The sequence below is a fragment of the Podarcis raffonei genome, chromosome 13 (assembly GCF_027172205.1).
Source record: "Podarcis raffonei isolate rPodRaf1 chromosome 13, rPodRaf1.pri, whole genome shotgun sequence".
In the NCBI taxonomy this organism is placed as follows: domain Eukaryota; kingdom Metazoa; phylum Chordata; class Lepidosauria; order Squamata; family Lacertidae; genus Podarcis; species Podarcis raffonei.
The window spans coordinates 29,927,842-30,070,352 of record NC_070614.1 but is presented as its reverse complement, the minus strand read 5'-3'; the positions used below and the strand labels follow the sequence as shown (position 1 = coordinate 30,070,352).

The 142,511-nt window shown below is 40.8% G+C and overlaps 19 protein-coding genes, 1 long non-coding RNA gene and 1 pseudogene across 20 annotated transcripts in view; 8 read left to right on the top strand and 13 right to left on the bottom strand.

The window, feature by feature from the left end:
* Positions 1-11, top strand: part of LOC128400386 (olfactory receptor 10A7-like) — a 981-nt gene extending 970 nt beyond the window's left edge. Inside the window, exon 1 of the mRNA XM_053362567.1 lies at positions 1-11. This exon is cut by the window's left edge and continues 970 nt beyond it. Within this exon, the coding sequence (XP_053218542.1) occupies positions 1-11 (11 nt within the window).
* Positions 12-2,716: 2,705 nt separating this feature from the next.
* On the bottom strand, positions 2,717-3,655 carry LOC128400385 (olfactory receptor 10C1-like). Its single transcript, XM_053362566.1, has one exon. It carries the CDS (start codon positions 3,638-3,640, stop codon positions 2,717-2,719), a length of 924 nt encoding a protein of 307 aa, XP_053218541.1. The 5' UTR covers positions 3,641-3,655.
* A 9,951-nt stretch (positions 3,656-13,606) lies between these two features.
* LOC128400384 (olfactory receptor 1019-like) lies at positions 13,607-14,563 on the bottom strand. Its single transcript, XM_053362565.1, has one exon. It carries the CDS (start codon positions 14,561-14,563, stop codon positions 13,607-13,609), a length of 957 nt encoding a protein of 318 aa, XP_053218540.1.
* Positions 14,564-35,109: 20,546 nt separating this feature from the next.
* LOC128400383 (olfactory receptor 6C75-like) lies at positions 35,110-36,060 on the top strand. Its single transcript, XM_053362564.1, has one exon. The coding sequence runs from the start codon at positions 35,110-35,112 to the stop codon at positions 36,058-36,060; it is 951 nt and encodes a 316-aa protein (XP_053218539.1).
* An 8,926-nt stretch (positions 36,061-44,986) lies between these two features.
* On the top strand, positions 44,987-45,931 carry LOC128400382 (olfactory receptor 10A7-like). Its single transcript, XM_053362562.1, has one exon. It carries the CDS (start codon positions 44,987-44,989, stop codon positions 45,929-45,931), a length of 945 nt encoding a protein of 314 aa, XP_053218537.1.
* A 7,029-nt stretch (positions 45,932-52,960) lies between these two features.
* LOC128400381 (olfactory receptor 10A7-like) lies at positions 52,961-55,012 on the top strand. Its single transcript, XM_053362561.1, has 2 exons — positions 52,961-53,861; positions 54,926-55,012. The coding sequence occupies exons 1-2, from the start codon at positions 52,961-52,963 to the stop codon at positions 54,982-54,984; spliced, it is 960 nt and encodes a 319-aa protein (XP_053218536.1). The 3' UTR covers positions 54,985-55,012.
* A 2,808-nt stretch (positions 55,013-57,820) lies between these two features.
* On the bottom strand, positions 57,821-58,796 carry LOC128400204 (olfactory receptor 10A7-like). Its single transcript, XM_053362295.1, has one exon. The coding sequence runs from the start codon at positions 58,794-58,796 to the stop codon at positions 57,861-57,863; it is 936 nt and encodes a 311-aa protein (XP_053218270.1). The 3' UTR covers positions 57,821-57,860.
* Positions 58,797-72,377: 13,581 nt separating this feature from the next.
* LOC128400380 (olfactory receptor 2D3-like) lies at positions 72,378-73,193 on the top strand. The gene has a single exon (XM_053362560.1). It carries the CDS (start codon positions 72,378-72,380, stop codon positions 73,191-73,193), a length of 816 nt encoding a protein of 271 aa, XP_053218535.1.
* Positions 73,194-73,980: 787 nt separating this feature from the next.
* On the bottom strand, positions 73,981-74,292 carry LOC128399768 (uncharacterized). The gene is made up of 2 exons (XR_008327262.1): positions 74,198-74,292; positions 73,981-74,078 (listed from the first exon to the last, which is right to left on the bottom strand). It is a non-coding gene; the product is annotated as an uncharacterized LOC128399768 (long non-coding RNA).
* A 2,814-nt stretch (positions 74,293-77,106) lies between these two features.
* LOC128399811 (olfactory receptor-like protein OLF3) lies at positions 77,107-78,048 on the bottom strand. The gene has a single exon (XM_053361581.1). It carries the CDS (start codon positions 78,046-78,048, stop codon positions 77,107-77,109), a length of 942 nt encoding a protein of 313 aa, XP_053217556.1.
* Positions 78,049-80,836: 2,788 nt separating this feature from the next.
* On the bottom strand, positions 80,837-81,954 carry LOC128400497 (olfactory receptor 6F1-like). The gene has a single exon (XM_053362711.1). The coding sequence runs from the start codon at positions 81,884-81,886 to the stop codon at positions 80,900-80,902; it is 987 nt and encodes a 328-aa protein (XP_053218686.1). The 5' UTR covers positions 81,887-81,954; the 3' UTR covers positions 80,837-80,899.
* A 4,485-nt stretch (positions 81,955-86,439) lies between these two features.
* Positions 86,440-88,012, bottom strand: LOC128400498 (olfactory receptor 6F1-like). Its single transcript, XM_053362712.1, has one exon. The coding sequence runs from the start codon at positions 87,457-87,459 to the stop codon at positions 86,497-86,499; it is 963 nt and encodes a 320-aa protein (XP_053218687.1). The 5' UTR covers positions 87,460-88,012; the 3' UTR covers positions 86,440-86,496.
* Positions 88,013-89,827: 1,815 nt separating this feature from the next.
* On the bottom strand, positions 89,828-91,065 carry LOC128400040 (olfactory receptor 6F1-like). The gene has a single exon (XM_053361994.1). It carries the CDS (start codon positions 90,950-90,952, stop codon positions 89,948-89,950), a length of 1,005 nt encoding a protein of 334 aa, XP_053217969.1. The 5' UTR covers positions 90,953-91,065; the 3' UTR covers positions 89,828-89,947.
* A 2,920-nt stretch (positions 91,066-93,985) lies between these two features.
* LOC128399728 (olfactory receptor 5V1-like) lies at positions 93,986-94,919 on the bottom strand. The gene has a single exon (XM_053361429.1). The coding sequence runs from the start codon at positions 94,916-94,918 to the stop codon at positions 93,986-93,988; it is 933 nt and encodes a 310-aa protein (XP_053217404.1). The 5' UTR covers position 94,919.
* A 6,989-nt stretch (positions 94,920-101,908) lies between these two features.
* LOC128399806 (olfactory receptor 5V1-like) lies at positions 101,909-102,841 on the bottom strand. The gene has a single exon (XM_053361574.1). The coding sequence runs from the start codon at positions 102,839-102,841 to the stop codon at positions 101,909-101,911; it is 933 nt and encodes a 310-aa protein (XP_053217549.1).
* Positions 102,842-108,591: 5,750 nt separating this feature from the next.
* Positions 108,592-109,509, top strand: LOC128400113 (olfactory receptor 5A2-like). Its single transcript, XM_053362130.1, has one exon. The coding sequence runs from the start codon at positions 108,592-108,594 to the stop codon at positions 109,507-109,509; it is 918 nt and encodes a 305-aa protein (XP_053218105.1).
* A 4,354-nt stretch (positions 109,510-113,863) lies between these two features.
* On the top strand, positions 113,864-114,808 carry LOC128400199 (olfactory receptor 10A4-like). The gene has a single exon (XM_053362288.1). It carries the CDS (start codon positions 113,864-113,866, stop codon positions 114,806-114,808), a length of 945 nt encoding a protein of 314 aa, XP_053218263.1.
* A 2,826-nt stretch (positions 114,809-117,634) lies between these two features.
* On the top strand, positions 117,635-120,618 carry LOC128400379 (olfactory receptor 10A4-like). Its single transcript, XM_053362559.1, has 2 exons — positions 117,635-117,654; positions 119,586-120,618. The coding sequence occupies exons 1-2, from the start codon at positions 117,635-117,637 to the stop codon at positions 120,616-120,618; spliced, it is 1,053 nt and encodes a 350-aa protein (XP_053218534.1).
* A 2,179-nt stretch (positions 120,619-122,797) lies between these two features.
* Positions 122,798-123,785, bottom strand: LOC128400378 (olfactory receptor 6M1-like; annotated as a pseudogene).
* Positions 123,786-127,944: 4,159 nt separating this feature from the next.
* Positions 127,945-134,364, bottom strand: LOC128400377 (vomeronasal type-2 receptor 26-like). Its single transcript, XM_053362558.1, has 4 exons — positions 133,570-134,364; positions 132,197-132,424; positions 130,368-130,494; positions 127,945-129,052 (listed from the first exon to the last, which is right to left on the bottom strand). Exons 1-4 carry the CDS (start codon positions 134,362-134,364, stop codon positions 128,145-128,147), a joined length of 2,058 nt encoding a protein of 685 aa, XP_053218533.1. The 3' UTR covers positions 127,945-128,144.
* A 4,535-nt stretch (positions 134,365-138,899) lies between these two features.
* Positions 138,900-139,859, bottom strand: LOC128400376 (olfactory receptor 10C1-like). The gene has a single exon (XM_053362556.1). The coding sequence runs from the start codon at positions 139,830-139,832 to the stop codon at positions 138,900-138,902; it is 933 nt and encodes a 310-aa protein (XP_053218531.1). The 5' UTR covers positions 139,833-139,859.
* Positions 139,860-142,511: the final 2,652 nt, after the last annotated feature.

The following is a 142,511-nucleotide window of genomic DNA, read 5'->3' as shown; positions in this document are numbered from 1 at the left end:
TTAAAGATTAGTGGGGGAGGAATAGGAAGACCAGGGAGGGAGTTGATCAATACTGCCCTGCACCTGTAACCTGATCTGGGCACAACTTGCCTTACCCAAATCTCAACCAAATCAGTTTTTTTTGGGCGGAGCTAATGTGTAATTAGGGCTTCTTAAACCCCTGACTAAACATACAGTCAGGAGGGACATGGAAGAAGGAGATGCTGATTCTCATCCACTGCCACCTGACTGAGCACAGACCTGATTTGGTCCAAGCCTGGATCTCTCAAAATTGACCTGATTCAGTTCAAGATTCAGGCTTTGGGTCAATCTGGCACAAAGTCCTAGTGATCAGATTCAAATGAATCTGTGTGAATTGCATTGATGTTTGGTGACGTGCAGGTCCTTTTGTACTAAGAAGAGGGTAGAATAAGGGTGGATGGAACGGAGTGGGGCATGCATATACGTGCTCTGCTGATATGGGGTGGGGGTGGGAACAGAACCCCCGTGTGAAATTATATATATATATTCTCCTTCCCACTACTTTGATGGTGGTTTTGTTCCAAATGGAGATTTATAATGCCACTTACCACAACACTCTTCAGATCAATGGACTAGCTGCTGTAACTTCAGTCCAGATACAACTTCTTCCCCTTTCTAACTCCAGAAGGAATAGCTTGGAATGGCTGTAGAATGTTCTTCACAGGGAAATACATACCATCATGCTCATTTTTTAGGTGGCAGGCTAAGACCTTTTCATTCGCTAACTAAGCTAGCCTCTGTGGTATTGCTAACCTTTTAGTGTGTATGTGGTTGCGAGGGGAAGTTGGTTTTGCCATTATTGTGTTACTAGATTATCATTGCATTAAAAATATTCCTACCAATGGATGTTTATAAATAAGAAGAATGAAAAGAAAATAAGAAGAGCCCAGCTGGATCAGCCCAAAGGCCCACTGAGTCCAGAATTCTGTTGTGGATATCAGATCCCTGAATTATACTCTCAATAATCAGGGAACAGAAGACTCTGTCTTAAATTACATACCTCCACCTCTGTGTATCAATTCTGTATTAAATATATTAAAGAAACATAGAAAACATAGCTGGTGATGTTTCATTACAGATCTCCATTAGTCAATCATCATTTTTTGGGAAAAGATGAGCCCCCAATAGGCATACTTCATTTTAAGCGAACATCCATCACAAGACATGTTCTGCAACTTTTATATTTGGACGATGTGGTGGTACTTCCACACTCGCAGATAGAATTAAACCGCTTATTGGTACACTTTTTGGAGTATTGCGAGTGCACACTAAATTCCGAGAAGTCAACAATCATGGTCTTTGCAAAGTCATGGAGAGTGCATAAGTGAGTGATAAGGGGAAACATCATTGAACAAGTTAAGTGGTTTAAATATGTAGGCATTTATTTCCATTATAAGGCTGGCTGGGTCACAGAATTTGCTATTAATGCTGCTAAAAGTAATGTGCCAGTGATCACTCATTTCTGTTATTCCGAAGGGAACCAGTATGTTCTGGCAGCCCAGCGGATGTGCAATGCTAAGCACACAACTGCTATATGACATCCCAGTTTGTACAGTATATATCTATATCCTGATATACAACAACATAACAGCCTTATACCTCTAAGCAAAAGAGGGTGGAATGTTTTCAATTTACATGCCTTGTCTCCTGATTTCTTGAATTAGGATATATATAATGGTTCTATGGGGAAATGTTCACATAATTAAGTGGAATCCTAACTATGCCTACTCAAAATTCATAAGGACTTAGTTCTGTATAGATATGGTTAGAATTGTAGCCTAAATAGCTGGTAATTTCCCCGAACATTCATTCAGTTTTATTTATAAGAGAGGAGTTCTATTAAATTTTGAATTTCTGATGCATGCATTTCACTTTCAAAATCTTCCCAGCAGCCTTTCTCATTGCATCCTTTACATCTTTATTCCTCAGGCTATATATGAGGGGGTTAAGTAAAGGGGGAAGGACTTTGTACAAAAGAGAAAAATTTTTATTGAAATATCTCACTGTGTCAGTTTTTGGTATCAGATAGACGATAAATATGGCCCCATAGAATATAGAGACAACAATCAGGTGGAAAAAGCCTTTTGTCTCCCAGTGGTGGAAGGGATCCTCAGGATGGCAGCAATAATATAGATATAGGAGACCAAGGTTGAAACAAAAGGAGGGAATGTGATTATAAATGCCACAGCAAAGGTGACAAGTTTCACAAGAAATGCATCACTGCATGATAGTTTTACCAATGGCAGAGCTTCACAAAAGAAATGATCTATTTCATTGTTTCTTAGGTCATTAGGGTAATTCTGGCGTTTCCATGCACTCTGGTTTCCGTCACGATGTTCTGTTGTGCCAGAAGTGGTTTAGTCATGCTGGCCACATGACCTGGAAAGCTATCTGTGAAGAAATGCCAGCTCCCTCAGCCCGAAAGCGAGATGAGCACTGCACCCCATAGTTGCTTTTGACTGGACTTAACTGTCCAGGGGTCCTTTACATTTTTTTACCTTTCTGACATTTGTGTTCAGAAATATCTATGGAAATTGGATGACTGCTTCTGTACATCCTCATCATAGAAACATAATCAAATACCACAAATAAATGTACCAACAGAACAGGGCTTACAGAACAGGATGGATATCCAGTATTTACAGCTTAATATTTTCGCTTTTTTTTTGGTATACACTTTCATATTTCATATGAGTTAGGGATGAGTGGAAAATACGCTTCTGAGAGCAACTCTGACTTCCTTGTTCCTCAAACTGTAAATAAGAGGATTTAACAAAGGTGGCAGGACAGTGTACAAGAGTGAAAGGCTTTTGTCTGTGTCATGGAAATGGCTTTTAGGTTTCAAATACACAGTTATTCCAGAGCCATAAAACAACATCACTACCATGAGATGTGAGGAGCATGTTGAGAAGGCCTTTTGCCTCCCTTCCACAGATGACATCTTGAAAATGGTGGAGGCAATGCACATGTATGACATGAAGATTAATGCAAAGGGTATTAGTCCAAGTAAAGCTACCTCTACCAGAGCCATCTTCTCATTTATAGATGTATCTCCACATACAAGTTTGACCACAGCAGGGAAGTCACAGAAGAAGTGGTTAATTTCTTTGGAGTCACAGAAATAAGAGGTGAACACCAGGAAAGTCTGCCCGAGTTGCACTGGAATGGCAGCTAGCCACGAAGCTGCAACCAGCCCAAAGCATAATCTACTGCTCATAATCAGGGTGTAATGCAGGGGCCGGCAAATGGCAACATAGCGGTCATATGCCATGGCAGCCAAAAGGAAGCACTCTGCTGCCCCTGTGATGAGGAAGCCACACATTTGAAAGGCACAACCAACAAATGAAATAGTTTTGTCCTTTGACAGGAGGTTTTCAAGCATCTTGGGAATAATGACTGATGTGCAGCAGATCTCTAGACAGGACAAGTTTCTGAGAAAGAAATACATGGGGCTGTGGAGTGCCTGGTTAGCCAGTGTGACAGCTATTATGAGGATGTTCCCAATCAGGGTCAAAACATAGATGCTTAGGAAAATGGAGAAGAACAAACCCTCCAGACCTGGCAGATCAGAGAATCCCAGTAGCAGGAAGCTATTCACCATGCTCTTGTTGACTCTCATTTGTAAATCTGAGAAAAACAGAAAGAGTCTTTATGATATCAATGTGAGAGACCCAGCATATTTCTAAAAGAAATGGTTCCAGATAATCAGCGGTCCTCTCCAGAGCAGATTTGCAAAGATGTACAAGGGTTGCAGAAGGAATCAGCAAATAAATATATATATTCCTTTCTCTTCTGTTAGTGGCAGCATTTCAAGAACAAAATCTAGTTTATGGAATTCTGGATCTAATTGAATAAATTGCTAGGAATTTGGCAGTCTTGACTATTGTAACTGAGTCTATTAGTGTGGTTTTCTCTGACGATACTGACGACCAGGGGCTCTGACAACCAGGGGCTCATTTTTGAAGGCTCCGATATTTCAGATTCAGAGAGAGATAGTGCATTAATAAATAATTATTTAATTAAATTTATAATACCGCCCTTCATCTGAGAATCATAGGGTACCTTACACTATAAAACAAGTAAATATATAACATAATAACAAACGAAACAACGCTGCCTGCTCCCCTACCCCCAGTTTAAAAAGCCATGGATTGTTTTAATTAGCCAAAAGCTCGAGAAAAGAGAAATGTTTTCAACTAGCACCTAAAGGTATGTAATGAAGGTGCCAGGTGAGTAGGGAAGATAAGTGAGTTGGCTCTGGTTGTATATATCAGAGCTGGGGAACCTACATCCCTTCAGGTGCTGCTACTTCCCTCTTTGCTGATGCTTTCCTATGCTGACTTGGAATTATGGGAGTACAACATGATCTGGAGGCCCACAGGTTCCACAACTCTGGCATATATAAACTAAACAGACATTGTGGATCGAGGGCCTGACCCCCGCTATGTGAAATAAACACACAAGGACACGTGATATAAGGTTAATGGGCAAGAAAAGGCCACAACTTTATTGATTACAGCAGTGAAAAGGTATTGGCTTAGGCATTGGATGACTATAGGAGGTGGGTTTATTCAACAGTAGGTGGAGCCTGTTGATGCTAATCCAACTATAGGCTCACCCCTGATGTCACCGAGGGTCGTGCCATGGCCTCCCGCCAAGCAGGCATCAGACGGAATACACGACCGCCAGATTCCTTTAACGGAATAACCCACGGTAGATAGCATAGGCGATGGCCACACCTAGCCCTTGACACACATGAATCCAATGCCTAACCTACCCACCAATACCACAAAAGTTGTGACGATTGCTACGAGGTAGGCGAAAAAACCAAAAAGCCTAATGCCAAATGGAAAAATTCCTACCAGGCCCCCCAGACAACCGGGGCGACCAACCTAAGGTCCATAGCAAGGCCAAAAAACCTAGACCCTGAGCTAAATGGGAGTGGAGGGTGGGTGACTCGCTGCGGGACGATGACGACTGAGGAGGAGGCGGAGCAGGAGCCGCAGCATTAAGCTGCTAAACACGCCCCCGGAGACACCTGGTTGGCTGCCTCCGGTGGGCGTGGGCACCAGCCAGGTGAGGAGGGGCGGAGCTCGGGCTCCCGCCCACAACCACTCCCCTCTCTTCCAGGGAGGAGAGTCTTTACAGAGACCACAAGTTTCCAGTACTCTCTCTTTGGAAACCTGAAAGTTTAAAAGATTTATTGTTGTATAACAAAGGAAGAAGTTTTTGAATATTAGAAGAGGAAATCAATGTTCCTTTTCCTCCTTCCAGAAAGAACCCTGTATAGTGAGCTATGTATGGTTTATAACTTCATTGTGAACCTACCCACCTCAACTCTAAGCCATGATATTATGTTTGTGCTCAAGCAGACCAATAGCCCCATTCCACCTCCCAATAACACCCTCAGTATTCCAGACATCTTAGAAAACTGAGCATAGGTCCTTTTTGGGTTATTATTTAAACCTTCCCCCCTTTTGATTTAGACACTAATATATGTGTGCCTATATGGTAGCACGTAGAAGTATGAAAGCATTGGCTTCTGTTTACTGTGATCTTATTTTGAAACTGATAAGCACAGGGCCACCGGTATTTGGTATTATAAGAACACAATTGTTACTAATATTTTCTAATATGTGATGATATCACATAATATTCATAGATATTTTTACATGGAGTGTGAACAAAAGAATGTGTTAAGTACCTCTATCCCAGATGAATGAAGAATGGAAGTTTACAGAAAGTACAATTTCTATTATTCGTTGGTCCTGGAAGAAAGCTTGACCTTTTCCATTCTTTTCCAGTATTCATGATATTTGGCCTACATTTTCTTAGTTCCTTGTGTAATTTCTTTATCTGATGGTTTCACATTTCTCGTTTCATCAACAAGATGAAGTCTCCCCTCGACTGTTATTTATTCTTGGGGAAAATAGGTGGCCTTGTGATAATTTATTAGCAGTGGTTTCAGAGAGATTGCCAATTATTAGTTATGAACTCCAGTGAGAGTTCAGGCAAACAAAATGAACTTAGACTGAAATAACATGGGGATGTTGCATTATTAAAGGAAATCCCTGAAGATAGTCCTTTGGACCAATTCACATAATGTGGGTACACTACTTCATTTCACCATTTGATTGGGTATTCTGAGCTGAATTGGTACACTAATTTCATTCTAAAACACTGTTTCAGTGGGATTCTGTCAGATTCTATAATGACCCCACCAGTATATTTTGAGTATAGACATGTTCTTAAATAGTTTAAGGTTGGAAGATTTTCAACTTCTCTGCCATTTTGTTCAAACTTCATGTGTATTAGGAAGGGAAAAACAAAAAATGAAGATAGAAAAAGAAAGAAACAATTGGATTGAAATTGAAAATCAAGTTTTGTACAGGAAAAGGAATAGGAATTTGTGTATTGGACATCCTGCAAACCAGGAATGGGGAACCTGTGGATACCAGATGTTGATGGACTTCAACTTGGAGCTGCCCCATCAGCATGGTCAATGGTCATGGATTACGGGAATGAATGAATGAATTTATTAATTTATTAATTAATTTATTACACACACAATATCACAGATCATAAAAAATATCAGAAATACAAGGGACAATATGCAATAACAAGAATTTAAATATAAAAATTAGAATTAATTGTTAGCGTGCCCCCTGTAATTAACATTTAGGGGATTGGACATTATGGGATACCACTTGCTTCCTATGATTGATTGCAGACGCACAGAATTTAGCTACATTTAATGTAGTCTTGGGCTTCTTGTCCTCTAGCAGTAGTTTTAGACTATGGTATTCCGATTCTTTCCTAGACTTTTGCAAAACAGGTGTAATAAAAGTCAAACGTATATCCTCATAAAGACGACAACGTAATAGTACATGTGAAGCAGTTTCAACTTCCAACGAGCCACAAGGACAGACCCGTGCTGTGTATGGTTTACCCTCAAATCCGCCCTGAAGTAAGGCAGAAGGGAGAACGTTAAATCTGGCGAGGGTATGGATTATGGGAGTTGGAGTCCAACAACACCAAGAAAACCACAGGTTATTTATCCTTCCTGTATACTACCCTTGATTGAGATATTTATACTGTGGCATTGTACTATTTTTTTCTGTTTGCTATACATCAATACAAGAAGTGCTACGGAGGACATTGTATAACCACGCAATTAAAAAAAATCAGTCATAATTTTTATTTTTTGCATGCAGTCAGTTTTATTTATAATCATGGAGAAGACTGCCAATCTTGATTCTACTAAGGCAGGGTTCCTCAACCTCGGCTCTCCAGATGTTTTTGGCCTACAACTCCCATGATCCCAAGCTAGCAGGACCAGTGTTCAGGGATGATGGGAATTGTAGTCTGAAAACATCTGGAGGGCCGAGGTTGAGGAAGCTTGTACTAAGGTCACATACCAGCATGCACTTGTAGATGTGCATATGCTCAGGCTCCACATACAAACCTCACTGAAAATGTGCATATGCCCATGCCCAACTGGCAAGCTTTGGATCCTCCTACCCCTGAGGTTTGTCCTCCTGATATTACTGCCTGTTCACCTGCCATCTCTGAGTGAGTAGTGAGAGATCATGGAGAAGGACAGTAACCTTCACAAGCATTATCCCCTCTCCCTGACATGGGAAGAGGAAGAATTCTTGAAAGGAACCATAATAAGAACTTCTTATTCAAATAGCCTGGAAGCCATGTTGGTTAGCCAAATCTTTGGATAACTATTTAGCTGAATAATTCCCTTTAGAACCCTAATTCACAAAATGGCATTCTAAAATCTTCCCAGTGGCCTTCCTGAAAGATTCCTCGACATCCTTGTTTCTCAGGCTATATACAAGTGGGTTAATTAAAGGAGGGAGGACTGTTTTGCTAAGGTCTCTCATTGCTTCAGTTTTTGGTATCACATATACAATGATTAATGCCCCATAGAACATGGAAACAACAATCACATGAGAAGAACAGGTGGAAAAGGCCTTCTGCTTCCCAGTGGTGGATGGGATTTTTAAAATGGCAGCAACGATAAATATGTAGGAGATAAGGGTACAAAGAAACGGAGGAAAACTGAACACAAAAGCAAGGATTAGAATGACACATTTCACAAGGCTGGTGTCACTGCATGAGATTTTAACCAATGAAAGAGATTCACAAAAGAAATGATCGATTTCATTGGAACCACAGTACTGTAGTTGCCGCATTAAGACCAAGCATATGGTGAGCAACACAATGCTGTTGATCCAAGAGCAACAGGCCAGCTGGATACACAGCTTACCATTCATAAGAGTTGCATAATAGAGGGGTTTGCATATGGCTAAGAAGCGATCATAAGACATTACAGAGAGCAGATAACATTCTGTGCCAATCAGGAAAGAAACAAAAAAAAATTGTATGTAACATCCTTTAACAGAGATGGCTTTGTCTCCTGTCAGGAGACTGGTCAGCATCTTGGGCAGAGTTGTTGAGCTGTAGACTGCTTCCAAAAAAGACAGATTCCCCAGGAAGAAGTACATAGGTGTGTGCAGGTGATGATCAGTCACTATGAGAAAGACCATGAGGATATTGAAAGCAATTGTCAAAATGTAGATCCCCAGAAACACAAGGAACAGAAAGATGTGGAGATGAGGGAGATCCCCAAATCCCAGGAGGATGAACTCTGTGATTTCACTCAGGTTTCTCTGCATTGTGGTTGTCATCAAATGCTACATTCTGAAAGATATTTGGAAAGTAACATGAAAATGATAGCCGTTATACAATAGTTAAGTACCACTGAGTGAAGTAATGGAAGGGAGAAATATTCCACAACCAAGTCTCTAAAAAAAAATACACATCACCTGGGATGACAGGTGAACTAATGCCAGTGTACTGGAAGAAGCAAAGGTCACCAGTGTTAAAGTAATGATTCTTCAACATCAACTTTGTTAGACTGGTCATGTTTTGGGGATGCCTGATTTTCATCTTTCAAAGCAACTACTCTACTCTGATCTTAGAATGATAACCATAATGCTGGTGGTCCAAAAAAGAGGTTGAAAGACTCTCTCAGGGCAAATTTTAAAAAATGTAGTATAAACATTGACAACTGAGAAGCACTGGCCTGCGAGCGCTCCAATTGGAGAACAACCTTTACCAAAGGTGTCATGTGTTTTGAAGACGTTCAAACTCAGGACAAAAGGGAGAAACTGGCTAAGAGGAAGGCACTCTTGGCAAACTCTCACCATTATCAACTCCCACCCAGAAACCTATGTCCCCACTGTGGAAGGACATGTGGATCCAGAATTGTCCTCCAGTCACTTACAAACTCACTTTTAAAACTGTCTATGGAAACAATCCTACTCAGCTACGAGTGATCACCAAAGAAGAAGAAGAAGGAAGGAAGGAAGACAAATATAACCTAGTTGATTGTTAAAACAGGCCACAACTTTACTGAGAAAACACAAGTAACACTGGTGCCTGACCAGTAAATGGGACACAGCATCACAAGTTTCCTCTCATTATATCATAATGTTAATTTTTTGCTTTTATGTGAATGACTGCACTTTGAACAAGAAGGCAGCATACTAAATTTAGTAGGGGTACTCAGTGGTAAAATAGAGCAACTAGAGGCTAGCAGGCAGCTTGATACAATCTTGATTTAATTTTGATGCAATGCTTTGTACAATTGAACAATGGAGGAAAAATATGGGAAATCTAGGAATGTTGGAGGATCATCCTTATCCACATTTCCTGAACTAATACTGTACATGGATCAGGACATACATAATTCTTTGGATTTCATATTTTTCTGAATTGTACAATATCATTTTCAGCTATGAAAATAAAGTGATAAAAGTACGTGAAGGCATTAAAATTGTTATTTCCAGATAACATGTATTTAAAAATGCATACGTACATTGTACAGTAATATGTTTTAAATATATTTCATTTTTATTGTAAAAGAGGGTGGGGACTATGAAGGACTACACAGAAATAATCAACTTTGAAAATAAGACTATAGCATAAGGAACTCCAAAATCCTAAGAGAGAATCAGGTGAGGGGGAAAAAATCAAAAGTATCATTAACTTAAATATAATTTGGTGGTCTTGTGAGTTTGGCTGTCTTGATGTTTGATATTGGTTTCATCTGGAAAAATTAATAGAGAAATGCACTTTAGCCAATTTGGGGGTTATAGAGCTTTGTATATTGAGCAATGGCAGATAAGCATTGAGATGGAATATGCAGCTTCCATCTTGGCAGAAATAAGGAGCCTGGGAGACTTGAGTTCTGAGCTGGCTGATGGATTTAGTTTTTCTACTTGGGAACCTATTGTAGGAATAACTGTTGTTGCTGTCTTGGATATTTTGCTTGTATATATACAACTAAACCAGCCTTTCTCAACCTGTTGGTCCCCAGATGTTGTTGAACTACCACTCCCATCACCCCTAGCTAGCAAGTCTGGAGCTCAGGGATGATGGGAGTTGTAGTCCAACAACATATGGGGACCCACAGGTTGAAAACCACTGAACTAAACAGAAGCTGCACTTGACCATGGGCTGGTTCCAGATTAAGAGAATTGCATTTAGTGCCCGTGACTAAATTAACCTGTGGATTTCAGTGGGACCTAAGAGCCAACCCCAGAAGTCATCAGTGGTCTCTCAACCAAAGAAAATAGAGAACATTCAGTGCGGCCTCATATTTCTTACTATTGAATAAAGTGAGGAATTGAGAACCACACATTAATTGCAAAATACCTTTATCATGAAGGAATGAGGAGCTGAAGTTTGTATTGAGTGCAATTTCTGAGATGCTGGTCTTAGGAGCAAGTTTTCTTCTATCCCCATCTTCACAGACTTGATTGGAAGTTTATTTCTACATAGCTGCTTTATTTATTTTAGCATCCCATGGCATTTTTCTCCTCTCAGGCATTCTCAGAAAGAAGCAGTCTCTAGCTGGTTGTTATATATTATTAGAAATCAAAGGTAAACATACTGAGAGATAGGGACTAATTGTCAGAGAGGGAACATTAGCTTGAAATCTAGACCAAACTCACATGGGGATCTTGCATCCCTAGTGTCAGATGTGGGGCACTTTAGGGACTTCCATTCTTAGAAATGTTCTTTAATGAATATTCAGATTTTATCAAGGGAAACAAAGCCCTATTTTCCTTCTGCAGATGTTGATTTGGTCACTTAAAAAGTAAGACTATTTGAGTGGGATTGGTGTTACTTTATTTTTTTGAGTTGGCCTTGTGTGGAATGTATTGAAGTACCTTTGGGGGGCAGGGGGCAGTCAGGTGGGGGGGGGGACTCCCTGATCCTGAATGGGGTAACTGTTCCCCTGAAGGACCAGGTGTACAGCCTGGGAGTCATTTTGGATTCACAGCTGTCCATGGAGGTGCAGGTCAATTCTGTGTCCAGGGCAGCTGTCTACCAGCTCCAACTGATTCACAGGATGAGACCCTACCTACCCACATACTGTCTCACCAGAGTGGTATATTCTCTAGTTATCTCCCATTTGGACTACTGCAATGTGTTCTACATGGGGCTACCTTTGAAGGTGACCCGGAAGCTACAACTAATCCAGAATGCTGCAGCTAGACTGGTGACTGGGAGTGGCCACTGAGACAATATAATACTGTTCCTGAAAGACCTACATTGGCTCCCAGTACATTTTCGAGCACAATTCAAAGTGTTAGCACTTTTAAAGCCCTAAGGGGCATTGGCCCAGTATACGTGAAGGAGCATCTCCACCCCTATCGTTCAGCCTGGACAATGAGGTCCAGCTGCAAGGGCCTTCTTGCAGTTCCCTCACTGTGAGAAGTGAGGTTACAGGGAACCAGGCAGAGGACCTTCTGGGTAGTGGCTCCTGCCCTGTGGAACGCCCTCCCCTCAGATGTCATGGAAATAAAAAAACTATATGGTTCTTAGAAGACATCTGAAGGAAACTCTGTACAAGGAATTTTTTTAATGGAATAATAATAATAATTTATTATTTATACCCTGTCCATCTAGCTGGGTTTCACCAGCAACTCTGGGCGGCTCCCAATAGAATATTAAAAACACGATAAAACATCAAACATTAAAAACTTCCCTAATGTCTAATGTTTTACAACTTATTATGTGCTGTAAGCTGCCCAGACTGGCTGGGGAAACCCAGCAGATGGGTAGGGTATAAATAATAAAATTCTTATTCTTATGTTTGTGGACAAATGCCGGCTTCCTCAGTCAGAAAGCGAGATGAGTGCCAAAACTCCATAGCCACATTTGATTAGACTTAACTGTTCAGGGGTCCTTTACCTTTCTTTTTTTTAAGCTTTTTTACTCATGCAATTAGGAATCCTGAAATTTATGCTGTTGGGACTCCTAATCATGTGAAAGGACTCCTATGCACATACAGTTGCACATTAGCAGATTCATTGTAGGCCTCCAATTGAAGTCACATAATATAGTCTCCCCCTCCCCAGAATGATATTGATACCAAAATGGGCTACTGACTGTAGTTTCTTACAGCAGATGACAATTGTGAAACAAATGAGAAGGAAATGATCTTATAATGTAAATAAGGCAAATGGAATTGAAAATGGTATTTCAAAGTGGGAGGAGGTCATTGAACAACTTTTATAACTTATTCAAATAACTTTTATTGCTGGAAAATGAAACAAAAGTTTGTGCAATGGAGAACAGAATGTAAACTTTATTAGAAACCCCCCAAGTTCCTGCATGATCCTGTTCCTAAGGGGCACACAGAAGTCTGAGATATGCCTCTGAAATCAGTCTGCACATCCTATAGACAGATGATATCTGCGGGCGGAAAATGGTGAGAGTAAGAGAGACTGGATATTTTTCACTCTTCGGTATTTTTTAAAAGCTTAATCAGAAATGTTTTGGGAAATGAAAGGAATTTCACCTCTTTTAGAAAAAATATTTTATGTTATTATTTTCTTCTTCATTTGAACGGTTGGGTGTGTAAGAACCCCCAGACCCATGCATGTTTCCATCTCTTTCTTGATTTTATATTGTTTCATTAAGAAATTTCAGCTATGTTGATGACAGGAAAATTCCCTTAGAGTACAATTCATGATTGGAGGCTCCTTTCATGAACAGATTGGTGTTCATGGAATAGTACATATGACAAAGTGAGGGTGGCAATTTCAGCTCTGTTTCACAGGTCACAAATCAGCCTCTAATGTCACATACCAGCATGCAAAAGTAACACATATGCACAGTAGGTGTGCATATTCTCAAGCGCCACATACAAACTTCATTGCAAATGTGCAATGCCCTACTGCCAATCTCTGTATCCTCCTGGCCCTGCAGTTTGTCCTCCTGCTATTGCTGTCTGTTCACTTGCCATCTATGAGTGAGTAATGAGAGAGCATAGAAAAGGACAGTAACCTTCACAAGCATTACCCCCTCTCTTTTAAAGTTGTGATGCCTGTTGGTCCCAGAGGAAGAAGCAATCCAATGGGTAGTGAAAACAGTTGCATAGGAAGAGGATGATTTCTTGAAAGGAACCTCAGTAGGAACGTCTTTCCCAAATACCCATAAAGCCTGGAACTGATGTTGCTTGGCAAAAGGCTTTGGATAACTATTTAGCTTTGAACCCCTAATTCAGAAAATGGCCTTCTAAAATCTTCCCAGTGGCCTTCCTGAAAGATTCCTTCACATCCTTGTTTCTCAGGCTATATACAAGGGGGTTAACTAAAGGCGGAAGGACTGTGTAAAAAAGAGAAAATATTTTGTTAAGGTCTCTCATTGCTTCAGTTTTTGGTGTCACATATACAATGATTAATGCCCCATAGAACAGCGAAACAACAATCACATGAGAAGAACAAGTGGAAAAGGCTTTCTGCCTTCCAGTGGTGGATGGGATTTTCAAAATTGAATCAATAATATATATGTAGGAGATCAGGGTCAAAAGAAAAGGGGGGAAACTGAACACAAAAGTCAGGATTACACTGGCATACTTCACAAGGCTGGTATCACTGCATGAGATATTGACCAATGCAAGAGAGTCACAAAAGAAATGATCCATTTCATTGGAATTACAATACTTTAGTTGCAACACCAAGATCAAATATATAGAAGTAAACAAAATGCTATTAATCCAGGAGGCACTGGCCAGCTGGATACACAGCTTACCATTCATAAGAGTTGCATAATAGAGGGGTTTACATATAGCTAAGAAACGATCATAAGACATCACAGAGAGCAGATAACATTCTGTGCCAATCAGGAGATCAAAGAAATATAATTGTATATGACATCCTTTAAAAGAGATGGTTTTGTCTTCAGTCAATAGACTGGTCAGCATCCTGGGCAGTGTGGTTGAGCTGTAGACTGTCTCCAGAAAAGACAAATTCCCCAAGAAGAAGTACATGGGTGTGTGCAAGTGATGGTCGGTCACTATGAGAATAACTGTGAGAATATTGAAAGTCATTGTCAATATGTAGATCACCAGAAACACAAGGAACAGGAAGATCTGTAGATGAGGGAGTTCCCCGAATCCCAGAAGAATAAACTCAGTAATTTCACTCTGGTTTTCCTGCATTATGGATGTCATCAAACGTGCATTACAAAGTTATATCATATCCTGAAAGACAACTGAAACATAAGATAAGTAAAAGGTATTTGTAGTCATGAATTTTACAGATACCACTGAGGGAAAACGTGGAGAAAGCGCAGTATGACTCAGGGATGTTTTGCAGGCTATAACCTTTCTGAAAGCTCACAATGCTAAAATGCCTGTGAACAAAAGTTGCTCAAAAGCATACCAGCATGAATAGATAAATAGGTACCACTGTGGCAGGAAGGTAAATTGTGTCTCTGTGTGCTCTGGCTTCTGCCACAGTGTTCCATTGTGCCAGAAGCAGTTTGGTCATGCTGGCCACATGACCCAGAAAAGCTGTCTGTGGACAAATGCTGGCTTTCTTGGTCTGAAAGCGGAGATGAGCACCCCACCCCACAGTCAAATTCGACTGGACTTAACCGTCCAGGGGTCCTTTACCTTACTGCACTCCAGCCTAATCGGGACATGTTGCATTTAGCAGGAATACTTATTGGTATACTGGTAAAATACTCATAGAGGCTTGCAGGCAACTTGATATAATCATGATGAAGAGGGAGGAAAATTGTGAAATCTATACATATAGGGGAAACAACCTTATTCACAGTTACTGGACTAAAACAGGGATCAGGACATAAGTGTACTTTGGAGTTCATAATTTACTGAATTTTGTAATACAGAAAATAAAGGAATGTACCAAACTGCATTAAAATGTCTAATCTATAGAATACGTGTAGAAATGCATACATTAAAACTATCTATTTCAGTTTATCTTGTGAGGTATATGCAAATTTTCATACAGTATTCTTTTTTTAAATGCAAATGAATGTGATATTGACATATAGTATCACAGGAATAGCCATTCTTATTTTTGCCTTCAGTGCTCTACTGGTATATATGTAAATAAACCAATGGTCATATTAGGAATGGGGGGGAATCAATTCAGTTCACATTGAAAGGCAAGCATGCACAATTTGTAGTTTCTGAAACAATGCATGGACCAAAACACAGCCATGCATTGAAATTTGCACTTCTCTGGATCTTGCAATAATACAGTTCTCCAGTCAAGTCATATTTATAAAAATGCATATACTAGGGGAAAGTGTTCATATAAATCCATATATTCATGAAATAATAAGCAAAAATGTGTTCCATTAGGGGGAACTGATTTGTAAAAAGAAGTATCTTAGGCAAATTTGCATACAAATATATGCATATTTTGAGATATTTGTACTAAAATCCTAGTGAACTTTTATGAGGACTTAGAAGAATTTCAGAAACCAATGTGGGAATTTGGAAAACTGACCTTCAAAGTGAGAAAATGGCAACTTGAGAGAAGCCAAAATTCACAGATTTGCTCATCCCAAATTCTAACTGGCCATTGGTTAGATCCAGATTAAGTGAATTGAATTTAGTTCCCATTGAAAACTATGGGTCTTATTAAGCCATGATAAGTTTGACCCATTGATTTCAGTGGAGGAGTCTACCCCAAAAGCCTCCAAATCTTTCTCAAGCAAAGAAAATGAAAGCATTCAGTGCTGTCACAGCTTTGTTACTCAAAGCAAGCAGTTCACAAACACTCATTTATCACGGCGCTTCAGTTCCTGCAAATAACTTGCACTGAGTGTCATTACCTCTCTCATGAATGAAGTTTCTTGTAAGCTCAATTTCGAGCAGCTTTTGGTCTTGGGAGCAAGATGTGCACTGTGTCTTCTATAAGCATCTCAATAGACAAAGCTTGCCTTCCCATAATTTCTGAATTCTGTTTAGTCTGCTATGGCTTGTTTCACATCTTAGGCTATATATATATATATATATAGAGAGAGAGAGAGAGAGAGAGGGGGCAAGTTTCTATTTGGTTATTATTTATTATTAAGCATAAAAGGTAAATATCTTGAGAGATGAAATAATAATCTGAGAGGGAATGTAGGTTTCAAAGCTAGACTGAAGCCACACAGGGATACTGCAGGCCCATAGTCACAGAAGTAGGACACTGTGGGGATTTCCCTCATTCAGAAATATTCCCACTCCTTTCCTGAATGTTCAGAGTAATTCTTCTTTTAAGCACTACCTCTTTTACTTTTACTTAATTATAAGGAGCAGGGAAGGCATTTGGGCAATATACAGTTTAAGGCCTCATTGAAAAGTAAGGCAATAGATGTTGTATTGACCTACTGTTTTTAAAGTGAATTGTTCATAAGGGTATGTGCTTTTCGTTTCATTAGACCTTTCGGCAGTGCAGTGCATCCTCCTTTTTATGTTTTAATTTAACCCACATACTGGGTAAAATGAATTTTTGACATGCCTAGTGCACTGAACTGTGGTCATTGACCCAGACCAACTTGTAGCTGAAACCAGAAACAATATGTAAACCAACACAAAGCCATCCTTTTAAATTCACTCTTCTCTGAATTTTGCAGTGCAGTGCAGTTCTCCAGCCAATTAATCTGCACACAACTGCATACTGGATATTGGAGAAGATAAAATACATAATGCATTATATTAGGAAAAAATGCCTGAAAGAAATCAGTAAATTTGCAAACAGAAATGTGTATCTCTGGAGAAATGTGCATCAAAAGGCTTCCATTAGGATTCCCCTCCCCCCACTCAGAAATTGCTGCAGGTGTGAAGAACTGGATTTAAGATTGGAAATATGAAAAAATAAGAGAAACCAAAACTGGCAGATTCATCTATCTCTATCTACAACTGAACCATGGTAGGGGATAAGGAACCAAGAGAAGTGAAACTGGCAGATCCATTCATCCCTAGACATCCATAGGATTTATTTTACTTTATTCATTTATTTCAAAAGATGTACATACTGCTGGATTGCATTAAAATCTCAAAGTGGTTTTCAGCAAGAATGAAAACTAAAATTATCAGTAAAAGCAGATAACTATTTAAAGCTTTTTTAAAAAGTAAAAGCAGCAGTATACTAAAATCCAAATTAAAATCCACATGCCTGGATATATTGGCCTAAAGAAAAATGTTTTTGGCAGGTGCCAAAAAAAAAAAAAAGGACAGTAAAGGCACTTGCCTTAAGTCAATAGGCAGAGTTCAAAAGTGTGCATGAATCTTATGAAGCATTTTTAGCAGGCCCAGTTTTACTGACTGATGCAGTTAACTGGACATAGATGGAGTAAGCTACACCTTGAAGTAGGCCTGGTAGCAAATTGGCAAGCAGTGCAGGTTCTGAGCAGAGGTGCTATATGCTGATAGGGTAGATATTCAGTTGCATTGTAGAGAACCTCTGGGAAAAAAAACTCCATCAATGCTTCTCTTCAGATGTAGCACTGAAACCACTGTAACACTATACCTCCAATTACAATTACTCAGAGTCAATCCAGGAGGATACCAGCATCTGAAGAGACATCAAGAAGCACAAGCAAAGTCCCACTCCCCCCATTAACTCTCTGTGCCAATTTCTTAAATATATATGGCCACAATGAACAGTTACACTGAAACGGATGCTTGAAATCAGGCATTGGCAAACACGGCCCTCCAGCTGTTTTTGGAGTACAACTCCCATTATCCTTAGTTAACAGGACCAGCGGTCAGGGATGATGGAAATTTAATCCCAAAACATCTGGAGGGCTGAGTTTGCCTATGCCTGCTTGAAAGTAACTTTCAAGCAAAAACTTTCAACTTCCATGACTTCCCCCACACAACTAATTTGTATAATTTCTTGCTCTGACATGATAATGTCAGAACCTGAACAATCAGACATTTATCCTCCACACCCATACAGCTTTATTTCTTGGAAGAAACAAGCTATCAGTATTTGGAACCAAGAGGCACAATTTCCCCTTCCAAAATTTTCCAGCAACCTTTCTCAGAGCCTCTTTGACATCTTTATTTCTCAGGCTATATATGAGGGGGTTAATTAAAGGAGGGAGGACTATGTAAAGTAGTGGAAATATTTTGTTAAGGTCTCTGATGGTTTCATTTTCTGGTTTGAAGTATGCAATGAATATTGACCCATAGAAGACAGAAACAACACTGATGTGAGAAGAACAGGTGGAAAAGGCCTTCTGCTTCCGAGTGGTGGATGGGATTTTTAAAATGGCTGCAACGATATATATGTAGGAGATAAGGGTCAAAAGAAAAGGAGGAAAACTGAACACAAAAGCCAGGATTAGAATGACATATTTCACAAGGCTGGTGTCACTGCATGAGATTTTAACCAATGAAAGAGATTCACACAAAAAATTATCAATTTCATTGGAACCACAATAATGTAGTTGCGACATCAAGACCAAACATATGGTGACCAACACAAGGCTGTTGATCCAAGAGCAACTGGCCAGCTGGATACAGAGTTTACCATTCATAAGAGTTGCATAATATAGGGGTTTGCATATGGCTAAGAAACGATCATAAGACATCACAGAGAGCAAATAGCTTTCTGTACCAATCAGGAGAGCAACAACAAAAAATTGTATGTGACATCCTTTAACAGAGATGGTTTTGTCTCCTGTCAGGAGACTGGCCAGCATCTTGGGCAGAGAGGCTGAGCTGTAGACTGCTTCCAAAAAAGACAAATTCCCCAGGAAGAAGTACATAGGTGTGTGCAGGTGATGATCAGTCACTATGAGAAAGACCATGAGGATATTGAAAGCAATTGTCAAAATGTAGATCCCCAGAAACACAAGGAACAGAAAGATGTGGAGATGAGGGAGATCCCCAAATCCCAGAAGGATGAACTCTGTGATTTCACTCAAGTTTCTCTGCATTGTCATCAAATGGTACATTCTGAAAGATAATGGGAAAGTGATATGAAAGTGATAGCCATTATACAATAGCTAAGTACCACTGAGTGAAGAAATGGAAGGGAGAAAGATTCCATCAACGGTTTCTCTGGGGAAAAAATGCACATCACCTGGAAAGACAGGTGAAGTAATGCCAGTGTACTGAAGAACATGAATTGTGCAGGCTGTTTATGTTATCCAGATTTAATATGCTTCCCTCGATGATAGTGAGAGGACGATATTTAGCTCTCCCAGAATCAGAGCATCTCTGTAAATGTAGAAAACAGGAACCTGATACTTTGGAGCATATTTTCTTTTCTTGTGATTTTGGCATTTATGCCAGAATCACAATTATTAGAGGCCTTACAACTCAGTAGGCTGATTTCTATGCTACCAATGGTTCAGGACCTGCTTTCGGACAGGAATGATGAAATTACTTTAATAGTGGCTGAATTTTTGAGTGCTGTCCATGTAGGAAGACTGAGCCATTATAAAGAGATTTAGTGGTTCTTAATTTATCGGTAAGGTGGTAGTGTTGTATTGTATTATTTATGCAAATTGATTTTCTCTGGAGTTAAAGATCTGATGGGGACAAACCTTGTTATGCTGAGCTCGTATTTTGCACAATTTGTATCCGGTGTCTGTTTGATAATGTGTGGTTTGCTATGCCTAATAAAGGATATTTGATTTTTTGGCCAATGTACTGGAACAAGCAAAGGTCACCAGTGTTGAAGTAATGATTCTTCAACATCAACTTTGTTGGACTGGTCATGTTGTGCGGATGCCTGATTATTGTCTTCCAAAGCAACTACTCTACTCTGAACTTAAAAATGGTAAGTGTAATACTGGTGGTCAACAAAAGTGGTTGAAAGGCTCTCTCTCAGGGCAAATCTAAAAAAAATGTAGTATAAACACTGACAACTGTGAAACGCTGCCCTGTGAGTTCTCCGGTTGGAGAACAGCCTTTACCAAAGGTGTCATCTGTTTTGAAGACGCTCGAATTCAGGACTTAAGGGAGAAATGCGCCAAGAGTGAATTGCATTTGGTTCCCATAACTAAATTAACCTATGGATTTCAATGGGACCTAAGAGCCAACCCCAGCAGTCTTCAGTGGTCTCTCAACCAAAGAAGCAGAAAGCATTCAGTGCAGTGACGTATTTCTTACTTCAGAATAAAGTGAGGAATTGACAATCACACATTTATTACAAAGCTTTAGTTCCTGCAGATAATTAGCACTGAATGCAAATACCTTTATTATGAATGGATGAGGAGCTGAAGTTTGTATTGAGTGCAGTTGCTGAGATGCTGTTCTCAGGAGCAAGTTGCATAGTCTGTTTTCTTCTATCCTCATCTTCACAGACTTGATTGGAAGTTTCTTTCTCCATCACTGGTTTATTTATTGTAGCATCCCATGGCATGTTTCTCCTCTTAGGCTTTATCAGAAAGAGGAAGCCTCTAGCTGGATATTATATATTATTATATTATATATTATTAGAAATTAAAGGTGAACATATTGAGAGAAAGGGACTAATTGTCAGAGAGAGAAGATTAGCTTGATATCTAGACCAAACTCACATGGGGATCATGCATCCCTTGTCACAGATGTGGGGCACTTTAGGGACAACCATTCTTAGAAATGTTCTTTAATGAATATTCAGATTTTATTAACGGAAACAAAGCCCTAGCTCTGCATGCATACAATATGCTGTTGATTTTGTGACTTAAAATATAAGACTATTTGAGTGTAATTGGTATTACTTTCAGGTAGGTAGCCAAGTTGCTCTGATGCAGTCAAAATATATAAAAAGATTGTCCAGTAGCACCTTAGAGACTAAGTAAGCATGTTCTAATTAAGCATGAGAGCTGGACCATCAAGAAGGCTGATCGCCGAAGAACTGATGCTTTTGAATTATGGTGCTGGAGGAGACTCTTGAGAGTCCCATGGACTGCAAGAAGATCAAATGCATCCATTCTTAAGGAAATCAGCCCTGAGTGCTCACTGGAAGGACAGATCGTGAAGTTGAGGCTCCAATACTTTGGCCACCTCATGAGAAGAGAAGACTCCCTGGAAAAGACACTGATGTTGGGAAAGATGGAGGGCACAAGGAGAAGGGGATGACAGAGGACAAGATGGTTGGATAGTGTTCTCAAAGCTACAAACATGAGCCTAACCAAACTGCGGGAGGCGGTGGGACACAGGAGTGCCTGGCGTGCTCTGGTCCATGGGGTCACGAAGAGTCGGACACGACTAAACGACTAAACAACAACAAGCATGTTCTGGGTATAAGCTTTGGTGTGCATGCACACGAAAGCTTATACCCAGAACATACTTAGTTGGTCTCTAAATTGCTACTGGTATTACTTTATCCGTGTGAGTTGGACTTGGGTGGCATGTATTTTTCATTCTGTGTACCTTTTCTCCACTGCTCTGCATCCTCCCTTTCGCCTTTAAAAATCATATTTCTGCACTGATTACTTTAAAAGGAAAATATTTATTTATATTTATTTATTGGTTTTCACATATTACAGTACAATACAAATGTACCAAAGCCAACACCATTTCCTCCCCATCCCCCATATATTTACACTTATATTTCCTCAATCTATCATATTCTTTTCTCCCTCCTCCCACTTCCCTCCGCCCTCACTCGATTTCCTCCACATTATACAATTTACAGTAATGTTTGCATTCTACAGTCTTCTCAAGTCATCTATATAATCTTATTATCTTTCCTGACTAATTTTTCTTCCATCCACTACTTCACATTTTAATCTAGGCCTATTAGCATATCTTTTTTGAGCAATATTTTGCCATACATTTATCAAAACATTTCCACTCCTTTTTTAATTTTTGATTCAACTGATTTCTTATTGTAGCAGTTAATCTTGCCAAAATTAAATATTCATTTAGTTTACAAATCTATTCCTCCTTTGTGGGTATGGTGTGTGATTTCCACCTAGCAGCAATCATTATTCTAGCAGCTGTACTTGCATATAGGAAAATCCCCTCCCCCTCAACTTGGTATCTCTTCATCTATCAATCCAAAGAGCTATGTCTCTGGTTTCTTTGTTACTGATATTTTCAACATCTTCTTTAGTTCTTCATGTACTTGACATGCCTAGTGCACTGAACTGTGATCATTGATCCAAACCAACTTGTAGCTGAAACCTAGAAAAGTATGTGAAGCAACACACAGCCATCCTTTTGAATTCACTCTTCTCTGAATTTTGCAATGCAGTTCTCCAGCCAAGTAATTTGTACAGAACTGCATACACTGAGATAAGTTGCATATTGGGAAAATAACATACAAAATGCATTATATTAGGGGGAAATGCTTGAAAAAACATGTATATTCACATACAGAAATGTGTGTCCCTGGAGAAATTTGCATCAAAATGCTTCCTTTAGGATTAATTTGCCCCTCCTCCCCACAAAAAAATTGCTGTAGGTATGGAGAAATGAATTTAAGATTGGGGGATAATGAGAAAATAAGAGAAACCAAAACTGGCAGATATCTACAACTGAACCATGGGAAGTGATAAGGATCTGAGAGAAGTAAAATTGACAGATCCGTTCATCCCTAGACATCCATAGGATTTATTTCACTTTATTCGTTTATTTCAAAAGATGTATTTATTGCTTGTCAGGAATGAGTTGCGAGTGCTAGCAGAGATAAGAGTCTGGGAATCCAGCCATTTTTACAGAGATTTATTGGTTTCTTCTCTCTTTCTACAAGAGCTCTAAAAGTACGTCTCCATCATGGTGACTCAGTTGCCTCGACTGAGGGAACTTTCGATTTCCCCCTGCATAACCATTTCCTAAGCCCAACCCCCTTCCTTCCTCTCTGACGAAAGTGGCTTGGCCCTGGAAGTGCCTTCCCCCTCTCAGATTCATTGCCTCCTGACAGCCTTTTGTCACCTTCCTCGTTCGAGGAAGAACAGCTATTAATTAATGGAGGTTTCTCTCGGTAAGTTCCCATTCTCTCCCCCTCCTCTGCCTCCAAATCCCTGACATTGCTGGATTGGATAAAAATCTCAAAGTGGTTTTCAGCAAGAATGAAAACTAACATTATCAGTAAAAATAGATAACTATTTAAAGCTTTTTTTAAAAAATAAGAGCGGCAGTATGCTAAAATCAAAATTAAAGTACATGTCAATATTCCGCATGCCTGGATACATTGGCCTAAAGGAAAATGTTTTTGGAAGGTGCCAAAAAAAGAGTACAGTGAAGGCACTTGCCTTAAGTAAATAAGCAGAGAGTTCAAAAGTGTGCATGAGTCTTATGAAGCATCTTTAGCAATCCCAGTTCTACAGATTGATGCAGCTAAGTGGGCATAGATGAGTAAGGTGATGTCACAGTTCAATTTATCCCAGGCTTTATGTAGCTACACCTTGAAGTAGGCCTGATAGTAATTGGCAAGCAGTGCAGGTTCTGATCAGAGGTGCTATATGCTGATAGGGTAGATATTCAGTTGCATTGTAGAAAACGTCTGGAAAAACAATCTGTCAATGCTACTCTTCAGAAGTAGCACTGCAACCACTTAACACAATTCCTCCAATTATAATTACTCGGAGTCATTCCAGAAGGATACTTTCATCACTAGTATCAACATCTGAAGAGACACCAAGAAGAACAAGCAAAGTCCCACTTCCCTGATTAACCCTCTGTGCTAATTTCTTAAATATATATGGCCATAGGAAAAAGTTACACTGAAACAGATGCTTGAAACTTAACTTTCAAGCAAAAACGTATTATAATGTTTTCAATTTCCATGCCTTCACCACCCAAGTAATTTCTATAATTTTTTGCTCTGACATGATAATGATATGGGTGAGGGTTTATATAGCTAAGACAGTAATCTAAATTCTGTTTATTTGGGAGTAAGCCCCACTGAATTAAATCCAATGGACTTCTGCATAGACATGATTAAAAATCAGAGCCTGAACAATCAGACATTTATCCTCCACACCCATACAGCTTTATTTCTTAGAAGAAAGGAGCCATCAGTATTTGGAACCAAGAGGCACAAATTTCCCTTCCAAAATTTTCCAGCAACCTTTCTCAGAGCCTCTTTGACATCTTTATTTCTCAGGCTATATATGAGGGGGTTAATTAAAGGAGGGAGGACCATGTAAAGTAGTGGAAAAATTTTGTTAAGGTCTCTGATTTTTTCATTTTCTGGTTTGAAATATGCAATAAATATTGACCCATAGAAGATAGAAACAACACTGATGTGAGAAGAACAGGTGGAAAAGGCCTTCTGCTTTCCAGTGGTGGATGGGATTTTTAAAATGGCAGCAACGATAAATATGTAGGAGATAAGGGTCAAAAGAAAAGGAGGAAAACTGAACACAAAAGCCAGGATTAGAATGACATATTTCACAAGGCTGGTGTCACTGCATGAAATTTTAACCAATGAAAGAGATTCACAAAAGAAATGATCGATTTCATTGGAACCACAATAATGTAGTTGCGATATCAAGACCAAACATATGGTGACCAACACAAGGCTGTTGATCCAAGAGCAACTGGCCAGCTGGATACAGAGTTTACCATTCATAAGAGTTGCATAATATAGGGGTTTGCATATGGCTAAGAAACGATCATAAGACATCACAGAGAGCAGATAGCTTTCTGTACCAATCAGGAGAGCAACAACAAAAATTTGAATGTAACATCCTTTAACAGAGATGGTTTTGTCTCCTGTCAGGAGACTGGCCAGCATCTTGGGCAGAGAGGCTGAGCTGTAGACTGCTTCCAAAAAAGACAAATTCCCCAGGAAGAAGTACATAGGTGTGTGCAGGTGATGATCAGTCACTATGAGAAAGACCATGAGGATATTGAAAGCAATTGTCAAAATGTAGATCCCCAGAAACACAAGGAACAGAAAGATGTGGAGATGAGGGAGATCCCCAAATCCCAGAAGGATGAACTCTGTGATTTCACTCAGGTTTCTCTGCATTGTCATCAAATGCTACATTCTGAAAGATAATTGGAAAGTCATATGAAAGTGATAGCCATTATACAATAGCTAAGTACCACTGAGTGAAGAAATGGAAGGGAGAAAGATTCCATCAGTGGTGTCTCTGAAAATAAATGCACATCACCTGGGAAGAAAGGTGAACTAATGCCAATGTACTGAAGAATCATGAATCGTGCAGGCTGTTTATGTTAGCCAGATTTAATATGTTTCCCTCAATTATAGTGAGAAGAAGATATTTAGCTCTCCCAGAATCAGAGCATCTCTGTAAATGTAGAAAACAGGAACCTGATACTTTGGAGCATATTTTCTTTTCTTGTGATTTTGGCATTTATGCCAGAAGACAATTATTAGAGGCCTTACAACTCAATAGGCTGATTTCTATGCTACCAATGGTTCAAGACCTGCTTTCGGACAGGAATGATCAAATTACTTTAATATTGGATGAATTTTTGAGAGCTGTCCATGTAATAATAATAATAATTTATTATTTATTCCCCGGCAATCTGTCCGGGCTTCCCCAGCCACTCTGGGCGGCTTCCAAAAAATATTAAAATACTGTTATACATAAAACATTAAAAGCTTCCCTAAACAGGGCTGCCTTCAGATGTCTTCTAAAAGTCTGGTAGTTGTTGTTCTTTTTGACATCTGGTGGGAGGGAGTTCCACAGGTAGGGTGCCACTACCAGACTGGACCATTATAAAGAGATTTAGTGGTTCTTAATTTATCGGTAATGTGGTAGTGTTGTATTGTATTATTTATGCAAATTGATTTTCTCTGGAGTTAGAGATCTGACAGGGATAAACCTTATTATGCTGAGCTCATATTTTGCACAATTTGTATACGGTGTCTGTTTGATAATGTGTGGTTTGCTATGCCTAATAAAGGATATTTGATTTTTTGGCCAATGTACTGGAAGAAGCAATGATCACCAGTGTTGAAGTAATGAATCTTCAACATCAATTTTGTTGGACTTGTCATGTTGTGCGGATGCCTGATTATCGTCTTCCAAAGCAACTACTCTACTCTGAACTTAAAAATGGTAAGTGCAATACTGGTGGTCAACAAAAGAGGTTGAAAGGCTCTCTCAGGGCAAATCTAAAAAAATGTAGTATAAACACTGACAACTGTGAAACACTGTCCTGCGAGTGCTCCAGTTGGAGAACAGCCTTTACCAAAGGTGTCATCTGTTTTGAAGACACTCGAACTCAGGACTTAAGGGAAAATGCGCCAAGAGTGAATTACATTTGGTTCCCATAACTAAATTAACCTACAGATTTTAATGGGACCTAAGAGCCAACCCCAGAGGTCTTCAGTGATCTCTCAACCAAAGAAACAGAAAGCATTCAGTGCAGTGACGTATTTCTTACTTCAGAATAAAGTGAGGAATTGACAATCACACATTTATTACAAAGCTTTAGTTCCTGCAGATAATTAGCACTGAATGCAAATACCTTTATCATGTATGGATGAGGAGCTGAAGTTTGTATTGAGTACAATTTCTGAGATGCTGTTCTTGGGAGCAAGTTGCATAGTCTGTTTTCTTCTATCCTCATCTTCACAGCCTTGATTGGAAGTTTCTTTCTCCATCGCTGCTTTATTTATTTTAGCATCCCATGGCATGTTTCTCCTCTCAGGCATATCAAAAAGAGGAAGCCTCTAGCTGGTTATTATATATTATTAGAAATCAAAGGTAAACATATTGAGAGATGGGGACTAATTGTCAGAGAGAGAAGATTAGCTTGAAATCTAAACCAAACTCACATGGGGATCATTCTACCCTAGTCACAGATTTAGGGCACTTTGGGGACTTCCATTCTTAGATATGTTCTTTAATGGATATTCAGATTTTATTAAGGGAAACAAAGCCCTAGCTCTGCATGCATACAATATGCTGTTGATTTGGTGACTTAAACTGTAAGACTATTTGAGTGTAATTGGTATAACTTTCAGGTAGGTAGCCAAGTTGCTCCGACGCAGTCGAAATATATAAAAAGATTGTCCAGTAGCACCTTAGAGACTAATTAAGCATGTTCTGGGTATATAATGTTCTGGGTATATAATTATACCCAGAACATATTTAGTTGGTCTCTAAATTGCTACTGGTTTTACTTTATTCGTGTGAGTTGGCCTTGGGTGGCGTGTATTTTTCATTCTGCTGACCTTTTCTCCACTGCTCTGCATCCTCCCTTTTGCCTTCAAAAATCATATTTCTGCACTGATTACTTTAAAAGGAAAAGGGAATTATTTATTTGTTTTTATTTTATTTTATTTATTTACTTATTTATTTATTTATTTATTTAGTTACTTAGTTAGTTATTGGTTTTCACATATTACACTACTATACAAATGTACCAAGGCCAACACCATTTCCTCCCTATCTCCCCATACATTTACAGTTATATTTCCTCAATCTGTCATATTATTCTTTTATCCCTCCACCCCCACTTGATTTCCTCCACATTATACAATTTACAATCATCTGCGCATTCTATAGTCTTCTCAAGTCATCTATATAATCTTATTATCTTTCCTGACTAATTTTTCTTCCATCCACTACTTCACATTTTAATCTAGGCATATTAGCATATTTTTGAGCAATATTTTGTCATATATTCATCAAAACATTTCCACGCCTTTTTAAATTTTTGATTCAACTGATTTCTTATTATAGCAGTTAATCTTGCCATAATTAAATATTCATTTAGTTTACAGATCCATTCCTCCTTTGTGGGTATAGTTTGTGATTTCTACCTGGCAGCAATCATTATTCTAGCAGCTGTACTTGCATATAGGAAAATCCCCTCCCCCTCAACTTGGTATCTCTTCATCTATCAATCCAAAGAGCTATGTCTCTGGTTTCTTTGTTACTGATATTTTCAACATCTTCTTTAGTTCTTCATGTACTTAACATGCCTAGTGCACTGAACTGTGATCATTGATCCAAACCAACTTGTAGCTGAAACCTAAAGAAGTATGTGAAACAACACACAGCCATCCTTTTAAATTCACTCTTCTCTGAATTTTGCAATGCAATTCTCCAGCCAAGTAATTTGTACAGAACTGCATAAACTGAGATAAGTTGCATATTGGGGAAATAACATACAAAATGCATTATATTAGGGGGAAATGCTTCAAAAAACATGTGTATTCACATACAGAAATGTGTGTCTCTGGAGAAATTTGCATCAAAATGCTTCCATTAGGATTAATTTGCCCTCCCACCCCCACAAAATGCTGTAGGTATGGCGAACTGAATTTAAGATTGGGAGGGGTGAGAAAATAAGAGAAACTGGCAGATTCATCTATCTCTATCTACAACTGAACCATGGTAGGGGATAAGGAACCAAGAGAAGTGAAACTGGCAGATCCCTTCATCCCTAGACATCAATACGATTTATTTTACTTTATTCATTTATTTCAAAAGATGTACATACTGCTGGATTGCATTAAAATCTCAAAGTGGTTTTCAGCAAGAATGAAAACTAAAATTATCAGCAAAACCAGATAACTATTTAAAGCTTTTTTAAAAAATAAGAGCGGCAGTATGCTAAAATCCAAATTAAAATACATGTCAATATTCCACATGCCTGGATACATTGGCCTAAAGGAAAATGTTTTTGGCAGGTGCCAAAAAAAGAGTACAGTGAAGGCACCTGCTTTAAGTAAATAAGCAGAGAGTTCAAAAGTGTGCATGAGGCTTATGAAGCATCTTTAGCAATCCCAGTTCCACAGATTGATGCAGTTAAGTGGGTGTATATAGAGTAAGGTGATGTCACAGTCCTATTTATCCCAAGCTTTATGTAGCTACACCATGAAATAGGCCTGGTAGCAAATTGGCAAGCAGTGCAGGTTCTGATCAGAGGTGCTATATGCTGATAGGGTAGACATTCAGTTGCATTGTAGAGAACCTCTGGAAAAAAAACTCCATCAATGCTACTCTTCAGAAGTAGCACTGAAACCACTGTAACACAATGCCTCCAATTACAATTACTCAGAGTCATTCCAGAAGGATACCTGTGGCGTTTGCCTCCTAGGATGAGTCAAGGAAAGGGTTAAAACGGGTGTGATGTGATTGGCCAGTGAGAATGCAAGGGGGGAGTAAAAGGTAGAGCGGGAGGTTTTGAAAGTCAGTTGAGGTTTGGGAGTTGGGAGTTGAGGTTTGTCAGTTGGGAGTTGAGGCTTGGGTGTTGGAGAAGGAAGAGGGAGGCTGTGGTGTGGGTTGGCAGAGTTGTATTGTGACAGAGTGAGAGGAATTGTTAGGTTGGATCAGATAGATAATTGGAATAATCAATTTGAAGTTGTTCGAAACTAAGTTTAGGAAACTGACAAGAGACAAATAAACTGTAACCATGCGCTTGTTCCTGCATTAAAAAATAAACTTGATTATTTGTTTATGTTAACAGCTGTCTGGACTCCGTGTGTCCCCGTGAGCAGTGGGGTGGCGGCAGCAAATAGACCGTGAAACGTCCGGGGACCCTGTGTGATCGCCACAATACCTTCATCACTAGTATCAACATCTGAAGAGACACCAAGAAGAACAAGCAAAATCCCACTTCCCTGTGCTAATTTCTTAAATATATATGGCCATAGGAAAATGTTACACTGAAACAGATGCTTGAAACTTAACTTTCAAGCAAAAACGTATTATAATGTTTTCAACTTCCATGCCTTCACCACCCAAGTAATTTCTATAATTTCTTGCTCTGACATGATAATGATATGGGTGAGGGTTTATATAGCTAAGACAGTAATCTAAATTCTGTTTATTTGGGAGTAACCCCATTGAATTAAATGCAATGGACTTCTGCATAGACATGATTAAAAATCAGAGCCTGAACAATCAGACATTTATCCTCCACACCCATACAGCTTTATTTCTTAGAAGAAAGGAGCCATCAGTATTTGGAACCAAGAGGCACAAATTTTCCTTCCAAAATTTTCCAGCAACCTTTCTCAGAGCCTCTTTGACATCTTTATTTCTCAGGCTATATATGAGGGGGTTAATAAAAGGAGGGAGGACCATGTAAAGTAGTGGAATGATTTTGTTAAGGTCTCTCATTGTTTCATTTTTTGGTGTGAAGTATGCAATGAATATTGACCCATAGAAGATAGAAACAACAATCACATGAGAAGAACAGGTGGAAAAGGCCTTCTGCTTCCCAGTGGTGGATGGGATTTTTAAAATGGCAGCAATAATATATATGTAGGAGATAAGGGTCAAAAGAAAAGGAGGAAAACTGAACACAAAAGCCAGGATTAGAATGACATATTTCACAAGGCTGGTGTCACTGCATGAGATTTTAACTAATGAAAGAGCTTCACAAAATAAATTATCGATTTCATTGGAAACACAATAATGTAGTTGCCACATCAAGACCAAACATATGGTGACCAACACAATGCTGTTGATCCAAGAGCAACTGGCCAGCTGGATACACAGCTTACCATTCATAAGAGTTGAATAATATAGGGGTTTGCATATGGCTAAGAAACGATCATAAGACATCACAGAGAGCAGATAGCATTCTGTACCAATCAGGAGAGCAACAACAAAAAATTGTATGTGACATCCTTTAACAGAGATGGTTTTGTCTCCTGTCAAGAGACTGGCCAGCATCCTGGGCAGGGTTGTTGAGCTGTAGACTGCTTCCAAAAAAGACAAATTCCCCAGGAAGAAGTACATAGGTGTGTGCAGGTGATGATCAGTCACTATGAGAAAGACCATGAGGATATTGAAAGCAATTGTCAAAATGTAGATCCCCAGAAACACAAGGAACAGAAAGATGTGCAGATGAGGGAGATCCCCAAATCCCAGAAGGATGAACTCTGTGACTTCACTCAGGTTTCTCTGCATTGTGGTTGTCATCAAATGCTATATTCTGAAAGATAATGGGAAAGTGATATGAAAGTGATAGCCATTATAAAATAGTTAAGTACCACTAATTGAAGAAATAGAAGGGAGAGCAATATAATCTAGTCTTCAGTGCTCTCTCAACCAAAGAAAACAAAAAGCATTCAGTGTGACCAGATACTTCTTACTACTGAATACAGCGAGGAATTGACAATCACACTTTTATTACAATGCTTTTGTTCCTGCAAATAATTAGCACTGAATGCAAATACCTTTATCATGAATGGCGAGGAGCTGATTTTTGTATTGAGTGCAATTTCTGAGATGCTGTACTTAGGAGCAAGTTGGATAATTTGTTTTCTTCTATCCCCATCTTCACAGACTTGATTGGAAGTTTCTTTCTCCATAGCTGCTTTATTTATTTTAGCATCCCATGGCATGTTTCTCATTTCAGGCTTTATCAGAAAGAGGAAGCCTCTAGCTGGTTGTTATATATTATTAGAAATCAAAGGTAAACATATTGATATATAGGGACTAATTGTCAGAGGGGGAACATTAGCTTGAAATCTAGACCAAACTCACATGGGGATCATGCATCCCTAGTCACAGATGTGGGGCACTTTGGGGACTTCCTTTCTTAGAAATGTACTTTAATGGTTCAGATTTTATTATGGGAAATAAAGCCCTAGCTCTTTTACTTATGGAGTTATAAGAACAGCATGAATACATGCTGTTGATTTGGTCACTTAAAAAGTACAGTGGTACCTCAGGTTAAGAACTTAATTCATTCTGGAGGTCTGTTCTTAACCTGAAACTGTTCTTAACCTGAAGCACCACTTTAGCTAATGGGTCCTCCTTCTGCTGCTGCACCACCACTGCACGATTTCTGTTCTCATCCTGAAGCAAAGTTCTTAACCCGAGGTAATATTTCTGGGTTAGCGGAGTCTGTAACCTGAAGCATATGTAACCCGAGGTACCACTGTAAGGCTATTTGAGTGGGATTGGGGTTACTTTATTTATGTGAGTTGGCTTTGGGTGGCATATATTTTCCTTTCCACTGCTCTGAATCTTCCTTTTTGCCTTCAAAAATCATCTTTCTGCAGGGATTTCTTTAAAGGTGGTATCTATATCTACACAGAGAGAGAGAGAGAGAGAGAGAGACATACACGCCTATGTGAAGGGTATCTTATAATATGATGTGTTTGCAAGTGGCAATGATCTCCTGAAATTCCTGGGGGTCAGATTCTCTCCATAATTTCTGAAATTTGTTAATGTGGGCTTCAAAATCAAGTCAGCTTCCTCAGGAGCTGGGCTTAGAAAGGTGCCATCCAAAAATAAAGATCAGTCACAGCAGAATCATTACCCTGACAAAATATGAGACAAGTGCCCTAGCTACTTCATTTGGTATCTGAACCACAAGCCAATATAGTGGTCATCCAGTAAGAAAATTATATTCAAGAGTATCATATCCTTTGGAGATCCTTCAGAAGATCCACAAGCTATTTCTTTCTTTCCTCTTTATAATAAATGTGATCCTTGATGCAACAAGTATTATATTATGGAAGATGAGCAGATTTTATATTTGGGAACATCCATTTCCTTTATAATTGATATATTACCCATATACAGAGCTATAGCTAGGTGATCTTGCGCCCCTGGAAGAATCATCCAGATTGCACCCCCTAGCCATCGACAAATTAGCTCTTCTTTCTGCCTCTCCTCCATCCCCCTCCACCCATTCAATGCCTCACGCACTTCACCTTGTAATGAATTCCTTTACAGAAAACCCAATATTTAATTTATTATTTCTTAATAAAAGGTTTTTGTGTGCCATGAAGGTCCCTCCAGCACAGCCAGCAGGTAGAGCACCTTCTTGCCCAGGGGCTGCCCCTTTTTGACTCCCCTGCACCCAGGAGAGCCCTCTCCCCCCCAAGCCAACAGGGAGCGCAGCCAAAAGGCCATTCAAACTTTCAGTTCCTAACTTAGCAGCGAAAGATTTCCCCCCACCTTTGAAATGGGGTCGCTGGCAGCTTCCTACCCCTCTTGATTCCTCTGAGCAGCCAATGCCCCCCCCCCCAGTTCGATGGTTCAATGGCAGGGAGCTCTGCACAGAGAGCAAAGGGGCACCGAGACCATATAATACCGGTCCTGAAATACCTACATTGGCTCCCAGTACATTTCCAAGCACATTTAAAAGTGTTGGCTCTCACCTTTGAAGCTCTAAATGGCCTCAGCCCAGTATACCTGAAGGAGCCTCTCCAGCCCCATTGTTCAGCCCGGACACTGAGGTCCAGCTCTGAGGACCTTCTGGCGGTTCCCTCCCTGCAAGATGTGAGGTTACAGGGAACCAGGCAGAGGGACTTCTCGGCCGTGGTGCCCTCTCTGTGGAATGCCCTCCCAGGAGATGTCAAGGAAATAAACAACTATCTGACTTTTAGAAGACAACTGAAGGCAACCCTGTATCGGGAAATTTTTTATGTCTAATGTCTAATGTTTTACAATTTTTTATGTGCTGTAAAGCTGCCCGGAGTGGCTGGGGAATTGCAGCCAGATGGGTGGGTATAAATAATAAAATTAATATTATTGCTATTATTATGTCAAAGGCCTTGCTTCAACCATACAATAGAAGACTGAGAGATGTAACACTAATATGTAGAATATTTATATTGTTTAAACAACAAAAAAGTACCTTCCTTTGTCCCTATGACTGAAACTCTGGCATTTTAGCCAACTCAGGTAATTAGTACGGCCCCAAAAGGCTAGGTAAGATTGCCGTGGGGACTAGATTTGTTATGTGAGCCACTGGGTTGGCTATCCTAGCATTGGGTATTGTAATATTTAAAATGGCTCTCCTTCATTACTTGCTCCTTGGTTGGGAACTGTTGTAAAACTGCCAAGTAAACAAAACCTGGCTTTCCTTGGGGAGGTGATCCCTCTGGGTGGAAACATACATATCTATAAATCACTTCAGCATAGAAGCATGGGAGTATTGTTGTGATGATTTCATGTACCTCATTCAGGTATGTAAAAGATTTTGGGGGCTTGTTTCATTTTGTTTTTGTTTTTTAATGGTGCATAGGCACAAATGAGAACAAGGAGCTCAATGTCTTCATAAACCATTAAATCCACTCCTGTATGTGTGTGCATGTGGGAAATGTTTTGCAAATTCATGTTTTTTCTCCCTGCAGTATACACCAAGGATGTGCTAAATATTAATCACTGGTAAATTAGACAATTGCAACATATCTCTTTGTTCTGTTAGGAGTTGGAGTGTCAACCACACCATAATTGAGAGTTTCACATCCATGAGGTGTGATTTCTCTGTTTCTTCTCCAATCAATATCCACTATCTAGGTAAGGAGAAAGCAACTTCACTTAACTACATGGTAAACATAATAGTTTTCTATCAGGTGATAAAGATGTGTAAATAATCTTCCCCCCTTATTCCTCCAATTAAAAAGTGATTTAAATTAAGATATTTCAGAAGTAGGAATATTATCTCTGTGCAACTTGAGAAATAACTTGAAAGGTTGCTGGCCCCTTTAATGAAGGAGGTTTGTCTAATAATACTTGTCTACATAAGTATTTTTGCATCCTTTTTGTTGTATGGTATGCTAATATTCTCTTAAATTTAGCTTTTAGAATGTGTGGATTAAATTGATCATTGGGAATTCCATTATGAACTGACCGGGTGGACGACTCATGTGTGGATCAGAAATTAGTTATCCAGTGGATTTCACACTGCATGAAAGTCCCACATTTAAATATGTCTATTTTCAGGGATGGGGGGATCATTGTGAAGTGTGTGTTTTGAGACTTGAGAGAAATATATTTTAAATTTTATGTTTCACTCATGTTTTGTGAATAAGTCTTTTAACCTAAACTAACTGGGGGAAAGCCCCATTTGTACATAGAAAAAGTTTATTTAATAACAATTTTACTTATTTCTAGATTCATTCTATGGAAAAGAAGGTATTGGAAAACCAAACAGTGGTTACGGAATTTATCCTTCTGGGGTTTGGAGATATCCCAGCTGTCCAGGTCTTGCTCTTTCTGATGGTCCTGATAATCTACATTATCACCATGGTTGGAAACATCCTCATTGTCACACTTGTCATGGCTGATCAGCATCTGCACACACCAATGTACTACTTCCTAGGGAATCTGTCATGCTTGGAGACTTGCTACAGCTCAACAATCTTGCCCAGAATGCTGGCCAGTTTTGTGACTGGAAACAGATCAATTTCTTTCAATGGCTGTTTTTTACAGATGTACTTCTTTGGTTCACTAGCTGCAACAGAATGTTTCCTCTTATCTGCCATGTCATATGATCGATATTTGGCCATATGCAAACCTTTGCACTACACAACCCTTATGAACAACAGGGATTGCCTCTGTTTAATGATTGGGTCCTGGATAAGTGGCTTTCTAGGAAATACTGTATTATTTCCTTTGTTGCAGTTGACATTCTGTGGGGAAAACGAAATAGATCATTTCTTTTGTGACTTCAACCCCTTGCTAAAATTGGCTTGCAGTGATACTCACAAAATCATAATTGATGCTTTCATGATGGCTTGCATTTTCACACTGCCTCCTTTTTTTCTGACCGTGACATCTTATGCTTGCATCATAGCCACTGTCTTGAGAATCCCGTCTTCCACAGGAAGGAAAAAGGCTTTCTCTACCTGCTCATCCCATCTTATTGTGGTCACCATTTTCTATGGGACCCTGATGATTGTGTACATGCTGCCTGACACTCAGTTGCTGGGAGATTTGAACAAAGTTTTCTCTGCTTTTTACACCGTCTTGACTCCAATGGTCAATCCCCTGATCTATAGCCTGCGAAATAAAGAGGTGAAAGAAGCCTTAAGGAAAATTCAAACAAAAATAATTCAGGCTAGATTTCTATGATAAAACAGTGTGTGTCAATGAATATTTGGTTTCTTCAGAATTGTATCCATTGCTGCTGTAGTGATGTAATAGTTATATTTGCACTGTAGTAGTTCCTAAGGGACACGGGTGGCGCTGTGGGTTAAATCACAGAGCCTAGGGCTTGCCGATCAGAAGGTTGGCAGTTTGAATCCTCACGACGGGGTGAGTTCCCATTGTTCGGTCCCTTCTCCTGCCAACCTAGCAGTTCGAAAGCATGAAGTGCAAGTAGATAAATAGGTACTGCTCCAGCGGGAAGGTAACCAGTGTTTCCGTGCACTGCTCTGGTTCGCCAGAAGCGGCTTAGTCATGCTGGCCACTTGCTGTATGCCAGCTCCCTCGGCCAATAAAGTGAGATGGGCGCCACAACCCCAGAGTTGTCTGCAACTGGACCTAATGGTCAGGGGTCTCTTTACCTTTATCTTTTTAGTTCCTAAGACATCATAAATTTTCTATCATCTATCTATCTATCATCTATCTATTGCTATCATCTATCTGTCTATCTATCATCTTCACTTCCATTTCACGTGTATAGACCATTTCAGATGCACACCAGTTCCTCCACATCTAACACCCCATGAAATAGTCATACAAGGAAAGTTATGTACAATGTAGTAGGTCCCTCCTCTGGCCAAATACTCCACAGTGATTATTTGTGCATGCATAGTGGCTGAAAAATACTTTATTCACTCAATATAGTGGTCTCCAGACATTGCTGAACTCCAGTTCCATAACTAATGCAGAGCCACAGAGCAGAAAGATCCCGGCCAGTCTTGCCGAAATTCATGTTGGGATATGGAGAAAAGTGTGAGCACAGGGCCCTAAAGGCAGGAGTGGGTGAATACGTAAATTTCAGTTTCTCTTGTTTCTCATTTTTTCCACTTTTCAGTCTTCTAGATTTCCACATCAGCTTGCAATTTTATTTTATATTTAAAAATCCCTCGTGAAAATTCACCAGCGTTTTTGTGATTATTTCTCCTGAAATATTTTGAAAAGCAATTTCCCCAAATAAAATGCAATTCAATGTTATTTTGTCTAACTCAATGCATTTTTATGCAAACTTCACCCTAGTGTTTTTGTTCGCATTGCTTCACTAAAGAATTGCAAAATTTAGAGAAGGAGCAATGTCAAAGACTGGCTGCAAGCCATTTCACATATTGTTTTAGGAAGTGTAAACTATGTAGGTTCACCTTTAAATGCAAACTTACTCATCCCCCCCCCCAGCCCTACTTACTGGTTAACACCAACACCTTGGAAATGAACTGACATTCAGCGGTGATTGTTAAAAACTGGTTATGATACGTTCCCCATCTCAGTCAAATTTATTGTGCTATTTGAAGCTATAAAACTATATTCCAGGGCAGGCCCATGTACATTGCAGTAGTAGTATAACCAAGGGGTTGTGGGACAATGAATCACTGAGCTTTACTGTTGGTTATTAATTTGTAACCGATTAGTTCAAAAGCACGTCAAAGTGCAAGTAGATAAATAGGTACCACTCTGGCGGAAAGGTAGACGGCGTTTCTGTGCACTGCTCTGGTTCGCCAGAAGCGGCTTGCTAATCTGGCCACATGACCTGGAAGCTGTACGCTGGCTCCCTCGGCCAATAAAGTGAGATGAGCGCCACAACCCCAGAGTCGGCCACGACTGGACCTAATGGTCGGGGGTCCCTTTACCTTTACCTTTATAGATCACTAATGGAAAAGCAGAAGAAAAAGATTTGACTATGTGCACATTTGGTTGTATCCTTGGAGCAATTCTTGAATGGTTCAGACTCCCAGCAGTTCTGTTATTAAACCTGAAAGCAATGAAAGGGGAGGCGGTAGAAGCATCTTTCCCAAGTTGCTGCCAGCACCAGTCAATGTTCTTTCTATGTTCCTTGATCCTTTTCACTGTGGATGCTGGAACCATCTACACACAATTTATTTGGGCCTAAAGTGCAGTTGGCCTGTCACTTATGCAAGGATTCCATTCTGGGGGTACAGATGCAAGACAAAATCATGCAAAATCAGGAACCGCCCAGAACCATACCTCTATAAGGTGGAGGGCTCCTTCCATGACCTTCCCAGAGCACCAGAAGGGCGCAACTCCTACCCTTTTATAAAAGGGGTGAATAGTGAGGGGAGGGGAGGCTTGGGGCAAGCTGTGCGGGTGATGAGCTGTGAGGGGATAGGGGAGGGGGTGAATGATTTGTAAAGGAAAGGACATGTAGTAAGTAAAAGTAGCATGTGTTGGCCAGATATGGAGGGATGTGGGTTGTCAAAGGGTTTGGTGGGTAGGTGGGGTTGGTGACCAGAGTGAGCAGGCATTCCCAAGTTTTAAAATAAAAGAAGAAGAAAAGAAAGATAGCCTGAATATCTGGTGTCCTTTTTTCTCTCACTCACATTCTGGCATTATTGAGGAAAATCAAGAGAATTCAATGGGACAGGTGGCGTTGATGATGACCTCAACGAGCTCAGAGAGGTATGGCTTTAAATAGCTACCTCCCTACCTTTTTAGTGGATGGGATATCACATGACTGATATATGTGATCACTTGCTGCCCAAGCTTTCTAAATGGTTGATACCACAGATTTAGATTTTCTGCAAGTAGCACTGAGCTATGCTCAGTTGGACTTAATGCACTGTAATAGGAGCTAAGGGACTGTGAGAATACTTTTGTGCTGTGAAATGACAAAAAATACTCTACGTTGTTGAGTTCATTGATTTGCATGTCAAGGGTGGGCAGGGATTAGAAGCAGGATCACAAAAACAGGGTCTACTGCAATGTATCTGTATTCATTTAAAATTCTGCATGGAGTTTAGACTGTTGCTCGTACAAAGGTACACTTGTGGGGCCCTACTCATGCAATTAGGAATCCTGAAATTTATGCAATTGGGATTTCTTATCATGTGAAGGGAGCCCTATTGACATACAGTTGCACATTTGCAGACTCATTGTAGGCCTCCAATTGAAGTCACATAATTCAGTCTCCACCTCCCCAGAATGATACTGACTGGTGAGCCAAAATGGGCTACTGACCATAGTTTCTTACAGCAGATGACCGTTGTGAAACAAATAATAATAATAATAATAATTTATTTATACCCCACCCATCTGGCTGGGCTTCCCCAACCACTCGGGGCGGCTTCCAACAAAACACTAAAATACAATAACCTATTAAACATTAAAAGCTTCCCTAAACAGGGCTGACTTTAGATGTCTTTTAAAAGTTTGGTAGTTATTTTTCTCTTAGACATCTGGTGGGAGGGCGTTCCACAGAGCGGGTGCCACTACCGAGAAGGCCCTCTGCCTGGTTCCCTGTAACTTGGCTTCTTGCAGCGAGGGAACTGCCAGAAGGCCCTCGGCGCTGGACCTCCATGTCCAGGCAGAACAATGGGGGTGGAGATGCTCCTTCAGACATACTGGACCAAGGCCGTTTAGGGCTTTAAAGGTCAGTACCAACACTTTGAATTGTGCTCGGAAATGTGCTGGGAGCCAATGTAGGTCTTTCAAGACCGGTGTTATGTGGTCTCTGCGGCCGCTCCCAGTCACCAGTCTAGCTGCCGCGTTTTGGATTAGTTATAGTTTCCGGGTCACCTTCAAAGGTAGCCCCACATAGAGCGCATTGCAGTAATCCAAGCGGGAGATAACCAGAGCATGCACCACTTTGGCGAGGCAGTCTGCAGGCAGATAGGGTCTCAGCCTGCATACCAGATGGAGCTGGTAAACAACTGCCCTGGACACAGAGTTGACCTGTGCCTCCATGGACAGCTGTGAGTCCAAAATGACTCCCAGGCTGCGCACCTGGTCCTTCAGGGGCACAGTTACCCCATTCAGGAGCAGGGAATCCTCCACACCTGCCTGCCTCCTGTCCCCCCAAAACAGTACTTCTGTCTTGTCAGGATTCAACCTCAATCTGTTAGCCACCATCCAACCTCCAACCGCCTCCAGGCACTCACACAGGACCTTCACTGCCTTCACTGGTTCTGATTTGAAAGGGAGGTAGAGCTGGGTATTATCCGCATACTGATGAACACCAAGCCCAAATCCCCTGATGATTTCTCCCAGCGGCTTCATGTAGATGTTGAAAAAGCATGGGGGAGAGGACAGAACCCTGAGGCACCCCACAAGTGAGAGCCCAGGGGTCTGAACGCTCACCCCCCCCCACTTTCTGAACACGGCCCAGGAGGAAGGAGCGGAACCACTGTATGACAGTGCCCCCAGCTCCCAGCCCCTCAAGACGGTCCAGAAGGATGTTATGGTCGATGGTATCAAACGCCGCTGAGAGATCCAGCAGAACTAGGAAACAGCTCTCACCTTTGTCCCTAGCCCGCCGGAGATCATCAACCAGTGCGACCAAGGCAGATTCAGTCCCATGATGAGGCCTGAATCCCGACTGGAAGGGATCCAAATGGTCCGCTTCTTCCAGGTGTGCCTGGAGTTGTTTAGCCACCACTCGCTCAATCACCTTGCCCAAGAATGGAAGATTTGAGACTGGGCGATAGTTGGCCATCGTGGCCGCATCTAAAGATGGTTTTTTAAGAAGCGGTTTAATAACCGCCTCTTTCAGCGGGTCTGGGAAGGCTCCCTCACAGAGGGAAGCATTCACCACCCCACGAAGCCCATCGCCCAGTCCTTCCCAGCTAGCTTTTATGAGCCAGGATGGGCAAGGATCAAGGAGACAAGTGGTTGGTTTCACTCGTCCAAGCAGCCTGTCCACATCCTCGGGGGTAACAGATTGGAATTGATCCCACACAACTTGACTAGACAGGATTCTAGCACTCTCCCGCCCCGGCCCTGCTCCCATGGTGGAATCTACCTCTTCTCGAATCTGAGTGAATCTATCTGCAAAAAAACTTTGCAAAATCATTGCAGGAGATCATGTGGCCCATACTGGGCCCTGATGCAGCAGGTGGTACTGCTAAATTGTGAACCACCTGAAAGAGTCTACTGCTGCTGTTTTCCGCAGATGCAATAGAGTCTTCTTCGCCGTCGCTATCGCCACTTGGTAGGCTCAACATTGAGCTCTAACCCGTGTCCGGTCAGATTCAGAATGGGTTATCCACCACCGGCGCTCTAGCCGTCTCAACGATTGTTTCATTGCCCTCAGATCCGTGGAAAACCACAGGGCTGTCCGGGCTCCATGCAATCGGAGAGGGCGCTTTGGAGCCAAACAGTCAATAGCCCTGGTTAACTCCACATTCCAGCGGGCCACCAGGGAATCAGCTGAAAGGCCATCAACATGGGATAAAACATCCCCTACCACTCTCTGGAAACCATTTGGATCCATTAAGTGGCGGGGGCAGACCATCTGAATCGGTCCCACCTCCCTGCAGAGGGGAAGGGTCGTGGAGAAGTCCAGTTGCACCAGGAAGTGATCTGACCATGGCACTTCTTTGGTTTCACTTTTACTTAGTGTCAGATCACCAACATCCATAGAGGTGAACACCAGGTCTAAGGCATGCCCGCGGCTATGAGTTGGGCCAGACTTATTCAGGGACAGCCCCATGGAGGCCATGCTTTCCACGAAGTCCCGAGTGGCCCCTTGTAAGGTCGTGTCGGCATGGATGTTAAAATCCCCTAGGACAACCAAACTAGGTGTCTCCAGGAGAACATCCGCCATGACCTGAAGCAGCTCAGGCAGGGAATCCTTGGTGCAGCGGGGAGGTCAGTACACCAATAGGAATCCTGTACTGCCCCTATTGCCCAACTTCCAGAACATGCACTCAGAGAACTGGGTCTTTCCAATAGGACGCCTGGTGCAAACTAATGACTTCCTAAAAATCACTGCAACCCCCCCCTCCCCACCCACAAGGCCTGGGTTGCTGTGTGTAAGAGAAACCTGGTGGACAAGCAGCGGCAAGGACAGGCCCATCTGCTTCATCCAACCAAGTCTCTGTTACACATGCCAGGTCAAATCCTCCATCCACGATCAAGTCATGAATCACAATGGTTTTATGGATCATTGACCTGGCATTGCACAGCAGCACCTTCAGGTCGTGTGGGTATCCCTTGCTGATTCCAGTATCCATCCGGTCAGGACCAGACCTGGAGGCAGGGATAGTCCTTAGACAATGACTAAGCCTGCTTCCTCTTCCTAGGTAGTGACATGGTCTGGTCTTAGCGTAACTCCTCCTCCTGCCCATGATCACTGAGATCGGTTGTCCCAGTGCATCCCCCCCCCCCCGGGAACCTGCCCCAGCCATTTTGTTTGCTGGGACCCACTCCCAGGCAGCCCTGACCCCTCCCCTTAAAATCAAATTAAAACCTATACAAAAAACAGACTAACAGAACAATAAAACTATAAAAACAAAAAAACAGAAAGTTACAAACACAACATAATTAAATTAAACAAATTCCCACAACCAACTAAACACCCACCCCACCCCACACACCCAAGGCCTCCCTGGAGCCCCATAGGCTGTAGAGGTGAGTATGGGGCCCGCCCCCAGGCCCAAGGTGGAAAATGGGCTTGCAGGGGGAGCGGTCCTCCCCAAGACTCACCGGCAAAGCAGCAGTAGCAATGTCCCGAGGCCTCCTTGGAGCCTTATATGCTGTGGTGGAGTATGGGGCCAGCCCCCCAGGCCCAAGGTGGAAAATGGGCTTCCAGGGGAAGCGGTGCTCCCCACAAACTCACGGCAAAACGGCAAATGAGAAGGAAATGATCTTATAATGTAAATGAGACAAATGGAATTGAAAATGGTATTTCAAAGTGGGAGGAAGTCATTGAACAACTTTTATAACTTATTCAATTAACTTTTATTGCTGGAAAATGAAACAAAAGTTTACCTAATAGAGAACAGGATGTAAACTTTATTAGAAACCCCCTAGGTTCCTTCACAATCCTGTTCCTTAGGGGCACACAGAAGTCTGAGACATGCCTCTGAAATCAGTCTACCCATCGTATAGGCAGATGATATCTATGAGCGGAAAGTAATGAGAGTAAGAGAGACTGAATATTGTTCACTCTTCAGTATTTTTTAATCAGAAATGTATTGGGAAATGAAAGGAAATTTCCCTGTTTTAGAAAAAAATATTTTATATTATTATTTCCTTCCTCATTTGAACAGTTGGGTGTGAAAGAAACACCTGACCCATCCACATTTCCATTTCTTTCAAGATTTCATTTTGCTTCATTAAGAAATTTCAGCTGGCATTTCCTGCACTGGTGTTTATTTGCATTCAATATGCTGGTAAGTGAGACTCTTTACTACAAAAAAATTAACAAGAGAAAGACCCAAGACTGTTTTACTCTATAGAAAGATCCACTGTATTTTGACTTCAACGTGATCTACAAGGCAGTTCTATTTACTGTTTACTCAGAAGTAAGTCCCACCACATTCAAAGGGACCTACTCAAGTATGTGTGTATAAGATTAAAATGTTTATATGATGATTAACGCTGCATGGATGCATACACAATAAGCTTTTTATGTAAGAGTGAGATTTATTAATTTATTGCTATCATGTTGGCTTCTCAGTGATAAAATGTATAAGGAAACAATCATGTATTAAGCACCATCGTATGCCAGTAACTTCAAAGACAGAATCACCATGGTTTTTAAACCTTCCTTATTGAAATAAATGTGAATGAAAAGCCTTTAATTTTGGGTGGACCATATTCATACTTCAAAAAAAATATATTTTTATTTTAAATAACTACTTCCTCAAATTTATTTATTTGGAACGGTTTTCAAAGGGAACACATCTTTTCCATTGAAATACAATGGCACTAAAAAAAAGCCAGATTATGCAGCATTAAATATAACAGTGATTACATTCTGCAATTCATCTTTTCCACCAAAATTCAGTGCTGTATTGTCTGGTTTTTGTTGGGTATTTGTTTTGTTTGTTTTTTCACTTAATTTAGATCACTTGAAGTTATATTTATCACAATAGCAGAAATGCTATTTTTTTCCAGCAGTTTTGTGCTAATATGAAAAGAATGCCCCACTATGCAATAAGTCACTCCATGTGAACAAATTGCACTGTGATCACTGAGGCTACGTAGAGCTATTTAAAACAGCCCTGATGTTGCAAGAATAATGTGCAAATCTTGACAATTGTTCCATGAAATCTTTGGATGTGGCTATTCAGAGAAACGACTTGTTAACATGTGGCTGCCCAAAGCTCCAGTGCTTTTCTGTCATCTCTTTCACAGAAGCCATCTCCAAATGGCTTCTGTCCTGTGTTCTCCAGAGCAGCCTTCCCAAACCTTGTCATTTCCACATGCTGTTGGACAGCAAATGTTATAATCTAACCATGTCAATGCTGGCTGGTGCTAATAGGAATTTTGTCTGAAACATCATGAAGGCATCATGTTGACTAAGATTGTGAAACTTTTGCTTTGTGACAGTCTGATAACTACATAGAATACTAACTAAATAAAATGCAATCTCACAGTGCTTTCTTGCTGCTTTTACTCGCAGCAGTAAATATGCAAATACTTTATTACTGCTTCATTGATTGGAATTATTTCTTCCTATGTTATTTTAAGGGACGCAGGTGGCGGTGGCACTGTGGTCTAAACCACAGAGCCTGGGGCTTGCCGATTGGAAGGTCGGCAGATTGAATCCCCGCAATGGGGTGAGCTCCTGTTGCTCTGTCCAAGCTCCTGCCCACCTAGCAATTCAAAAGCACGTCAAGTGAAAGTAGATAAATAGGTACCACTCCGGTGGGAAGGTAAATGGCATTTCTGTGTGCTGCTCTGGTTCACCAGAAGCAGCTTAGTCATGCTGGCTACATGACCCAGAAGCTGTCTGCGGACAAATGCCGGCTCCCTCGGCCTGGGAACGAGATGAGCACCACAACCCCAGAGTTGTCCTTGACTGGACCTAATGGTCAGGGGTACCTTTACCTATGTTATTTTAAGCTTTCTTTAACACATTTTGCATTCTTTTCTTCTTCCAGAAGAGTCAAACAAGAGCATGAATGCTACAAGAGAGAATGGATTTGTCCTCTTGGGTTTAATGAATCATCCTGACCTGCAGGTGTTTTTGTTCATTTTCTTTCTATTGATTTACATAATAATAGTGTTGGGGAACATGCTCATTTTCATCATGGTCATAGCAGATCCATCACTTCACACACCAATGTATTTCTTTCTGAAGGTCTTGTCTTTCCTGGACATTTGCTACTCTTCGGTGACCCTCCCCCAAATGCTGGTTAATTTCCTATCAGAGAACAAGCAAATTTCCTACACTGGATGTGCCACACAAATGTTCTTCTTGCTTTTCTTAGGGGCATCAGAATGCTTCCTCCTGGCTTTTATGGCCTATGACCGTTATGTGGCCATATGCAAACCACTGAGATACATGATCATCATGAACCAGAAAGTTTGCCTTTCACTGACTGTCCTCTCATGGTTCATGGGCAACTTGGTGTCTCTGCTTCAGACAGCTTGGGTCTTCACTCTGCCATTCTGTGGATCAAACAAAATTAATTATTTTTTCTGTGATATCCCACCACTCATGAAGCTTTCATGCATTGACACTTCTTTGTATGAAATGCAGCTCTTTACAGCTGCCATCCTAGTTATTTTCGCCCCCTTTTCCCTTATCATTGTGTCCTACTCTCTGATTATTTCCAACGTCCTGAAGATGACATCCTTGGAAGGGCGTCAGAAAGCTTTCTCCACCTGCTCTTCTCATGTCTTGGTGGTGACCCTGTACTATGGGAGTGGCAGCTTGATTTATCTAAGGCCCAAATCACTTAATACGCAGGATAGTGACAAATACTTGGCTTTAGTGTACACCACCATCACGCCCATGCTGAACCCTATTATCTACGCCCTAAGGAATAAGGAGGTAAATGGTGCCATTAAGAGGATGGTGACCAAGACCAGGAACAGAGAATTATTTTTTCACAGATGATCATTCATTCATCATAATGTTTGGAAGCAATAAAGATAAATTAGTATACTTTCAATTGCCGGTACTATATAATTTCCACAGATTGAGCATGACCAGAATGCATAAAGTGGTGTCTAAAAGAAGCACAAAGGACAGTTCCTGCTCCTAGTAAACAGCATGCTGAAATTCGATTTTGTCATACAGACAGCTAGCTCAATTGTAACCCATTTAAAGAACAGACCCAAGTAGGAGAGTACTGAATTTTGTTGTTGTTCATGCATAACTTAAAAGCACAGACCCAAACAGCAAATACTTAATTGAATCACAACTAGGTACAGAGTACATCATGGAAACCCACCCCTTCTGTTCAGTTTTCCCTTACAAAAAAAGGGGATATGTGAGAGGGGGTGGAGATACACAGAAACATGCACAAATTCCTTGAAATTGTAAAAGATGTAATAAAAATAACCACATAGTATTCTTAGCTGTAATTGCAAAACGATTAAAATAGCTGTAAGCATGGAGTTGTATCAGACTAACATAAATCATATTCAATGACTAGTAAGTATGTAGTATAAATTTAAAACAATCCTGATTTACCCCAAAGAATCATTTGAGATGTAGTTTATTATTTTGAGAGTTGTTTGGAGACTGCCTACTACAGTGATGGCCAACCTTTTAGTGACTGAGTGCCCAAACTGCAACCCAAAACTCACTTATTTATCACAAAGTGCCAACATGGCAATTTAACCAGTATATCCCATTTTTTTCTGTTTTTCACTTTTCTTCCTTGTGACTGCTGTTGTAATAAATAATACTTCATAAAAGTTATGCATTACATTCTTCATTAAATTATCTTTCCATTGATATATAATTTTATTGTATAATTCAGTGCTTTTTTTCCTTCTAAAAAAATGTCTCATTTTGACTCAAGAAAATCTCCACCAGGGAAAAATAAATACAGTTCAAATCAGGAAGAATAAATACAGTGAATTTCTTCTCCTGTTAAATTTACAAAATGTTTAGGGGTATGCGTCCCCCTGCGTCCCCACAGGAAAAAAAAGCACTGGTATTGCTCCCAAACAAAGTGGTGCTATGTGCCATCAAACCTTGGAAATACATTTTTTCCAGAAGGTTCCACAATTTTGGCCACTAGTGTACACTGGAGGGCTGTACTAAGAGCCACCCTCTCCCAATTCTTAATATGATATAATAATGATTGTCTGTGTGTGCACATACAAATAAATAGAAATAAAGAAATAAACCCAGCCAGGTGGTCGGGGTATTATTATTATTATTATGTTGTTGTTGTTGTTGTTGTTGTTGTTGTTGTTGTTGTTGTTGTTGTTATTTGTCATTTCTTCAGCTGTCATTTGATCACAGCATCCACGGAATGAATTTTTCTGTTGGCTTCTGCAGGAAAGCTCAGCGAACATGTAAACCCAGCAGCCCCTTCTTAGGTTGCCATCTTTATATGCTTACTGACCTGGGAGTTAAGCCCTGCTGAACTCAAGGTGGCTTACTCCCGAGTAGGAAAAACAGACTGGCAGGAGTCCCTGGAGCATCAAAAGTCAACGCCTGCTCAGCCCCTCTCTCGCTCGCTCACCAGGCCCTGGTACCGCAGGCTTTGGACGGTGCGTGCGAGCCCTCCTCTCCTCCTCCTCCCCCACAACTGGCATGGAAGCTATGGCCCTGCTGGGGTGTTGGCGCACATGCCCACAGAGAGGGCACTCAGAGCGTGCCATAGGTCCACCACCACTGCCCTTTGACATGCCCTCTAACATTTTGCAGAGGGAAATTGGGATGCACCTCTTTTGGGGTTGCACTCCCCATACAAGTCACATGACTTACATGAGAGCAACGTGCATCCTTCAGGGCAGGGAGAAGCTTTCCTCACCTAGAGGGGCTGTCCATAAAGTAGTTAATCATGGGTGGTGGAGAATCATGTGGGGAACATGACAGGAGAAAAATGAAGTCTCATATACAGCATTATATGTTCCCCAAAGGAAGCCAGCAGGGAGGAGGAGAAGGCATGCCCTGCTGCCAGTGGCTCTTTAAGTTGTGAAATGCTTCCATAACTATGAAGTACTTTATGGACTATCAGTGCTGGATCCCTGTTCAAAGGAGGGTAGAGTTCCTGTATCTTTCATAGCCATGCAAAATTGTTGCTAGATTAAGATAAGGTCTACTTGCTATTAGAGGCTCAGTATTGCTGTCTTGGGACGCAGGTGGCACTATGGGTTAAACCACAGAGCCAAGGACTTGCCGATGAGAAGGTCGGCAGTTCAAATCCCCGCGACGGGGTGAGCTCCCGTTGCTCGTTCCCTGCTCCTGCCAACCTAGCAGTTTGAAAGCATGTCAAAGTGCTAGTAGATAAATAGGTACCATTCCGGCGGGTAGGTAAACGAGGTTTCCGTGTGCTGCTCTGGTTCACCAGAAGCGGCTTAGTCATTCCGGCCACATCACCCAGAAAAACTGTCTGTAGACAAACGTCAGCTCCCTCGGCCAATAAAGCGAGATAAGCGCCACAACCCCAGAGTCAGTCACGACTGGACCTAATGGTCGGGGGGTCCCTTTACCTTTTTATTGCTGTCTTATTTTGCATCTGTTCACCTAACTACTCTTTCAGTGCTAATATTTATCAGCACACCTAATCACAAATCAGCTACTGTACATTGCTATGAGATCATTTGCAGATGAGGAACAGGCACCCCTTCAGATGTGACTTCAACTGCCTTCAGCACAAGGCTGCATGGCCATTGGTCAAGGCCGATATGTGTCAAAGTCCAATATGTGGTAAGCCACAGGTTCCCCATCCCTGTGATAATTCTATTAACATTACAGTCCGATCCATGTTTACTCAGAGACAAGACCAATTGTGCTGAAGGGGACTTACACACTGTGCATCCAGTGGAAACGGGGCTGCTACTCATTTGTAAGTGAAGACAATACAGTCCCAAGTGAGAGGAAAAGAGAGAGCCAACCCCATTCTACTAAAACCTAAAAACATGCAATAAGAGAATCTAAATTATTTGTCCACTTGTACTCCTCCTTTCATACCATTGGAGCCAACTCCTAGGGGCTGTGGGGGCTTCTGCCCCCACAATAAAAGATTTGAGGCGGCCAGGCCCCCACAAAGCTGATGGGCATTCCCATTCAAATGGTGTGTGTGCACTGTGTCATGTGATCAAGTATGTGGGGCAGGGCTTACCTGGGCCCCCACAATATCTTCTTCAAGTTGGCACCCCTGTTTCATACTTAATTCAGCACCTGATAATACAGTAAGGGTGTATGATACCGTTCACAATCAAGAAATTCCTCTCCTACCCAGAACCATACCTCTATAAGGTGGAGGGCTCCTTCCATGACCTTCCCAGAGTCCAGAAAGGGCACAATTCCTACCCTTTTATAAAAGGAGTTGGGTGAATGGTGAGGGGAGGGGAGGCTTGGGGCAAGCTGTGTGGGTGATGAGCTGTGAGGGGATAGGGGAGGGGTGGATGGTTTGTAGAGGAAAGGACATTTAGTCAGGTGTAAAAGTAGCATGCGTTGGCCAGGAATGGAGGGATGTGGGTTGTCAAAGGGTTTGGTGGGTAGGTGGGGTTGGTGACCAGAGTGAGCAGGCATTCCCAAGTTTTAAAATAAAAGAAGAAGAAAAGCAAGATAGCCTGAATATCTGGTGTCCTTTTTTCTCTCAGTCATATTCTGGCATTATTGAGGAAAATCAAGAGAATTCAATGGGACAGGTGGCATTGATGATGACCTCAACGAGCTCAGAGAGGTATGGCTTTACATAGCTACCGCCCTACCTTTTTAGTGGATGAGATATCAGATGACTGATATATGTGATCACTTGCTGCCCAAGCTTTCTAAATGGTTGATACCACAGATTTAGATCTTCTGCAAGTAGCACTGAGCTATGCTCAGTTGGACTTAATGCACTATAATAGGAGCTAAGGGACTATGAGAATACTTTTGTGCTATGAAATGACAAAAAATACTCTACCTTGTTGAGTTCATTGATTTGCACGTCAAGGGGTGGGCAGGGGTTAGAAGCAGGATCACAAAAACAGGGTCTACTGCAATGTATCTGCATTAATTTAAAATTCTGCATGGAGATTAGACTGTTGCACCTACAAAGGTACACTTGTGGGGCCCTACTCATGCAATTAGGAATCCTGAAATTTATGAAATTGGGATTCTTTATCATGTGAAGGGACCCCTATGCACATACAGTTGCACATTTGCAGACTCATTGTAGGCCTCCAATTGAAGTCACATAATTCAGTCTCCACCTCCCCAGAATGATACTGATTGGTGAGCCAAAATGGGCTACTGACCATAGTTTCTTACAGCAGATGACCATAGTGAAACAAATGAGAAGGAAATGATCTTATAATGTAAATAAGACAAATGGGATTGAAAATGATATTTCAAAGTGGGAGGTGGTCATTTAACAACTTTTATAACTTATTCAATTAACTTTTATTGCTGGAAAATGAAACAAAAGTTTGTGTAATAGAGAACAGGATGTAAACTTTATTAGAAACCCCCAAGGTTCCTGCACAATCCTGTTCCTTAGGGGTACACAAAAGTCTGAGATACGCCTCTGAAATCAGTCTGCACATCCTATAGGCAGATGATATCTGTGAGCGGAAAGTGGTGAGAGTAAGAGAGACTGAATATTGTTCACTCTTCAGTATTTTTTAATCAGAAATGTACTGGGAAATGAAAGGAAATGTCCCTGTTTTAGAAAAATTATTTTATATTATTATTTTCTTCTTCATTTGAACAGTTGGATGTGGAAGAACCACCAGACCCATCCACGTTTCCATCTCTTTCAAGATTTTATTTTGCTTCACTAAGAAATTTCAGCTGGCATTTCCTGCACTGCTGTTTATTTGCGTTCATTATGCTGGTAAGTGAGACTCTTTACTACAAAAAAGTTAACAAGAGAAAGAACCAAGACTGTTTTACTCTATAGAAAGATCCACTGTATTTTGACTTCAACTTGATGTACAATGCAGTTCTATTTACTGTCTACTCAGAAGTAAGTCCCACCACGTTCAAAGGGACCTACTCCCAAATATGTGTGTATAACTTTAAAAGGTTTCTACAATAATTAATGCTGCATGAATGCATACACAATAACCTTTCTAAGTAAAAGTGAGATTTAATCATCTATTGCTATCATGTTGGCTTCTCAGTGATAAAATGTATAAGGAAACAAACATGTCTTAAGCACCACCATATGCCAGTAACTTCAAAGACAGAATCACCATGGTCTTTAAACCTCCCTTGTTGAAATAAGTGTGACTGAAAAGCCTTTAATTTTGGGTTGACCATGTTCATACTTTTAAAAAAAAAATAATAATATATATTTTTTAATAACTACTTCCCCCATTTTTTTTATTAGGAACAGTTTTCAGAGGGAACACTTATCTTTTCCATTGAAATACAATGGCACTTAAAAAAAAAAAATCACTTCAGCCGGATTATGCAACATTAAAAATAACAGTGATTACATTCTGCAATTCATCTTTTCCACCAAAATTTAGTGCTGTATTGTCTGGTTGTTGTTGGGTTTTTGTTTTGTTTTTTGTTCACTTAATTTAGATCTCTTGAAGTTATTTTTATCACAATAGCAGAAATGCTATTTTTTCCCCAGCAGTTTTGTGCTAACATGAAAAGAAAGCCCCACTGTGCAATAAGTCACTCCATGTGAACAAATTGCATTGTGATCACTGAGGCTACGTAGAGCTATTTAAAACAGCCCTGATGTTGCATGGATAATGTGCTAATCTTGACAGTTGTTCCATGAAATCTTTGGATGTGGCTATTCAGAGAAATGACTTGTTAACATGTGGCTGCCCAAAGCTCCAGTGCTTTTCTGTCATCTCTTTCACAGAAGCCATCTCCAAATGGCTTCTGTCCTGTGTTCTCCAGAGCAGCCTTCCCAAACCTTGTCATTTCCACATGCTGTTGGACAGCAAATCTTATAATCTCTAACCATGTCAATGCTGGCTGGGGCTAATAGGAATTTTGTCTGAAACATCATGGAGGTATCACGTTGACTAAGATTGTGAAACTTTTGCTTTGTGACAGTCTGATGACTACATACAATAAAGGTAAAGGTAAAGGACCCCTGACTATCAGGTCCATAGAATCATAGAATCATAGAGTTGGAAGAGACCACAAGGGCCATCGAGTCCAACCCCCTGATTGGACCGACTCTGGGGTTGCGCACTCATCTCGCTCTATAGGCCGGGAGCCGGCGCTTGTCCGCAGACAGCTTCCGGGTCACGTGGCCAGCGTGACTAAGCCGCTTCTGGCGAGCCAGAGCAGCAGACAGAAATGCCGTTTACCTTCCCGCCGGGTAGCGGTCCCTATTTATCTACTTGCACTTTGCGGTGCTTTCAAACTGCTAGGTTGACAGGAGCTGGGACCAAGCAACAGGAGCTAACCCCGTCGCGGGGATTCGAACCGCCAACCTTCCGATCGACAAGTCCTAGGCTCCGTGGTTTAACCCACAGCGCCACAATACTAACTAAATAAAATGCAATCTCACAGTGCTTTCTTTCTGCTTTTACAGTAAATATGCAAATACTTTATTACTGCTTCATTGATTGGAATGATTTCTTCCTATGTTATTTTAAGGGACGCAGGTGGCACTGTGGTCTAAACCACAGAGCCTAAGGCTTGCCGATCAGAAGATCAGGAGTTCGAATCCCTGCGGTGGGGTGAGCTCCCGTTGCTCGGTCTCAGCTCCTGCCCACGCAGCAGTTCAAAAGCACATCAAGTGCAGGTAGATACTGCTCCAGTGGGAAGGTATACAGTGTTTCCGTGCGCTGGTCTGGTTTGACAGAAGCAGCTTAGTCATGCTGGCCACATAACCCAGAAGCTGTCTGCAGACAAATGCCGGCTCTTTCGGCCTATAGAGCAAGATGAGAGCCGCAACCCCAGAGTCTTACATTTACATTTACCTATGTTATTTTAAGCTTCCTTTAACACATTTTGCATTCTTTTCTTCTTCCAGAAGAGTCAAACAAGAGCATGAATGCTACAAGAGAGAATGGATTTGTCCTCTTGGGTTTAATGAATCATCCTGTCCTGCAGGTGTTTTTGTTCATTTTCTTTCTATTGATTTACATAATAATAGTGTTGGGGAACATGCTCATTTTCATCATGGTCATAGCAGATCCATCACTTCACACACCAATGTATTTCTTTCTGAAGGTCTTGTCTTTCCTGGACATTTGCTGCTCTTCGGTGACCCTCCCCCTAATGCTGGTTAATTTCCTAACAGAGAACAAGAGAATTTCCTACACTGGATGTGCCACACAAATGTTCTTCTTGCTTTTCTTAGCGTCATCAGAATGCTTCCTCCTGGCTGTTATGGCCTATGACCGTTATGTGGCCATATGCAAACCACTGAGATACATGATCATCATGAACCAGAAAGTTTGCCTTTCACTGACTGTCCTCTCGTGGTTCATGGGCAACTTGGTGTCTCTGCTTCAGACAGCTTGGGTTTTCACTCTGCCATTCTGTGGATCAAACAAAATTAATTATTTTTTCTGTGATATCCCACCACTCCTCAAGCTTTCATGCATTGACACTTCTTTGTATGAAATGCAGCTCTTTACAGCTGCCATCCTAGTTATTTTCACCCCCTTTTCCCTTATCATTGTGTCCTACTCTCTGATCATTTCCAACGTCCTGAAGATGACATCCTCGGAAGGGCGTCAGAAAGCTTTCTCCACCTGCTCTTCTCATGTCTTGGTGGTGACCCTGTACTATGGGAGTGGCAGCTTGATTTATCTAAGGCCCAAATCACTTAATACGCAGGATAGTGACAAATACTTGGCTTTAGTGTACACTGCCATCACGCCCATGCTGAACCCTGTTATCTATGCCCTAAGGAATAAGGAAGTAAATGGTGCCATTAAGAGGATGGTGACCAAGACCAGGAACAGAGAATTATTTTTTCACAGATGATCATTCATTCATCATAATGTTTGGAAGCAATAAAGCTAAATTAGTATACTTTTGATTGCCGGTACTATATAATTTCCACAGATTGAGCATGACCAGAATGTATAAAGTGGTGTCTAAAAGAAGCACAAAAGACAGTTCCCGCTCCTAGTAAACAGCATGCTGAAATTGGATTTTGTCATACAGACAGCTAGCTAAATTGTTACCCATTCAAAGAACAGAAAAGAAGAGAGTTTGGATTTGATATCCCGCTTTATCACTACCCAAAGGCATCTCAAAGCGGCTAACATTCTCCTTTCCCTTCCTCCCCCACAACAAACACTCTGTGAGGTGAGTAGGGCTGAGAGACTTCAGAGAAGTGTGACTAGCCCAAAGTCACCCAGCAGCTGCATGTGGAGGAGTGGAGACGCGAACCCAGTTCCCAAGTTTACGAGTCTACTGCTCTTAACCACAACACCACACTGGAGAGTATTGGATTTTGTTGTTGTTGTTGTTCATGCATAACTTCGTCTTAGCCATTCAAAGCACCAACCCAAACAGCAAATACTTAATTGAATCACAACTAGGTACAGAGTACATCATGGAAACCTGCCCCTTCTGTTCAGTTTTCCCTTACAAAAAGGGGGATATATGAGAGGGGGTGGAGATACACAAAAACATGCAAAAATTCCTTGAAATTGTAAAAAGATGTAATAAAAATAACCACAATACAATGAAAATAGCTTTAAGCATGGAGTTGTATCAGACTACCATAAATCATATTCAATGACTAGTAAGTATGCAGTATAAATTTAAAACAATCCTGATTTACCCCAAATAATCATTTGAGCTGTAGCTTATTAAGAGTTTTGAGAGTTGTTAGGAGACCCACTACTACAGTGATGGTAAACCTTTTAGAGACTGAGTGCCCAAACTGCAACCCAAAACTCACTCATTTATCGTAAAGTGCCAACATGGCAATTTAACCAGTATATCCCTTTTTTTTCACTTTTCTTCTTTGTAACTGCTGTTGTAATAAATAATCCTTCATAAAAGTTATTGCATTACATTCTTCATTAAATTATCTTTCCATTGATATATAATTTTATGGTATAACTCAGTGCTTTTTTTCCCTTCTAAAAAAAGTCTCATTTTGACTCAAGGAAATCACCACCAGGGAAAAATAAATACAGTTCAAATCAGGAAGAATAAATACAGTGAATTTCTTCTCCCATTAAATTTACAAAATGTTTAGGGGTATATGTCCCCCTGCGTCCCCACAGTAAATAAAGCACTGGTATTACAAAGTGGTGTTATGAGCCATCAAACCATGGAAATACGTTTTTTCCAAAAGGTTCCACAATTTTGGACACTAGTGTATACTGGAGGGCTGTACTGAAAGCCACCCTCTCCCAGTTCTTAATATGATATAATAATGATTGTCTGTGTGTGCACATACAAATAAATATAAATAAAGAAATAAACCCAGCCAGGTAGGCAGGGTATAAATAATAATAATAATAATAATAATAATAATAATAATATGTTGTTGTCTGCCATTTCTTCAGCTGTTATTTGATCACAGCTTCCATGGAATGAATTTTTCTGTTGGCTTCTGCAGGAAAGCTCAGCGAACATGTAAACCCAGCAGCCCCTTCTTAGGTTGCCATCTTTATATGCTTACTGACCTGGGAGTTAAGCCCTGCTGAACTCAAGGTGGCTTACTCCAGAGTAGGAAAAACAGACTGGCGGGAGGCCCTGGCGCATCAAAAGTCAACGCCTCCTCAGCCCCTTGCTCGTTCGCCAGGCTCTGGTACCACAGGCTTTGGACGGCACGTGCGAGCCCTCCTCTCCTCCTCCTCCCCCGCCACTGGCACGGAAGTTACTGTTAGAATTCCTGCTCCATGACTGCAGTCAGTGAGGTCTGCATGGGATTAATGTCTATCACATGACGGTGTATGTTTTGACTCCACAGAGTGGGAAGTGATGGAGACAGGATGTTTGTGTTACTGTGTTCCGTGAAGTGGGACTATTGTCCTTTGTTCTTTTTCTCTTTGCTGTCTGATGCTACAGAGAGGGGGAGCCATGTTGCGGTGCTCTGTGTGTGTTTATAAGTAAATAAAGTAGATTAGCCCAAATACTGAGTTGCTGAGGTCTGTCACACAAAGTGCGCAAACTCTGCAGATCTCTAAGTGTGCTGGTGTTGGTTGGCATCGGTTGCTGTGATGTTCAGGCTGAAGAAAGCTTATGAAGCTCCCAAACAATCAACCAGGAGGGAGGGAACATGCCAGTTGGGCATGTGTCTCTGCCAGGGTCCTACTCGAGTGTAGGCTGAACTCCTGACAGTTACGGCCCTGCTGGGGTGACAGCGCATGTGCCCACAGAGAGGGCACTCAGAGTGTGTCATAGGTGCCATAGGTCTGCCACCACTGCCTTATGACATGCCCTCTAACATCCTGCAGAGGGAAATTGGGATGCACGTCTTTTGGGGATGCACTCCCCATGCAAGTCACATGACTTACATGTGAGCAATGTGCATCCTTCAGGGCAGGGAGGAGCCTTCCTCACCCAGAGGGGCTGTCCATAAAGTAGTTGATCATGGGTGGTGGAGAATCGTGTGGGGAACATGACAGGAGAAAAATGAAGTCTCATATACAGCATTATATCCCAAAGGAAGCCAGCAGGGAGGAGGAGAAGGCATGCCCTGCTGCCAGTGGTTCTTTAGGTTGTGAAATGCTTCCATAACCATGAAGGGTACTTTATGTACTATCAGTGCTGGATCCCTGCCAGGCTAACACACCCTGCTCAGCTTCCATACTTCTGCCACTCACCTTGGAGATGGGCAGCCATGCCATGGCAGGGCATTCCCTGCTTGCTAGGAGACACTGGCAGCTCAGGAAAAGGGTGGCAGGGAGTGGCAGGTAATGCTGAGTGGAACCTCCCCATGAATCAGTGGCATAGTGGCTGTGACTCCGGGCACATTTTTTGAGGGGGCGTGACCAGGTGCCCCTTCAACAGGCTCCCTTAGAGCCTGGCCCTTGTGCCAACTCCAGAGGGCCCAAGGGGCCTGGGCACCCCCAAAATGTTGTTCTGGGTGCCTGGCACCTTCCCATCACCGCCACCCTTCACCGCCATTGCAACATGCTGCCCACTGCTGCCCAGTCTTTGTCCCCTTGCTGCCAGCTGCTGCCTTACCTCTGGTGCTCTGCCACTGTGGCCCCAGACCAGTTGCCACCATGGCATACTTAAAAAAAGAAAGCAGCATTAAAGAAACAAACAAACAAACAAACAAACAAACAAACAGAAGCCTAACAGACAGATTATATTTGATGGTGCACTAGGTAAAGAGTCATCTGGAAGAGCATTGTTAGCTGTCCTCTGTGTTTTTTAAGCTAAAGAGTTATCACAAGTATGGTAATTTAAATACAAGTATGCTCCTTTAGAAAATATATCAATAAAGAAACCACAAAACATAGCAGGCTTATGCAATCTGCATGTATTTCTGCAGTGCAAAAGGACATTTTCCACACCATTATACAGAGTAACATGTTTATTCATTTAAATAATTACATCATTATTACTTTTGTTATATAAAAAATAGACTAGCTGTAGTGAAAATGTAGGTTACAGGTTACTTCACCCTGGTAGGGTTGCCATATTTTGAAGAGCAAAAAGGAAGACACATTTGCTGACTTTTACTTTTAACTATGGATCGCTATGACAATTCTACCCATGGAAAAGAGGACATGTCCCGGGGAAAAAGGACATATGGTAGCCCTTTGTGACAGTTATGTCAAAAACAGTTTCTATGGTGCTATACAGTATGAGCTGCAACTGACTGCTTCCAAAACTGTTTCTGTCTGTTGTCTAAAGGAACTGCCTGGATATTTCTTTTTTCTAACAGCCAGGACTATATCAATATGTGTTCCTCAACTGACATTAGGAAATCTCCATGTTGTCCGTAACACATCTTTGTAGTCTATGAGAAGATTTTCTGACCAATAATTCTCTTCATGGCTACCTTCACTTCATGGTTCCTCAGAGTGTAGATAATGGGGTTTAGCATGGGTGTGAGGACTGCATAAAATAGAGACAGCATTTTTTTGACTTCTGGGGAATAGTTGGAGTTGGGTCTCAGATAGACAATGCTCCCACTTCCATAGAATAATGTCACCACAATGAGATGAGACGAGCAAGTAGAGAAGGCTTTGTGTCTGCCCTCTGCTGAAGATATTCTGAGGATGGTGGTAATGATGCGTATGTAGGAGATCAGGATAAGTACAAAAGGAAACATGAGGAACAAGAGCGTAGAGGCAACGGCTTGCATTTCAAATAAGTAAGTATCAGCACAAACTAACTTCAGTACTGGTGGCGCATCACAGAAAAAGTGATTGACCTCTTTGGGTCCACAAAAGGGGAGACTAAAGATCCAAGCTGCCTGCAATAGTGATACGGGAATGCCAATGACCCACACCCCACCCACCAACTTGTGGCAGAAATTCCGGTTCATGACAGTGGCATAGTGCAAGGGGTTACAGATAGCAACATAGCGGTCATAGGACATGGCAGCTAAAATGAAACACTCAGCACATCCAAAATAGAAGAAGCCAGACATTTGAATGGCACAGCCGATGTAAGAAATACTTTTATGCTTCAGCAGAAGGTTGACTAGCATTTTAGGGATTGTGTCTAAAGTGAAGCAGATCTCAATGAAGGACAAGTTCCTCAGGAAGAAGTACATTGGAGATTGAAGAGCTGGATCTATCATGACAACCACAATGATGAGGACGTTCCCAGTCACTGTCACAATGTACATCATCAAGACCAGGGGAAACAAAAACAGCTCTATATTTGGCATGGTTGAAAAACCAACGAGGATAAATTCCATCACACTTGTTTGGTTTTTCCACTTCATTTCTTCAAGATTATTGGATTGGATTATATACTGAAGGTAAAGCAACAAACAAAGAGATTAATAGCTATTTAATACATTTTGCACTGGCTCTATTAAATTGATTTACAGTGCAACCCCAATCCCGTGATCTGTTTGGCTGGGGTGGATTAGGATAATGTGGAGGTGACCAGATAATAACTTTTTTAATGTCCCACTTCAATCAATCAATTCTTTTTTCACATATTCAAAATACAAACTTCAAACTTCATCCTTATGCTTTAATTTACATCATGTTGCCTTAGTGTTTTACATTTGCTTGTCATAATTTAAAGTTACAATTCAAAGTTTATTCTAAAGCCTAACATTTATATAGCAGATGCAGGGAGCTAGCTTTTCCAAAAATGCTTAATATTCTCCATGTCATTTGTTATACCGCTTCTTTTAGCTTTTCATTTTTGTCAAGACTGAATTTCATTGAACATTTCTATTTTTAAAAAAAGAAGATAAATACCTTTAAGTTGATTTTTATTTTAGGCAAATAGTTCAAAAAACAAATCAATTTCCATCAATCCTTAAATGTATTTACTTTTGTACAATAAAATGTCTTAACTGAAAGGACTGAAAATATATATACCCTCCTCTAAAAAGACAGTTTGCAAAGTACATGTCCCAAGTCATGGCCATATTTTATGTGGTTGCAGCCAAGGAAGTGGTGATACTGCACATCTATCTGCCTCTCCATTAGCCTGGATCTAGCAGCACTCATTTCAGTGAGAGATGAGACACAGAGGCTTCCGTCATCATCTTCTCTAGGACCAACTAAAATATTACTTAAATTAATAGTTTAACTTATTGCAAAGGAGGGTAGTGTTCCTGTATCTTTCATAGCCATGCAAAATTGTTGCTAGATTAAAATAAGGTCTACTTGCTATTAGAGGCTCAGTATTGCTGTCTTATTTTGCATCTGGTCACCCTAACTACTCTTTCAGTGTTAATATTCATCAACACACCTAATCACAAATCAGCTACTGTACATTGCTATGAGATCATTTGCAGATGAGGAACAGGCACCCCTTCAGATGTGACTTCAACTGCCCTCAGCACAAGGCAGCATGGCCATTGGTCAAGGCCGATATGTGTCAAAGTACAATACGTTATGAGCCACAGGTTCCCCATCCCTTTGATATCTCTATTAACATTACAATCCGATCCATGTTTACTCAGAGATAAGACCAATTGTGCTGAAGGGGACTTACACACTGTGCATCCAGTGGAAACAGGGATGCTACTCATTTGTAAGTGAAGACAATACAGTTCCAAGTGAGAGAAAAAGAGAGAGCCAACCCCATTCTACTAAAACCTGAAAATATGCAATAAGAGAATCTAAATTATTTGTGCACTTGTACTTCTTGTTTCATACCATTTGAGTCAACTCCTAGGGGCTATGGGGGCTTCTGCCCCCACAATAAAATATTTGAGGTGGCCAGGCCCCCACAAAGCTGATAGGCACAAAGCTGTGTGCTCTGTGTCATGTGATCAAGTATGTGGGGCAGGGCTTAACTGAGCCCCCACAATATCTTCTTCAAGTTGGTACCCCTATTTCATACTTAATTCAGCACCTGATAATACAGTAAGGGTGTATGATGCCCTTTACAATCAAGCAATTCTCACCTACCTCTTAAATGTGAAAGAAAGTTCTGTGTTAGCAAAGCAGGCGCTGCTTGGTCACCTCAGTCACTGTGATTATTTAGAGCATAATTTCCAAGCCATTCTTCACTTGAGAATATAAAGACAACACTATTAAAAAGTCCTTGCAGACCTTGATTTACATTATCTTTAGAGTTATAAATCTTGTTCATACTTTTGAATTTCCATAGTTCTGTTAAACTACTAGTGAATAGGATAATTAATCCCTTACTGACATATAAACTTTGGAAATTATTTCTTATGGTAGCTATACGTTGTGTTTCTGCGCAGGAGTTAAGGATGGAGGCTGCCCTCGCCTTGATTTTTAATTAGAAACGTGCTATATATTTTTAAAGAAGCAGAATGCTGTATCACCTTAGTCCCCAAAGACAAATGTCTCATTTGGGGATACATTTGTTTCCTAGTAGAATAAACAGAACTAGGACGGGTTTCTACTAGTTCCAAATCTATATTACCTCATTTATTCATTCACACTATTAGAGATCAGAAAAGGGATGCCTGTTGGGGGAAGGGGCAAAATTTGAAGCAATGTGTTTGATGATGCAAGCACCTTTGAACAAATTGTTTTGAGCAGAATTGAAGTGGTCACAATTTGGGGCGGACACTTTTGGACTGTCAATAATAATAATTTCTCATGGGAGAGAAAATAGCAAAAATTGCATAAAATTTGCATGTGGTTATCAATATGTATAGATGCAAGTTAATGCATTGTCACTAAAACATAAATAGAAACATGACATCTCATCATATTGGGGAGGACACTAGGTGATGTGTGCGCCTGCTCAGTCTGCTATCCAGGTGCTTCTGATTGGCAGCTTCAAGCTCTCTCTTATTATGGTTCATCATAATTTTTATACTTGACAGTTGAAATCCAGAACTGCCCTCTTGACAGCTCTTCAAGATAAAGTGTGTGGTGGGGAGAGTATGCAACCGAACGGGTGCATGTCCACCCTGAAGCCACCTCTGATGCCATCATCTAAAGCACAGAGAAATTTGTTGTGTCAGAGGGTAAATGGTTAGCAACATACTGGAATACCGCAGAGTCCATGTGTACTCCAGTCATAGTTTTGTTGTCATTCAGAATATTTCCAAACATAAACGGTTTCATGTGTGGTTTCCACAGTCACTTTAAGTTACTGAAACAGTCATTGATAACTGTTGATGAATGTTCAGAAGTAAACAATGCTACTTTCAGGTTCTAAGTCTTTTTCAAGGAAGTAGGCCATGATCAAGTTTATCCACTCAGCCCCAAAATTTATCCACTTAGCCCCAAATTTTCTATTTCAGTGATCTGGTGTAAAGATCTGTTCACATAATATGGTTACTACAATACAATACAATGCAATGCAATGCAATGCAATACAATACAATACAATACAATACAATACAATACAATACAATACAATACAACACAACACAACACAACACAACACAACACAACACAATACAATACAATACAATACAATATTCTGGGGAGCATATTAATTGGTATATGTTCCTTGTGTCTAATTCTCATGGGACAGAAGACTTATAATGCACCAGAGCTCCATTTGATTTTAGAATTCGTTCATGCTACTGGAAACACATAGTGAACAATTGTCTGCTCCCATTGGTAGTCTGGACTAGGAATTTCCCTGTGGGAATCACCAATGGGGATAATGACTATTGATGTTCCATGGCCTCTACTGATGCCACATTTTTCCTCTGACTTTTGTTCCTGGGTATATATAATTAGCTGTGTAATTAGCCTTTCATAAAGAATTTTGGTATCTAAAAATCCAAGGTTGATGCTTTAGTATTTATTTTTAAAAAAATTAAAGACAGAAGTTACAAATAGAGAACTATATTTAGTTTCATCAATGGTAACTTTCATCAGGTGTTGCTGCAATGCCAATGTCCATTACTGAGCCATATAAATACTCATTACTGAAATTCAACAATAATTTACTGCCCCTAGATTATGGACTCTGTGCTTTGAACCCTGACAGGAATACAATTTGTTGAACTATTTTGTTTTCCAGATGTTTTGAACTACTCAGCTCCTAAATGGAAGCCTGATAAGTATAGATAAAGTTGGAATAACGGAATAAAAATGTCTGCTCACTTTTGCTTGTGAAATCATCAATGAAATAGAATCGTGAAAAATGTCAAATGTCATCTGTCAAAGCAACTAAGGCAATCATAGTTATTGCAAAGAATGGATTTTGCTTCCAGTTGGAAAGTGGAGTTATTGGTATTGCGCTTCTGTGGATTGTTACCTGGGATTGCAGTTTAATTTTTTAATGAGCTGACCTAACCAGACTATGTTCAATGAATTCATTCTTCTGGGGTTTGCCAATCTGGGACAGCTTCAGGCCCTCCTCTTCGTTCTGTTTCGTCTTCTATCTAGTGACTTTGATAGGCAACACCTTCATAATTCTGCTAACAAGCTGGACCCCATCTTGCACAGCCCTATGTACTACTTCCTCCAAAACTTGTCCTTGGCAGAAGTTGAGTTCACATCTGCTATTGTCCCTAAGTTGCTTGTGGACCTTCTCTCTAAGACAAAGACTATCTCCTTTTTTGAATGAAGGGCACAAATATATTGTGCCGTCTTCTTTGGGGGCCTAGAGTGTTTCATATTATTAGTTATGGCATACGATTGCTTTGTCTCTATTTGCAACCCGCGGCATTATACTGTCATAATTAATAGGAATCCTTAATAATGTTAAAAATGTGTTATTAAAATATGACACCAGAGGGTGCTGTAGAGCAGGGATCAGCCAGCAATGAAAGAATGCATTGAGCATTATATAGCATTATTTTTCATAACATATTTACAGAACAATGTAGATCCAGCCTTGGTCAAAGCCCAGATCATTATGAAACAATCTGATTCAGTTCTGGCTTCGGATGAATCCTGTAGGGAACATATACTAGAACCTTTCACTCTTAAGGGGCCACCAGGTGGCGCATTGGAAGATGGCCGGCAATAACATCTCTCTGACCCATATGAGGTAATTCAGAGGCTGCTATGGGAAGTATGCAGTCTTCCTACCCCCCCCCCAGGAGATGGGGGGCTGCCTTTCCAGCGGTGTCCACAATTCACCCCCGGATCCGAGAGATGGGGGTGCCGGTCACTTGGCACGAGCCCTCGATGAGGTCAGCTCTTCCTGACATCGATTCCAATCAGCGCGTGCTGGTTAGCTTCAGCTCAGAATTATAATTGGAAACATACGATTGGAATGAAGCTGAAGCACATACATCAAGCAACGCTCGAGAGATAAGACTGCTGATTAATGGATCTCTGTGACCGGGAGTGACGGACGGATATGTAAATCTTCTGATGAATCACCATTAAGAGACTGTATGTTTGGAATGAAGGGGGGGTGGAGAAAAAAACCTTTTTTCTTTGCACGATGTGATATTAATAACCCTCCACCCCAGATAGAAATAAGATCGTTGCGTTTTACTAATCACAAGCAGGAATTCAAGAACTGTGTGGGATGGATTATAGCTGGAGAGAGGATTGGTGAACGGTGAGAACAGAGGAAAATATTATGACGCAGTTAAAAAATGGCGTCTCGCCAAGACAGGCTTGCCGGAGAAAGAAGGACAGGGGGAGGAGAATCAGGACCATTGGAATGAGAAGGAATGTTGGAATGTAATCTTGACCTGACAGAGCCTCCTGATATACTTGGCAAGTCTGAGAAAAGTAAAGGACAGACCGAAGATTAATTTTTGTGTGGAAGCGTGGAACAGTGGCTGTCCCTGAGCGATATGATCTTTGGAGAGTACAAAACCCACACAGAGGATGCCTGTTTTCAATCTGCTTGTGAAAATTATCAGAGATCGCAAAGAAATGAATATACAATAACAACAAGAAGATGAAGAAAGTAATAAAGGACTATCTGGATTGAACTGGATAGAACTGTTTAATCATCATCATCATCAACCTTTTATTCGACCGTCAGTCAGAAAAAAGTACATTTATCAATACACAGTTAAAACATCCAGGAAGATTTTAGAACTTAGCCAACACTAAAATGGGCTAAACAGATAGCCCCATATCAATACAGTCAATTATAGTCTTGCGACGCTTAAAAGCTAAAAAAAGAAATTTGGCCACCAAGGAAGGTATAGCTCTAGTGACATTATTCAGCAAGTGTAAAACCTGGTTTTCTCCGGGTAGGAAGCTAAATTGACATAGGAGTGGGTCTATAAAATTTTGTCTAAGCTCTGCATAAGAAGGGCAAGTCAAGAGAATGTGTTCGGTGGACTCAACCACACCCATGGCACAATGACAGGTTCTCTGGGCGTATGTTACTCCCCTGTACCTTCCCCACAATATCGCAGAGTCAAGGACATTTAATCTAGCCGCTGTAAGAAGTCTGCGGTATTCCACATAGTGGATTTCTGCAAGGTAGGGGGCTGGTATGGTCCGATAAATCTGGTCCCCTAGAAACATCCCTGGTTTTACCTGGGCTATGTCCTCTTGTCTGGCAATGTCACTCAGTCTCCAGGAGATCACAGCTCTAGCTTGACTGTACGTCATAGACTCAAAGTAAAGGTGAGACAATCCGCAGGATTGAACCTCGTTGATGACCTCCCTTTCCCACGATGATTGGAAATCGTCCCTCAATATCAAGGGGGCAATACCCACTGGTTTAAAACAAAGCTTGAGCCATAGCCAGAGCTTCGTCTTCAAGGCCACATACCGTAGAGCTTGCCAGCCGACCTCTAATCTCATAACCGCACCCGCTACCGAGGGGGGAATCCTAAGGATGGCTCTAAGGAATCGCGTTTGGATAGAATCTAGTTTCAAAAAATCCCTACGGGAGCCTAAAGAGATGCCCACCAAAAGAAGGGGGAGGACTTTCATTTGAAAGAGTCTCAAAGCTATCTTCACTGATTGAGCCTGATTCTTAGCATATAGAGATCTAATCTGGGTGGCTGCTTTAGATGCATTAGTTGTTATATAGTCTCTATGGGCCAGAAAAGACCTATTTGACCGTATTACTTGTCCCAGATATTTAAAGCAGTTAACCTGCTCTAGGGGGATCCCGTTCATCGACCATCGATGGAGTCTCGGTCGGGCAGAGAAGACCATGATCTTGGTCTTAGCATAGTTGGGTTGGAGCTCATGCTGATCACAGTATTCATGTAGAGCTTGCAACATTCTTCTCAGTCCAATAGGGGATCTGGCAAGAAGTGCGGCGTCATCCGCATACAGAAGAACATTCAGAGATCGGCCTGCTAATTTGGGGGGGGTGGAAAGCATCATTGGCCATGTGAGTCACCAGTGAGTTAATGTAAAAGCTAAACAATGCTGGGGCCAGTAGACAACCCTGTCTTACCCCTCTAGTGGTGGTAACAGGGTTGGAGACTAGGCCTTTATTGTCTAGCCTGATTCTCAGAAAGGTGTTTGTATGGAGGCTGATAATCAGATGAAGGAGACGACGATCGATCTTTGTAGCAGCCAGTTTTGTCCATAGCTGCTTTCTAGAGATTAGATCAAATGCCTGCTTAAGGTCAATAAAAGCCACATGAAGAACCTTTGGGGCTTTGCCGGCATACTTTTCCGCCAGGTGATTCAAGGTTAATATTTGGTCTGTGGTAGATCTTCCAGGGCGAAAACCCGCCTGTTCATCGGCAATGATATTGTCGTCCTCCATCCATTTCGATAGTTTGTTTAGCAGGTACCCCGAGTAAATCTTCCCAATGACATTTAGCAAGCTGGTTGGCCTAAAGTTGCTCGGCTCTGTACGTGGGCCTTTCTTATGTATTAATACAATCAACGCAGAGCTCCAGCTTGAGGGAAATTTTGCTGTTTTGTTTATATGGTGTAAAGTGCTGCTAAAAGTGGGATCCACCAATCTTTATTTGCTTTGATGGCATCAATGGATATAAGGTCATCACCGGGGGCCTTGCCTGCTTTAAATCGATCTATGAGGGTTTCAACTTCAGGGCATGTAACTGGGTCCCAATCGGGCAGTGCTTCCGGCTCCACCGTATCTCCGCAGGCATCATGGGCTGCATACAGATCGGCGAAGTATCTTTCCCAAGTGTCCGCTGAGATGTGGGGTTCTATTCTTGCAAGCGGCCTACCCAGGTATCTGGAAATTAACTGCCAAAAAGAGGCTGGATTTCTATTCTCTGCAGCTATCAAAAGGTTGTTCCAATTGTTTCTTTCTGCCTCGAGCTTCTTTTCCTTTAGTAGGGCTTTGTAACTTCTCCTGAGGTTGATAAGGCGGTTATTTGGCATGGGGTCATTTGATGCTCTGTATGCCAACCATTTTTTGTGGAAAAACTGTTTACCATGCTTTGTGGGGGACCGAGCTAGTGTTGGTTTTAGAAGTTCTACTAAATCGTCATATATTGGTAGAGGCTCATCCGCCTGCATAAGGGAAGCCCTTTTTATTTGGAGCTGATCAGACCAGAGAAGTTCGTTCAACTGCTGGGCCGAGTTGGAGGTCCATTTAAGGGCTGTAGGGCTTATCTCCAGATGATCATTTGATAGGTGCACAAAGGAGTGCCTATCAAGTTCGTCATCCAGAGTCAAGGAAATTTCTAGAGGGAAGTGATCACTCTCCAATCTTGTAGCCACCTTAAAGCTGGATATTTTTGGGATAAGGTCGGAAGATATCCATACAAAATCAATAGTGGATGCACGTGAACCTGACCAATAGGTGAATTCGGCAGGGTAGTCCGAGCTGACTGCCCCATTTAGCAGAAGGAAATTGAGGGCCAGCAAGGTTTGCCTGCATTTGAAACCTGCGTAAGTGGCTATGTTATCTTTGAATTTCCTTGGTAAAAGATCTGTAGTCATAAGAGGTGAAGAAGGGTACTTGTTAAATTTAGAGAATAAGATTTGGTCAGTATGTGACAGGCATCCATTAAAATCTCCCGCCAACAGAAAAGTGGCTTTGGGGTATTTATCAAAAAGCGTTTCCAATGTCACTTGGATTTCCTGCCATCTCAGATCAACCAAATTTCTCTTATAAATTGGACATAAGTAGATATTGATCACTACTATCGTTTCCTCTGCTGTTTGCAACTTTATAATCAGCATGAGTGACGACTGGATGTCGATTTTTTCGGCCTGAAGATTTATGGCTAAGGAAACAAAAGTAGCCAAGCCTCCTTGCGGTCTACCATGTGATAACGAGTTCTGCATGGCATTCCGGTAGAAGCCCTTGTATCCTGTTAGATAGAAGTCCTCACAGGCCCATGACTCTTGGAATAAAAGGATGTGGCTGCCATTTATATAGGCAACAAATGATGGATCTGTCAGTTTTGATTTAATACCAGCCACATTCCATGATAGTAGTGTAAGAGGCCGCTTTGTGTTTCCCTCAAGTCATGATTTCTCTTGCGTGGTTAATCCTGGAGAATCCAAATGGGGGTGCACGCTGCGTGAAGGGGCAGTAGGGTGAAAAAAGGCAGTGATTTTTTATTGTTTGCATTTCAGGTTCAAGTTGTCACATGTCACAGGAGCAGCCAGTGGCTGGGGCAAATTTATAGATCGCTGTAAGAGAGAATATTGATACGAGGGGGTGTTACTAGCCGACAAGTCCATAGACTCGTCGTTTGCCGTATGCTCTGTAGTTGCAGGAGTCGTGCCTTGAGGATCGAGGCTTGTTGATGGGAAAGCACTATGTAAGACAGAAGAAAGACATCCTTTTCAGTTAGCTTCCAGTAGCTTGTTTAGCCTTGCCACTGCCTCAGTGTTTGTCCAAAGGGCTACTGGATCTCCCAGTGTCTCTTGCATCGTCATGGTATCAGCACAAGGAATGCAGCCATTTTGAGGATTGGAGATCGTTATCGCTGCAGGGGGGTCCACATGGGCTTGTGTCTGCCAATCTTTAGGAGCATCTATAATGGCCAAGGCTGGACCCGTCAAAGCTCTACCCCTTAAGGCAGTCCCTTCTTGCCGGTGGGATGGTTGGCTAGTAAATCGTAGGGAGGGGTTCATAGGAAGGGTCCGTTGCTGCGAATTCCGGTCATAATCCTCAATCCTCCTTGTAGGCCGGCTAACCAAATTTGCTGAGTTTGGGATTTTCCCAATAATGCCTCTACAGTTGTTAAAGAAGCATCTTTGTGGGAAGATTCCATACCAGTTGAGGCGATTTTGAAGTTTGCTCAAAAGTGCAGGAAGCCTGGGAGAGTCGAACTTGAGCAACAAGCGCTTAAATTTTGGAGTCTCTGGCAGCCATTCTAATGATAGGAGATCACCCTGGGCCAAGTATGACCTGGTCAACATTCGCAATGAGATCACAGCAGCTTTACAATTTCTCCAGGCATAGTAGGGGAAGCAGGAGTGAGCGATGTTCAAGCATATATTGTTAGGGGTGAGTTGGAGGTTTACTAGCTGCTGCCCCGTACTTAGGCTCTGTGCCTCATGATTATCAGGTCCCTGATGATTTAATGGCGGATTCAAAATCGAGGCAGGGGTTTTGGTGAGGGCATTTAGTTTTCCCTCTAACATATTGATGGAAGCTGATAGCACCTTTATTTCGTCAGCCAAGTGCAGGCAATATTTCTGCAAAGTCCTCAGCTCCACTGATTGTACTATATCACATAAAGATTTACAATGAAGGTCGGGGTGGGGAGAGAGGCCATCTGGGCTGGAGGTTATATCCAACAGCGATTTGTCTCCTGGCAAGGGAGTATTTGAAGTCGTTGTGGGGTCATATGGACAGTCTACCTGCTTGGAGGTGTTTAAAAGGTTGTTTGGAGTCATTGCAGGATCACGTAGGCAATCTAACTGCTTGGAGGTAACAGGCGAGGGAGGCACAAGATTGCAGAAAAACTCCTCCAATGATGAGATAGAAGGCTCTAAGGTCTTAGGTGGTGAATCCAGCCCAGTAGGCTTCGAAACCTTAGACATAGGTTCTGAGGCATTAAAGGAAAGGTCTTCCACAGAAGAGGTACGACCACGTTTTAAGTTCGTCATGCTAAACCCCTTGAGCGGCTCGGTTATCTAAGAGTCCTTCAAAGGCCAAGCAAGAGCTGGTGGAAGGCCAGGGAAGCACGGCTGGTGGCTGCCCAAGTTAATCAGGTTGTTAGTGAAGCTCATTAAGGAGATTTATGGCGCTGACTTTGCAAGCTTCCACAGGGTGAGTTCCTGGCGTTATCATCAAAATATTATCATGCCAACTTCCAGAGAAAAATAGGAGCGGAGTAACTTACAGCATGAACTGGAAAGGGGAGCTCCGGCAAGCGCGTCTTACTTCGTCACCATCTTGGCCCCTCCCCCCCTCAACTGTTTAATCAAAGCAGCAATATAAGTGATGTTTGGACTCGTTCGGAGCTTGATGTATGGGTACCCCCAACAAAATTTAAAATTCGGCTGTATAATTTGGAACTAATGTGATTTGGATAATGTGATGTGATTGGCCTGTTAATAAAAATTATTTTTTTTAAAAAAGAACCTTTCACTCTTGCCTGCAAGTGATCCCTACCATACATGCAGTCTCTTGACTTCAGTTTGCTTGGAGATCAAAGTCCTGCCATACATACACACACACACACACACACACACACATATATATATATATATATATATATATATATATATGAATTTATATACCGCCCTATACCCAGAGGTCTCTTTTATATTTAATATGTAAGGCACTCCATTAAAAAAGAAAGTAAAAGAAGAAACAAGGTATTCAGTCTTAAACTGCATGTATTTAAGCCAAGGCATTTTATGTATGCAGGCTTGCAGAGAGATGTCTGCATCCCGAAGCCTGGGGCGCGCTGAGCAGTGTGCCCCAGGCTTCGGGCAGATGTCCACAAGCCTGGGGAGACCGGCACGACTTCCCGCCGGGCTCCCTAGGCTTGCGGATAGCAGCCTGTTCTGGGGGCTGGGGTCGGGGGAAGCTCGGGCTTCCCTCGCCCCAGCCCCACGCCTGGGGGGGAAATAATTTTTTTTCTTTATCCCCCCGCAAACTAAGTGCGCCCTGTGGGCTGGTGCACCCTATGGGGCGAAAAATGCGGTATTTTTTACCTCCCTTCAAGATTTGTCCTCTTCAGCCAAGTTTATATTTTGAAAACTTAACTTCATTTTCCTGCTGCTTATCCCCAAGGAACATATATATTAACAAAGTGAGAACTCCACAAAGGATTTACTTTCCCTTGATTATACTACAGAAGATATTGTCTGTGCTATTCAGCTTTAAAGGTTCATTTTAAGTCATATAAGTTTCTCAGCAGAAAGGTTTTATTTCAGATTGTGTGATGAATAGTAGATCATATTAATTTCCTAACCATCATGTATTCAGTTTTCTTGCAGGATATTTTGTGACTTTTAGTTGCTGTTACTAAGGTATTGTCTTTGTCCATGGAGTTTTCTTGGCAGGGATACTAGAGTGGCTTGCCAGTTCCTCCTCCAGGTGGATCACGTTTGGTCAAAACTTTCCACTATGACCTGTTCATCTTGGGTGTCCTGCTTGGCATAGTTCATAGCTTCTCTGAGTTATTCAAGCCCCTTCGCCACAGCAAGGCAGTGATCCATGAAGGGGAGTGATCCTGCGGGAGGCAGTAGAAGACAGAAGTGCCTGGCATGCTCTGGTCCATGGGGTCACGAAGAGTCGGACACGACTAAACGACTAAACAACAAAAGGTATTGTACTATTTTTACCTTTGGTTTCTTTTTAATGGGACAACATTTCCCTCCCCCCCTCCCAGAATTTTCGTGTGAATTTTTTTTATATGTACCCAGATATTTAAAAGACATGGGGTATTATTGGCGCCTTATATGTGACTGTGGCTATTAAATTCTGCAAAGGGGATCAGCATTTTAGGAAACAGACAGTGGCTGGAATGGATATTACAAAAACGGCAGGTAAATCCCATAGGTGGCTTTGCATGGTCAAATTACATTTTTACTTTCACCATATGTACAAGTAGACAAAGTCTAAAAGGAGCAGGTATCTATTTGGCTAAGTTCTCATAATGGGCAAAAAAAGGGGGATTAATTAAACCGAATAACAGCAGTATAACTACAGATTTCAGTGAAGGACTTTTAAAACTGATGACCTTGAAATAATTTAGCAGTTGTAGTAGTACCCCACCCATATGACTGGGCTGCCCCAACCACTCTGGGCAGCTTTCAGCATATCCAAATAGTAATAAAAGAGTAAGTGTTTAAAACTTTCCTATATAGGACTGCCTTCAGATGTCTTCTAAAAGTTGTATAGTTACTTATCTCCTTGACATCTGATGGGAGGGCATTCCACAGGGAGGGTGCTACTACCAAAAAGGTTCAATGGGATGGACTCCTAGGTAATTGTTGTATAGCATTATAGCCTGAATGTGTTTCCAATTTTCTATGCACAGAACTAGATGTCAGGTGGAAGATGTCTAAAAATATAAGGGCCTCTGATTATGATCACATAATTTTGGGAGTGGGGAGAGGTAGTACTTGAGGTATTGCAGTCCTGAGCCATAGGTTTCGTGGCACATTTCTCTCCTTCGTTACCATTTAAAACTGTGATCTATTAAAAAAAATCTGTTCAATACCCATAGATGGATAAAGTATAGAGCTGACTTATACATGAGCTTGTAGTGTGATGAGCAAAGATGACAGCCAGGACCATTAGAAGCCACGAGAAATAGCTAGGAAATATAGGAACCAGAGGCAGTGAAAAAGAAGCAGAGACTTCAGCCACTCAGACCAAAAGCTCTCAAGAAATACATGTTGTGTGATATCAACTTGGTTAGGTGTGTTGCATTGAAAATAGCATTTCCTGTCATCACAGTTACTTTTATCATTGCAGATGGTATCTGATGAGAAAGATGTGGAGACAGAATTGGACATCAGTGAATGAATTCATTCTTCTTGGCTTCACCACTCACCCCATATTGCAGCAAGTCCTCTTGGTGCTCTGCTCAGCTGTAATTCTGGCTACCATGTTTGGGAACAGCCTCATCATCTACTTGGTGTGGGTTGACTCACGCCTTCATACAGCCATGTACTTTTTCATTGGTAACCTCTCTTTTCTAGACATGCTCTTCACAATCATTACTGTCCCTCAGATGCTTGTCCACCTGGCCTCTGGGATAAATATCATTACCTTCAGTAGATGCATGGCCCAACTCAACCTGACTCTGTCTTGTGGGATGACTGAGTGCTTCATCCTGGCTCTCATGGCATATGACCGCTACGTGGCCATATGTCAACCACTGCAGTACCCAATCATCATGAGGATGCAAGTGTGTATCCAGATGGCAGGAGCCTGTTGGTTAGGTGGCTTCTTCAATGCTGCAGCACTGACAGTTGTCACTATAAATTTCCCCTTCTGTGGGCCCAACCAGATCAACCATTTCTTTTGTGAAGAGCCTGCTGTGTTGCAGCTGGCTTGCATGGACACCTATATAGTAAAAGTCCTCATCTTTGCCCTGAGTGTCATTGTGCTCATTTTCCCTTTCACTTTTATAGTGATCTCTTACATCCACATTGCCAGGGTGGTGCTCAGCATGCACTCAGCAAGGGGACGGCAACGAGCTTTCTCCACCTGTGCTACCCACCTCACTGTTGTCACATTGTTCTACAGCACCATTGGCTTCACCTACTTGCAGCCCCAGTCCAGCCGTGTGGCTGACCAGGAAAAGAGAGCCTCAGTTTTCTATGCTCTGGTCTCCCCCATGCTGAACCCTATCATTTATAGTCTGAGAAATAAGGACGTTAAAGGAGCTTTGGCCAAAGCAATGGGGAAAGTCAGCTGAGTCTCTTCCATATTACAACTTGGAAGAGAGATTATGCATTCAGTGTACAAGCCCCCTTAATCCAAACACTCATGGAATTTATTCCATTTGATCCTCTCCCGGGAAACCACAAAATCTTTAAAGGGTATCTACTATGCTCACTTCTTCAAACTCTGTTTTAATCTGCAGGCCTATACTACATACTTATTATAGTGATTATTAGTCACCCTCTCCTTTGTCACCAATAACTTTGTCATCCAATAACTGCCACTCTCTATAGAATGCAGGTCAGGGACGCTGGGTGCTGAGCACTGCACGAATTGGAAACTCTCCAGAGTCATCTCAATGAGCAGGTGGATCCCTCTTCTTCAAAAAATTATTAAAATTTGGACTAAAAAACAGGTGTGTTCTGGAAAGAAGGTGATAAAAAAGACCTGCTAAATAAATCAGTCACTGGGTGCCAAGGCTTTGATCTGAAAGGGTCTTTCATCATTGTGCTTCAATTTAAGTGGGGTGAGTGGCTGTTTCTTTTTCTACATTTCTACATTTGCTACTTCATAATTTGGTGAACTTCACTAAGAAAGAATCAATTATCTAAACAGGATGCAGGGGAAACTGTAAAACTAGAACAAATTTTTTTTTCCCTTCCAGTAGCACCTTAAAGACCAACTAAGTTAGTTCTTGGTATGAGCTTTCGTGTGCATGCACACTTCTTCAGATACACACAGAAGAAGTGTGCATGCACACGAAAGCTCATACCAAGAACTAACTTAGTTGGTCTTTAAGGTGCTACTGGAAGGAAAAAAAATTTTTGTTTTGACTATAGCAGACCAACACGGCTACCTTTCTGTTACTGGAACTATGGAAGGCACCACATTGAGCCGCATGAAATGGAAGTCCATCAACCTCACCAAGAAACTTGCAGAGGTACAGACTGATATCTTCTTTCTTACTAAATGCAAGAACCTGGACATTATACCCAAGGGTCTTAGAATTAAGAACCCTCTACAATCCACGTATCCCACTGTGTATCTGAAGAAGTGTGCATGCACACGAAAGCTCATACCAAGAACTAACTTAGTTGGTCTTTAAGGTGCTGCTGGAAGGAAATTTTTTTTTTTGTAAAACTAGAGAATTTGATGCTTGGCCGCGCGGTCCTCTGTGGAGAGCCCCAATTAGAACTGGCAAAAACAAGATCAGATATGTATGCAGCACGGGTTGAGAAGATGACACAGGCTGTGGCGCGGGAGAAAAAGAAATGGCCTCCCCTCACAGGGGGCTGAAGACAATCGATGGATTATAATTGGGGAATATTTCACACACAAAACTGTGTTTGCTTGCATGGGTTATTGTTATATATGAATTAATGTGAAAGTGAGGGTGAATATTTGATCTTTGCAAGCTTCCTCTAGGGCCTGGGGCAGGAGCAAGCTTGAAGACTCATATTTGGAACATCAGCTTGTTGCATGGCAAGACCCTCAAGCCATCCCCTCACTGGCATGAAGAAATTCACACAGACACAGAATTTTTGTATAAGGTCATTTGGCATTTTTTTGGGCCACAACTTTATTGATTACAGGAAATGAGAGAGGTATTGGCTTGGCATTGGCAAAAGACAGTATCTGACTCCTGCCCACCCCACCCCCCCTTTGCAGGAAGTCTGTATGGGTAAACCACCCAAAGGGAGACTGCTTCGGGGGAACCCACCTGCATCTCCCCTGGTGTTCCTAGAGGCCTGGCATGGCCCTAGCCCCTCAAGTGGACTTCAAACAAGATCCAGGCCCTGGATTCCTTTAACGGAATACCCTTGAACAATGGAAGGGCAGGCAATGGCCGACCTCCCCTCCTCCACTCAACAAAAAGCCAATGCCTAACCACCAAAACTTACAAAGTTGTGATGATTGCTAAGAGGTAGGCAAAAACCAAGTTGCCCGTGCCAATTCTCCAAATGGAAAAATTCCTATCCAGTCCCGGACCCAAGACGGGCAACCAACTAATGTCCAAAGCAAGGCCAAAGGACACTTAAATTAAAGGGAGGGTGGGCGGGTGTTCAGCAGTGCAAAGCAGGTGCTTGGAACACATTGCACTGCTGCTTTTATACATTCCCCCATGATCACCATTCAAATTGATTGGGCAATAGCCCTGGGTGATCATGGTGCCACCCTGGTGTGAGGGTGAAAGCTCCACCCACACCAGGGTGGGGGGGCGACCAGGGGGGAGGGCCTGCCTGCAACCAGGGCCATCTATTAAGATGATCCCACTTTAAAGACCTGAAAATTGCTGTGCCATAAATCTTATTAAATGAAGGAGAGCTGGAAGAGAGTCCAGAGCCCTTGAAGATAAGGCTGTGGAATGATAGGGGGGCACTGGGGGGGGGGACTGCGCTGAAAATCAATCTACGGATAACAACAAAAAATAAAATGCCTCTTACATATTAATAGACATATGGATTTGTTAAACACGATAGAAAGTCATACACCAGTGATTGTGATGATAGGACAATGGGTTAAGATCAGAATTATTAAACTGGGGGAAAATAACAGAGAAGGAAGCAGGAACAAGTGAAAGAAACTTTCTCCCAACAGCCAGAATGTGGGAAGCCCTCTTAAAAAAATTAATTTGGAATGTATTGGCTTTATTGTTTGTATTATGATGTGGCAAGATTTGATTTGTTATTAATTGGAATGTTATTAATTGAAGATGAATAAAAATTATTTTATATAAAATTAGTCACTCTCTCCTTGATAACTCTGCTAACTTTAGATCTAGCTGGGAAATTATGGGTGATTTGGATCTGTAACGTAATTTTCAGTACTTCACTAATCTACCATTTGCACAATATTTCAGGAAAGTCAAGATCAAGGCAGTGTGTTTATTTACTCGCTCACCCACAGTGCAATCCAACAATCTTCCCCTTAATATTGATGGCTAGTGAGTACTTAGGATACTATGTTGACCCCTGTCAGCAGAGTGACATTGTTATGCTTGAACTACAACTCCCATCCACTCCCACCAGCAATGCCTCTGTGAGAAATGGCAACACATGAATAGTTAGAAAGACAGAGTCAGAGTTTACAGTTGAAAGTTGCAGTGATTTGAACCCAATATAAAGAACAAGTTGGGAGAAGGCAGAGGCAAGAGCAATGCCTGATGTCTGTTTGAATCCAAGGCTGTGGCTATGGGAGAAAAACACCCTTTTGGAGTGGCGATGCTGTGAATCCATCTGTCACAGGCTGTATACATACTGTATATATACAGTATATACAGTGGTACCTCAGGTTAAGTACTTAATTCGTTCCGGAGGTCCGTTCTTAACCTGAAACTGTTCTTAACCTGAAGCACCACTTTAGCCGCCGCACTGCCAGAGCACGATTTCTGTTCTCATCCTGAAGCAAAGTTCTTAACCTGAAGCACTATTTCTGGGTTAGCGGAGTCTGTAACCTGAAGCGTATGTAACCTGAAGGATATGTAACCCGAGGTACCACTTTATATGTAAATAAACCATGTATCATAAAAACACCACATTCTCTACTGTGCCTCATTCCTGAAGGAAACATGAACCCTCGGTGTGTCCCTGGAATCCCTGGAATCTTGCACCACACATTGCTTATGTCAAGTCCGATTTTGGTGAAAGATTTCTGCCTGTATTGCACGTATTGGACTACATGAGCCTTGTGCTTCCTTCCAGCTATACAATTCTATGATTCTATAATATCAACATCATGCTTTCCAATGGGTTCAGATGTTAACATTCAAATGCCAGTCATTGTGTAGACTCATTAAGAGTTGTGCATGTATATGTAAATCAGTCCCCAACCTCCCAAAGGCAAGAGCAGATAGAGCTTATAGTTGACTTTGAACTTGCATCAGTTAAATATCTGATTACCATTGTACATATTTTAATGCTGCTATATAAATTTTTACAAATGGTTCTTTAGCTTTCTGTGGGGACGTTTTTCCTTACTGCTTTAGCCAAAGCTCCTTTGACTTCCTTGTTCCTTAAACTATAGATGATAGGATTAAGCATTGGAGTGACCACAGCATATACGAAAGCCAACATCTTGTCTTGGTTGGGTGAAGTGTTTGTTCTGGGGTTCATATAAGCAAATGCAGCTGTTCCATAGCAGAAGGTGACGACAGTCAGGTGAGAGGAACATGTGGAGAAGGCTCTGTGCCGACCTTCTGAAGAGTGGATGCGTAGGATAGCACGGATTATATACACATAAGAAAGCATTATCAAGATGCAGGGGATGAGTAGCACAATGACCCCTGCCACCATAAGCATGATCTCATTGATAAAGGTCTCAGAGCAAGCTAACTTGATAACACCCAGGACTTCACAAGCAAAGTGGTTGATGATGTTGAAAGTGCAGAAGTGAAGGTGCATGGTGAACCCAGTTTGGACTAGAGCATTGAGGAAGCCACCAATCCAGGAAGCTAGTGCCAACTGAATACACACTGTCCTGTTCATGATGACCTTATAATGCAAGGGATAGCAAACAGCCACATATCTGTCATAAGCCATGGCTGCCAACAGGATAAACTCAATGCTGCCAAAGGTCAAAGAGATACAGAGCTGGGCCATGCATCTGTTGAAGGAGATGGTCTTTGGACTAGTCAGGAAATGAACCAGAAGTTGAGGCACCACACTTGTTGTGTAGCAGATGTCCAGGAAAGAGAGATTGGTCAGGAAGAAGTACATTGGTGTGCTGAGCCGTGGGTCAATACGGATGGCCACAATGATGAGTGTGTTACCTGTCAGGGTGATGAAGTACATGGAGAGAACCACTGTAAAGAGGCACAAATTGGCGGCTCGATCGCTGGAGAATCCCACAAATATGAACTCTTTGATACTGGTCTGGTTGCGTTGTTCCATTATGCAGACAATGTATCTCTGCTGAAGGGAAAAAATCAGAGGAAGTGGGAAGCATGACTTACACTTTGTGGTTTGAGGTGTCACAGTCCCTTTGCTCCTCATCTAAAAATTAATGATGGACACAGACATAACATTTTAGGAGCACTCTAGGTAAATGGAAAGCATTGTCACTGTGATGAAATGCTTGCAACAGTACCAGGAGAGTGTAGGAATGGGGGAGAAATTCATTTTGGTTCAATTCAGTGCACATCTTAATGAAAACAGAGTTGAACTCATCTAATTTACGGTTCCCAGGACAACTTGTAAAAAGAAACACAGCTATCCTTCAAACACATCCCTGAATTTTGTAATGTAGTCCTACATTCAACTTTTTTAAAAAACAATGTATATGTCAGGGAAAACCATGCATAATTTAAAGCAAATAACACAAAAGACCATAACAGAGAAAATGCTTCTGAAATGTTTAAATTAGACAAAATGCCAATTTTAGGAGAAATTAGAACAAAAATGCTATTTTGGGGGGATACTTCCCACCCCCACCCCCCAAAAAAGAAATGAAAACTATTATGGAAATGTGGTGAGTTTAATTTCATTTTGAGAAAATTAGACATTCAGATTGATAGATTTGGTCATGCCTGATGAAGAGTTAATAATTGCAGGAGGGACCATTTGCTTTTCATACGCTGCTAAATGGACAGCCCAGCAAGTTTCTCCAGTCTTATTGCCCATGATTAGAGTGTTTACAAACATGCTAATTTTAGATCAATAGCCAAAATACAAATGGAATAGCTGTAAACAACACAGTAAGGAATCTTTAAAAACTAACAAGAAAGAGAGAGAGAATGGTGCATCTATTTAATGATTAGTGTTATATGACAAGGGGGAAGTCTGTATGATGCCTGAGTCCCTTCCCATTTACTGGGTCCTGTGCTAAGTAAGGGTTAAAAACTGATGGGAGATTCCATTACTAACTGGGCAATGGTAAGGTAATGGCCATAGCTTGCCATTTAACCACCTTCATCAGCAACTCTTTCTCTAGACAATGATTGTGAATCACCATCTTTTACATTTTTGTATGTGCTGTAAGCCACCCAGAGTGGCTGGGGAAACCCTGCCAGATGGACAGGGTATAAATATTATTATTATTATTATTATTATTATTATTATTATTATTATTAAAACATCACAGTCTTTGCTGTTCCTCATTCCAAGGGAAGCAGACCCTTGTTAAGCCCCTTGTACCCTTGGAGTCTCTCACCTATCAGAGCCTGGGCTTGGGTGTAACAATAGAATGGACAAGGATGAGGAAAGGTGGATGTAAATATCAAAGGATCATTTCAGTAAAAACAAACACACACATGAAATGAACTGTAGTCCACAAAGGTTTATAACATAGGTAACTGGCTCAACTAATAATGGATACATTCATGAAAACTAAACCAATACCAACAGATGATTCAGCCAAGCTACATGAAGTGGGGGGCGGGGAGGGGGAAGCATTACTGTGTCTGACCATTTTAGGAATAATGTTCTTTGCTTGCCGACGCTGTCAGCCACCTCAGGTTACCTCCTTCTGAATTGCCAAAAAGTGCAACATGGGGGGGGGGGGAGAGAGAACTTTATTCCTGAAATTGCTGCTGTGAGGAACTACTAAGCATATAGGTGCATATAAACCTAGATGTGGAACAGGAACTATGAATGAATGAATGAATGAATGAATGAATCTTTATTTGCGCCAGCCATTGACTATAGCAATAAAACAACAATACGATATACAAAAAATAGAAATAAAAAGTCAATTATATAAAATACATTTTAGAGTTTTGAATCAATAGCCGAATAGTGAATCTTATTCTGATTGCCCATCTAAAAACCTTGCATCCTTTGCTGTCACCTGCTCATCTTGATCTGAGAAAGGACACTGTGGCAGTGGTTGGGCGACCTGGAATGGACAATAAATGAGGGGTGAGAAACTACTAAGCATATAGGTACACATAAACCTAGATGTGGAACAGGAACTATTATTATTATTGTTATTTTTAAAAAAACAAAACATAAGAATAAAGTTTCACTGGATAACCCCCATCTCTATCCCCACTCCTTACCTCATCTGGTGTGTATTGCTCCAGCAAATGGAAGTCTTGTAAGAAACATGGATTTTCCAAGAAGACACTGTAGACAATTATTGAGTTCAGGTTCAGCCTACAGTTCCAAATCCCCATTGGGCAATTAATCAAGACAACACTTTCTAAAGTTTTGAGCTTAGAGCTTTCATCATCCAAAGCCTTTGAAAATAATTTGAGGCTGTACCAGTCCATCAGTTCATAGGATCACTTGCAATATACGATGTAACCAGGTGATCCTCAACTAAGTCATGCTCAAAGTAAACCCATTGACATCAATGGACTCAACAATACTATTTTGGTTCAATTCAAAATACAGAAAGAAATGAGTGTTAGAAAAGGAAGGGCTTGGGGGTGGGGAGAAAGAGAGGCGGATCAGAGTGGGTAGGACTTTTTCAATTATCCAGTCTCCCTCGTGGAAGGTCGTGCAAGCACCCGAAGCAGTGATAGTTTTGATTCAGATAATAATATTTATTTATTTATTTATTTCATAAAATTTATAGGCTGCTTGATTGTAAAAAACAAACAAACCCTCAAAATATTTAACAAAAGAAAAAAAAGAGAAATTACAACTATACTTTAAAACATACAGAAGTTACAATACTGAAATAGATTTAAATTATATAACAAATATATAATGCACCACAGTACATGTGACAAGAGAAAGGATTTAGAAAATCAAGAGAAAAACACACACAACAGAATCCTCCAGCAGGATGCTCAAGTTTTCACCCTAATTTAAAAACATTATTTTGGATTTTCTGGGGCATTAAGCTACGAGTCAGTCTGCCAACAGACCTCCTAAAAGACTCTTTCACTTCTCTGTTCCTGAGACTGTATATCAGTGGATTGACCAGAGGGGTCAGAATGGTGTAAAAAGCAGAGAAGACTCTGTTTAGCTTTCTCATATTTTCAGTATTGGGCAGGACGTAGACTATGATTAGGGTGCCATAATAAATTGTAACCACGGCAAGGTGAGATGAGCATGTGGAGAAGGCCTTTTTCCTTCCAGTAGCAGATGGGATTCTCAGGATAGTGGTGATGATGAACATATATGATGTCAAAGTCAATAGAAAAGGAGGAAGGATGTAAATGACTGAAAATATGAAACCCATCAATTCAAATTTTTGTGCCTCAGTGCAAGCAATTCTTGCTACTGGGGTAAAGTCACAAAAGAAATGTTCAATTTCATTGGGGCCGCAGAACGTCAACCGTGTCATTGGGTACATCATTATTGACATTGCTAGAAACCCATTAATCCAAGACCCAGCTGCCATGTGAAGGCAGAGCCTGTTGTTCATTAGGGTTGCATAATGCAGGGGCTTACATATTGCTATGTATCTGTCATAAGACATCATAGCTAGGAGACTGCATTCAGTAACGATCAGAGAACTAAAGAAATAGAATTGTGTGATGCAGCCAGGGATGGAAATAGTTCTGTCTGCAGTCAGGGAACTGACAAGGACCTTGGGCAAGATGGTTGAACTATAGAAGGTCTCCAAGCAAGACAGGTTAGCAAGGAAAAAGTACATAGGAGTGTGGAGGTTGTGGTTTGTCACAACTAATCCAACAATGAGGATATTTCCAGTCATTGTAAGGATGTATATAGTTAGAAACAAGATGAAGAGGACAATCTGTAGGTCTTGAAAATCCCCAAATCCCTGGAGAATCAATTCTGTGATGATGGTTTGATTTCTCCCTTCTGCCATTGCCATCCTTCGTATCTAGGGGGAAATGTAATAAAATTCACTGAATTATTAACCATTATTTACTGCTGCATACGGTACAATGACTATTAAGTATGGCTCTTCTAGGGATTATGTGGGTGATTCTCTTTTGTCATATCTTTCCATATCTTATGTGTAGTTTTTGAGACACAATGATCCGAAGGTTTAGTGTTACACATTTCACAACAGCATTACTCTTGTCAAAAGTCAGTGTATGCTTTTGTAATGGATATATATGCACTCATTATCAAAGTGCAAGTTTAACTTCCATTAATGGTGGCTTTCCTATATGGAGCAATGCAAAAACAAGTGTATGAGAATAACTTGCATTTCTACATCCCACATCATTCCATGATTATTGAGTAGGAACATTGTTTGTTGTCAGTGTTAATAAATGCAAAGAACAAGTAGTTTTGTATTCCAGTTTGAATGAATCAATAAAAACGTTGATACAAAAATAGAAGAGTGGGAAGGGGATGGAAAGGAAGATATCTGTACAACTGCATGTCCAGTCTCTTAAGCTTAAGACCACAATCCTACATGCATTTACCTAAGAGTAAGCCTTATTGAACTCAATAGATCTTACTTCTTAGGAGGTGTTTAGAGGATTGCATTGTAGTTCGTGTAGTTCTGGTGAAGTTCAGAAATTTAATTCAAGGAGTAAAACTAATCTTAGTTGTTTTTCTTTCTAGCAGCCAATGACAGCTGTCCTTAATTGAATATGTGGTGAGTGTATTAGTTTATAGTCTCACCATTATTTGATCTCCCACATCTCATCTTTCTTGAGTTGTGCCCTTGTGACAGATATCAGGTGGCCCAGATAAATGAGTAAATACAAGGTAGGCAATAAAAAGAGAACCAACATATCTAAAGAGAGCCAGAGGCAAACCATAGAACTATAATATCATAGAGTTGGGAATCACCCCAAGGATCATCTTGCACTGATCACCCTGCAATGCAAAAATCACAGCTAGGGAATCCATGACTGATGTCCATTCAACTAATGACCCTCTGGGATCCTCAGGTGAAGAAGCTTCGGGTCTCTGTTTTTGGATGATGTTCAGTTGCATACTGATAAATTCAGTTTGGGCAGTTAAAGTTGATTGGGAGTTATTGTGCAAGAAACCGACACCACCAAAAGATCAGATAAAGAAAGTGAAAGGAAAACATGTGGGATAACATTTGATCAATCAGCTTACTCCCCTGCAAACAAGAAGCAGATTCTCTGGAAACCAGACATGTGGCCTTGGAGCCTTACAAGATCCTGCAGTGAAAACCGGTGGTGGTGTAATGGTCAGAGTGTCAGGCTAGGACCTGGGAGGCCAGGGTTCAAATCCCTCATTGAGCCATAAGCATGTTCTGTTACTTGTCAGCTTGTCATGCAATTGTACAGAAAATAGCCACCATTAGCCCCAGGAATTTGGAGGCTAGTCACACTGCTGGCTTCCCACCTTCTAGGGAAAGGCTATCACTCAGATACAGAGGTCTTGGCCTCTTTTCCTCATTGATTTTGTTTTCCCTCCCCCATGAGCAGTGTTTCTTACCTGTATAGTCCTTTATCTCATTCTGTTGAGTGATATGCTTGAAGTGTAGAATATGGAGCATAGATTGACCTTCTGCTCTGCTTCATGCTCCCTGTATTTATTAATCTCTCTTTCTGGTTCTGATATTTGCATCTTTGAGTTCTGCATAGATTTCATCTGTACATATGAGCCCTTACAGCAAGGAGACATTGTGTTCTGAGGACCAACCCCCATACAACTTCCACTTTTTTCCATGTATCCATCTAATTTAATGTCCCTTGGAGATAAGTGTCTCCTATGTCTCATTTAAAGGAAGAACTAAGTCTCCTGGGGTCACATTCAAATTCATTTTTTACCTTCACAGAATGCAATGTTTGTGATTAGGTACACCCACAGAGCTAAGAAAAAAAAGAGTCATTCCATTACCTGGAGGGGTCACTTCCTGGTTTGCATGGAGAAGCTATTTTCAACGGATCCCGATGACAAAAGCACACAGCTGTATTGAGGCAGCAGCGAGTGTTGAATTTTTGCACCTCTAACAGTTTTGGGATATGACTACTATGCAGCTGCAAACAAGTAGCTCGATGTTGACATCACATGATGTGGCTAGTCCTGGGAAAGGATATTCCAGGCAGTTCACAGGATTTACAGAGCTTTGTTCTGTGTGTAATATGAGACCTTCCTGTTGCGTATGCGAAGGAAGTCTGAGTGACTTGCTCGGAGAGAAATCAGAGTGAACGGACATGTTTTTTGTACAGCTGAACAGTCAGAAATAAACTGTAGAGATGTAAATAGACTTTCTGACTATCTTCTTTCTCTTGCTGGTATGCAAGGAGGGAAGGGGGTGTGCATTTTCCACGCAGGGAAATGTCTCCTATCAAGGTCTTCCTGGACTGCCGGGATGTCGACAGCCAGAGTAGATCACCGGTAAACAAGCCCCGGGAGCCTGGGAGATGGGGCCAGCCTCTCCCGAGGGGGCAAGTTTTCCAACAAGGACAACCTCCCCTATGGTCCCCCTCACCCTATGCTGCTGCTGGATGGTGCCATTCAGCCTGGCAGAAAAAGTGGGGATAATGTTGCCCAACAAGGCTATGTTGTGCGTGTCAGGTTCATACACCCAGGATGCCCACAGCATAGAGGGAGGGGCCCTAACAAACCTAGCTTTATGAACACAGAGAGCAGCCCTGGTGATGAGAGGGATAGAATCCCCTATTTATTAGAATTCACTGGCCCAGATGTATTTTATTTGGTTACAGTGGTACCTTGGTTTAAGAACGTAATCCATTCCAGAAGACTGTTCGAGTTCTGAAATGTTCAAAAACCAAAAACTCAACAGCCAACAGCTAGGCCTCAGAATCTTGCACTCAGTGGAAGCCACATGGCATGTCTGACTTCTCAGGTGTGTTTGAAAACCAAAGCATATACTTCAGGGTTTACGGAGTTCATAAACCAAAATGTTCATCAACGGAGATGTTCAAAAACCAAGGGACAACTGTATTTTGGTTTAATTAGTTTGTTTCAGGGCCTATGGTTTGTGATATTTTAATAAGTATAACATGTTTACACAAAATATTGTGTGTCTCAAAATTTCCTACTGGTGTGATGGCAATTACCTATATCCCACCTTTCAAGATGCAAATTCTACTGAGGCAGTCCAGTTGTGACCAACTCTGGCGTTGCGGCGCTCATCTCGCTTTATTGGCCGAGGGATCTGGTGTACAGCTTCTGGGTTATGTGGCCAGCATGACTAAGCCACTTCTGGCGAACTAGAGCAGCACACAGAAATGCTGTTTACCTTCCCACTGGAGCGGTACCTATTTATCTACTTGCACTTTGAGGTGCTTTCGAACTGCTAGGTTGGCAGGAGCAGGGACCGAGCAGGGAGCTCACCCCATGGCGGGGATTTGAACCGCCGACCTTCTGATCGGCAAGTCCTAGGCTCTGTGGTTTAACTCACAGCGCCACCCACGTCCCTTTCTCAAATTATTCTGCCTAGGGAAAAGCTTGCAAATGAATATTGCTTTCAGTAAAATAAATATTACTATGAAAATTTGGGGGTGATGATAGTCTCAAAGAATAAATTCTATGTTTACTGATGCAAAGGAAATATCTCCAATATTCACACTTGACTTCATGTGGCTAGAAATTGGAGGTTTCCAAGTTGTGAAGGGCATCAGAGTGGTCACAATGTGAAACTGATAAAATACAAACAAACAACAGCAAGCATGCAACTGTTGCATTGCTGAGTACTACCAACAACAACAACAAACCAGTGCTGGCTATTTTCTGAGAAAGAGGAATCAATCAGTGGGATGGGGAGGTAATTTTCACCCCTCCATCCTCCCCTCTGCATGGTCCCTTTGCAGCAGATTTAGAGGGGGTGAAGTGTGCAGTGAAAGGAACAGTAAATCTCTGAAAATCTCCTCCCTCCCCATTCTGTTTTTAAAAACGCTTTCTTTCAGTAGAAAGGTGCAATTGGACACAATAGGGTTGATCTGGAATTATCATTTATTTATTGTTTAGACCATTTATATACCACTTTATATAATAATATATATCCAAGTTCTATAAAGCAAACATAAACAACAAAAATATTTTCAAAACACAAAATAAAATCAATAACACAAATTACTAATAAACACAAACAAATATCAATTTGTTCTCCTGTGGCACACCGCCCCACTCGACAACCCACTTCCAGCTTTCACCTAGAGCCGCAAAACCTCACAGAACACCTCCAAGATTTCACAACAAAGAAGAGTCTTGGAACCAGCTGACATCACAATAAACACTTGTAAGCACTGGGATTGCTTTTATTGGCAGGCAAAAAGGTTCATGGGGCTTCTTCAGGTGGTCCTTAGTTATGTCCCTTTCAGCACTCAATAAACTACAGTGTACACACCTAGCTCCAAGCTACAGCAAGTAGCATTCAGCAGATCATGAATGGTGATAATGAATGACACAAGAAGAACAGTATAATTTCTTCTGTCCCATCACTATATGTGAGATTTAGACAGTATATAAAGGCTTCAGTATCCCTAAGATGAAGTCACCAATTTCTCCCCTAATCCAAAATTAGTGCCTTTGATTCCCTATGATCTTATGCAGCTTTCCAATAGATTTCCTAAGAGACTCTTTCACTTCCTTGTTCCTGAGACTGTATATCAGGGGATTGACCAGAGGTGTTAGGATGGTGTAAAAAACAGAGAAGACTTTGTTTAGCTTTCTCATATTTTCCGTCTTGGGCAACACATAAACTAAGATTAGGGTCCCATAATAAATTGTAACTACAACAAGGTGAGATGAGCAAGTGGAGAAGGCTTTTTGCCTTCCAGTGGCAGATGGGATTCTCAGGATGGTGGTGATGATAAATGTGTATGAGGTCACTGTCAATGAGAAGGGTGGCAAGGTGAAAATGGTTGAGAATATGAAGCTCATCAGTTCTAATGTTTGAGTTTCACTGCAAGCGATACTTGTTATGGGGGTAAAGTCACAGAAGAAATGTTCTATTTCATTGGGACCACAAAATGTCAACCTTGTGATCAGATACGTCATTACTGACATTGATAAAAACCCAGCAATCCAACAGCCAGCTGCCATGAGAACACATTGTTTCTCAGTCATATGGGTTCCATAATGCAGAGGTTTACATATTGCTACATACCTGTCATAAGACATCATAGCTAGGAGACCGCATTCAGTAGCAATCAGAGAAGTAAAGAAATAGAATTGTGTGATGCAGCCAGGGATGGAAATGGCTCTCTCTGCAGTCAGGGAACTGACAAGGACCTTGGGCAAGATAGTTGAACTGTAGAAGGTCTCCAAGCAAGACAGGTTAGCAAGGAAAAAGTACATAGGAGTGTGGAGGTTGTGGTTTGTCACAACTAATCCAACAATGAGGATGTTTCCAGTCATTGTAAGGATGTATATAATTAGAAACAAGATGAAGAGGACAATCTGTAGGTCTTGAAAATCCCCAAATCCCTGGAGAATCAATTCTGTGATGATGGTTTGATTTCTCCCTTCTGCCATTGTCATCCTTTGTATCTAGCAGCAGTGGTTCTTTTTTCCCTTCATTTAATATCAGTGACTTATATTGTCATGTATTGTATGTGCACTTCCTTTCTTCAGTCATGCATTTGGTGTGCATTATCTTTTTTCTCACCTTCATGACAATTATTTCTTAGTTTACATATATCTTATTCTGTTGAGTGATAAACTTAAAATGCTGAATATGGAGAACCTTTTCTTCATCATCATGCTTCCTGTATCTGATAATCTGTCTTATTCTGATACTTTGCTTTTGCTTTCCTGTAAAGTATTGTACTGCTCCTCTCCTGCCTTCATTGCATAAATGGTAGAAGTTTGTCTTCTGCATCCATTTCATTTATACAGATGAAATCTCATGGTAAGAAGACATTATATTCTGAGGACCAATGTCATCTACACCTTCTACTTGTTTTTGTGTATGCAATGTCTAAAGTAATTTCCCCTGGTGGTGTGTGTCTCTTATGTCTCATTTAAATGAGTAACTAAATCACCTGGGGTCATATTCAAAAGTAAAGTTGAAGATTAGATCATTAAAATTTGACAAAATTTGACAAAATAATCCCAGTCTGCACATTTTCTGGCACATTTACCTCCCAATATCCCTTCATTAACAAAGAGTTGGGTTTGCTTGTTAAGCATGCTGGTCTTTAGAAAAGGGATCAGAAGACTAAGATGGAAACTGGAAAAGTTTGCTTGTTGCTCAATGTAACAAAGTGAAAAGGGTTAATGAAATCAGGTGTGTGGTAATTAGTACAGTGGACTATCTAAACTTGTCAGGCAAGTTTATTTATATCTATACTAAAAAAGATTCAAACATAATAGTGCTTGGACATGTGTGATGACATATGCTCACACCTTTTCAGTGGGTTGTCATGTCAAGTAGATGACATTCAGAAAGGCGTGTGTAGAGGGGGACATCTGTCCAAACTGCTGTTCAGAAAGGAAGTTGATATTCTGGGATACTGAAAAGAAGATCTTGTTAGTTCCCTGTTTCCTAATATGGACAAAGATATGACACTACTGTATTTTGTACTTGATTTCTGAATCTGAGGTCTCAAGTAAATGTGATACAAGATAACCACAATTTGATCTCACAACATTCCTCTTTCTTTAAAGAAGGTACAGTAGAAGGTGCTGAACTGAATCAGGACCATACCGCATCAGAAAACAAGCTTAAAACTCCCTTAGTTTCTTTTCCTCAAATAGCCCTGCCCCAGTGCTATCTACTCTGCTGGTAAAATCATGTCAGTTTTCCCATGTTTTCCCCCAGTATGGAAAACAGATGGGTCTCTCTGTATGGTAAAGAACATGAAAATCCTCCAGGTGAAAGGGTTTATTTCCAATTTAACTGCTGATCCAATTTGCCTGATGTCCCAGAGAAAGATTTAGACAATAGATGTTTCTCTGGGACATCAGGCAAATTGGATCAGCAGTTAAATTGGAAATAAACCCTTTAAAGACTTCACTATCTTCCACCAGTAAGCATTAATTTCTACTCTAAACTTAAATAGTTCTTTAGATTCTGGGGCATTATGCCCTCAGTGAGCTTCTCAATAGATTTCCATCAATCATGGATGTTTTCATCACATCTCACTGTTACTTATGCTTCAAAATGAACATGATAAGTTGGATCCTCCTAACAGAGGGGGCCATGTTGTGCTCGGTACTGAAACTCTTCCCTAACCGGCTTGTGGGCAGGCCTTGCCCCGCTCCAAGCCAGTGGTGCCACAGTTATGCCAATGGCTTTTAGACAATCAGAAGTGTGGCAAGGTTAGGGGTTGGGGGGTATTTATTTGGCAGCACGACATAGGGACCTCCTTTTGCTTCGCGCTGCCAAACACCCGCCCACCCACCTGTTAATTAGGTTGTGTTTGACCTTGCTTTGGACTTCATTTGGTTGCCTGTTTTGGAATGCGGGCTGGGTAGGAATTTTTTCCAATGTGGCAGATTGGCTGTGGCCACTTGGTTTTTGCCTACCTCTTAGCAATCGTCACAACTTTGTAAGGTTAGGCGCTTAGGCATTGGTTTAGGGGAATGTGGGGAGGGGAGGTGCAGCCATCACCTGCCCCTCCAATGAGTAGAGTATTCTGTTAAAGGAATCCAGGGGTCTGGATCTTGTCTGAAGCCCGGAGAGGGGGTAGGGCCATGCCAGGACCCCTGGGAACCCCAGGGGTGAGCACCAGTCTATATACATTGATGGAGCTCCCCCTGCTGGTTGTTTACCCTTCGGAGGCTTCCTGCAGGGTGGGGCAGGAGCCAGATATAGTTTGATACCAATGCCTAAACCAATACCGGTCACATTTGTGTATTTTAATAAAGTTGTGGCCAAAATTTGCCCATCAACATTTAAACTAAATTCTGTCTCCACTGTGTCTTTATTTCCATGGGGGATTGGTTTTGGGGCTCGAAGCACAATTAAGCTGAGAATATTGCAATACAGGGAAATTGGAGTCAACTTGAAGTGAGGGAAATGAATCTAGGGTGATTTAGGATTCCATCCCAAACTAAAAACAGTTCCTTGAATTTCCTTTGACCATATGCCATTAGTCAGTTTACCAACAGATTTCCTAAGGCACACTTTCACTTCCCTATTCCTGAGACTGTATATCAGTGGATTGACCAGAGGAGTAAGAATGGTGTAAAAAACAGAGAAGACTTTGTTTAGCTTTCTCATATTTTCATTATTGGGCAGCACATAGACTATGATTAAGGTGCCATAATAAATTGTCACTACAAAAAGGTGAGATGAGCATGTAGAGAAGGCCTTTTTCCTTCCAGTAGCAGATGGGATTCTCAGGATAGTGGTTACGATAAATGTGTATGAGGTCAGAGTCAATAAAAATGTAGGCACGGTGAAAATGGTTGAGAATATGAAACCCATTAGTTCAAATTTCTGAGATTCACTGCAAGCGATTTTTGCCACAGGGGTAAAGTCACAGAAGAAATGTTCTATTTCATTGGGACCACAAAATGTCAACCTTGTCATCAGATACATCATTACTGACATTGCCAAAAAACCTGTAATCCAACAGCCAGCTGCCATGAGAACACATCGCTTAACTGTCATATGAGTTCCATAATGCAGAGGTTTACATATTGCTACATACCTGTCATAAGACATCATAGCTAGGAGACCACATTCAGTAACTACCAGAGCAGTAAAGAAATAGAATTGTGCAATGCAGCCAGGGATGGAAATGGCTCTCTCTGCAGTCAGGGAACTGACAAGGACCTTGGGCAAGATGGTTGAACTGTAGAAGGTCTCCAAGCAAGAGAGGTTTGCCAGAAAAAAGTACATGGGAGTGTGGAGGCTGTGGTTTGTCACAACTAATCCAACAATGAGGATGTTTCCAGTCATTGTAAGGATATAGATGGCTAGAAACAAGATGAAGATGACAATCCGTAGATCTTGAAAATCCCCAAATCCCCGAAGAATTAATTCTGTGATGATGGTTTGATTTCCCTCTTCTCTTTTTTCCATGTTGTATGTCTGAAGAAGGGGGAAAAGACCCTAATACAAATTAGTGAATTATTAGACATCAAGACATCACGCACCACACGTGGCACTGGTGTCATTTTATTTTATTTTTTATTGAAGAGATTTCCATGTTACTTTTCCTAATAAAAACATCTTCCCAAAGTGACATAAAATGTGTTTTCCAAACCGAGAGAAAGAAAAAAAATCACAATTATAATCTAAATAAGATAAAAGTGATATATTCATTTAAAATTAACCCAATCAAATATATAATTCCCAGTCACTGAAAAACAACAATTATCCCTAGTTAAACACAGATAAAATACCTTCAGGGCCTATCTAAAATAGAAAAGAGGGAGGAAGAGAATTGTATCATCAGGGAGTTCCATGCCTACCAAGAAGGCTTTGCCCCCCCCCCCCCCAGATTCAAACGTTAGCTGGCATTTATAGCTCTTCTAGGACAGCACTTACCCAGAGCTCTCCAGGACAATCATTTTCTACTGCTGAACATTGTTGCATGGAGGAGGGGGATCCAGAGAATATGTAGTTTTAATGTTGCATCAAACATAAACAACATGCCCCTGTATTTCTTTGAAATTTTGTCATGATTAGTTTCATTTGTAAACTTAATGTATTCCTGTCAAGAATCATTTCTCACTGGTTTAGCAATGTCTTGTTTTGTTGAATGGCCAGGAAGCATATGGAGTAGCAACTGTTTTTTTGAAATAAATAACAAGATGAAAGATTAAAAAAAATTAAAAGATAATCTAAAAAGAACTCCCTTAAGAGAATCTAGGCTTTTTTTTTAAGACAGTCTTTAAAAAAATCTTTTTTTTAAAAGTGGTTTTTTTTAAAAAAAATATTCCAGTAGCACCTTAAAGACCAACTAAGTATAAGCTTTCTAGCTATGAGCTGGGTATACACACTTCTTCAGATACTCTGAAGCAGAGGTTGCTACAACCTTGTAACTGTTGATGAAGAGTTAATGATGGCAGTTGGTTTCACATGGAAGGGCAAGGGATTTTAAGGTGCTACATGAATTATTTTTTAAAAAAACTTTTTTTGAAAGATTCTTTTAAAGAATGTCTTAAAAGACTTGATTCTCTTAAGGGAGTTCTTTTTGGATCATCTTTTAATAATTTTTTTAAAAAAATCTTTCATCTTGTTATTTACTATTACTACAACAGACCAACATGGCTGCCTACCTGAATCTGGTTTTTTAAAAGTTGTTGTTCTTTATGCATGATGCATTGCATCTTCTTCCTGTATCTCTCTGTGTGATTTTTCTTTCCCATAAAGCAATGTACTATGCCTTTTTAATTTTCAGCGCATGCATGACAGAAGTTCTATATCCATTTCCTTCATATATGATATACATCTCAGCAATGAGGCATTTATTTATGAACATCAATCCCTCCCCCCAATATTTCATCTTGTTTTTGCTTAAGAAAACATATCCTAGAACTGAACGTCTCCTGTGATTAATTATGTGTCTTCTGAACAAGGTTCCAGAAAACCAAAGTGTTGTATACTAATGGGAATCCTAACTATGCAATAATAATAATGTAATCATGTTTACATTTATTCACTTTAAAACCCTAATCATGAAGCACAATCTTATGCTTGTTAATTCAGATGTAATTATGCACACAAGCCCTGCTTTCCAAACACAATGTGTTCCCAGGAAATTGTTTGTTAGGCACATGTTCATATAATAAGCTGATTACTTCCATTATTTCTGGTATAGGAACCAGGAGTGCCAACTTATGGGAGAGCAAAGATGTCAAAATTTTAAAATAAGAAAGATATTTTGCAATATTGCTTGACCATTGACAAATGAAGTGTTGGTTACTAGTTGCACTGTTTGTATAAGACACTGTATTTGTGCATGTGAAGAACCATGAACTCTGTCTAGAGTTTGTTAGAGGAAAGGAAAATATGGCATAAATAAACAGATTAGTTGCACCAATAAAGGTTGATCAATGTGATCATGTGAGATCTGGGAGTTGAGTTTCAAAGTAAAAACAACATTGCGTGGCGATTCCCGCCCCCTCCCACAGATGGAGTAAATAAAGACACCGGACACCAGAATTAAGGTTAATGGGCGAAAATGGCCACAACTTTATTGATTACAGGTAAGAGTGGTATTGGCTTTAGGCATTGGCCCTAACATGCTATCCGGTCTAACCGGGAAGGGTTAAGCACCAACAGGGGGAGCCCCCCGAGATGCACATCCGTAGGCGCTCCCCAAGGGGTTACCGCTCGGGAGCGCGCTTTAGGCCCTAGCCTCCGTAGGTTTCGGATGAGGCGACGCCCCCCGGAGTCCTCTAACGAACTACCCTTCAAGATGAGGGGGAGGTGATGGCGTTCCTCCCCCGACCTCATTTGCATAACAATACCCCTGCCATGCCTAACCGCCAAAACCAAGGAGTTGTGACGTTTTGCTACGAGGTAGGTGAAAAAACCAAGTGGCTTCAAATCACAGCCAATTAGCCAAATGGAAAAACTCCTACAAGGCCCCTTGCGGCGACCAGCCGAAGCCCATAGCAAAGTCCGGATGCAACCTAGAGGGAGGGTGGGTGGGAAACCGCTGCTGCTGTAGAGAAGAAAAGGGGCGAGCCAGGGCTGCCCCGACCTTAAGAGCACCTAGGTAAGCCTGCCCCTACCGCCAGCTGATTGGCTGGCCCGAGGGTGATGAATACTAATGAGACTGGGGAATCCCTGAGTCCCGCGGGGCTGCCACCAGCCCCGCGAGAATGTAGACGGGGGCGTGAGCCCGCAACCCCCCCCTTTAGGTCGGGAGTGGCTTTAGAATGAAAATGCAGCCATTGCAACAAAATATAATAAAGAAACATAAATGAAAGGAGAACTAGAACTTTTGGCTGTTTTAAACAATGGTAATGATATGTCACTGTGATAATTCATAGTCACTGTTTTTCTTATTCTTGCTTACTTTAATCACAAGCAATATATTGGGTGAATGCTAAATGTTCAAGTAAAAAACAAACAAACCTAAAATAAAATACAACACATCTTTCATTTCAAATACAGCTTCCTCATAAATATCTTTTTCAGTGCACCCTTAATATCTTTGTTTCTCAAGGTATAAATCAAAGGGTTCAGCATGGGTGTGACAATGCTGTAAATGACAGAAATAATTCTGTCTTTGTCTAAAGAGTAGGTGGAAATTGGACGGACGTAGGTGAAGATGGAACTCCCATAATACAAGAGGACAATGGTCAGGTGTGAGGCACAGGTGGAAAAGGCTTTGACTCTTCCTTCACTGGAGCGTATCTTCAAGATAGTGGATATGATGTAGACATAAGAGAGGACAATGCAGACAAATGGGGTCCATCCTATGAAGACCCCAATGACAAGAAGAATGATCTCATTGAGGGAAGTGTCTCCACAAGAAATCTTCAGAAGGGGAGGGATATCACAAAAGAAATAATTGAGCTGATTTACCCCACAGAAAGGTAGTTGGAAGGTAAAGTAGGTATGCACAGCTGAGTTGAGAAAACCACTTGCCCAACAGGCTCCGGATAACTGGAGACAAAACCCTTTCTTCATGGTGGCTGTGTAGTGCAAAGGATGGCATATAGCTACAAAGCGGTCATAGGCCATGGCAGCCAGCAGGATGCACTCGGTACCCACAAATGAGGCAAAGAAATAAAGCTGAGTTATACAACTGGCATATGGGATGCTCTTTTTCTCTGAGAGAAGGTGGACCAGCATCTGAGGGACATTGGTGCTGGTATAACAGATATCCAGAAAAGATAGGTTCCCTAGAAAGAAGTACATGGGTGTGTGAAGCTGAGGGTCCAGGCAGGCAATGGTAATGATGGAGATGTTCCCCACCAGAGTGCAGATGTATGTGATAAGAAAGAATGAGAAGAGCAACAGCTGCAGCTCCTGAAGACCAGAGAAGCCCAAGATGAGAAATTCAGTCAGTGCTGTTTCATTGATCATTGTTTTGGTGTTCTCTGTTTGGGAAATGAGAAAAAAAATCTGATAAGTGTCCTGCCACCATAAGAAGAACCCAAGAACAGAGACTGATCAGAAATTCTGTAAATGTGCACAACTTTTTATTCATTTGTTAAAACAGTAAACTACACACCATTTGAATATATTGTGACAGTGCACAAAAAAGGAATTCAAAGGAAACTCAAGGATAAATGAGTAAAAATACACTAGATCCATCTATAAAGCCAGAATGAACCAATAGCCAACAAAAAGCTCGTTTGAAATCCTTAATGATATGCCTTAATAGATTCACATCATCCCCATTTCCAAAGGAAGCATATTCCAAAGTGTGAATGTTGCCACACTAAAACCTAGGTGTTTGCTAAATTGATTTTTGTGGTAGGAGTGGCACCCACAATAGGTCCTAAGCAACATGATGGAAAGTAAAATAGAAAAACTTAATGCAGTCTAGAAGACGTTGAGCATTGGGGCCATATTAGACATTAGCTTAATATGTAGCATCCAGTTTCATATCTTGTTTTATTTCTCTCAGTTTTTCAATTTTCCAGTACAGTGGTACCTCAAGTTACACGCGCTTCAGGTTACATACACTTCAGGTTACAGACTCCGCTAACCCAGAAATAGTACCTCGGGTTAAGAACTTTGCTTCAGGATGAGAACAGAAATCATGCTCTGGTGGTGCGGCAGCAGCAGGAGGCCCCATTAGCTAAAGTGCTTCAGGTTAAAAAAAAGTTTCAGGTTAAGAACGGACCTCCGGAACGAATTAAGTACTTAACCAGAGGTACCACAGTATAAGGTTCAGTTCTCCACTTTTCCAGATCATTTTGCCAATATTTTAATTTTTAAAAATCCTCATGAAAATTAATCAGCATATCTGTGTGAATTTATCCGAATGTAAACAAATCTGTTTGCAGTTTTGTCTAATACACACATTTTGGCAAAGCAATTTTCCATAATATACCATATTATTTGAATAATATTTACTGGCTATACAGTGGTACCTCAGGTTAAGAACTTAATTCATTCTGGAGGTCCGTTCTTAACCTGAAACTGTTCTTAACCTGAGGTACCACTTTAGGTAATGAGGCCTCCCGCTGCTGCCACATTGCCGCCACACAATTTCTGTTCTTAATGCGAGGTAATATTTCTGGGTTAGCAGAGTCTGTAACCTGAAGCGTCTGTAACCTGAAGTGTCTGTAACCTGAGGTACCACTGTATATACATTTTATACATTTTTATGCATAGTAGGGCACACATTTTTCTACATATTACTTAGATGGAAAAACCACATTGCAAAATTCGGAAAAGTATGCATTTCAAAGGATGGTTGTTCTCTAGCTCTCATACTGTTTTATGAAGTGTGAATGAAGTAAATCTGCATTTAAATGAGACCTGAATTGAGACTTCTGGGTTAGTGCCATCAGCTAATGGCGGATTCCCTCCGAGCTCCGTAGGGAATCGGCTCCGTAGGAGTTGGGTCTTGCCGCGGCGGTGACGCGGGGACCCTCAGAAATCACAGACGGTGAAGCCTGTGAACCTGGTGACTCGGCGGGCACCATTAGTGCCCCCCCCGACCCGCGAAGGAGCCTTTTTAAAGGCTACGGAATGGGGGACGGGGTGAGTGGCGCGGTGCTGAGAGTCGACTGCTTCTCCTGCGGAGTGAAGCCGCGCTGCCATGGCCGGAGAGCGCTGACTTTTTCTTGTGAATTGGACCTCAAAACAACAACCCGTGAGTAGTACGGAATTTGGATTTGCAAAGGAAATATTTTTTGAATTAGGCACGATCGGGGAAGGCATAAACAGGAAGCCCGTCTCCCCGTCCTGCAAACAACCTAAAACAAGGACCTGCTAACTAAGGTCGTGAGAATTCTTTCTCTTTTACTGGGCAAAAGACACTAATTTCACGATTTGGCACTACAAGTAATTGTACTGGAGGATAAGAGCTAATTTTGAGCTGAGGTACCACCCCCCCTCAGACCCGGGAGTGATCCGCGAGAAAGCCTGTTGGAAAGGTACTGAAGAGTTTGACAGTTGCCAAACTAGCTGTCAAGACGGAAAAAGGGAACTTTGTTTCTACTGCTTCTGCTGGCTATATCTGTGACAATTTGATTATACTTTGTTGAAAATAAGGAAGAACTGATACAAACTAATTTGGCTTTTGGATTTGAACTGGAAGGAATACTAAGTAACCAAAATCCCTCTAGAGGGGGTTTTGGGACATTACAAGAATGGCTGAAGGAGGGGAAATTCAAGCTAAGTTGGACAGAGTCTTTGTTCTCTTGGGAAAGTTACAAGGCCAAGTTGATGTTTTGGCTACAAATGTTACAACTCTGGACTTAAGTATGGAGGTCTGGCTGGAAGAAACATGGACCCTATTGGTCTAGAGCTTCTCCGAGATTTGGCGCTTAATACCAAGGACTATCAAAAAAACTGGCAGAGAGGAATTGAGAGAGAATTAAGAGCCTCGGACGTGAGGTCTCCAGGCTGATAGTAGATGGACTGATGGACGTTTGTTGGGGATTGAAACCGGGAAAAGGGGGGGTGGAGTTTGGGAACCCAAAGGGTGTATAATCTAACTTGTACTGTTTTTATTTTGTTTGGATATTTGTATGAAAATTGGGGAAATCGTGGAAGGGAATTTAGGCCGACTTTAGAAAAAGGTTTAAAGAATAAGCAATGATGTATAAATATGAAGTCTATAAGGCAAAATTGGTGTTGTTTTTTTAAAAAAGAACTAAATATAAAAAGGTTTAAAAATAGGGATAAGAACTTGTTGAACCAACAATCTGACCTGGAATACAAGAGGGAGAGGTGTGGGGAAGTCAGGGAAATATGTTATAGAAAATAAGGATTGTGAACTGTATGTGTTTTTAAACTTTTTTTGTTTTTTCTCTTTTTCGATTTTTTATTGTATTACGGTGGAAAATCTTAATAAATATCATTTTTTAAAAAATTAAAAATTAAATGAGACCTGAATTGAATTTCTCCCCATATCTAGTGGAAGACTATGCTTACAAGGGAAGAAACAGGGAGGGAAGGGAGTGGAGAGCCACCGTGGTGTAGTGGTTAAAAGCGGTAATCTCGTAATCTGGTGAACTGGGTTCACGTCTCCACTCCTCCACATGCAGTTGCTGGGTGACCTTGGGCTAGTCACACTTCTCTGAAGTCTCTCAACCTCACTCACCTCACAGAGTGTTTGTTGTGGGGAAAGAAGGGAAAGGAGAATGTTAGCCATTTTGAGACTCCTTAGGGTAGTGATAAAGTGGGATATCAAATCCAAACTCTTCTTCTTTTTCACTCCTCTGCTGCAGTTGGAATCGAGATTGCTCCCCATTGCTAGGAGCCTTAATGGGGTGAGGGAGTCCACATCATCCAAACCACACAGGATGAGGAGGCTATCTCCATTCTGAGCATGATGGGGAAGTGAAGAGGTCAGTCTTCCCTACCCATGCTCTGCATTCACAATACACATTGTTACCCTATGCATCTAATCCATTAAGGAAACCCAAATAGCCTAATAATGTGCTCTGCATTCAGTAAACATCTGGTTTGGCCCTTCAGATTTCTAAGATACTGTGTCCAGCCCTGCACAGCTTGCTACCCACTACAGCCCAAACTTTTCTTATAATGTAGCTTCCAGGTTTTTAAAAACCCCACACATAATTTGAATCTCTCAGGCAAACAACACCTCCTGTGTTTATGTATGTTCTGCTGCTGGCCTCCCTATTTCTAACTTTGAATCTGCAAAGGTAAAAAGCTGTAACCTTTTTATTGTTTCTTTTGTGTCTTAACATGGCGTGCATTAGAAGAGATAACCTTAACAATGTGTGTGTGTGTGTGTGTGTGTGTGTGTGTGTGTGTGTCCTATACACTAACATTCAGATCCTAAACAATTTTCTGTCGGTTATTTTCTTCTAGCATAAACATCTTAATCAAGTCAGTTTTGTATATAATGGAAGGACACACAGAGACATACCTAGGAACACATGTTCTTAAAACACAAAAACTACCACAATTCAGGTGATTATAGATAACATCAGAGCTCAAGGACCAAACACCCAGCAAAATTCTGGACCAGATTCCCTTCTAGTGGAACATGCAATACAAATCTGTACTTGGAGTAAATTTTGAAGTCAATAAGGTTACAATTCATACTATAAAGAAGCACACTGATTTTTACAGCTGGTAGGTACTTTTCACTGGAAATGAAGTATTATTTTGTACTCACTGTGCATTGAAATATCAAAGGAAAAATTGGTCACTTCAAATAGTTAATTCAATTGCATGTTGGATGGTAAATAGCTGCAGGTATCACACACTTACCCCAGTACAGTATCTCACACATGCACATATAAATATATTCAGAAACCATGTGAGACTTATTCCCCAATTAATTTCTGCTGCAATGTTGCCAGGCAGCCCACAGTGCCCTTAATTGCAACTGAAGACTATAGCCTAAAAAGTTCTCAATATATGCCAGTAAATAATTAAATTCAAACCCAGAAATACTGAGAAGGAGCTGGAGAGTCCTTGTGGCTCACAAGGAGGTCCTCCACAGAGTCTGAAGAGGACATCAGTGAGGACGAAGGAAGCCCCAAAGAGACCAGAGGCACAGTGGGGCGTAGTTCATGCTGCTCAACCTCCCTGCCTAACAGCAGCAGCCACACTCCCCCTGCTGGCCATAGAGCTTCAGTTCTAGTTATGGATATTTTATATGGATTGAAGAGAGGTTGGCAGACAGGGTGTTTAAAGGGTGTTTAGAAGGTGCTCCCCACTTCAATTGATTTCACTTATTCTGTGGGGGCCTGGAATGTAACTGTTTATTTTATTTTGCTTATTTTTGTGGGAGTGGGGTGAGGATCCAAGCCTGTGCGTGTTTGTTTGAAGCAGAGACATCTTCCCATCTGGTGTCTATGATTTCTCCTGCATCTTCTTCTCCGTCTACTCATGGGTCATCGTGCACTGCCTCTGGACATAATTCATGATGTAATGCTGTCAATAGATCAGTAGCCTCACATCTATTAGCTATATTGAGTTGCATTAGGCTTCTCATGACAACTAGCTGAAAGGGAAAATCCCACTGGTATTGGATTCCCACATCTTGTAACTTTCCATAAATGGTTTCAGATCATGGCATTTTCTAAGGGTTTCTTAGAACCACAGATGGCTGGTTGTCATATGAACTATCCTGTTAGTTGTGGAGCTTCTTTTTTCTTTCCTATAACAAGCAAAACACAATACAGGCAAAACACAATACCACATCATGTGTGGGCACTCCTTCTCTGAGAATGGAGTCAACCATGCTGTGAATATGTTCCAAATCATTATCATCATCATCATTATTATTGTTATAATTATTAATTGCCCTTCACCTTAAGGTCCCATTGTGGGTTCCAGCATTAAAAACAATATTAAAAACAATTAAAGTGGATGCCATGAATTAGTGTCTTGAACCAAGTGACAATGAAGGAAGTTAGATCTGGCTTCACCTCTTTTTGAAATCTACACAAGTAAAGCTTCTGTCTGCACTCAGAGTTCTCAGCCTCTTTCAGTTTCTCCCTGATCTCCATGTTGTTACATTGTAAATGATGAATTTGCTTATTGCATTCAAGGCTCATTTCCAGCTGTCTCTGTGAGATATCCACCAGCTGTTCAGGCCATATATTCCCATGTTTCTTTAACAATATCTTATATGGGAAGTGAACAAGTCCCTGAGATTAAGATCTCTGTTCCTTAAAGCTTCACCAGAGTTTGTCAAGGTAGGAGCCATGCTTGGTGTGGCCTGCTCTCATTGCAAGCCCTCATTAGACCTAGCTTTCTCCCATAGCTTGAAAACAAACAAACAGGAAAGGTCATTCAGTTTATGTTTGGTTTCACTGACATTCCCTCTGTACAATGTCACATTACAGTAAGGGAGCTGTGGACCATAGCTACCAGTTCAGGGAGATAGGATTCTGGTGCTTCTCTGGAATGACAGTTCAAGCAGCCATCTTTCTTCACATTGGCCTTCTTGCCCCCCCCCCTGTTTAAAAAAAGTATTCTGGAAAATTGGCCATCATTTTGCTGCACATCTCTCCTAATATCTGCATTTTTGTATGCAATTTGCCTATTATTCACATTTTCACTAGAGCTGTGCAAGGACACACCACCAATTTGCTCTGGGGCCCCAATCTCTCTCCCCCAATCAGTATTATTTGCCTCGAGCCATCCCAAGGGCCACACATCGAGCTATGCATCTGTCCCCAAAACAATCTGGAGAGGGCTAATTCTTAAAAATAATTTCTAAACCTTCCTTTTTAAAAGGTGGAGTATCTGTGTAGAATCTGTTAAGCAAGAAGTTCATGTAGGAAAGCAGATTGTGAAGCAAAAGCCATACACTACAGGATTTGTGAATGTGCTGTGGGCAAATCCAACCAGATCTGTAGCTATCTATAGCTGCCTGTACTGGAAGAAATATGAATATGGCAAAAAATAAATAAATTAGTTGCACCAATTCAGGTTTAAGAATTAAGGATCTTACAGTTGAGTTTAAAAAACAAAACAATATTAGAATTAAAACTCAGGCCTTTCTCTCACAAAACTTCTCCCTCTCTCACACACATACACATAAACCAGATAGAAAAAGAGAAAGAAAAATGAAAGCATGTTTAATTTCATGCGACTAAAATGCCACTGTGGTAATTCAGTCATTGTCCATCTTACTTATGTTTATGTTAATCCCAAGCAATAAATAGGTGAAGATTAAATGTTCATAGAATCAAATAATCATGGAACAGTAGAGTTGGAAGGGGGTCTTGGGATAATTGAGTCCAACCCACTTCAATGCAGGAATATGCAGCTGTCCCATATGGGGATGAAACCTTCAACCTTGGTGTTATCAGCACCATACCCTAACCAACTGAACAAGTTAATCATCATCATCATCATCATCATCATCATCATCATCATCATCTAGGATAGCATGCAACTATTCTTTCATTTCAAATATAGCTTCCCCATAAATATCTTTTTCAGTGCACTCTTAATAACTTTGTTTCTCAAGGTATAGATCAAAGGGTTCAGCATGGGTGTGACAATGCTATAAATGACAGAAATGATTCTATCTTTGTCTAAAGAGTAGGTGGAAATTGGACGGACATAGGTGAAGATGGCACTCCCATAATACAAGAGGACAATGGTCAGGTGTGAGGCACAGGTAGAGAAGGCTTTGAGCCTTCCTTCAGTGGAGCGTATCTTCAAGATAGTGGAAATGATGTAGACATAAGAGAGGACAATGCAGACAAATGGGGCCCATCCTATGAAGACCCCAATGACAAGAAGAATGATCTCATTGAGGGAAGTGTCTCCACAAGAAATCTTCAGAAGGGGAGGGATATCACAAAAGAAATAATTGAGCTGATTTACCCCACAGAAAGGTAGTTGGAAGGTAAAGTAGGTATGCACAGCTGAGTTGAGAAAACCACTTGCCCAACAGGCTCCGGATAACTGGAGACAAAACCCTTTCTTCATGGTGGCTGTATAGTGCAAAGGATGGCATATAGCTACAAAGCGGTCATAGGCCATGGCAGCCAGCAGGATGCACTCGGTACCCACAAATGAGACAAAGAAATAAAGCTGAGTTATACAATTGACATATAGGATGCTCTTTTTCTCTGAGAGAAGGTGGACCAGCATCTGAGGGACATTGGTGCTGGTATAACAGATATCCAGAAAAGAGAGGTTCCCTAGAAAGAAGTACATGGGTGTGTGAAGCTGAGGGTCCAGGCAGGCAATGGTAATGATGGAGATGTTCCCCACCAGAGTGCAGATGTATGTGATAAGAAAGAATGAGAAGAGCAACAGCTGCAGCTCCTGAAGACCAGAGAAGCCCAAGATGAGAAATTCGGTCAGTGCTGTTTCATTGGCCATTGTTTTAGGATTTTCTGTTTTAGAAATGAGGGAAAACTGATAAGTGTCATGTTGCCATAAACAAAAGTAATGCACACAGGTTGAACAGAGATTATACAAATGCACACAACTTTTTTTCTTTCCTTTTAAGAAACAGTACATCATTTAAAAATATTGTGGCAGTGTGCAAAAAATGGGGGGGGGGCAGAATATTATACCTATAAAAATGCACTAGTTCCATCCATAAAGACAGCATGAAAAATACCTAGCAATGCTATCCTAGAATAGCCTTTTAGAATAAACAGAGACTTATGCATTAAAAAGAAGAGATTATTAGTACCATCCTCATTTCCAGTGGAATCATATTCAAACTGTGCTACTACATTAAAATCCCTAACCTGTGTATCTTTTAAATAAAATCTGGGGTGTGAGTGGCACCCTGAATAGGGCCTAAGCAACAAGACGGAAAGTAAAATAGAATTATTTGATGCAATATCTAGAAGATGTTCATCCTCAGGGTCAAACTAAATGTTAGCTTAAAATGTAGTATGCAGCTATATACCATACTTTTCCGTGTATAAGACTAGGTTTTTTCCTTTAAAAATTATGCTAAAAAGTGGGGGTCGTCTTATACATGTATAGTTGATAGGGTGGGCATTTGATTTGTTGCTGCCTTGGCTGTCAGTGGCTATTGGGCATGTAATTGGTTGCTGCGTCAATGGCTGGTGTTGATTGGCTGACACTGCAGCAGTTGGGCGGGTGATTGGCAGCTTTTACCAGCGAGGAGACAGATGTGAGGTGGATTTTTGGATGCATGCGGGTGATCAATTTTCGGCAATGCCCCCTAAAAAATCTCAACAACCCTGGTTAATTCCCCCTCAAAAAAATTCAACAACTCGGGGCCATTCTCCACAAAAAAAGAAAACTCAACAACTCTGTGCCATCTCCCCCCATTTTCTTAAATTTGAGTCCCCGAAAATAGGGGGCACCTTATACATGGGAATGTCTTATACACAGAAAAGTATGGTATATTTTATTACAGGTACAGAGGGTAGAAATGGGTAAATCTGACAATTTTCATTTCTCTCAGTTTTCCTGTTTTCCTATATTCAGTTCAGTTCTCTGCATTTCCATACAGGTATATTTTAATTCTTTAAAATCCTTATGAAAATTCATGTGCATGTTCATGTGAATTATTTTATATAATTTATGTTGCAATTGTGATGTCCTACTGTGTTATTTATTGTATGTAAGCTGCTTTGTGACTCATGTGAGTGAACCGTGGCACAGAAATGTAATAAATGAAATGAAATGAATTTCTCCTAATACAAACATGTCTGTATACATTTTACCCTGTATAATAGAATAGAAACCCTAAGCCCTCTTCTTGATGTTAAGTTACAGTTTTTAAACTGAACTTCTTAATCAAATTGCACTTTTGTGTTAGCAATTCAAAAAAAGATAAGCAAATGTAACAAAAGGAAAGAAAACAAACAATCAAACAAACATAAAACATAAAACATAACAGCCTGGAAAAGCAAAAATGCAAAGATACAGCGTAGCTACAAAGGAACAATCCAAAGATTCCCATTACAAATAAATAAAGTTATGTAAAAAATAAAAGTATTCTCAGCCTGTAAGTTCTATCTTTACTTAGAACAAATGAGCCAGACATATGCATATACTGGCGACACTGAACAACAATTCTCCTAAATATTGGTATAAGAAAGAAAACCATGCCGGGGGCGTGGGGGGGGGTTCATTCAAGCTTTGCCCTTCAGCTACTAGGAACATACCCAGGATCACATTTAATTAAAACATACAGCTGTCACAATTCAGTTGATTAGAGATAACATCAAAGGTCAAGGAGCAAGCACACTGCAAAATGCTGGATCAGATTCCCTTCTAGTGGAACTTGCAGTACAAACCCATACCTGAAATAAAAACGTAAGTCCTTAGAAGTCAGCAAAGCTGCAACTAGTGGTATAAGCAAGCACACTGAATTTCACAGCTGTTAGATACATTTCCAAGAAAATGACAGTGTTGATTTGTACTTACCATTCATTGATATATCAGTGGAAAAGTTGGCCACTTCAAACAGCTAACTCAGTTGCATGTTGGATGGTAAATAGCTGCAGACATCGAACATGTCCCCCAGTATCTCCCACAAGCACATATATATTTTCAGTGACCACATGAGACATATTCCCTCATTAATTTCTGGTGCAATGTTGAGAGGCAGCCCATAGTTCCCTTAATTGCAACTGAAGACTAACCTAAGGCGTACTCTGTTCATGTTGCAAAGATGGTGACAGAAGTTACAAACAGGGAGTTTGTAACATAAGTTTACAAACAGGGAGCTACAATTCGGCATTTAGATGTTCTTCTATGCATCTGTGAGTTTAAAAGCAGTGTTTTCTCTGAACAAATACTGAAATGAGTCCCCCCCCCCTCTTCCAGCATATTCTAATCAAAGCCTTGTCAATGAGCAACTTTTATTAGGTCAGTGTCAGCGACCTAATATTTCCCCCCTGATTTTTGGAGGACTGATGCTCACTCTAATCAGGTATACCAGCTTCTGCCAAGATATACCACCTCAAAGAATCAGACATTTACGGTTCACATTCTGTACTGCTCTGCTGGAGAGACAGTCTACCAAGAAAATCAATTATTATCAGTGCCTGCATGCCCCCTTGATGCCTAATAATGGAATGTTTTAATAATACTATTAATCATCTCCAGGGTATTCATCATAATCTGAAATGCTTCTGCGTACTTAGCCTAGTGAATTGCAGTTGTAAAATAAGGAGGAAAAAGAAAGTCATACCTAAACTGTAGTAATACTTTCACGGAATTAACCATGTGCAGATATGTTTAGGATTACACAGTTAGTATACAAATATAATAGAACCCATAGTAGGGGGTGTACATATTTGATAATTTTGGTTTCACTTGCTCCATACCCTCCAACATCCCACTGATCAAAATTGGGGCACTTTTTGGGTCCAAACTCCCATGGGAGCCAGCTGATTTGTGCAAGACAAAAAAGAAAAAAAACCATTTTTTGGTCCAGTGCTCTGGAGCAAGCCTGCTGGCTCACATCAGAGCACTGAACCAAAAAGTGGGACTTTCTAGGTTCTGATCAGAAGCTGGGATGGCTTCTGTTGTTCCGAGATATCCTGTTCAAAATGGGTCTGTTGAGGGGTATGTTCTTGTTTTCCCAAGCTTTTAAAGTATTCACAAAACTTCATCACCATTTTGATGCACATTTCCCCCAATATACAATCCATATTTTTGTATTTAATTTTGCCTAACATCCACATTTATACTAGGGCTTGCAGGAACCCCCTTCACACTCTAGCCCTGATACTAGCTCCAATATCAGGGTGATTTGCCCTGTGCCTATCTGGGGGCCCTACACCCCACCGTGGACCCACCCCCAATGCAATTTGGGTGGGGTGGGGCTAAGATGTTTTTAAGAGTTTTTCAACCTGTAGAAAAGATATGGGGTGGTGCACGCCACCCAGGATCTGATACTGTGTGGTGTCTTTCTCCACAAGCTGGCTGTTGTGAGCAGCTTTCGTTGTGGAAGGAAGCTGCTCACAAAGAAACAGCAGCCAGTACTGTGCAGAATTTGTTGTTGTTGTTGTTGTTGTTTTATTAAAGATTTTCTTGTTTTACAGAAGTACATGTAATGTCTCTTGTATTTTTTCCATGTAACATTTTTACAAATCCTTTTCATTTGTTGAGGCATTAGCAGGAGGGGTGGAGGGGTGGAGGGAGGGAAGATAGGTGGGGGTGGGGTCGGGGTTCCTATTATGCTTAATGTATGTAGGGTTTGGTGTCAGCGTTGCTTGTGCTGTTCACGTCTGTTCCTTTGGTGCAGAATTTGTTAAGCAGGTATCCATCTTCTGAGGATGTTGAGTGGAGGCAGTGATGCTGCATTAAAGGGCATTATGTCAGGCAGGAAAGGAAGCCATGGCACTGGACCTACTCTCCTGGGTAAGTCTTTGCCTTTTTGACATATTTTTGTGTCCTGACTGCCTCTCTTCCCTATCTGTTACATCACTCCCTGACAGGCATGGATTGTTCTGAGCCAATCCAACTGTACTTGTAGAAATCCATGTGTATTGTTACCCAGCTCATCAGAAGGGAGAGGCCCTCTGAGTTTGCCCAATTTGGCTAGGGCCTTGACCAAATCCAGCCTTAATTTTTACAGTTCCTAACTACTATTAGTATTATACAATATTTTTATTTCCCCTGCAATAACTGCTGCTCCTCTCAGTCTATCAGAAGGCCTTTGCACCATAAATACTTTTATAATGTTTTATACTTTGATGTTTTAATATATGTCTTACATTTTGTACATTGTCTGCATTAATTTTTGTAAGCTGCTTTGAGTCCCAGATGAGGAGAGCAATGGGGTATACATTTTTAATATATATATATATATATATATAGGAAGCAATCTCAAAAGCATTAAAAATACTAATAACTGAAATCCCACATGTTTGATTAATCTTCAGGGAAATGGTTCCCCATCCAGAGGTTACTTAATTCTTGTTTCCTCTTCCACCTGGCTCAATTTGAAAGCACAGCCTTTGTGGGTTCCTTGTTGGTGTAATGCTCTCTATGCAAGAATAGTGTTGTGGAACAAATCCTGATGAAGTTTCCACATAGAATTGTGATGGGGTGCAGAACCTATTTATTTTTCTTGATTGTGTCATTCATCCTAAAAAAAAAGTCATATCACTGACAAACCCATCCATCAACTTTGTATAGAACACAACTTCCATGGTAATTTGCAATGGGAGGGAGACACATGAAGTAGGTAAGGATTTGTTTTGTCTGTTCAGTTATTTATGAAAGAGAAAGTACAAAAGAGAGATTCTAATATTGTGAAAGTACAATTGCTGGCTAGAACAGATGGGAGTTGTTGTCCAAGACATATGGAAAGCATCAGGTTTTGTATATAATATTATATATTATAATATATAATAATCCAGTGCTTTGGGGGGGGCACTCAAGGGTATAAAGTACCGGCACCTTTCTTCCCACAAATTCTAAAAGTGTAACACTTTTAAAAAAGCACTAAATATATTATTGTTTTAAGTAAGCTATATTTCTATACTTATATAGGGGGTGGGCTTTCAAGCTGTAGTTTCAGCTGACTTGCTCAAGATGGAATGCTTACAATATATTCATATACAGAAGAACTGAAGTGGATTTATGAGACTAATGAACATTTTCCATCACATCATAAGGAGATTCCTCAATATTCTGGGCATCAATATTAGAGATGTAATTGAAATTTCGCCTAAATAAAACTTTGAGGGGAACATAGGTGGCAGATTGAAAAGGTAAAACTAAGATTTGTTGTGGCAAAGATGAGAAGAAACCATTTGTGACAATGCAATGGCATATACAGAAAAGAGCTAAATCCAGAAGCAATAGTAAATATGGATTTTATGGTGGCCCTCATTGCGGTCAACAAACTATTTCTATATCTTCCTATGCAATTTAGCCCAAGTGAACACAAAGTTGTATAAATACTGTGTGAAACTCAGCAACAGATTGTTCTTCAGGGCAAAAAGCCAGAAGGAGGTTGAACATTGTTGTACTCTCCTCAACATACACAGTATGAGCCTAATGAACCAGTTTCGTTGTTTATCTGCTTTGCACAATTCCTCTTGAATGTATTAATTCATCTTCTTCCTCTCCCCCACCCTCAACATTTCTTTCTAGATCATAGGCCTGTTGTGAAAAGTACAATGGAAAACCAGACCATTGTGGATGAGTTTATTCTTCTGGGGCTTTCTGATGATGCAACACTCCAAGTTTTCCTGTTTCTGATTTTCTTGTCCATCTACCTAATAACCCTTGTAGGAAACATGCTTATCATGCTGGTGATAAGGGTTAACCCTCAGTTACATACCCCGATGTATTTCTTTCTTACTAACTTATCCTTCCTTGACATCTGCTATTCCTCAGTAACAGTTCCCAAGATGCTTGAAAGCCTCCTAGCTAGTAAGAAGACAATTTCTCTCAATGGCTGCATCACTCAGATATTTTGCTTCATTTTCATGGTTGGAACAGAGATCTTCTTACTTTCAGCAATGGCATATGACCGCTTTGCTGCCATTTGCAACCCACTGAGATACAGCACCATTATCAGCCACCGTGTATGTGTCCAAATGGTGGTAGCTGCATGGATATCGGGCTTCTTGGATTCCCTTGTTAATACCCTCTTTTTAACTGGCTTGCACTTCTGCGGTCCCAGAAATATTAACCATTTCAGCTGTGAGTTGCCTTTGCTGCTGCAGCTGTCTTGCAGTAGTACCTTTGCCAATGAAATGGTGATTCTGACCTTCAGCATGACATTAGGGTTTGCCTCCCTCCTTCTAATTGTAGCTTCCTATATGCGCATTATTAGCACCATTCTCAAGATACGTTCGGCGGAAGGAAGGCAGAAGGCATTTTCTACTTGCGCTTCCCATCTCACTGTGGTCCTCCTGTTTTGTGGGACAGCATTCATTAGGTACATGAGACCTGCATCTGGGTACTCAGAGACATTAGACAAGCTGGTGTCCATTCAATACAGCATCCTCACCCCCATGTTAAACCCTATCATATATAGCCTAAAAAACAAAGACGTGAAGATAGCTTTAAATAAGCTCCTAAGAAAATGACTTTGATCAAGGCTTGACAATGATGTAGATTTTCATACTATCGTGATTTCCATACTATCCTGATTTTTAAAATGAAATTATGTGACAAAAACCTATGCACACTGTTATACATTTGAGGGGAGTGGTAAGGGGGAGGTTTAGCGGAGCCAGAACAATTTTTTTTATTTATTTATTTTATTTATATACTGCATAATTGTAGAAAAAACCTCAAGGCAATTTACATAAAATGAATGATTTGCTAGGGAAACTATTGATGAATGCCACCCCCAAGCTAGGTGTTGAGTCATCCTGATCTGCCTTGCCTGCTGCCTCCATCCACCTGCCTACTAGACCAACCTGCTCAACACTGCGCCTTAGCTGCCAGGGCTCTATGCCCCCTCAAAAATGTGTGTCCGGGGGCATGGCTCACCTGCACCCCCCATGCTATGTCTCTGGGTAGAGCAGCAGCAGTAGCAGCAGCTGGAAGTGGCTTGGAACTAGTCTAATTTTAGGTCGGCTCAACTTGCACCAGCATGCTTTACACCAGAAGGTCTTGTTTCTCCCATATCCGCTGCCTTGGATTTAAGCAGACAACAAACATCATGCTCTGTTTCTCTGCCTTTCCAGCTTGCTGCTTTTGCCTCCAGCTTCTAGCTCACATAACAGCTAACTCTTAACTCTGGCCTTTGTCCTTCTCACTATCTGCAAATAGAGAAAGGGTGCCATCTCCCACAAAGCCCTTCCTTTGTTCTCCTTAGACCACACCCGGATTCTAGTCTGGATATTTCCCAGAATTTGAAGGCTTGATTATCACTTGCTGGATTTAGGAATTAGAGAGATCTGGCATCCTCCTTAACATTCCAAGCCTTGATTAAATTCTAATACTCATTGGATTCAGAGGTTAGAGAGGTCTGGAACCCACAAACTCATACCAATACTATCATTCTTCCATGAGACCATCTGAAGAGAAAGAATGAAAGCATCACTGGTTAGAGTTTGACACTTCTGCCCAAGGTGTTTCTAAACAATGGTGTGGGGGCTCAGGTCACAGATCTCTTCTGTGTCTAGCTTTGATGTTACTGGCTGTTGAGAGTTGGTGGGTTATAAGCTCTTTATATTGTGAGTGAGCATTATTTTCTTGGAAAATATTCAAAAGGGCCAGTTCTGGGGTGGCTTCTAATACCTGTTTATTTATTTTGCATATTTCTTGTAGGACCACTGACCCAAAGAGTTGTATTTGCACATACTTTTGTAACCCATGAAAACCTTTAATAAAAATTATCCAACAAAAAGTGTCTGATTTGTTGAGTAGTAACAGAGAATGCCTTGGGTTTGCACATCTTGTGTTGCGCCATTCATGGGGGTTATTGAGGAGCATTCCTGTAGGACAGCGATGGAGAGCCTTTGACCCTTTAGAGGTTGTTGTTGGACTACAAATCCCATCATTTCTGAACATTACCCATGTGGGCTGGGACTGATGGGATTTGAAGTCTAACCATATCTAGAGACATATAGTCCAACCATATCTATATATCTAGAGATATATAGTCCAACCATATCTAGAGGATATATATATCCTCTTGGTTAATTTTATTTCTGAATTAAAGGTTTCATGAAATAGAAAGGATTTACAACCTTTTCAGCCAGGCAGAAATGTTCATGTGTTTCTAACCTCTTCAGGGGAAAGTTCCTAAATGTTGGGGTTTTGAGACTTTGGAAGAAGATGAATAATGAACTGAAGTTATTCTGGTGTGTGGACATTTTTGCTAAAGCTTAAAAGTGGGTGTGGCCATTTTAATTTTTAATTTTAAAAGGATACATTTGGTCACAAAAATCTCTTGACATCACAGTGTCAGAGGAGGCAACTCATATGAGTGACAGGTAAAAGCATTGTGCTCCCCCCCCATTTTTTTTACCTGCATTCTACTACAGCTTACTAATTAAATCAATGACACTGTAAAAAGCCAGAGACATGTACAACAACTCACCTATCTTGGTGAAAATCTAGCTTGCTGAAAATCAGTAGCTCACCTGACTGAGCTGAGTTGCTGCTGCATGGTGGGATGGAGAGGAAGAGGGGCAAGGTTGGCTTGATTAAATGCATTAGCTGCTCCTGCTGGTGAATTTGTACCAAGATGGCTTTCCATCCTGGAATTTAGCCACAACTCATCCAGAGGGAGGTCAGATAATCAGTGCAGCCCCACTATGCCATCCACTTCTAGTGAGACTACCTATGATTATCACCTGAACTCCTGCATAACAAATTATTGAACATTGATGGAAGGCTACTCCTTCTGGACAGTTTTGCAGCTATCAGGGACATTTGTTGTTGTCTCAGCACCTCACTGACCCACGCTTGAGTTGCATTGTGGTTTTAACTAATCACCTATGGGCTAAGTAGATTGGGGGCAGCTGTTCACTATGTTGCAGGGGTTGGGAATTTTTCTCCATCCGGGGGCCACTTTCTCTTCTTGGAAACTTTCTGAGAACCACATGTTATGAAATCAACAACAAATGTCAATTTAAAAGTGTGGATAGTGGAGATTTTTGCCCAGGTTTGAAGCAGAGATGGTAGCTAGATGGCTCCTGCATTGTATCCTGTAGAATGATATGAATATTCCTGATCCTGGTATGTTAAAATTAAATAAAATGGCTTTAGTTAGTCCAGTGATAGGTGTCTCATCTTACTTTGCACATCTTTCTGAAACATGTTAATTTAAAGATTAGCACAGTTATGTAGTGAGGTCCTATTCATGTTTAGCCAGAACTAAATCTCACTGGTTTCAATAAGGCTTACTTCTTAGTCTGTTTGTATCAGTTTGCATTCACAGAGTCCCTTGTTCTAGAGATGTCTTAAGGAGAATCTGGATATCATGCACTTTTGAAAAATGTAATCATTTTGCTTATAATTGGTTTGCTTTACTTATTAATTCACACAGAAATTCCTCAAGAATAATATCTACCACATTTTCAGATATGACAGGACACTGACAATTTCCCTTGATTTTTTTATAAAGCATTTATATACCACCTAATTATTCGCATTTCTAAGAGGTGTACATGAAATTGCAATACATGACACAGATCTAAATAAAAAGTGGTTTAGACAATGAAGTAGGAGTACTTAATGAAGCCTCCAGGGTTCCAGAGTCCCAACTTCCTACACCCGCAAACCTCCTGTGATTAAAGATGACCCAGATAAAAACATTTGCTGCTCTTCTTTGCAATCAAAGATTTTACTACAATGTATGATTTGCTGTTTTCACCTTACATAATTGCCAACAAACTCCAGAGCAGGGATGGGTGGATTTGTCAGCTTTGTTTTGCTGGAGAACTCCATTACAAAATTCACAAAAGTGTGACTTTCAAAGAATGGCTGTGGTTTTGTTTACATATTGTTTTGAGAAGTGTGGATTAGGTAAGTTCACCATTAAATGGGTATTGAATTCAATTTCTTCCCCATCCTTATTCAGGCGTACTAGGTTTTTTTCTTGTTTCTTGGTTTGTTTGTTTTTTGGAATTCTACAAAATGGGGATATTTGTCACAATTTATCAAAAGAAATGTTAATTAGCCTAATGAAGAAAGCACAGGGTCACATCATGCAAGGATAAAGAACTGACACCCTCCCCAGATGATGTTGGACTACAACTCACATCATCCATCAGCATCTCTCTGGAATTTGGGGGTATTTCAAAATATGTGTAGCTTGCCATTTTTAGTGTCATGTGACTATATGGGACAGGTAATTTATTCTGCAGACGCAAAACAGTTCTTGTCGTTAGAAGAGTTAAATTTAGAACATTGGTTTCAGCATTTATGAAAGAAAGGAATCTTTAACATGCATTTCAAGGAGTTTAGAACTGAAATATTTTAATAATAACCTTATATAAGCTATACTTGTTTGTCCAATGACAGCCTCATAATGCCAAGTTTTCATTTATTGTTTTCCTCCTCTGCTCCTTTCCTTTATAGATGTTATTTTCTATTCTACAAAGAAAAATGATGGCTCCAAATGAAGACTGGATGTCCAGTGAGAAATGCAGCTGTTATACTGCAAAAGCATATTGGATTTTTTCACTTTCCCATAATCTGCACCATGCCACGGTTTCCCAACATTATCACCATGTTTTGTGATGCATCTTAACATGCATACTTGGAGATCAACCTGAGGTGCTGTTGCCACAACCAGAAACATTCATTTTTGAAAAGCATTCCAAAAACTTTGTATTGTGGTGTAGCAATTCTTAAAGGTTTGTGCAGTATATTGTTCTTATCACAATTCCTTTGAGTCTGGTTAGCATTACAGGAAGAACATACCGGGGGGGGGGGGGAATAACCACCCCCTTCCCTTAACTTCTTAGTAAATAATAAAGAATGGCATGGACAAACAGTAGTGATGTCACTGAGTTTATTTTGCTGGGGTTTTCTGATCTTCTTCAGCTGCAGCTTCTGCTTTTTCTGGTATTTGCGATTATGTATATTGTGACCTTATTGGGAAATATCACCATCATTTTGCTCACAACAATTGATCCAGCCCTTCAAAACCCCATGTATTTCTTTCTCAGGAATTTGTCTTTCTTGGAGATCTGCTTCACTCTAGTTATAGTCCCTCAAATGTTAGTGAACCTCCTTTCAGAGAACAAAACCATTTCCTTCCCTGGGTGTGTCATGCAAATGTATTTCTTTTTCTTTTTTGGAAGTTCTGAGTGTTTTCTCCTGGCTTCCATGGCTTATGACCGCTATATAGCCATATGCAGCCCTTTGCACTATACAGTAATTATGAAAAAGAGGTTTTGTATCCATCTGGCCCTGTTCTCCTGGTGCTCAGGAATTCCAGTGGGGACAGTTCAGACAACATGGCTATTTAGTTTTCCATTCTGTGGTCCCAATAAGGTCAATCATTTTTTTTGTGATGGTCCACCAGTGTTAAAACTAGTCTGTGCAGACACTTATCTGTTTGAGCTGTATGCTCTCACAGGAACTATTGTAATTGTACTATCCCCATTTATCCTAATCTTGGTCTCCTATGTTCATATCATCACTACGATCTTACGAATGCCATCAGCCGAAGGCAGACACAAAGCCTTTTCCACTTGCTCCTCACATCTTGTTGTGGTGACTTTGTTCTACGGCACAGCTGGGTTAACTTATTTCCGACCCAAATCCAGTTATTCTCCAAACACCCAAAAGCTGTTGTCCTTATCGTACACAGTTGTCACTCCCATGCTGAATCCCATCATCTACAGTTTGAGAAACAAGGAAGTGAAAGAAGCCATGAAGAGACTTTTGAGTAGAAAAACACTGCAATTGCAGCTGTAATCCCATGAAAGACTGGAAGGGTTCCAGGGATGTAGTTCAGTAGTGGTGCATCTGTTTTGCATGCAGAAGGACCCAGGCTGAGTCTTCAACAATGACAGAAAGGGCTAAGAGAAACTCAGTGTCTGAAATCTTGGAGATCCACTCACAGACAATGTAGACAATATTGAACTAGATGAACTAGTGGTTTGATTGCATATGGCAACTTCCTATGTTCCTTACTCACCTGCACCTACCCTACAAAGGTAACAGATTGAAGTATCCCTTCAGTTATTTCTTGTTGTTGCATTTTAACTTATCTCCCTGTTTTGAAAATATATTTTGAGAATGAGATATAAAGTTATAAGTGACCCCTTCTGTTGCTCTGTGATTGAGAATCTTGATAGAAAATGCTGTATTCATAGAAACAGATATGTTAGGACTAAAGGTAAAGGTAAAGGTAAAGGTACCCCTGCCCGTACGGGCCAGTCTTGCCAGACTCTAGGGTTGTGCGCTCATCTCACTCTATAGGCCGGGAGCCAGCGCTGTCTGGAGACACTTCCGGGTCACGTGGCCAGTGTGACAAAGCTGCATCTGGCAAGCCAGCGCAGCACACGGAACGCCGTTTACCTTCCCACTGGTAAGCGGTCCCTATTTATCTACTTGCACCCGGAGGTGCTTTCGAACTGCTAGGTTGGCAGGCGCTGGGACCGAATGACGGGAGCGCACCCCGCTGCGGGGATTCGAACCGCTGACCATGCGATCGGCAAGTCCTAGGCGCTGAGGTTTTACCCACAGTGCCACCCGCGTCCCTATGTTAGGACTGGATCCACTCAATTCCCTAGATTGCCATAAAGTCAGGCATAGCCAACGCCCTGCTGACATTGTTTAATTCCAGTTCTCATCAGCCCCAGCCAACATGGCCAAAGGGCATGGAGGATGAGAGCTGCAGTCCAACAACTGGAGACAAGCCCTGCATAAGTGTACAGCTATTGTGAATGCAGCTCTCCACTCACTGGAGGACTGTCAACAGGGAAGGAGGGATCAGGATGCACAGGGAAGGCATTGGGGACAATGTGAAAAATGAATGGACCAAACACTTTGTGGTGGTTGTTAAAAATATTTTGTGCCATTGCTTGTTAGCGCTGCAAATAAGAACATGTATGTGTTAGGTTGGTTGGTTTATGTATTTCCTATGTATGAACTTCAGTGCTTTATTTTTTTAGATTGTCTCAAGGTGTTGGATCCAAAGATTCTTGTCCTGCTTTGAAACACACTTCTTCCAGTGGAATCATCTTCCTTGGAAGAAGCTCCTTCTGTTGGAGAAAAGCAGCCTTTCAATACAACCCATTATGGGTTGCTATCACAATGAAGTGATAGTTTCCTACAAAACTGATAATTTATACAGAACACCATGCCATGCTAAGAACATAAAATCATAGAGTTGTGGAGCTGGAAGGACCACAAGGGTCATCTAGGCCAACTACCTGCAATGCAGGTACCTTTTGCTCAATGTGGGTCTCACGTTGCTTCCACCATGTGGTCTGAGCCTGTATCTTGGATACTGCTGGGGGTGGTGGGAATACAGCCCTCTGTCTCATTAACTGTTGTAAGTACTGATGACAAAATGCACAGCTGATGAAGACAGAAACCCATATCAGAATTAAAATTAATCTAGAGTGTTAATCTACTCTTGTGGATAGGGGAAACAGCATATTACTTTAAATATGTTCTATTGCACCCACAAAATGTCAGTAGGGAAAACATCCCTGTTAACATAATTGTATCTGTGTTTTCTGAAAAGTAAACATTGGTTTAGTCAGATATTGTACAATTAGCATTAACTACTCTAGGGAGAAAGAAGAGGGGACAATCTAATCCCAGGTGTCACTTAAGGAAATTCATATAATCAAACTTGCTCACCAAAGCACAAATCTTTCACAATCTGGGTGGCTCCTAAGTGCCTAAGATTCTGCAGGTAGGCAAATAATTTATTCGTTTTTACTTAGCAAACCTTTGCCATGTAGCTGCTTTAATCAACAGGAAATTTATGAGTTCAACCTTAGTGTATTCACATATATGTCTGGGTTTTTAATCACCTATTCCAATTTAGGAATAAGAACATAAGAAGAAGCTTGCTGGGTCAGGCCAATCTAGTCTAGCATCCCATTTTGACTGTGGACATTGTGTGATTCTTCACTTTGATTTATATGATATAACACTAATTTAGAATCAGCAAAGCTTCCTTTCCATTTCATACTGTATTCTGTCCACTTGCATTAGCCTGCATTCTACATCATTATACATGATAAATGGAGAATTCACATAATTTTAGAGTAAACCTCCATAATTTTAGTCCACCTCCAGCCCCTGTCCAGTACAGCACTTTTGCACTTTCAGCATCCCAGATAAATAGCATATCATCCTCTGGTTAATTGCTTCCAGTGAAGGAGATTTCACCATCTCCAAATGTAGTGATGTGTACCCATCGGTACTTTTCCTATGGCTCCCCTCATCCCCTGTAGATAATACCATCAGTAAAGTTGGCAAAATTTGATATAAAATATACCATCAATAAACTATCATGACCCTGGTGCTAGTCTTTATCTTAAACATAATCTAAAAGGTTTGTGTAAAAATTCCTGACCTCTTAATATTAAAGATTAGCACACTAATTTGGTCTTATCAGCTAACTTTAATTATCACCTCCTGTAAGAAACAATCAGGTTACACACAAACACACACACAGAGAGAGAGAGAGAGAGAGAGAGAGAGAGCACAATCTTCCTCCAAAAGTAAAGTCACGATTCAGGAAACAAGCAAGATAAATGGTCTTTTCTTACTAAGTTTATGGACAAGGTCTGGACAAGGTAAACAAAACAGAGGAACTCGTAAGAAATGAACAAATGATTAGTCAAAGACCCCTCCCATTTCCTCAGTGCTTTTTTCCAAGAAAATATGTGCCAGAACTCACCATGAAGTTGTTATAGTAAGTTGCTGGGTGATGCAGGTCAGTCCCGAACAAATACCAGTGCCCCTAGTTCTGGTGCAAGTCAAATTTATGTCCCCGTACCCCTCATTCTCTTATATTCAGGTGGATGGCTAGGACAGCTCAGAACAGTAGAGGCCTGGCTGGGAAACTTAAAGCCCACCACCACTAAATGTGAGACAGATTGAAGAAAAGGAAATACAAATTGGCACTGCCCCATAGCTTCACCAATCGTAGCTAGGAGCAGCTAGGCGTCATAGATGTAAAATAAGTGTCAACTCACATACACTGGACAGCTTGAGGAGGAGCCTACAAAGAACTGTGTGAGCCTACAAATAACTGTGTGACTAGCCCTGTGCACTCAAGGGGTCTTTGAATTTGTATGTCTTGACCGGGGCTCCCACTCTACTGCCCACCATGGCAGCCAGGTTGAAATTGGGAGAATTCCCAAAGCAGTTTGTGATATGGTATTAAAGTCTGCAGGGAAGAGATACTGTATTTCACCACATAATCGTTACATTTTTATTTTTATTTCCAAAAAGGGGTGGGTGGTGATAATGCAAGAAAAAAGTGGGTGTGGGGAGAGCATTTGTGTACTGCTGGATTTGGGGATGCTTGGGAGGAGACAGATCTGCAGTAAGAAATCCTACATGCCCTGCCCCGTGAGCCCCACATGGAGAAGCAGAAGGCCCTCTACACTGGCCCTGCCTCAGGCATGCACCCACCTGCTGCTTGCTCCCTGGCACAGGCAGTTACTGGGTGCTGGGCAAATCTGCAGGTCCCAGCTGTGTGCCTCCGGGCAGGACCTCACCACCATCCCTTCCCCTGCCAAATTTCTCCTCCATTGCTGGGTCTTGGGCTTGGCCTCCTCAGCTGCCACCGCTGCCTTCGCTCCCTGTGTGGGGCTGCCTCATTCTCCATGGGCTGAGGGCTGGCTCAGCCAACAGGCAAGGCCCACAGGCAGGCGTGGGCCCACAGCAGAACAGGAAGAGCCTGGGAAACAGCTGCACCAAGAGCCATTTAATTTTTAAAAGCAGAGAAATGCTGTTGAAAGTAAACAACAACTTCAGAGCAAATGAAACACCTCACTCGCAAGGGATTTTCATTCTTTGGAAAGGTATTTTCACTCCTGCAATGATTATGCGTTGAATCCTTTGGGACTGATTTTAGGGCCCCCCAAAAAAGGGGTATAGCTATTTTGCAGTGGCAATAATTATTTGGTGAAATACAGGTAGATCATTCTTGAGAGAAATCTAAACAAATAGTTTGCAGAGGTCTTATTTGAAATTACACTTGCAAATTAGTAAGTGGAGCATTTCAGTCATAGAGCCAAAAGGTATGGACTATCTCCCCGCCAATTCTGTAAATGTAATGGTTATGTTTCAAATAGATTTTTCCCAGCCACAGTTAAACATGTAACATATTCCATCTAACAGTTTCTCAATGAGGGAGTGAACAACTCTCCTACACACACAATAGTATTTTATTTTATGTGAAGTTGCTACAAGAAATTGTTGTGTAATGCAGGGTATTGGAGAGGGAGAGATGCATTGAGAACAAAATGAGCACATTAAAGAACAAGACACTAATTAAAAAAGTGATGGACAATTAGACTGAGTGATGGACAATTAGACTGAGTCAACTTTTAAAGACTGATGACAATACATTCCCCCTTATCCTGCCTTAAACTGCCCATATTTGACCTGTCCATCCTTTATTGCTTTCTATATCATCTACTAACAGAAAGGAACAAGTTCAATGGTTGAAGAGTGGTAAAGAGACACTACCATCTCTTTAGAAAATTGCTTATAGAAGAAGGAACACCCCGACAGCTTTATCTGACAGTGTTCAAGACATGATGACACAGACTGAGAAAAAGTTAATTACCCAAGACAATTGGACCAGTGTTACAGAATTCATCCTTATTGGCTTTTCCAATCACCCTGAGCTTCAGGTACCTCTTTTCATCCTCTTCCTTATCATCTATGGAATAACTTTGTCAGGAAATGTCCTCATTGTTCTTGTCACAACCTTGGACCTTTCACTTCAAAGCCCCATGTATTTCTTTCTCCGGAACCTTTCTTTCTTGGAGATCTGCTTCAATTTGGTCATTGTCCCAAAGATGCTGGTCAATTTTCTGATAGAGAACAAGACCATTTCCTATGCTGGCTGTGCCACACAAATGTATTTCTTCTTCTTCTTTGGTGCAGCTGAGTGCTGTCTTCTTGCTGCCATGGCATATGACCGTTACATTGCCATCTGCAATCCCTTACGTTATCCAGACATTATGAACAGAAGGACCTGCTTCCAGTTAGCAGCTGCATCATGGTTCTCAGGCTTCCCTGTCTCTACTGTACAGACCACATGGATCTTCAGTTTGCCATTTTGTGGACCTAATAAAGTCAACCATTTCTTCTGTGACAGTCCCCCTGTTCTAGAGTTGGCTTGTGCTGATACTTACATGTTTGAAATTGAAGCTCTCACGGCCACTGTGCTCTTCATCATGTTTCCCTTCCTCTTGATTCTCCTCACATATGTTCGCATCATCACCACTATCCTGAGCATGCCTTCAGCAGAGGGACGACATAAAGCTTTCTCGACATGTTCATCTCATCTCGTAGTGGTTACTTTGTTTTACGGTACAGCTACATCTACCTATTTCCGGCCCAAATCCAGTTACTCACCAGATACAAAGAAGATCCTCTCCCTGTCCTACACAGTCATCACACCCATGTTAAATCCAATCATCTATAGCCTGAGAAACAAAGAGGTAAAAGGTGCATTGAAAAGGACATTGTGCAGGAGAATATTTTCCCAGAACACAATATTATTTGTTGATAATTAACATAGATCTGGCATGTGCATGACTTGATGACTGTGATATAAAATGGTGATTTGGATGTATGGATGGGCTTTCTTTTATCAGCTTTATATCTTATATAAATTTATGTTATAATTATTTTCAAAAAGTATCTTCAATTTTTAGGAAAATATATATCCAACCATTTGAAGAGTACAGGAATTACAGGGAAAATACAGCATGTAATGAACTTTTATTGTAAAATATTATTTTTATTAATCAACTAGCTTTCTTGTTTACAATTATTTGCCAAGACTTGTTTCTTTCTTAATTTCTTTTGATTGAAGTTATTCGGTTGGATGATAGCACTGATGAGAATAAGAGTCAATCCCATGAAACTACTGTTACTCTATGTGCAGTATAGCTATTAGGGCTGTACATTCTACCACCTCTTCAGCATGGGATAATGCTTAATTCCTGTATCCCATATCTCCTCAGAAGGAGTGACCCTACTATTAGGCAAAGAGAGGTGTCAACCTCAGGTATTGAATGCTGGGAGGCAGGGAATGGCAGTGGTAACTTATTTAAGATAGTGATAGCATGCTCAGAGAATATTGGCCCTACCAGCTTACTTGCAAAAGCTACAATTTCCAGACTATCTTCAAAGGCAGTCCCATGTAGAATGCATTGCAATTGTAAGCTTGAAAGTTGGCACTGCATGAATAACCATGGCTAGCCTATCTTTATCCAGAAATGACCACAGTTATCACATCAACCAAACCCAGGCATAGGCCTTCCTAGCCATTAAGGTTACCTGTCCCTCAAGTGACAGAGATGTTTTCAGAAGCACCTGCAAGCTATTAGAATTTCAGCTCCAGTCGTCCGAGCTGATATGGCTCATCTTCCTTTGAGCCCAGCAGAGCATTAAAACAACAAAGTCCACAATGGAAGGATGAGGCAGGTATGGGCTACATTGCTATACCTTATTACTAAGCTATGCAGAGAGCAAAGAAATATACATCTCCTCTCTGTGAGAAGCAGAGAGCAACTGAACAAAGAAAAACGAAAGAACAAAGGAAACAGGAAACCAGTAACGTCACATCCCGTCTCCCTTTCCCGTGAGAATCCAACAGTATCTGGACTGTGGAATGTAAACAGTCCTGTGACTACAAGCAGCTGCTCAGTGAGGAAACAGAAACTAACACAAGCTACAAACCCGCTCCTACTTGTTTTCTATTTTTTGGGAAATTTTTGATACTGATTTGTTTGTGAAGGACCCCCTTTGGTATATATCAAAGTATGCTGGATATAGTCTGGGGCGCACTGTTTACATGGGACTCTGGCTTGCTAAGAGGGCTTCTTCTAATGTGAATTGAGAGTGTGTTCTAGTACCCAGCTACCATTCCCATACAGTTGTGCACTGAAATTTGGTTGGTTTCCAAGCAAACACAAGCTTGCTAATAGCCTCTTTTCCACCTCTCCCCATCCCCTATACTTCCTAGTAAGCAGTAGAAATATGCATGTGGGTGGGTGTGAAAGTGCAAAGGTATATAAAGTAGAAGAGTGCCTAATGCTTATAAAAAAAGAATAATTTTAAAATGAAAAATAAAGCAAATTAATATACTTTATACATCATTAATAACATTCATAAAATCAGCTCCATTTCAGTTTGGAAGCTCAGAGCAAGACTTGAAGTAGCTTAGAGGAAGTTACTTGTACACCCCCTTTATTTATTGCATCGGATAAGGATGAGGCACAAGAAAAAATGGCCAAGAAAATTGATAATTGCATATTCCACTATTAATTATTTTGTTATGGGCATGTTGGAGAACAAGTCAATGATTCTTAATACTTGGGAGCTACTTTTCAGTTCGCTCTGCCCTGTTCACTTCAGTTTGAATATGATGATGATTACCAGTGTTCATACTTCCCATATGTTTTGACACAGTTCTCTGCTCAAACAACAAATAACATGCATGTTTTGAGAGAATTTTTTTTTAAAAAATTATTTTGTTGTGGAAATCTGAATGCAAACATATTTTATTGGATATTTCTATTTGGATTAAAAAGAAGCTGTAGACCGATGTGGCAATGAGATGGGTTGGATCACACACTTCCTAAAGTTACATGGAGCAGAAATAGACTAATATGCCCATCTCTGGTTGCAAATCCACACGTCCGGTACATATGATGTTCCATTTTCACCGTTGCAGACATAATTTTCTCAGCGACTGAATTCACTGGGAAAATCAAACTTCTTAGCAATCTGCACTTTGAGGATTATTTTTTTCAATGCTGCTTTCATATCCTTATTCCTCAACGTGTAGATCATAGGGTTGAGCATTGGAGTAACTACACTGTACACCACAGCTATGATTTTGTTCAGGTCAAAAGATGAACGGGTAGTTGGACTTACATACATGAAGATCACTGTCCCATAATATAAAGAAACGACAGTAAGATGGGAGGCACAAGTGGAGAAAGCCTTGCGGCGCCCATGTGAGGAAGGTATTCTCAATATGGTTATACTAATGTATATATAGGAGACAACAGTGGACAGGAATGTGCTCAGAATCACCATAGCAGAAAGGAAGAATACAATCTTCTGTGTAAGAGATGTGTCTACGCAAGCCAGTTTTTAGTAATGGTGGAATATCACAAAAGAAATGGTTTATCACATTGGGGCCACAAAAGGGTAAATTCACCACCACTATGGCAGCTACCATAGGGGCCAGACAGCCTCCTGCCCAGCAGGCAACCACGAGAAACACACACACTCTTTTATTCATGATTGTTGAATATCTGAGCGGATAGCATATGGCCACATATCGGTCATAGGCCATCACTGCAAGGAGGAAGCACTCAGCTGTCCCAAGAAAAAAGAAGAAGTAGGACTGTAGCAAACAGGCAGCAAAGGAAATTGTGTGCACCCCCATCAACAAGATGGACAGCAGCTTAGGGACTGTTGAAGATGTATAGCCAATGTCCAAGAAAGAGAGGTTTCCCAGGAAGAAGTACATGGGGGTTTGAAGGTGGCTGTCTGTCTTAACTGTTATGATTATGATTATGTTGCCAGTCATTGTAAGAAGGTACATAGCAAGGAAGAGAAAAAAGAGGGCAATTTCCACCTTCCGAGTATTAGGGAAGCCCAGAATAATGAACGTTGTCACTATGGTATGGTTCAGAGGTTCCACAAACCAGTATTCTTGCATCTACAACAAACAAACAAACAAACAAACAAACAAACAAACAAACAAACAAACAGTATTGCAATGTCATGTCTTCTTATTTTAAAAAAATTCCAGTAAATATCACCAAACTATGCAAGACACTCTTGGCTTTGTCTCCATCCTCTCCTCTCATTAAGGTGCAAGCCTGTACACAAACACAGAAAGGGCGTGGGTATGGATAAACTATTGAAAATATTAATTTGAAAACTGGAAATAATATAAAGTTGGAACAGATGCTGCAATCATAGAATTATAGAACCAATTTCTAGACAAAATGTTCCAGCAGAATTTTGGAAAGTGCAAAATTTCATAGGGTTTGTTTGGGTTTTTGCGTGGATAAAACAGTTAAAGATTTCTTTTTTACAATTGGAAACAACATTTCTGGATGTGACATTTCTATGAGAAGTCATTGCACAATGGTAGAGCATCTGCTTTGCATGCAGAAGGCCCCAGGTTCAATTCCTGATCTCTCCAGGTCGTGCTGGAAAAGAATCCTGTCTGAAACCTAAGTAGCCACTGACTGGCAGTGTATATAATACTAAGCTACATGGACCATATGACTCCATATAAGACAGCTTCCTATATTCCTCTAATGGAAGAATGGAGATACCATGAATTTTAACCTAGTGCAAAATATTAATACAGTTTCGGAAATTATTTTTGAAAGTGGGAATACAATTCTTTTCGAAAGTGGGTATACAATTGTAATAAAATAAATTAATAAACTCTTCAGTAGCACTTCAGTATTATTGTATCTTCTTTGGCAAGAAGCATTTCCATTTCCATCTCCTCCCCAATAACTGAGGGCTGGGATACAAAAACTGTACCTGAAATTCTATGCAAGTAAATTGAAAGTCAAGGAGGAAGAATCTGTCCAAAGATACTTTTGTTGAATTGTTGACAGGTTTGTTTGGTATTAATAATATTCTCAGGCTGCAATCCAGTGCATGTTCAAGGCATGTGCTTTGAACTGAATAGGACTTTGCAAGTAAACCTGCATAGAATTCTGCATAGAATTCTAAGCAAGTTTATTGAGACACCAGAATATTATTATTAGGAGAAGTGATGTGTTGCAATTAAAACAAAATATTTGAGGTGACATAATCAAACTAAAGTTGTCTTTAGGAACAATCCTATGCACAAGAAACTGACATAAAGTAAGCCAGGCATAAGTTAAACTGGTGAAGGTTTCACCAGATCCAAACTCAGTGCAGGAGATGGGCTTAAGTTACACCACCCTATTTGCCGGCTTAACTTTTGCAAGGTTGCCAAGTCATGTGATCAAGCTGGCCTGGGATTTAGCCACATCCTCCTCACTGGTCCTGGAATGCCCCGGAATGCCCCTTTTCACTGTTTATGCTGATTTAAGATCTGCTGGGTTTGGCTCACCTGGTTAGATTCCAGCCGAGCTGGGGTGGGGTAGATACAGCAGTGTATCTCCAGCTAAGCCAGGAATGGGGAGTTATGCTGTCATAGCCTTGCTATGCTAGGAACCCCTCAGCTCAGCCAGACAAGTGCTGGATTCTAGTCCCACTCATCCCAGGATATATTACAATATAATTCTTCTCCCTGGCTCATAGATTTCAATAGGAGGAAGTTAACCATACACTTATTTTGGCTGGACTGCATCCTGAGTTTCTTAGCCTTAGGCAATTTGAATGCCTAACATTTACTGATACATTTAGATTCATTTTATTATCTATAAATAAATAAATAAGTCCATCTCACTGGACTATGAAGGACAAACATATTGATGGAGGGGGGGGAACAATAGCAATAATGATAAAAATGAAATTAAATCCCAGATCTGAGTCACTGCACACCAAATTAACACACTGAAACCAAAAATGCAACAGACTTACTATACAGGCTTAAAATTGTCACTTGGAGTTCTGGGTCTGTTTTTGACCTTTGTGTCTATTGTCAAAAAACAAATTCATAAACAAGGACTATTGTACATGAATCCAGATATTTTATAATAGTTGTTTACAACAAAAAATGAAATAAACTATAGGAGATATCATCATAAGCAGTGTCCTTTTATTCCAAAGCACTGAGCACTGGCTGCTATATCAATTCCTATTAGTAGGATTAGTATCTCCAAGAATGCATGTCTCTTGGGTTTTGAACAATTTAGCCTAGTGAGAATTAAATGTATTCATGTGTTTTAATGATGAGAAAATAGTATCTAGGCAAGCAAATATAGGTTATCTTTTCAAAAAACCAAACAACCCAAAGATTAACCCAATGTTTTCTTCCCAATCTATTCAGATGTCTCCTGTTGCTTTCAAACACCACTTTTCCCCTTTCATTGTCTCTCCGTACTCTTTGTCTCAAAATATAACAACAGAATACTTTACTTATGAGTAAAATAGATCTTTATTCAGGCAAGTAGCTGTATAGGCTCAACAGTACAGAGGTACCTTGGTTCCTGAATGGCTTGGCTCCCAAACAAATTGGCTCCTGAACGCCGCAAACCCGGAAGTAAGTGTTCCAATTTGTCAATGTTTTTTGGAAGCCGAACATCCAACGCAGATTCTGACTGAGTGCCGGAAGCTCCTGCAGCCAATCGGAAGCCACACCTTGGTTTTCGAACAGCTTTGGGAGTTTATAGACTTCTGGAACAGAATAAGTTTGAGAACCAAGGTACCACTGTATAGGTTCAGCAGCAGATAAAGGAGTAGAGACAAGAGTTCAGGAGCCAAACAGGCATTCAGAACTTGAGAGAAATAACAGAGATGTCCCAACAAGCTTTTGAAGGTGAAAACATGGTAGGCATCCTACTCTCACCTACGGAGGTGAAGCCTGATTCTCAGTGAAAAGACAGCGCTATTCCCTTATGTTTCCTCTATAGCCTCTGCCTTCTTCTGCTCAGCCAGTGCTAGCAGCTGGTTGATGCCCTCCCCTCCTGTCACCCTTGTTTTTTTGGGTTTCTAAAAATGAATTTAAAGAGATTTTCAGCAGACTCCTAACAGTGGACTCCTAAGGCCTACTCAGTACTGGTGCCCTCCCTATGGAGCATCCCTTCAGATGTCAAGGAGATAAAGAACTACATAACTTTTAGAAGACATCTGAAGGCATCCCTGTATTGCGATTTTTTTAGGTTTGATATTTTACTATGTTTTATATATGTTGTAAGTCACCCAGAGTGGATGGGGAAACCCAAGCAGATGGGTGGGGTATTAATAATAACAGTAATAGTAATAGTAATAAGTATAATGTCTTCTAAGAAGTAAGTACAATTGGATTTAGTGTGGCTCACTCTTAGGTAAGTGGGGTTGCAATAGAAGTTTCAACGTGCAATCCTGTATTGCAATGTTTGTCGACATTGGTTATAAATCTGCTCTAATAGGATAATAGTGTTAAACATAAGAAATGAATTAATTAAATTAATGGTAGTGTACTCAGAGTAAACCCATGGAAATGAATGAATATGTTAGTCTTGTCTATTAACTTAACGGGTCCACTCTGATTAGAACTAGTATTGAATACCACCCTATCTGCTTCAGTTTTTCGCAAAAGCAGTCCCTATTCCTGAAATTAAAGGGGCCTGCCTTCACATGCACTTTTCTCATAAGGTAGATGACCAAGGAAGATGTAACCATTTAATTGTCATCTCCTGTATCTTCTCCATCTCTACAGTGTGGTTTTAGGCTGATATAAAATGAGATCCAACAATATCATAGATGTGGGTGGAGATCGTATTTTAACATTGAATATCTCCCCTCCTCAGTACCTTTCACTTCAAAGGCCCATTAGTTCCAATCATACATTCCATTTAATGAGACATAAATTGTCAATTAAGCAAATAGTCAGGAAGTATGGCACTGAAAATGAAATGAAAAGCATTTTGCTGCTCACACAGTTTTTATTCTGAACAGCTAATTATTCACAGATAAGCACATAGGAGGTTATAAGGCTCAGCAAAAGCATTATATAGTCCACTTCTGGTCTTGCTGACTTGCTGTTCATTGCTGGAAGCAATGGGAATCACTGCAAAATAATTCTCTTGATGGTTCAATAAAATTAGGGTTGCAATGTGTCCAGGAAAACGTGGACATGTCCAACATGCCCTTCCAGGTGGATTTTTACATTTTAAAGGAAATGTCAGGGGGGTTGGGGCTCGGGCTAGGGAGGCTTGGGCAGCTTGGGCAGCTTGGGCTTGGACTTGGAGCTTGGGCTTGGAGCTGTTCTGCATGCTGCAACCACTGCCAGCCTGAGCTGGGGGAAGAGGTGCACAGGTGGAGCAACAGCCCTGTGCATCCGCACACCTCTTTCCCTGGCTCATGATAGCAGTGGCTCAGGCTGTTCTCCTTTTTTGCTCTTCAAGATATGGCAAGCCTAATGAAATTCTTTTTTCTTAAAGAATTGGTCCCTAGTGTTCATTTCTGGCTTCAAAATAATGATGTACATTTTAGGAACAAATATGCATCCCAGCAACCCGGCACTCGAGGCCAGAATGGAGAAGATCTCCACAGCCACCATGTATTTGCCTTTGGTACTCAGATAGGCTGGAAAGAAAGATATCCAGACACTGCAGAAGACCAACATGCTAAAGGTGATAAACTTAGCTTCATTGAAACTGTCAGGCAGTTTCCTGGCTAGGAAGGCCACTGTGAAGCTGACACTGGCCTGAAAGCCCATGTAGCCCAGGACCGTGTAAAACATGGCATCTGAGCCTTCATTACATTGCAACACAATCTCCTCAGGCTGTGTGATCATATCAAGGTCTGGGAATGGAGGAGAAGTGAATAGCCAGACAGAACAGATGCCAACTTGAACAAGAGAGCCAAAAAGGATAAAATAGTTGGATAGTCTTTTGCCCACCCATTTCCTCATCTTGCTTCCAGGCCTTGTGGCCATAAATGCCACAACCACAATGATGGTCTTAGCCAGGACACAGGAAAGGGCAAGAGAGAATATGTTTCCAAATGCTGCTTGTCGAAGAAGGCAGGTCACCTTGCTGGGTCGTCCAATGAACAGCAAGGAGCAAAGGAAGCAGAGCAAAAGGGAGATTAGCAGAAGGTAGGTAAGGTCCCGATTGTTGGCTTTGACAATGGGGGTATTCTGGTGTTTGATGAAGGTTCCAAGCACCAGGGCTGTGAACAGCGCAAAAGAGACTGCCACAGAAGCCAAATTGACTCCCAAAATGTCATCATAGACTAGACAAGTTATGACTTTAGAGAGACATCTGTTTTTATTGTTGTTTGGATGTTCATCTTCTGGACATTTTTCACACTTATCTGCATCTGTAAGAAATAAATATACCGTCTGAATAACAGGTACATACCTCTTTTAAATGTCTTATGTAATATGGCCAACCTGCTCCATGTGATTGCATGCTTTCTATTTTTTGGTGCCTCCTTGGTCTGAAAGCAACCCAAACCAAAACAGAGTGCTTTCAGATGAGTAAAACACTTTTCAAGGATGGTGGAATTCATGCAGGTAGGGGGAGCCTGTTGCCTTCCGGGTTTTCTTAATTGAATTACAGCATTTACCATACAGTTACTGCTGATGGGAGTTGCAGTCCAATAACATATAGAGAGCCATCCCTGGATTAATGGATCAAAGCCAGCACAGAGCTGTTGTAGAAGTGTCACAGCTGAATAGGGTTGCCATATTAAAAAAAGCAAAAACCCAGACACATTTGTAGGTTGGCCGTGGTGTGAGGCAGGAAGTTGGGTGAATGGGTGGGCAGGGGGAGACTCGTGGCAGCGGGGTGAGTGAGCAAGTGATCGGCAGTGGTGGGGTGAGTAGGCAATCAGTGACCTGCTTGTACGGGACATAACCCACAAGGTGACCTGGAGGGCTGAGTGCACTCCAAGCGTGCATGCAACAGACTGCCGCCCACCCCCACCCCCCGAGCCCTGCTCACTCCCGTGCACCTACCTGGTGCCCCTGCCCTCCCTCTCCAAGTTTCACACCTGCACCCAATCCTCCTTCCTTGGCAGTGCTGGCAGCTATGGCGCTGTTGGCTGGTGCATTTATTTTAATAGATAAATAGGTAAAGAGATAACTAAACAGATTCAAACCTGGACATTTTGGGTAAAATGATAAAACACATGATAAAACATGAGTGTGCTTTACTGTCAATCTGACACTAAACTGTTTTGAAGTGCAGGGTAATTATTTTTTCCCCCAATGGCAATTTCCTATAGGATGAAAATGCACAAAATAATTTGTAGTCCCTTAAATTCCAAATCTTGTTCCTGCCACTCGATTAAATGTTTATTTTAACTAACCTTGTACCAGTAAAATAAAATCCATGCATTTGTTTTCTGGAATTCATAACTCACATTCATCCCATCATGAAACCCTAAGTGCAGCTGGTCACCAATCCAGCTGCAAACCAAACCCAGTTTTGCTGAGCTTCAGCAATATGTTGGCCTGAAATGCTTTCAGATCAAACTCTGGGGCACTATCTGGTTTTCCTGTGGGTTACAGATAGCACCTTGAGTATTAAATGAGAAGATGAAATAATGGCGAATGGCATGACTATTTGAAAAGAATACTAGATGCAGTTTCTTTCAGAAATTAGAATGTAGAGATTTTTGAATCACGTACCTAGTTGGTTTGAAATTGTCCTGTCTGCACATTTGAAACAATCATAGCAACAAGATTGTTCTCCTTCACGGATTTTTCTGTGATATCCAAGATGGCATCTTTCACTGCACAAAGAATGCGGTACTGTCTAACAAAAAATACAAGGGAATGCAGTTTAAATAAATATAATTGGATTTTGATTCAATGGTTTAAACTTTGTTTATCCACCCACCCCATAAAAGCCCTGGCATATACAGTGGTACCTCGGGTTAAGAACTTAATTCGTTCTGGAGGTCTGTTCTTAACCTGAAACTGTTCTTAACCTGAAGCACCACTTTAGCTAATGGGGCCTCCTGCTGCTGCGCTGCTGCTGCACAATTTCAGTTCTGATCCTGAAGCAAAGTTCTTAACCCAAGGTTAGAGGAGTCTGTAACCTGAAGCGTATGTAACCTGAAGCATATGTAACCTGAGGTACCACTGTATAGAAATAAAATTTCCTATTCACATCATTCACTTTGCCTTTAATGTATCTCAAGACTCTTTGTTGGTTTTGCTGCAAGAGACTAAAAGGGCTATCCCTCTAGAAATCCGTTAACTTTGGAGGGGAACATGCAGGGAAAGCCATTGATCTATAAATACCAGTTGATGGCTGAGACATACATGTCTATTGTGTGTTATGTAAAGAAATGTGTAAATACATACAGTATATTTCTGCAGCAGTGAATGATAAAATAGAACACAGACTTGTAAAAAATATACCAATTCCAGCGTAGCAGAAAATGATAGGTGTCAATGAATGTTGTAATGTATTAAAGCATGTCAATATTTTTTATAGGAGGGTGGACAACAAGTGCAATAAGGCCCCAGGAATCACATTCAGCCCTCCGATCTGAGGTTTCCACTGCCTGTTATAACAGAATTAACATTGTGTATTCTCTCTATAATTTCTTTCTTTCTATATAAGAAAAATAAAAAAATGATAATAACATTGTCACTGACATTAACAATGGGGGAAATACTCCATCAATCCAAATTCAAAAGTATCGATTCATGTAGGCAGTCCAAATGTCCAAATAGGTAACTAAGTAGGACTGGTAATGATAAACACTGTGTTCAAATATCTCAAATTCCAAAGGGCAACAGAGGGAGAGTTAGTCAACACTTTAGCATTTCTTCTTGTTAAAAAGGGGTGGGAAACTCACATGCCACATCTTTAAAGGTAAGCTGACACTCATCTGAAAGTTGCCACATACATTCTGAAGTCAGTGCTATCAAATTTTTCAGATGGAATGTAATCACACCTTCCCTATTTAATATAGCTATTAAACACTTCTTCTGTTCATTACGTTGGCTAGCTTCTACTGCTTTACCCGAAAACCAGGGAACATTTTTAGTTATTCCAGACAACCCAATATATTAAATGGTGAAGCAATGACTGTGGGAAAGGTTTCTATATATTTTTTTCCACCATCAGCAGACACTGAACCCTGAAGTGGGTTGTAGCCTCTGTTTAGTTGTACACTTCACAGGTTTTCCAACAAAAGTGCTCTAACCCTTCCTGTTACATGATTACACAGACGTCAAAATATCAGGGAACCACTTAGGATGCTAAAGATGATTGCATCAGCTTTCCTAATTTCAGAAGTTGAACAAAGGTTTAACCAAATTGCCAAAATATATGATAGGAAAATCTCCAAGAACTCATAGAAAACCTTCCAGATCCTTGGGTAGATCATACAACAATTTCCCCCTCAAAGGAACATGTACACAAAACGTGCCGCAATCTTTAAAACATAGATGATTGGAAAAGAAAATGCAAATCTGAAGGTATTACACACTGGAGTACCTACCAGGTTGAATTTGTTGGGCCATATAATATCATGTTCCTTCATGTAAACTTTTTGATCCGAGGAAGCATGAGAAACTACTGTTCCAACTTTTACTTTGGTGAAAGAATTGTTGGGGAAAGTAACCATGTTAAGAATATCATATCCAAGGGATGATTCCAAGTTTTCATTGAAATATATTTCATCTCCAGCACTGTTGTTAAAACGGATTTTTCTCAAAAAAGTGTGAAGCTAGATGAAAATGCAGAACTTCAGAATTTACCAAATAGAGAAAATGTTTGCAAGCATGTTCCTGGCAAGGCAATGCATAAATTTCAGTGCTTACAATAATTAAGTTGTCATGGCGAAATGCATGTTTGATGACAGGGGGGAATGGTCTAACTATTACTGAGTTGTAATCTTCCCTAAATTGCAAAGATGACACAATTTTTCAATGCTGCTTTTTAATTGTGTATTCATAAATCAATTAATTAAAAAAACACACACCCTAGAATGAGTGCAACATTTTTCCTTGGGTGTTGAATAAATCTACTCTACTAGCATTTTCCAGGTGAAACCTAGTATTCTTCCTCACTAGTTCTCCACACCATTGACTCTTGCTTCTAGGAAATAAAATGAAAATAGAGACCCAGAGCTTTGCAAAACACAAGGAGGGAAGAGGGAGAAGGAGCAGAATAATAAAAAGAGATGACCAATGAAAGTACAATGGTACCTCGGGTTAAGTACTTAATTCGTTCCAAAGCTCCTTTCTTAACCTGAAACTGTTCTTAGCCTGAAGCACCACTTTAGCTAATGGGGCCTCCTGCTGCCACCGCGCTGCCGGAGCATGATTTCTGTTTTCATCCTGAAGCAAAGTTCTTAACCTGAAGCACTATTTCTGGATTAGTGGAGTCTGTAACCTGAAGTGTATGTAACCTGAAGCATATATAACCTGACGTACCACAGTAGGTCCTACTGAGTTCCACAGTTGTCTCAATTGTGTAATAGTTATGTATACTGAATTTTTAAATGAATCGTGAGACATGAACCTTTTAGCTTATCAGCACTTACCTTTCCTCTGTCCTGTCCAGGCACAGTCTGCACTTTACAGGCAGAACTGAAGTATCACATAAAAATTTTCCCACACATATCACAAGGTTCTAAGTTAATAATGAATAATACCTTATGCAGAACTGTATGATCTCTATTTGGTTATTTTTAACAAAAAAGAGCATCGGTAAAATACATGGAAGGCTTCATAAGGTATACAGGGCAGCCTACACAACATAACATGAGTACACAATTGAGTGTCTAATTTTTTAGCCCATCTGTAAAATGCAAAGACAAGATCCAGCACATCTTTTCGAATAACTTGAGGTTATCTCATCTAACATTACCTCCCATTGTTCCATTCTCCAAAGGTCCAATCTGAGTGCTTCTCCCATCAACACCCTTCTAGAAGAGTACACGACATGTAAAGAATGTGCCATAGCATAGATGGCATTATAGATAGCATAGCTCTCACCAGACATACTCATTTCAAATATAGTATTTGGAAGATGCTCCAGCATTTCCTCCCCAGAACAGAGATTGATATTTGCTTCAGTCGCAAATGAATTTGAAATTGAACACTGAAACATAGCATACCAGAATTGTTGGATAAAAAGGTCATTTTGGTGCTGGTAAGGATTGAAGTTCTGGAGAAAGCTCCAGAATCCTGGTACATCCTTGCTGTGGATTGCCATGGACAAGGAACCATGGAAGATTTTGAAATCCCACTCTTTTAGCAAAAAGGCTGAGGTCAAGTCCCACTGAGCTGGAATGATCCAAACTTTCTCTAAGGGTGTCTTCTTGAATGGTTGATGTAGATATAATGTTAACTGAAAAACCTTCATGGCGTAAGTGTCTCCATATGCAATGATCACATTGGCTGTGGTCACACTAAGGGCAAACAAATCCTCTTCTTTATAATGAAACTTATATCCATATTCATCCACTCCACTGAAGGCAACACGTGGTGCCTTTTCTGCGAAAGCAATGCAGATGGAATTCCTACTGAACACTGATTTCAAGCGTAGCTCAAACTCAGCCCCATTGTCATCATCGGATACAATGAGTCCAACCCATGTCCATCCAAAATACTGTATCAAGTGCACTATTCCTTCGTCCTGAGAGACTTCATTTGAAACCATTTGGTAGAAAAAAGGGAATTGAGGTTTATCCTTTAGTGCTGGGTGAACTGAACTATAACTGAGCTATGTAAGAAAGAACATAATGGTTTTTTTCATTTTTATTTTTTGCAGTTCTGAAAAGAGCTTAACCACACACAAAACTAGTCCCAGTAAAACAGTTCTTTCTTAGTATAAGTTTGAAATTTTCACAGTAAAATATTCTTCTGAAAAAGTAGATAAGAAGGACCTGCCAGACTCCTTTTTAACTTTCTCTTCTTATCTTTCTACTGCTCTGCTAATCTTCCTTTTTAGTATGAATGGGGAGACATTAAGTTAAGAGATAAGAGCAAACATGGAAAAATGGAGGCCAATGACTCATCTCCTCCAGCAATCTCTGCTGTGATGCCTTCTGAATTATCAGTAGGGTATGGTGGAATTTAAAAATTGCTACTTTTCACATGAAGATTATAATTTCTATCCAAATTTTTATTTCAAAGCCACTCTAACGTGAAGCAGCTCCTTCATCATATTTGAATTATTATCTCTCTTCATTCGCTATGTTAAAAACTTCTCAAGGAAAAAAAATATAAATATTGACCAATTCTAAAGTAACAGAAAATGTCTATTTCCCCCTCATTATGAGGACATGCAGATGAAGAATGAATGGCTCAATGAATATTGTTTTCCAGCTGAAAGCCTTCAGACAGTGTTTGTCACCGCCATATCTCAAATTTTAAATAAAAGAGGGTTGGGACTGAAAATACAAATTTTCAAAAGGAAGAATAGAATGATGGTGATGGTCTGGTAGCACCATCAGTTGCAATATCAAGTTAATATTCTTGACATTGGTGGACGTATCTACACCTGAAACAACATTGCTTCTCAGGATTACATTCCTGGTTGACCTAAGGAGTGTTTTTGCAGTCCCCTAGGAAGAGATGGGAAGAAGGATCTGCATGGAACACCATGTGGAACAGAAAGATTGTTTCCCTCTGCAGGTTCTGTTTATGCTTGGAATTAATCAAGTCCCCATAGTTCAACCCAGCTACTGTGCCCTTACGTTTATTTCCCCAGCCTAAAAAGGGTTTCTCTGCTTTCTTTATAGCAGGGAGGCTCATTCATTTCATATCACAGAAATAGTGGCAGAAAAAAGCTTCAGGTGTTTTCACCTGCATAAAGTTGCTGTTAGACAGCATCAGCACCAGTGTGTGCATATGAAATAACAGAAAATGGCTATTTCCCCCTCAATCTGAGGACATGCAGAACTCAACTGGGAACTCAGCTTGTCTATGCTGAAGAAACAAGTAAATCAAATGTTCGGTATACAATGTAACTTTTAAAGTCTGTCAGAATTTGATAGACCCACCCACTCCACAAAAAGAAAGGAGAAAGGGGAAAACAAAAAAAGGCCAAGAAGAAAAAGCAGCACTGAAACTTTCAGGTCTAGATAGCAGCACATGGTGTTTGTATTGATCTTCAACCCTTACACAGATTCAATGAGAGTTCCCCCCCGCTTTCCATGGACGAATATGATTTAATGTCCCCTACACACATTCCCACCTGGGGAATCTTATAAAGGCCTAAGATGTTGGCTATCTGCATGGAAGTGTCAGATGTTAGCCCTCCAACAATTGCTGAAATCTGGGGTTTCTTCCCACACTTGAAATTAGGGAAACTTTCTTTTTGTGAAGACAAAAGGCTCAGGATGGTATCATAGCTCATCATTTGAAGGTTGAAATTGTCATAGATGTGGAACCCCAAGGTAACATTGGGTAAGAGTTTTGGGTTCTTGTTGATCTCATCAATAGCAAAAACAATAGCAAACACATGTTGGAAGCGCTTCAGCAGGGGCCTAAAAGGAAATAATTTCAGGATTATTTGTTCATTGTTATAGCTTTTGAAATCCAGGAGAAATCAGAAAAACAGTACAGTTAAACAAAAATCGAACATCAGTTGGCTTAACTTTCTATTGGCTTAAATCTTGCCAGCTAGAAGAGAATGGTTTTCAGTTACTTTGCCTGAAAGCATTTTTTAAAAAAACCTAACACACAGGACTCAGCTACATTAGTTTTAAAAAATCATTTTAAATGTGTTATACCACTGTGACACCATACGGTGTAGAGTTTGGCCTTTCGGCAATGTGATTTCCCATTATAAGGTTCAAAACGTGTTTTCCAGAAATGGTTTTTTGATGTGTTGAGATTCAGCCTCAGTGTCAGGATTGAGGGTCTGAAGAACAGTTTCAGGGGAAATCATTGCTCAGCTACAGAGCAGTCATAAAGCCACTGTGCCTTTATATGCTGCCTTGGCTTCAACCAATTGAAGAGAACATGAATTTTAGTTCATGAAAACCTAGGCCAGAATAAATGTTAGTCTTGAAATGAACTAGGACTCTTCTGCTGCTGCTGCTGCTGCTGCTGCAACAAGCAAAGGTAAATATTCCTCTGGAAGTTATGAGATGAACATGAGTTGAAATGCAATTTGGATGCATAGACATCAGTCACTTTGCATTGTGTACATTTATCACAATGTGCCTGCACTCTTCCACACTGGTTAGCATGAACTATCCAATCTCAGGGCAGGGTAGATTTAAGAAATTATTTCTCAACAGTTTATTATCCCTTAGATTTAGTTACTTGGCACTGTTACTGTGACAATCATGTCTGAATCCTTCCGATTGCTCCATAACCTAATAAAGTAGAGTTACTGTATCACATTTCCTTGCATGTTGTTGTTTAGTCGTTTAGTTGTGTCCGACTCTTTGTGACCCCATGGACCAGAGCACGCCAGGCACTCCTGTCTTCCACTGCATACCCTTAGGCAAAATCTCAAAGGACTCTTCTGTTGGTGTGGGAGTATGAGGAGATAAAAGTTACTCAATGCTGTTACTATGGCATCAAACTTGGAATTTACATATTTGCCCTACATTCAAATAAAGCACAGACTTACTGAAACACATTTTTCTTGAAACACATGGGTATAATCGTGAAGTTCTCATGTGAATGAACACTATCATGCAATGATAAAATTCCCCCAATGACATGCTTTTTAGGCTTATAATAATCAAAGTAGCAGTTGTTGTCTCCTCCATGGCTCCCCTTGAAGTTGTCACTGATAGCCTGTGGCAGCAACAGAAGGAGCAGAAGCAAGAACAGCATTTTGGATCCCAGCAGTTTAGTCAATGACTCAATCATTCATCCATTCATGTGTACAAACAGCTGAAACTACACTCCATGTTGTAGACCTGAGCATCTACAGATGTCATGGCCTTAATAACTATTATTTTCAATTGATATTCTGTCTATTATTTACAATTCAGAAGCTGCTTCGAGATATCCCTGGAGCTTTGAAATTAAGAAAACCTCAATCACCACATTTGCGATAATTATAAGGGAATTAATCATATTTTTAAAACCTTTTACTTTTGGAGGTCTCTGTGCTGCACAACAGTTTTATAATTTAAAAAATATAACCAGACATTTAATAAAGGCCATTTATAATTGTCTGTGGATTTCTAGCAGGTGTTTTCACTGTATTCTTTTTGGCACCTGCTAAAAATAATAATAATGCTTGATGGTTGGCCAGGGAAGCTGAGATTTAATTCCATATTTTCATCACAGACCACACTGTTACCAGACTGCAAAAGGCTGAAGGCAGTCTTGAGCACAAACTCTAAATTAATGTTAACATTATTTAAAATAAATAGGGAATAATGTCTCTATGGAAAATGTGATTATATTGAAATAAAGTGCAGAAGTAGAACAGCCACTGAAGTAGTGGTATATGTATGTTTTGGGGCGGAAGTGATGGCAATGATCAAGAACTCAGTGGTTCCAATTTATCCATCTCTCTTTATTAGCTCAGAACCTGTTAATTCACAACTGATGTTATCCAATAATAACAGTGAATGCATGGATACAAAATTAAACACATACTTTGTATAATGGAAAGTTCTATATAGGGTAAGAGATCAAAATTCAGAGAACTTCAAGAAAATCATTTTCAGTGAAATAGCTTCCTTGCATCTGGGAACATTCACACAGCTACATATGGAAAGTGATTCTATAAACAGCTTTTGGGGTTTTTATAGTAATTGAAATATTCTTAAAGTACCTTTAGTCCTCTACTTGTGAGTATTAGGTGGGGTTGGAGGAGAAACATTTTTTCTAAATTGCTAGTAAAATTGAAAAACTTTCAAAAGAATATTGCAATATTTATGTATTAGTCACATTTACACACCACTTTTCCTCTGAAAAATCTTAAATTAACTTACATATGGTTCAGAGATGGTCCTCCAGGAACATCTTCAGAGCCAGCTGTTCTTCACTTCAGAGCAAAATTGTGCTATATAGATTCAGATTATCTTCCAAGTCTATTGTCACCGTACTATTGATGTTGTACATATTTATGTTCCACGGTTAGTAATAAAAAGAAATAATATGATCATGCAATTAAATACTATAGAAATTACTGTTATGAACTTTATCACGAGCCTTTAATTTTTGCACAGGATGACAGTATCTCATAGAGAACTCTCTGCTTTTAAAACAAGGATATCAGTTGGACGGGATTAGTTTCAACACTGTCTTCCTGAGAGCTCCTTTCACTTCTTTGTTCCTCAGACTGTAGATAATTGGATTCAGTATGGGAGTAATAACAGAATAGAAGAGAGAGAGAAGCTTATCCACATTCAGAGAGTAGCTAGATTTGGGACGTATGTATATAAAAATGGCCGTCCCATAAAACAAGGAGACAACAACAAGGTGTGAGGAGCAGGTGGAGAAGGCCTTCTGGCGGCTCTGGGCTGATTGCATCCTCAAGATGGTAGAAATGATGTGGAAATAAGACATAAGGATCAGCATGAAAGGCATCAGGATTACAAATGCAGCAGCTACAATGATTTGGATTTCGTTCCAGTATGTGTCCCCACACACTAGTTTTAGCACTGGTTGGATTTCACAAAAGAAATGGTTGATGACCTTGGAGTCACAGAAGGGCAGGTGGAAAATGAAGGTGGTATGACCCACAGCCACCAGACAGCCACAAGCCCAAGAAAGGGCAGCGAAATGGACACATGCTCTCTTTCTCATAATTACCGAGTAGCGCAGTGGATTGCATATAGCGATGTAGCGATCATATGCCATGATGGCTAGCAGACAGCACTCAGTGGCACCAAAGAAGAGGAAAAAATACATTTGAGTGGCACATGCACGTAAAGATATGGTTTTGTCAAGAGCGACAATGTTCTCAAGCAACTTGGGGATTGTGACTGAAGTATAGCAGATCTCCAGGAAAGACAAGTTCCTGAGGAAGAAGTACATGGGAGTGTGGAGGGCAGCGTCAACACTAATGATGACAATGATGATGACGTTGCCAAATACAGTGACAAGGTAGATGCACAGGAACACTATGAAGAAAAGGAGTTTGAAATCTGAAACATTAGAAAAACCCAGTAAAATAAAGGCATTCACGGAGGTGCTATTTTCCATTGTTTTTTCTTTGATATCTTTTGTCCATGCAGTAGACTTGGAAGAAAAGGAGGGGGGCATAAATGAGAAAAAATATGGAAATGGAATTATTTGCATTTTTCAAATGCTTCTAAAGATGCTAGGAAACTATAATTCACAATAAACAATATCTCACCTATGAATTTTGCTCTTTAACAGAAGTATCAGCACTGCACACAGGGCATTTTATCAACTACTTTTCAACTCTTGAGGCCAAGTCCTTTGTGTATTTCATTAGTTGGCCTAGTTTTCCTGCTAATTATATTGCTGCCAAATCAGTGGTTTGTTTTATTTAGTTATTTAAAAGAGAGAACTACAATTAATAGATTGTTCCAATTAAATCTGCTTTGAGGATTCTGTTTGGCCATTATTCGTTATCTAAGGGGACTCTGCCTGCTTTAGTTCACTTGCCAAAAACCCCCACCAAAACATTCTACTTGCTGAAATCTCTGCCCAAGTAAAAATATTGCCCCAGCTTCTCCATTCTATTCTGTAACTCAGTTTTGCACTTGTATTTTTTTAGCTTCACCTCGCCCCTCTCATTTTCTACAACCTGCCACATGCCACGTCCATGTAAACCACCTTGCACTTTCCTCCTCCCACACATTGCAACTACTTAGCATACTTTACCACTTGCATCCCATTATGATGCCGACATCCCCTCAAATTCTGCAGCCCTTTTTGTACCCCTGATTTAATCTACAACCCTGTTCCCATGTATCTTACTCCCTTCTTCTTCTTCTTTTGGAACCCTCATTATCACCTTCAACCTCTTTTACTCCTTCCTCCTTTTTTTACTCCAAAAATCCTAAATGGGGTTAGGATTGCAGCCTCACCCTGCAATTCTGTATTGAAATGTTTGTTTATGTTGGTTATTAATCTGCTCTAATACTATAATATTGTTAGACACCTTTGATTTTCCTCAGAAAGGAAAAGAGTTCATAATAAATGAATTTATTAAATTAATGGTGGTGTATTCGGAGTAAACCCACGGAAATTAATGAACATGTTATTCTTGTCTATTAACTATAGGGATCCACTCTGAATACCACTCTATTTGTTTCAGTTTTCAGCAAAAGCAGTCCCTGTTCCTGGAATTAAAGGGGCCTGCCTTCACAGGCACTTTTCTCATAAGGTAGATGACCAAGGAAGATGCAATTATTTAATTGTCACCTTCCGTATCTTCTCCATCTCTGCAGTGTAGTTTTAGGCTAATAAAAAATATTGTAGATGTGAGTAGAGATAGTATTTGAACATTGAATGTCTCCCTCCACAGTACCAAATATTCCCTATTGGATCCAGTCAGAGATTCCATTTAATGAGATAAATATTTAGTTAATTTAGCCAATAAGCAGATAGTCAGGAAGTATGGCACTGAAAATGAAATGAAATACATGTTGGTGCTTTCACAGTTTATTATTCTCAGAAAGGAACATAGGGTGTCCTGGACATTATGCAACTTAGCACATACAATATATAGTCCACTTTTGGGCTATGTCTTGCTGACTTGTTGCTCATTGCTGGTATCTTTTCAAAATAATTTTCTCTGTGGTTTGGTGAAATTATTTTTTCTTAAAGAATTGGTCCCTAGTGTTCATTTCTGGCTTCAAAATAATGATGTACATTTTAGGGACAAATATGCATCCCAGCAACCCAGCACCTGAGACCAGAATAGAAAAAATCTCCACAGCCACCATGTATTTGCCTTTGCTACTCAGATAGGCTGGAATGAAAGATATCCAGACACTGCAGAAGACCAACATGCTGAAGGTGATAAACTTGGCTTCATTGAAACTATCAGGCAGTTTCCTGGCTAGGAAGGCCACTGTGAAGCTGACACTGGCCTGAAAGCCTATGTAGCCCAGGACCGTGTAAAACATGGCGCCGGCGCCCTCATTACATTTTACAACAATCTCCTTAGGCTGTGTAGTCATATCAAGATCAGGGAAAGGTGGAGAGGTACCTAGCCAAATGGCACAGATACCAATTTGAATAAGAGAGCAATGAAAGATAATGTAGTTTGAGAGCCTCTTGCCCACCCATTTCCTCATCTTGCTTCCAGGCCTTGTTGCCATGAATGCCACCACCACAATGATGGTCTTAGCCAGGACACAGGAAAGTGCAAGAGAAAAGATGTTTCCAAATGCTGCTTGTCGAAGAAGGCAGGTCACCTTGCTGGGTCGTCCAATGAACAGCAAGGAGCAAAGGAAGCAGAGCAAAAGGGAGATTAGCAGAAGGTAGGTAAGGTCCCGGTTGTTGGCTTTGACAATGGGGGTATTCTGGTGTCTAATAAATATTCCAAGTACCAGGGCTGCAATAAGAGCGAGAGAAAGTGCAGCAGAAGTCAAACTGATGCCTAAAAATTCATTGTAGAGCAGGAAGCTTGTGGCTTTTGGAATACATTTGTTCTTATTTTTGTTGGGATATTCATGTTCCGGACATTTTTCACACTTACGTGCATCTGTAGGAAGCAATTAGACTTTCAGTGTAACAGGTTTGTATAACTTCCAGAGGCATCACATAGTTCCTATGGCTTAGTTCCTATTTTGTTTCTGGCTTCATCTGCAAACTAGGCAAACTTTTTTTTAAAAAATGACTGGTGATAGTTGGATACTCTTTGTGGAACAAGGATTTTGTTCAACTTAACAAGTAAAAGCTCTG

Excerpts from the sequence above, each read along its gene's own strand:
- LOC128400385 (XM_053362566.1), bottom strand. The coding sequence starts at position 3,640 with ATGAGAGTCAACAAGAGCATGGTGAATAGCTTCCTGCTACTGGGATTC.
- LOC128400384 (XM_053362565.1), bottom strand. The coding sequence starts at position 14,563 with ATGACATCCATAATGCAGGAAAACCAGAGTGAAATTACTGAGTTTATT.
- LOC128400383 (XM_053362564.1), top strand. The coding sequence starts at position 35,110 with ATGGAAAAGAAGGTATTGGAAAACCAAACAGTGGTTACGGAATTTATC.
- LOC128400382 (XM_053362562.1), top strand. The coding sequence starts at position 44,987 with ATGAATGCTACAAGAGAGAATGGATTTGTCCTCTTGGGTTTAATGAAT.
- LOC128400381 (XM_053362561.1), top strand. The coding sequence starts at position 52,961 with ATGAATGCTACAAGAGAGAATGGATTTGTCCTCTTGGGTTTAATGAAT. Across the intron at positions 53,862-54,925 it reads AAATGGTGCCATTAAGAGGA|CCTTCATAAAAGTTATTGCA; the intron begins TGGTGACCAAGA and ends GTAATAAATAAT.
- LOC128400204 (XM_053362295.1), bottom strand. The coding sequence starts at position 58,796 with ATGAAGTGGAAAAACCAAACAAGTGTGATGGAATTTATCCTCGTTGGT.
- LOC128400380 (XM_053362560.1), top strand. The coding sequence starts at position 72,378 with ATGTTTGGGAACAGCCTCATCATCTACTTGGTGTGGGTTGACTCACGC.
- LOC128399811 (XM_053361581.1), bottom strand. The coding sequence starts at position 78,048 with ATGGAACAACGCAACCAGACCAGTATCAAAGAGTTCATATTTGTGGGA.
- LOC128400497 (XM_053362711.1), bottom strand. The coding sequence starts at position 81,886 with ATGGCAATGGCAGAAGGGAGAAATCAAACCATCATCACAGAATTGATT.
- LOC128400498 (XM_053362712.1), bottom strand. The coding sequence starts at position 87,459 with ATGACAATGGCAGAAGGGAGAAATCAAACCATCATCACAGAATTGATT.
- LOC128400040 (XM_053361994.1), bottom strand. The coding sequence starts at position 90,952 with ATGGAAAAAAGAGAAGAGGGAAATCAAACCATCATCACAGAATTAATT.
- LOC128399728 (XM_053361429.1), bottom strand. The coding sequence starts at position 94,918 with ATGATCAATGAAACAGCACTGACTGAATTTCTCATCTTGGGCTTCTCT.
- LOC128399806 (XM_053361574.1), bottom strand. The coding sequence starts at position 102,841 with ATGGCCAATGAAACAGCACTGACCGAATTTCTCATCTTGGGCTTCTCT.
- LOC128400113 (XM_053362130.1), top strand. The coding sequence starts at position 108,592 with ATGGAAAACCAGACCATTGTGGATGAGTTTATTCTTCTGGGGCTTTCT.
- LOC128400199 (XM_053362288.1), top strand. The coding sequence starts at position 113,864 with ATGGCATGGACAAACAGTAGTGATGTCACTGAGTTTATTTTGCTGGGG.
- LOC128400379 (XM_053362559.1), top strand. The coding sequence starts at position 117,635 with ATGGACAAGGTCTGGACAAG. Across the intron at positions 117,655-119,585 it reads ATGGACAAGGTCTGGACAAG|AAGAAGGAACACCCCGACAG; the intron begins GTAAACAAAACA and ends AATTGCTTATAG.
- LOC128400377 (XM_053362558.1), bottom strand. The coding sequence starts at position 134,364 with ATGGTTTCAAATGAAGTCTCTCAGGACGAAGGAATAGTGCACTTGATA. Across the intron at positions 130,495-132,196 it reads GGCCCAACAAATTCAACCTG|ACAGTACCGCATTCTTTGTG; the intron begins GTAGGTACTCCA and ends ATTTTTTGTTAG. Across the intron at positions 129,053-130,367 it reads GACAATTTCAAACCAACTAG|ATGCAGATAAGTGTGAAAAA; the intron begins GTACGTGATTCA and ends TATTTCTTACAG.
- LOC128400376 (XM_053362556.1), bottom strand. The coding sequence starts at position 139,832 with ATGGAAAATAGCACCTCCGTGAATGCCTTTATTTTACTGGGTTTTTCT.